A 128796-nucleotide genomic window follows, 5' to 3' on the forward strand; every position below is an offset into this window, starting at 1 on the left:
CAGCAAGCATGACAAGTAAACAAGCATGACCAGCAAACAAGCATGACCAGCTAACAAGCATGACCAGTAAACAAGCAAACAAGCCTGACAAGCAAACAAGCATGACCAGTAAACAGCATGACAAGTAAACAAGCATGACAAGCCAGCAAGCATGACAAGTCCACAAGCATGAAAAGCCAGCAAGCATGACAAGTAAACAAGCATGACCAGCAAACAAGCATGACAAGTAAACACGCATGACAAGCACGAAGCATGACAAGTAAACAAGCATGACAAGCAAGACCAGTAAACAAGCATGACCAGTAAACAGCATGACAAGTAAACAAGCATGACCAGTAAACAGCATGACAAGTAAACAAGCATGACAAGCAAGACAAGTAAACAGCATGACCAGTAAACAAGCATGACCAGTAAACAAGCATGACAAGCAAACAAGCATGACAAGTTCACAACATGAATAGTAAACAAGCATGACAAGCCAACATGAATGACCAGTAAACAAGCTTAACCAGTAAACAAGCATGACAAGTCAACAAGCATGAGCAGTAAACAAGCATGACAAGCCAACAAGCATGACAAGTAAACAGCATGACAAGTCAACAAGCATGACCAGTAAACAGCATGACAAGTAAACAAGCATGGCCAGTAAACAAGCATGACAAGTAAACAAACATGACAAGTCCACAACATGAATAGTAAACAGCATGACCAGTAAACAAGCATGACCAGTAAACAAGCATGACAAGTAAACAAGCATGACGAGTCCACAACATGAATAGTAAACAAGCATGACAAGTAAACAGCATGACAAGTAAACAAGCATGACAAGTCCACAACATGAATAGTAAACAAGCATGACAAGCCAACATGAATGACCAGTAAACAAGCTTAACCAGTAAACAAGCATGACAAGTCAACAAGCATGACCAGTAAACAAGCATGACAAGCCAACAAGCATGACAAGTAAACAGCATGACAAGTCAACAAGCATGACCAGTAAACTAGCATGACAAGCCAAGAAGCCTGACCAGTTAACAAGCATGGCAAGCAAACAAGCCTGACCAGTAAACAAGCATGACAAGTCCACAACATGAAAAGTAAACAATGGGTTGCCAGCAAGCATGACCAGTAAACAAGCCAACAAGCATGATAAGTAAACAAGCATGGCAAGTAAATAAGCAGGACAAGTAAACAAGCACGATAAGAAAACAAGCATGGCAAGTAATTAATTAAAAGAAATCAATTACTACATAATATGCCAAATATTTTCAAGAAAGTTTCTATTAAGTTAATTCACATCAGTAAGCAATAATGAAATGAGTATTTGTCCTTTGAAAGTTGATTCTTATGACAAATGATCAAAAACAAAAACACATTCTATTTTATAAATTTTAATTATTACATATATTTCATTTTCACATCAGTGATCATCTTCTCACAATATCATTCAAATGTATTTGCCTGTTTCTTAATGGTAAGAAAATGCTTTTTTTTATCAACCTTTGTTTCATACAATGTACAGTAAAGCACCAATCACTCTTGGTCCCAAGGGGCTGAGTAAAACGCATGGGTTATCCATGGTTTTGATGAAAAAGCTCGAGTTATACAGTGTTTTGAGAGATCCAAACATAGAAAATATAAGCAAAATGTTCAGGGATCACTTTAATTGCTGGAGTCAGCCTTGATGCTCAAACTATTAACCCTTACACTGCAAAATTTCTATAATGAACTTGTCCATCTTTCAATTTGGACAGTACCATTAACTGTTAAAAGGGGTGCTTCCCAAAAAGATACTGACTGAGTGACGAACAGTGCAGATCATGATCAGACTGCACGGATGTGCAGGCTGATCATGATCTACACTGGTCGCAAAGGCAGAAGCAAACTTGTCCAGCATGATAAAGGTTACAACTTGAGTGAGTGGTAACTGTACTTTGAATCCTAAAAACTAATTTCAAAAGGAACTTGCTTCTATGTTAACATCTGAATGTTTCTAAACAAATGGAAACATCTAAGGATTATCAGGACGTTTCCTGAATTTTTTTTAGCAAAGGTAGTGCACCAGTAATGACACTCGGCAAGTTCCATCTGATTATGTACTCTCGTTATTCAATTCTTCATTCTTTAGAACTAAATGTGACTTAACACATACATGGCCTTCCAGAGGCCTTTCCAAAGGAAAATGCCAAAATTGCATATGAAGAATATGTTAACCTGCCGATTTGTCAATACAGGTACACCACTTTAAAATAGAAGTGCATGTTTTACAATACAAGTTGTAATTCAATTCGTTTTAATTTTTATAAATAATTATATTGCCAAGACCTCACTCCATCACTTCCTTTTACATTTTTTATACAATTACAAATGTACTAACAAAAGCGTTTTCTAAATTTGGAAAAAAACTGACACAAACCTGGAGGTATGCCCCTTTATTAATAATAACAGATCTTCATTTCATTTTGTTCTGTTCAAGTGGAAAGTTTTTTCCCCTAATGTTTTACAAGAATATCATTTTTGCAGTAGATATCACTTTCTATAGACCTCCATGTGACCAGTTACTGACCAATAAGATAAGCAGAATTTAGTAGTCATAAAATAACACCAGTAATTAACAGACTAAAAACAAGAATAACAAAAGGTGGGAAATATACAACAAATGATTCATAACTTCTTTTACAATTATCAAAAAAAATTTAAACATTAATGCAGGTCAATCATAATAATGTCTTTAACTATTTTTAGATATGAAGTATAAATGAGCCGCGTCATGAGAAAACCAACATAGTGGGTTTGCGACCAGCATGGATCCAGACCAGCCTGCACATCCGCACAGTCTGGTCAGGATCCATGCTGTTCGCTATCAGTTTCTCCAATTCCAATAGGCTTTAAAAGCAAACAGCATGGATCCTGACCAGACTGCGTGGCTCAAATATAAATTCTCCATGGCCAGTTTGACCTGCGCAATATCATAATCTGATGCACATGTCTTCAATATCAAACTAAATTTGTGCAATACCAAGTGGTATTATGCGCAAAAAGTGGTCATTCCGACCAATCAGAACTCATTTATTTATAGCTCATTATTATTCATAGATTCAGACTCTTCATTTTGTCACAATTCAAACACTTGTCTCAACACCAAAAACAATATAAAACAAGAAGTTTCAGTTTTAATAAATACATATATTGTCTGTCGTTAAAATGTATATTTCTCCGTAGTAAGTTTATTTTCACTATTGCACTAGCCCTAAGCACTATTGTTATGTCCGCACTTGAAATTTTCCAGCTTTGGTTATATATTTTACACCTTTAAATGGCTTGTATTTCTGGAAATAGAAAAGAAAAGAATATTTAATGCATGCTAAAAGAATAGCAATAATTTTCTTGTATTAAATGCAGACAACTTGAATAAAATTTGAGAAAACTATTTTGGTATCTATGGCAACCTATTTGCATACAATATATAAACAAGTTTAAAACTATCTAGCACTAATGAATAGAGCAACAGCATTTTCCTTGATAAAACATTTGAGCCGTGCCATGAGAAAACCAACATAGTGGCTTTGTGACCAGCATGGATCCAGACCAGCCTGCGCATCCGCGCAGTCTGATCAGGATCCATGCTGTTCACTAAAGGTTTCTCTAATTGCAGTAGGCTATAAAAGCGAACAGCATGGATCCTGACCAGACTGCGTGGATGCGCCGGCTGGTCTGGATCCATGCTGGTCGCAAAGCCACTAAGTCGGTTTTCCCATGGCGTGGCTCATTTCACTTTTTGACAAAGGAAGCTATCTTCACAGAATTTCACTTAGTAACATAGGAAACGATCTTCACAGAATTAAATTCTTTACTCCAATAATCACAGGATAAACAATCTTATTCCATTCAGGCCATACCAAATTGGATCTATGTTTACTGGCATCGGCCTTCAGCTGTCTGATAAAAAAAATTAATTCTGAAAATATTAAACACTTCCTTTTTTCCTGTCTGGTAGGTTGGTTTTGAAAACAAGAGGACCATGATGGTCCTGAATCGCTCACCTCTTCCCACATGACCCAGTTTTGAGTATGAAGTCGTTTTTTCTATTATTTGACATAGTGACCTAGTTTTTGAGCTCATGTGACCCAGTTTTGAACTTGACCTAGATATTATCAAGATAAAAATTCTGACCAATTTTCATGAAGATCCATTGAACAAGAGGGCCAAGATGGCCCAAGGTCGCTCACCTGAGAAACACACGATAACAGCTAGTGTAAACATGTTTGACCTAATGATTTCATGGAAAAAAATATTCTGACCAATTATCATTAAAATAGGAGCAAAAAAAACTTGAGTATAAATAAGTATTTTCTTTGATTTGACCTAGTGACCTAGTTTTTGACCCCAGACTACCCATATTCGAACTTGACCTAGATTTCATCAAGCCAACCATTCTGACCAAATTTTATGAAATCCAGTGTAAAATGCAGTCCCTATTGCATAGACAAGGTTTTTCCTTGATTTGACTTAGTGACCTAGTTTTTAAACCCAGATGACTCATATTTGAACTTGACCTAGATTTCATCAATGCAATCATTCTGATAAAATTTCATGAAGATCAGTTGAAAAATACAGCCGCTATCGCATACACAAGGTTTTTCTTTGATTTAACCTAGTGACCTACTTTTTGACCCAGATGACCCATAATTAAACTTGACCTAGATTACATCAAGGCAATCATTCTGACCAAATTTCATGAAGATTAATTGAAAAATACAGCCTCTATCGCATACAGAAGGGTTTTCTTTGATTTGACCTAGTGACCTACTTTTTGAGTCCGATGACCCATAATCAAACTCAACATAGATTTAATCAAGGCCATCATTCTGAGGAAATTTCATGAATATCAATTGAAAAATACAGCCTCTATCACATACATAAGGTTTTTCTTTAATTTTACCTAGTGACCTAGTTTGTGACCTCAGATGACCCATATTCAAACTCGACCTAGATTTCATCAAGGCAATCATTCTGACTTAATTTCAGGAAGATCAATCAAAAACTAGAAAATGCTTTTGTAAAAAAGCGCATGTCTCCCCCAATGTAAAGTCCTATAGGCAAGAAGTCAATAGGGATCAGAGCGAAAGTCAAAGAGACACTGATGGTTGGCTGCAATAGGGATCATCTACTTGGCATGTCCAGTCATCCCGCTAAATTTCAACACTCTTGGCCTAGTGGTTCTCAAGTCACTGTTCAGGCTCCTGTGACCTTGACCTTTGATCAAGTGACCTCAAAATAAATAGGGGTCATCTACTCTGCATGTCCAATCATCCTATTAAGTTTCAACATTGTAGGTCAATTGGTTCTCAAGTTATTTCCAAAAAATGATTTTACATGAACAGGCCACTGTGACCTTGACCTTTAATAGACTGACCACAAAGTCAATAGGGGTCATCTACTCTGCATGTTCAATCATCCTATGAAGTTTCAATTTTCTGGGTCAAGTGGTTCTCAAGTTATTGATCGGAACTGGTTATCAATGTTCAGGCCCCTGTGACCTTGACCTTTAATGATGTGACCCCAAAAACAATAGGGGTCATTTACTCTGCATGAACAATCATCCTATGAAGTTTCAACATTCTGGGTCGAAAGGTTCTCAAGTTATTGATTGGAAATGGTTTTCCATGTTCAGGCCCCTGTGGCCTTGACCTTTAACAGAGTGACCCTAAAATCGTTAGGGTTCATCTACTCTGCATGACCAATCATCCTATGAAGTTTCATCATTTTGGGTCAAGTGGTTCTCAAGTTACTGACCGGAAATGGTTTTCAATGTTCAGGCCCCTGTGACCTTGACCTTTCACAGAGTGACCCCAAAATCGTTAAGGATCATCTACTTTGCATGACCAATCATCCTATTAAATTTCAACATTCTGGGTCAAGTGGTTCTCAAGTTACTGACCGGAAATGGTTTTCAATGTTCAGGCCCCTGTGACCTTGACCTTTAATGGAGTGACCCCAAAATCGATAGGGGTTATCTACTTTGCATGTACAATCATCCTATGAAGTTTCAACATTCTGGGTCAAGTGGTTCTCTAGTTATTGATCGGAAATGATTTTCCATGTTCAGGCCCCTGTGACCTTGACCTTTGACCCCAAAATCAATAGGGGTCATCTACTCTTCATGACCAATCATCCTATGAAGTTTCAACATTCTGGGTCAAGTGGTTCTCTAGTTATTGATCAGAAATGGTTTTCAATGTTCAGGCCCCTGTGACCTTGACCTTTGACAGAGTGACCCCAAAATCAATATGGGTCATCTACTTTTCATGACCAATCATCCTATGAAGTTTCAACATTCTGGGTCAAGTGGTTCTCTAGTTATTGATCGGAAATGGTTTTCAATGTTCAAGCCCCTGTGACCTTGACCTTTAATGGAGTGACCCCAAAATCAATAGGGGTCATCTACTTTGCATGTACAATCATCCTATGAAGTTTCAACATTCTGGGTCAAGTGGTTCTCTAGTTATTGATCGGAAATGATTTTCCATGTTCAGGCCCCTGTGACCTTGACCTTTGACCCCAAAATCAATAGGGGTCATCTACTCTTCATGACCAATCATCCTATGAAGTTTCAACATTCTGGGTCAAGTGGTTCTCTAGTTATTGATCGGAAATGGTTTTCAATGTTCAGGCCCCTGTGACCTTGACCTTTGACAGAGTGACCCCAAAATCAATAGGGGTCATCTACTCTTCATGACAATCATCCTATGAAGTTTCAACATTCTGGGTCAAGTGGTTCTCTAGTTATTGATCGGAAATGGTTTTCCATGTTCAGGCCCCTGTGACCTTGACCTTTGACCCCAAAATCAATATGGGTCATCTACTCTTCATGACCAATCATCCTATGAAGTTTCAACATTCTGGGTCAAGTGGTTCTCTAGTTATTGATCAGAAATGGTTTTCAATGTTCAGGCCCCTGTGACCTTGACCTCTGACAGAGTGACCCCAAAATCAATAGGGGTCATCTACTCTTCATGACCAATCATCCTATGAAGTTTCAACATTCTGGGTCAAGTGGTTCTCTAGTTATTGATCGGAAATGGTTTTCAATGTTCAGGCCCCTGTGACCTTGACCTTTGATGGAGTGACCCCAAAATCGATAGAGGTCATCTACTCTTCATGACCAATCATCCTATGAAGTTTCAATATTCTGGGTCAAGTGGTTCTCTTTTTATTGATCGGAAATGGTTTTCAATGTTCAGGCCCCTGTGACCTTGACCTTTGACGGAGTGACCCCAAAATCAATAGGGGTCGTCTACTCCAGCACACCTACAACCCTATGAAGTTTGAAGGTTCTAGGTCAAATGGTTCTCCAGTTATTGCTCGGAAATGAAGTGTGACGTACGGATGGACGGACGGAAGGACGGACGGACAGGGCAAAAACAATATGTCTCCTGGGGGAGACATAAATATAGCCTCTATCGCATACACAATGTTTTTCTTAGATTTGACCTAGTGACCTACTTTTTGACCCCAGATGACCCATATTCAAACTTGATCTATAGTTCATCAATGCAATCATTTTGACCAAATGTCATGAAGATCAATTGAAAAATACAGCCTCTATCGCATACACAAGGTTTTTCTTTGATTTGACCTAGTGACCTAGTTTTTGACCCGAGATGACCCATTTTCGAACTCGGCTTAGATTTCATCAAGGTTATCATTCTGACAAATATTCATGAAGATTAATTGAAAAATACCACCTCTATCGCATACACAAGGTTTTTCTTTGATTTGACCTAGTGACCTAGTTTTTGACCCCAGATGACCCATTTTCGAACTCGGCCTAGATTTCATCTAGATTTCATCAAGGCAATCATTCTGACCAATATTCATGAAGATTAATTGAAAAATACAGCCTCTATCGCATACACAAGGTTTTTCTTTGATTTGACCTAGTGACCTAGTTTTTGACCCGAGATGACTCATTTTCGAACTCGGCCTAGATTTCATCAAGGTAATCATTCTTACCAAATTTCATGAAGATCAGTTGAAAAATACAGCCTCTATCGCATACACAAGCTAAATGTTGACAGACAGACGACAGACGACGGACGCGGGACATCGAGCAATCAGAAAAGCTAAAAATATGGTCTCTAGGGAGGTCACAAGGTTTTTCTATTATTTGACCTATTGACATAGTTTTCGAAGGTACGTGACCCTGTTTTGAACTTTACCTAGATATCATCAAGGTGAACATTCTCACTAATTTTCACGAAGATCTCATGAAAAATATGGCCTCTAGAAAGGTCACAAGGTTTTTCTATTTTTATACCTACTGGCCTAGTTTTTGACCGCACATGACCCAGTTTCGAAACTGACCTAGATATCATCAAGGTGAACATTCAGATCAATTTTCATGAAGATCCATTGAGAAATATGGCCTCTAGAGAGGTCAAAAGATTTTAATAATTTTAGACCTACTGACCTAGTTTTTGACCCCAGTTGACCGAGTTTCAAACTTGACCTAGATATCATCAAGATGAACATTCAGACCAACTTTCATACAGATCCCATGAAAAGTGTGGCCTCTAGAGAGGTCACAAGGTTTTTTTTATTATTTGACCTACTGACCTAGTTTTTTATGGCACATGACCCAGTTTCAAATTTTATCTAGATATCATCAAGGTGAACATTCTGACCTATTTTTATGGAGATCCATTCACAAGTATGGCCTCTAGAGAGGTCACAAGGTTTTTCTATTTTTAGACCTACTGACCTAGTTTTTGACCGCACATGACACTGTTTCGAACTTGACCTAGATATCATCAAGATGAACATTCAGACCAACTTTCATACAGATCCCATAAAAAATATGGCCTTTAGAGAGGTCACAAGGTTTTTCTATTATTTGACCTACTGACCTAGTTTTTGATGGCACGTGACCCACTTTCAAACTTGACCTAGATATCATCAAGATGAACATTCAGACCAACTTTCATACATATCCCATGAAAAATATGGCCTCTAGAGAGGTCATAAGGTTTTTCTATTTTTAGACCTACTGACCTAGTTTTTGACCACATGCGACCCAGTTTCGAACTTGACCTAGATATCATCAAGATGAACATTCAGACCAACTTTCATACAGATCCCATGAATAATATGGCCTTTAGAGAGGTCACAAAGTTTTTCTATTATTTGACCTACTGACCTAGTTTTTGAAGGCACGTGACCCAATTTCGAACTTGACCTAGATATCATCAAGATGAATGTTCTGACCAATTTTCATGAAGATCTTTTGAAATATATGGCCTCTAGAGAGGTCACAAGGTTTTTCTATTTTTAGACCTACTGACCTAGATTTTGAAGGCACGTGACCCAGTTTCGATCTTGACCTAGATATCATCAAGGTGAACATTCTGACCAATTTTCATGAAGATCTTGTGAAATATATGGCCTCTAGAGAGGTCACAAGGTTTTTCTATTTTTAGACCTACTGACCTAGTTTTTGATGGCACGTGACCCAGTTTCGAACTTGACCTTGATATCATCAAGATGAACATTCTGACCAACTTTCATAAAGATCCCATGAAAAATGTGACCTCTAGAGTGGTCACAAGCAAAAGTTTACGGACGCACGCACGGACGACGGACACCGCGCGATCACAAAAGCTCACCTTGTCACTTCGTGACAGGTGAGCTAAAAAATGGGAATGATAAACATAGATCCAATCTGGTATAGCCTTAGTACTGTACAAGTGGTTTGAATGTTTTGTTTTGTTGGGTTTAAAGCAGATTTTCAACAGATTTACATTATTTAGAGCAGTTAGTTAATAAATTAAATGTTCCTGGATCTCTTACTAGTATCCTATCTTTTATACGGTTTTACGGCGCACCAACACAGTATAGGTTATATGGCGCCAAACAGGACTACAAATTTTGGTTCCACATCTCATTTACATCGAAATAAAAAAACATGAGGTATGGAATCAAAATTTGCATACCTGCTGGAATCACAGAGTTACTGCAAAACCAAGTGTTGAGACCCTATTAGTCGCCTCTTACGATCATGCAAGGGTAAGGCAGTGGTTCCAATTCTTTTTATACACAGGCAAGTAACTCACAACTTCCCTACAGGAATAAGAGATCACAAATAGGATTTAAAGCTATGAGTCTAGTACTCTACCTACTGAGTATGTTTTGTTTGTTTGTTAGGTGTTTAGTGCCGTTTTTCAACAGTATTTCAGTTACGTAATGGTAGGCAGTTAACCTAACCAGTGTTCCTGGATTCTGTACAGGTTACGAGGTGCTAACCCTGTTCTACCAAAATATCAGCCAACTTCTCCACATGAATCACAAGTGGAGGACAAAGGACTTCAGATGCAATGCTTTTTATCAAATTGTCATGGAGATTATACACTTTGCCCTGGGAGTGAACTCAAGACTCTGCAATTTATGAGTCTCAGCTCTCCTTACGATCTGACTGTTGAGCCAGTAAACGATTACAGCAGAATCCTACTAATAAGTGGTCCTAATAAAGGTAGATCTCAATTTAGGGGTAGTCGTATCACAGAGTTCTACAGTACAAAACATACTTACCTCTCCATACATATCCAGTCTATTGACCTTTATCCCTGAGATTGCCAGAGTACTAATGGTAAACTGTAGCTGCAATCAAACAAGATATTTATGATAAATTTCATATAGTCCTCTGTCATGTTCATAGCAATTGTCATAAGATATTCTAGGCTATTTCTATTGAATGTCATACCGTCCTCTTGAGTTGTTTAAAATGGATATCATACTGTCCTCCAAGATATCTACAGTGAATGTCATACCATCCTCTGAGATGTATATAATGTCATACTGACCTCTGAGATATTTATGTCAAATGTCATATCATCATTGGAGAGATTCATAGTGAATACCATACCATCCTCTGTGATATTCATAGCTAATGTGATACCGTCCTCTGCTTTATTTATATTGAATGTCATAATGTCCTCTGAGATATTTATAGCGAATACCATACTGCCCTCTGAGATATGTATATTGAAAGTCATACTTGCCTCCGAGATATTTAATCTGAATGTCATACCGTCTTCTGCCATATTTACAGAGTATGTCACGCCTTTCTCAGAGATATTTATAGTAAAATGTTGAGCCGTCCTCTTGAGATTTCTACAGTGAATGTCATACTGTCCTCTAAAATATCTATAGTGAATATCGAGTCATCTTCTGAAATATCTATAATGAATGTCAAACCGTCTTCTGTGATATTTACAGTAAATGTCGAGCCATCCTCTCAGATATTTATAGTTTATGTCATACCGTCTCTGAAATATGTATTATAGCGAATGTAATACTCTCCAATGAGATATTTAATGTGAATGTCATACTGTCCTCTGCCATATTTACAGTGTATGTCTCACCGTCCTCTTGAGATATTTATAGTGAATGTTAGCCGTCCTCTGAGATATTTATAATGAATGTCATAATGTTCTCTGAGATATTTATAGTGAATGTTAGCCGTCCTCTGAGATATTTATAATGAATGTCATAATGTTCACTGAGATATTTATAGTGAATGTTAGCCGTCCTCTGAGATATTTATAATGAATGTCATAATGTTCTCTGAGATATTTATAGTGAATGTTAGCCGTCCTCTGAGATATTTATAATGAATGTCATAATGTTCTCTGAGATATTTATAGTGAATGTCATAATGTTCTCAGAGATACTTATAGTGAATGTCAAGATGTACTCTCAGATATTTGTAGTGAATATCATACCATTCTCTGAGATATTCATAGTGAATGTCAAACACTCATCTGAGATATCTATAATGAATGTCATACTGTCTTTGAAATATTTACAGTGAATGTCATATGGTCCTCTGAGATATTTACAGCAAATGTCACCCATACTTATTCAAACTTATAAACAAAATTCCTTATTTCCCCCACCCTCCCTTCCATAGCAAAAATAAGATCCTGATTAAAATACTGCAAAGATCAAAATGTAACTGTCTTATAATTTATAACATGACTCCATATATAAACTGCCAGTCCACACTTTGTACTGTATGACTTGTCTATCTATGCAACACCATATTTTGCTGGGTTTTAAATCAAAACTTGTAAAAATAAATTAAATTATCTAAAGATGTCATGTAATAAAACACTTACTGAATGGCTTGAGGTCAATAGTTTTGACCATTGACTGGCAAGCCATTCAACAAGTGTATATTAAATAATACAGGAATTACTTACAGATAATGTTGGGTTGCTTTCTGGGACTGGACAGCCTGTCTGTAAGTTAATCTGAAAAGACAAGAGATATTATCTACATCTACATCTACATCTTTCACCCAACCGTCGATTTCCGACTATCACTGGGCGGCGCTGTCAGAGAAACAGTTGTTAAAGAAATGATATGTTACAATGTTAAAATAATAAAAGCTAAAAAAGACAGTATGCTACAGTTAAAATGGGGCAGAGGCAATAGAATTACATACTGACCACCGCCAGCCTCTCTCTAAGGATACCGAGACTGGGGCTAGATTTAACATAAGTTGGTAGGGAGTTCCAGAGACGGATGGTCCTTGGGAAGTAGGAGTTAGAAAAGTACTGAGTGTGAGACATGGGGATTAAGTAATTTAGGTTTCTAGTTGGAATAAGATGAGATTGATCGACTTCAACTGTCTGGGTCCTTATTTTATAAAACATTACTAATGAGTTGTGTAACCTTCTATATTGAAGTGTATTCCATTCTAAAGTTTTCAGCATTTGTGTAACACTACTGGTGTAACTGTAGTCGTACATGATGTACCTAGCAGCTGACCTTTGGACGTTTTCGACTTTGCTAGTGAGGGTTTTTTCCCAAGGATGCCAGACGCTTGAACAGTACTCAAGTTGAGGGCGGACATAGGTGTTATAGGCAGCAATTTTGACCTTTTTATTGTCAGTTTTCACATTCCGTTGTATGAAGCGAAGAGTGTATATAATCATTATTTTTCATATAGAGATTAATTCTTCCTGGCCTGAATGGGCTTGTCAGTCAAACGAATTAAACACCAACAAATAGTCAAATACAAATTCCAATTAACTGTGAAATCATTAATTTTCACTGAGAACTAATTTTCATGGCATTCGTGGTTGTGTCAATCCAGGAAACTAAATCCAAACGAACACAAAAAAATCTATATACTCATCTTTTTTCAGCAACAAATTTAAGCCCCTAAGTAATAGCTGTTTTGGCCAAAACCACAAAAATTTATGCCAATGAAATTAACCTTTTACCCTGCTAAATTTCTAAAATGGACTGGTCCATCATTCAATTTGGGCAATACCATTTAATATTCAATGGGGTGTTCACTGAAAATTTATCAACTGAATAGCAAACAGTGCATACCATGATCAGCCTGCAGTGGAGGCTGATCTTGATCTGCACTGGTTGCAAAGGCAGAATCACTTGCCATCAGCAGGCCAAAGGTTAAATGATTTTCAGTAATTTACTGAAAGTCAATGAAGAAATGACTGAGCTTAGTACACAAAATCTAAAATAATCATATTTTCTGCAAACTGCTGTAGAAATAAATGTTTTAACTAATTATAGTAACATACATAAATGGAAAAAGTAACTCAATGTTAACTGCAAATATAACTTACTGTTCCTTTGATATTTGGCGTCTTAGTTGGATCTAGTCGACCTACATCCCAGCTCATCAACTTTGTTGTGGGATCAAATGTATATTTACCTTGATTTGGGGTCAAGGTCACATTCAATACAGACTTTGGGAAGGGACACTCCAATACCAAACTCTCAACCTGTTGTTAAAAGTAAAGAAAACTGTTATAAAGGGTAAACTAGAACAATTTATCAAGCAACTCTCAAGTTGTCCAAAGTCTTGCAAATAAAGTCTTAAAAGATGATTAACCAGAATCTGTTATTTTAAATTTTGCTTGTTAGAAGCTAAATGCCATATTTGTTTTCAACAGTATTTCAGTTCAGTCAGAAAGTTCTGTTAATCTATGTATGCCAATGATTCATGTTCTTCTGGATTTCAACAACATTATTTACTTGTTCTCAACAAAAAATAAGGAACAGCTTCCCAATATAAATCAGTGATTTGTGACAAATTATTACATGCCCTATACCATGCTAAATTTGGGAAAAAGATTTTAGTTTTGCTGGCAAATAAAGCATAGTTTTGAGTTCAGATGCATAGTAATCTAATCATGAAGACCGAAGGCCTGAGTGATTAATTAAGACGCATCTGAACGAAAAACCGTGTTTTATTTGCAAACAAAGCACGCAAAACTAAAATCTGTTTCTATTCTAACATGTTCAAATTACACCAGTAAGGGATACCAATCTGTAATCCTTTTTAGGCGTAAATGGTCGCATTACTTCCCTTCACACTAAAAGTAGCGTGCTTTAATCGACAAGACAATACACGGCAAAATCCTTCTTTGTTTATATAAAAGAAAATCTTAAAAGTGTTAGAATAAAAAATCTTACATTTTGCAAATTTCAAAAATCTGATTTACATATCATATAGACAGACAACTGTTAAAAAGTCACAGAAAAAGTTTGGTTACATCAGAATTATATAATTACTTACAGTTTTGCCCATGGTTGATTTAGCACCTATAGAAACATCAAATCTTCCTGAACTACCCTCTCTGTAGAATATATTATGTTTCACATACACTGGAATTGCTACCATACTGTAAAGTAGAAAAAACACACAACAGTAAGGTAGTGCTTTCAAGACTGCAGTTACCATTCTGCCAAATTTACAAATTACTCTTACAATAGTAAGGCAGTGCATTTAAGACTGCAAATACCATTCTGCCAACCTTGAAGAATCTTAAAATACATAATAATGTAGTAAGGTTGCGCTTTTTATGATTTATAGGGTAAATGTTAATGCTAGAGATTTTTCTGATTTTTTAAAAAAGTATCAAATAAATAAATAAAAAAAATATTACTATTGAAAACCTGCCTCAGCAGCCACCTATATTAAGTTGCCACTTGTATTAAGCATGCAGCCACTTGCCTTAAGCAGCTGGCCAGATTACTTCCCAAACAAAATTTTGTTCTAGTATCTGCTTGTCTTAAAGCAGCCACCTGATTAAAGCAACCAGACAGAGTTGCTCCCTTGACTATCTGCCTAATACAGGTTTATCAGTTACAAAAATCCTTGCAGTCAGTCCAAAAGCACAAAAGATATAGTTCTTTTAAACATCTTTTCAAACTGATTTCTGTACCAAGGCTGGGACAAAAAAACAGAATTTGTTCACCAGTCTCAAAATGGAACATTGCTACTCACTGGTCAATTTCAAAATTTCTCTCTGCAACAACCAATCAACTGCTAGAGTTCTTAGACTGGTCACCAAATTCATTTTTCGTAAACTTGGACCCTTGTTGCATAATGTAAAATATGCATAAATTAACCCATGCAATAATTTATTAAAACAGTATAGAGCCTAGAAATATGTTTGTAGTATAGTATATCAGTTTATAAAGCATGCATTTCATAATGCTTTTAATGAAGCCTTGTATTCTTAGAGATGAAATATTGAATTTTTTTTCTAGATAAAAACAAGAGCTGTCTCCATAGGGTGACACATGCCACCGATGGCACTTTGAATGAATAGTTATGGCCGATGTTAGAGTTTAGGACCTTTGACCTACGGACCTGGGTCTTGCGCGCGACACGTCGTCTTACTGTGCCACACATTCATGCGTAGTTATTTTAAAATCCATGCATGAATGACAAAGATATGGACCGGATATGCCCATCATTGCACTATCATGAAATATGACCTTTAACGTCTAAGTGTGACCTTGACTTTTGAGCTACGGACCTGGGTCTTGCGCGTGACACGTCATCTACTGTGGTACACATTCATGCCCAATAATTTTAAAATCCATGCATGAATGACAAAAATATGGACCGGACACGCCCATCAATGCACTATCATGAAAAATGACCTTTAACGTCTAAGTGTGACCTTGACCTGTGAGCTACAGACCTTGGTCCTGCGCGCGACATGTCGTCTTACTGTGCCACACATTTATGCGTAGTTACTTGAAAATCCATCCATGGATGACAAAGATATGGACCGGACACGCCCATCAATGCACTATCATGAAAAATGACCTTTAACGTCTAAGTGTGACCTTGACCTTTGAGCTACGGACCTGGGTCTTGCGCGCGACATGTCGTCTTACTGTGGTACACATTCACGCCAAGTTATTTGAAAATCCATCCATGGATGACAAAGATATGGACCGGACACGAAAAATGCGGACAGACCGACAGACGGACAGACGGTTCAAAAACTATATGCCTCCCTTCAGGGGCATAAAAAGAGATATAGTTTGCATCTTTGGAAGAAGATCTAGAGTTTTATTCACTTTGATATGGTTTATTTCAGCTGTTATGAAAGCATGAGAAAAGTAAAGACATAAAAACGAAAGTCCAGTATACCTTATGATTAATTCATCAATGGTTTAAATCTTAATTTAGACTCAATTTCTGAAAAATGCAGATTTTACTGTTAATCTTTTTTTGAGAATAAAGTTTTTCAATTGAACTCTGCATTAATGAAGATTCTTAAAATGTTCTTAAAAGATTCTCAAAGCTTTGTGAAATTCAAAACTGCATTTAAAAGTATTTTTTGTTAAAAGTTTGAACTCTGCTGTTATAAACTATGCTTTCTGCTAGCATTCTATTCAGTACTCACCATCATCTGTATGGTGGAACGTTTTGAAGAAAACACTTAATTTGTATATACATTTACGGACAATAGTGAGTATTAAAGTGTAATACATTCAAAGTTCAGGATCTCAAATTTCAGACAGCCTGACAATGGCTTTTAACAAAAACATGACAGACAACTGTCTTGTGTTTTTCAACAGTATTTCAGCTATGTAATGTCAGGCACTTAATCTAACCAGTATTCTTGGATTTCTGTACAAGTATTATCTGGTTGCCAACTTCTCCACACGAATCGGTTGTAAATGACAAAATGACTTCGGACAAAATTTCTGTTATCAAACCGTCAAGCAGAACATTATGTTCCACATGTGGATCCAACTCACAACCCTAAGATTTGCACATTCCCTATTAAGCTTTGCAGGTGAGCGATGTCACAGATGAAGAACAATAGTGTTTATAAAATCATCAGAGTTTAAGGACAGTAAGTTGAAGACATATGTTTTGTAAAATCATTAATATTCATTAGGTACCAATTTTCATGAAACTGATCATTGCGTGCAATCCACAAAATCTAATCAACAAGAACAAGCTAAATTTCTCATTTATTTCCTATTTTAAAGTTGAAATCCACTTAAATACATATCCCCTCAAGCTGTTAAAAGAACAAAACAAGAGGACCATGATGGTCCTGAATCGCTCACCTGTTCCCACATGACCCAGTTTTGAGTATGACGTCGTTTTTTCTATTATTTGACATAGTGACCTATTTTTTGAGCTCATGTGACCCAGTTTTGAACTTGACCTAGATATCATCAAGATAAAAATTCTGACCAATTTTCATGAAGATCCATTGAAAAATATGGCCTCTATAGAGGTCACAAGGTTTTTCTATTATTTGACCTATTGACCTAGTTTTTGAAGGTACGTGACCCTGTTTTGAACTTGACCTAGATATCATCAAGGTGAACATTCTCACTAATTTTCATAAAGATCTCATGAAAAATATGGCCTCTAGAGAGGTCACAAGGTTTTCCTATTTTTATACCTACTGGCCTAGTTTTTGACCGCATGTGACCCAGTTTCGAAACTGACCTAGATATCATCAAGGTGAACATTCAGGCCAATTTTCATGAAGATCCATTGAAAAATATGGCCTCTAGAGAGGTCAAAAGATTTTTCTAATTTTAGACCTACTGGCCTAGTTTTTGAACGCAGTTGACCCAGTTTCAAATATGACCTAGATATCATCAAGATGAACATTCAGACCAACTTTCATACAGATCCCATGAAAAGTATGGCCTCTAGAGAGGTCACAAGGTTTTTTTCATTATTTGACCTACTGACCTACTTTTTGAAGGCACGTGACCCATTTTCGAACTTGACCTAGATATCATCAAGGTGAACATTCTGACCAATTTTTATGAAGATCCATTTACAAGTATGGCCTCTAGAGAGGTCACAAGGTTTTTCTATTTTTAGACCTACTGACCTAGTTTTTGACCACACCTGACCCAGTTTCGAACTTGACCTAGATATCATCAAGATGAAAATTCAGACCAACTTTCATACAGATCCCATGAAAAATATGGCCTTTAGAGAGGTCACAAGGTTTTTCTATTATTTGACCTACTGACCTAGTTTTTGATGGCACGTGACCCAGTTTCGAACTTGACCTAGATATCATCAAGGTGAACATTCTGACCAATTTTCATGAAGATCTTGTGAAATATATGGCCTCTAGAGAGGTCACAAGGTTTTTCTATTTTTAGACCTACTGACCTAGTTTTTGACCGCACGTGACCCAGTTTCGAACTTGACCTAGATATCATCAAGGTGAACATTCTGACTAATTTTCATAAAGACCCCATAAAAAATGTGACCTCTAGAGTGGTCATAAGCAAAAGTTTATGGACGGACGGACGACGAACGCTGCACGATCACAAAAGCTCACCTTGTCACTTTGTGACAGGTGAGCTAAAAACATGAAGAATTTTGTGAACAAGGAATTTTAATGATTTTACAGTATACCGTACTTATCACTATAGTTTATCATTTTTCCTTCTACTGTTCTGGTACTTAAATAAGATATTAGGATACAGTTTAACATGATACTGCCTTAAAGCTTCATCACAGATACAGTGAAAATTTAAATCATCTCATACACTGCAAGTCTGTCACATACTGCATTTCTCTTTGTTTACTCACTGACACAATATTCATCATACAGACTTTCTAGCTTTTGTAGTATAGAAAAGTCCTAAAGTCAGGTCCAGGTATTACAACAGACACAAGCAGGCACATGGACAGAATAATTAACCTTTAGCCTGCTGGCGGCAAGTGATTTTGCCTTTGCGACCAGTGCAGACCAAGATCAGCCTGCACATTCGTGCAGTCTGATCATGGTCTGCACTGTTCGCTATTCAGTCAGTAAATTTTCAGTGAACACCCCTGCGAATAATAAATGGTATTGCCAAAATTGAATGATGGACCAGTCAATTTTAGAAATTTAGCAGGCTAAGGGTTAAGATTCTGCCAGCCAGCTGGAGCGTTTTTGTCAGATGATAACCAAAGCAGGGCTCAAACCAACAGAGGTAAGGGGCAAGTGATTTAAAGTCAACAGACCTTGACAACTTGTCACTGATGTCTTACCAGGAGATTCAGTTGTGACCCAAGCAGAATTGTAATCTGCTGTCTCAAAAATGAGCAGCAGACACCAATCAACTTGAATTTGCCTGCCATTGTTGTTGGCCATTTATCAAGTGCTCAGACATAAACTGGTAGCTTCATTTTAAATGCCAAAATATATATATTTGACATGTATTAAATATGTCTGCCATTCTCTGTTTATTTACAATTAAACAAGTAACATCTACAATGACATGCAAAATTTCATACTTGTTGTTAGACTTCATTTGTGTGACATCATTTGTGTATCATTCATTCAGTGTAAATTTGTATGTAATAAACAAACTATTGAATATGTATTAAGAATTATGCATTCCCTCTGTCATGGAGGAATATAGCTCCCCTAAAGTTGCCTAATAAATATCTCATCAGCAGGCCTCATTTAGCGTGCTAAATTTCTAAAAAAAAAAAAGCCTAGGCCATCATTCAATTCGGGCAGCACCACTTATCATTCAAAGCGGTGTTCACTGAAAATGAAAAATTACTGATTGAATAGCAAACAGTGCAGACCGTGATCAGCCTGCACATACTGATCTGCACAGGTCGCAAAGGCAGAATCACTTAGCAGGCTTAAGGTTAGAAATACAAATTGAGCAACTTATATTTATCTCCTTCTAATTTTATCAATTAAATGAGAAGATCCTTCGAAAGCACAGAATGCAACCAGGCAAACTAACAGCTTTCTTCATTTGACCGAGAGATAATCAAAAGAGCAGCACCCCACACTAACTTCATCTTAATCAGACTATTAAAGGACTTAAGATCCTGAAGGACAAGAAAATATTACACAAACAAGGCCAATTTTTACTGAAGTCACACTGCTATTATTATGTTGCTTGCATACTAAACTTTATCATTTAAGGGAGTGGACGCATAATAGCAATCGGCAATTTTGTATTCTCATTTGTAATTTCAGGATTCTTCCACCAGCAATGATTTTCATAACAAACATAGAATGCCAAAATCACAGGGAAAACGGAAATTACCCATTGTCATTATGGGTCCACTACCTTAAACAAATGAGCCGCGCCATGAGAAAACCAACATAGTGGCTTTGCAACCAGCATGGATCCAGACCAGCCTGCGCATCCGGGTAGTCTGGTCATGATCCATGCTGTTCGCTTTTAAAGCCTATTGGAATTGGAGAAACTGTTAGTGAACAGCATGGATTCTGACCAGACTGGTCTGGATCCATGCTGGTCGCAAAGCCACTATGTTGGCTTTCTCATAGCACGGCTCAAATATATCCCAAGATTATATAATATCATGAAAAGTACCCACTTGTTTGAGCCTATATGGTATGACAGAAGTCTGAAGTTTCCATCTGGAGGTACAAATGACAAAATTTTCTCATTCTGAAATAACCAAGATACATGTACATCTTAGTTAGTCATAGAAATAGCAAGTTCTTCATTCAAGTTGTATTTAAGCTCAATACAGTTTATATTTTGGGTTAAGAGATATTTTTCAATAGTATTTCAGTCAGTAAGCCATACTAGCATTCCTGAATTCTGTACCAGTACTAACACGCTCTCTGCAAGTAACTGCCAACTTCTCCACATGAATCAGAGGTGGGCAACAAAATGACATCAGACACAATGTTCTTTTATCAAATCATCACTGAAAACAAACGTCAAGCCTGGGGATCAAACTTATGCCCCTGTGATCTATAGATCAGCTCTCTCACTATTGAGCTAAGCAGATGGGTTCTAAAGGAAGTCCTTAGATAAAAATACAATCAGGTTATTTTTTGTCTTTTTAACTAGGGGACAACTCCCTATTATAGGTAAAATGAATAACAAATTAAAGCAACAGATCTGTCAATGAGGTGTTTACATTAGACAATGGAACACCTGGGACTTTTGTCACAAAGACCTAAAATCTAACTGTTTTCAAAAGTATTTCCTACTTCACTTATGAACTGGAACAGTGGTCAAGAATTTCAAAACAGTATTCAAGAATTTCATTTATGAACTGGAACAGGAGTCAAAATACCACTAATTCACATTACCTCCCATCTTTTAAATCTGATGCAAGGATGAAAGCTGATATCATCTAGAAGACGAGGGTTAATAAAAGTCAAGGTCAAATCTGGCATCCCTGACAGCTTCACTAAACAGTCAATCTGAAATGCAAAATAAAAATTACTTACTGCAGTGTTCATATCAAATGCTTGTAAAAATACATCAGAATAATTGAGCCGCGCCATGAGAAAACCAACATAGTGGCTTTGCGACCAGCACGGATCCAGACCAGCCTGCGCATCCGCACAGTCTGGTCAGGATCCATGCTGTTCGCTAACAGTTTCTCTAATTGCAATAGACTTTGAAAGCGAACAGCATGCATCCTGACCAGACAGCGCGGATGGGCAGGCTGGTCTGGATCCATGCTGGTCGCAAAGCCATTATGTTGGTTTTCTCATGGCGCCGCTCAATTGTTACTGACACAGCAGATACCATGAATAATTTCATTTGAATTATATTTTGTCACTGTTGTGTTTAACTTCCCACCAAAACAGTTTGGATCATATGGCGACCTTCCAGCTTTTGATGGTTGAGAAAGACACCAGCTGCCCCTCTGAACATTGTTCAAATACATGGGCAGGCACCTGGGTTGAATCACTGACATTCTGTAAGTCAGTTGGATGACTTCTTCACATGAATAATTCCCTAGCCAGGTTTTGAGACTACATCCGTTAGGGGCAAGTGATTCAAAGTCAGTGACCTTGTCAAAAACAGTTATTTTGTGGATTTCACATTCTTATAGAAAAAATAAATGGAAATTTTGCTTGTTCACTGGGAGTTAAATTCATGGAATGACCCACTGCAAAATCAATAAAAAAATTCTCTACAAATTTTAATGATTCCTAAAGCTGTCCAGTCTCTTAGTTGTGTTTTACAAGATGATATCTGGAAATGAAAACGGAATCAAAGGCTATTCTAATCATATATACTGCATTTTTGCCCACCTGTAAAACAATCCTTCTGACAGGTTCCTTTACTAACTTCAAAATCGGCAGAATTTTATAGACTCTTTTTTAAATACTTTACTGGTACTGATGATAAATTCGAACAGATGATAAAGTCGACCACCTTTAAATTATTCAATTGCAATTGGTTTTTTATATAATTGAATATGCCGTCTAATAGCAACCACTAACAACACCAACTGGTGTAAACAAAAACAAAACTGGTAAATAATCTGTATAAATAAATGACATACATTTGTCTGTTTTAAAAATATTTATCCAAAAATACTGGGGAAGGGGATGTTTTTTTTGCACATGCTCACTGTCAATACATGAAGGCCTGACAATGGGTCACTTTTCATTACTTGATCGGGAATGACTGTTGCAACATTTTTGGAAAAGTTTCAATATAATACTATGGAGATTTTTTTTTAAATGACAAAGTGGTCGAATTTATTATCAGTCAACGTTCGTACAGTTCCCCTTTTACATACCCCTTTCAGGGCCTCACTTCTTGTGAGTTTGCTTATTAAATATAAATTTAAATCACGTCAATTATTCAGTAAGAGCTAAGCTTTATTTTGATACCAACCATTGATAACAATTTGCAGAAATAAAAAAGTTACAGGTAAAAAACCTCATTTTCTGTCCGAGTTTATCATCAGTACCAGTAGATCAATAATACTGACTCAATTATTAAATGAGGTAACACATTAGATCTGGCCCCAATATCATGAACAAACTTAAGTAATTGCTTAGCTAAGTCTGATACTTCAAATGCATGTTTTTGCCCTTCATGCGTCTTCAATGTTGAATTTTTCATCTATATCAGTACTGTATATGACTATTTCATAGATCAAAACACAACAATTATGAATTTTACAGAAAACGAAGTATAGAAATAAGAAATATACTCAAGCAAATACTTAAGTTCATTATATTGTGCTTAAATAGAAACATCATATTTGCATGACTGAAATTAGTATCGCAGACAAATACTACTAACCATAGTATAATTTAGCTATAAATACATTGTTACAGAAAAGATCAACATTAAATAACAATAACTTAAGTAAAAGCACAATTTTAAAACAACAGACTTAACTAAGTAATTACTTCAGTTTTTTTTTGTGAAACTGAGGCCTAATTTTTAAGGAGAAAAACCTCATCTTATGGGCAAGTAAATATAGTTATTAAACTACTGTAACAGATTCTGTTACTAAAATACATACATATCCCTGTATTTCTGCTATAACAGTTGTTCCCGACTTGTCTATTATAGCATCTATCTCTTCTATGACATCGAAGTATGCCTCATTATTTGTATACTTTACTCCAGTACGTCTCCATGGAACATTTGACAGCTGACCTGTTGGTAAAGTGGCTCCAACACTGTAATGGAATAACTTATAGTTTTCACAAATACTGCCTTTGTTTTACATGCACTGTATAATACTTTATTAAGGTAGCGAACTTGTGATGACAATCGGCAAATTACATATTCTCCATGAGCTATATCGGCACTCCTTGTTTTTTTACAAAAAGCCAGTGTACAAGTTGAGCACTACATCTGAATACTGCTGAACTGCCTAAAGAGGGTATGTAATCACATGTAAACTGCTGATGACCTTAACTCTAACCCTGCTGAATTTTTATAATGAACATGTTCATCTTTCAGTCTGAACAGTACCATTAACTGTTAAAAGGAGTGCTTACTGCACAGTTGTGCAGGCTGATCATGATCCACACTGGTTGCAAAGGCAGAATCAATCATATCCAGCATGATAAGGGTTAAGGTAATGAACCAATCTTGTCAATCTGCAAAGTATGTATTCTCCGTATACAATTTTGGTATTTTCCAGTTTTTACAGAAAGTTACATGCCAAATTGCCGAACAGGAATATCAAGTATCACTGCAGGTCCACTACCTTAAATAGGATTAGTATTCCACATCACTCTGACTTTTATTAAAGATATACTATGTCCAACTTTGCTTATATATTTTATCATGTGATATTGATTTCAGACTAGAAAATCTTCAAGTGAAATACATTTAACTTGTTACAATAAATTAACTAACTGTGTATGTTCAGCTGTAATCACAAATGTTTTCTTAAAAAAAACTTTCAGGCTTTTCAGTGGCATTACATATTCCGTGTACTTACACATATGTAGCATTGTAAACCAAACACCACAGTACTGTTTACACATGCAAACTTGTTTGTTCTATGTTTAAATTTAGGCAGTGGAAATCAAGTAGGACTATTTATTTAAGATATATGTATTTAACTGCATCAAAGTGACAAGATGAAAAAATACCAAAAAACATTCTAAAAAATTATTTGTGCTAAAAAAAAATGATCCTGGAAAAATTGGAAAAATGGAGACAACTGAACGCCCCGCAAGACTTATGTGGGCATAGGTGCTATTGACCTAGTACCTCTGCAAACGACACTTCTTACCTCTAGCAGAAAAAAGCATGCAATCCACAAGGAATAAAAATGAAAGAAAACTCAAGATGCTTTGTAAAAGCGCATGTCCCCCCAAGCATGTCATATAGCAAGAATTCAATAGGGGACAGACCAATCAAAGAGACACTGATGGTTGACAATAGGATCATCACTTGGCATGTCCATCATCCACTATGTTTCAAACATTGGCAAATGATTCCTCAAGTAATTGATCGGAAAGGTTTCCATGTCTAAACCCCCTGATTTTTGACCTTTAACAGAGTGACTCCCAAAATCAATAGGGCTCTACATCTGCATTACCAATCATCTATCAAATTTTAACATCTGGTCAAGTGGTTCTCAAGTTTTGATCGAAATGGATTTCCATGTTCAGGCCCTGTCCTTGACCTTTGATGAGTGACCCCAAAAACATAGGGTCAATCACTCAGCATACTAATCATCCATTAAGTATCAACATTCTGGGTCAAATGGTTCTCAGTTATTGATTGGAAAGCGTTTCATGTTCAGCCCCCAAACATAGGGGTCATCTACTCCATAACCCTGCCTACCCATGAAATTTAAAGTTTTCTAGACAAATGGTTCTCAAGTATTGCCAAATGGATTTTCATGTTCTGTCCGCTGCGACCTTGACCTATTAATAGACTAAGAGTGACCCCAAAATCAATAGGGTCATCAATCTGCAGTCCAATCATCCTAAGAAGTTTCAAACATTCTGGTCAAGTGGTTCTCAAGTTACTGACTGAAATGTTTTCCATGTTCAGCCCTGAGACCTTGACCTTTAAACAAGTGACCCCAAAATCATAAAGTTCATTCACTGCATGACCAATCACCCTAGAGTTTAACATTCTGGGTCAAGTGGTTCAAAGTTATTGATTCGGAATGTGTTCCATGTTCAGGCCCCTGTACACTTGACCTTTGATGGAGTGACCCAAAAACAATAGGGTCGTCCACTTCCATAACCCGCCACCCACAAGTTTGAAGTCAGTCAAAATGGTTCTCCGTTTTATTGGAAATTGAAGTGTGACAGACGATGGACGGACAACAGATGGACAGGGCAAAAACAATATGTCTCCCCCGTGAGGGAACTAACTATGTTAAAGACCCATCATAATGCCTGTGGAAAGGTACATTTTTATTTAATTTGCAACAAACAGACATATTTTTGAAAAAGTGAACCCAGAGAATTCCTAAGTGTAACAATATGATGAAAAAGGCTACTGCTGGAAAGAAACAATCTATACAACCCAAATATATGCATCAAGTATAGAAAAATTTTTAGAAATACGAGAATCAAAGAAATCATTTCAGGACTGTTAGATGCATGACTGTCTTATCCTGCATAGCATTAACATAGACAGAAACTTTTCAGGGCACTGGTATAACATGGACAGGATTAGGATTACAAACGATGTTCACTCAAGATTCACTATATAAACAGATGTCCCATGTAACGAAGGCCAGGGTAGTCTCTATGAAAAATTTGATACTTTTTCAAAATACAGTAGACATTGCATTAACGACACTCAAAGGGTCTACCAAGGCACTAACGAGAGGTCCTCAAAAACAATCTGCTAAATACCAGTTCATGTACATGTCCACATTTATAAACTGTTGCATATATAATGTTGGCCTGTATACTGTAAGATCTACATGTATCGAATACAAAAGTTAAACTAGGACTTAAAAGAGTAACCTGTAAGTTCTTTTTCCAGTAATAGTATCTGTGATTGTTCTCAGGAAATTTGAGGTTTTATCAATTCCTTGAGAATATTTGATTCCACAGCGAGTGGAAAACCATTGTCTAACATCTCATCTAGGAGCTTAAATACAAAGTAATCACATTTTGACATTATTTCAACTCTTTTGCAACCTTTCATAATACATATGTCAAACTTCATAAAAGTATCTTCAGTGTCTTTCAAAAATGTATTATTCTTCTGTGTAAGCATTTGGTTACTGTGAAATCATTAATATTTGTGGCGGACTAATTTTCGTGGATTTCGTGGTTGAGTCAATCCACGAAATTTAATCCCAACTAACAAGTCAAATTCCCATTCATTTTAAGTTCAAAATTTGAAATCCATGAATTCATATCCCCACGAAATTGCCGTTTTGGCCAAAACCACAAAATTTCGTGCCCACGAAATTAAATGATCTTACAGTAACTCATGCATCATCAAATGATAATTTTTTACGATTCTGAATAATACCACAGTCATTTATTCTCTTTTTTTGTTTCAAGCCAGCAGTTAATATTTGTACCATGTGACCATCCAATATACTTCCGCACTGGATACAATATATTCCCTATTGTACAAAGCAGCAACTTTGGTTAGGACGATGTGTTTATTAAATACTAACAACCAGTGACCAATGAGAGAATCTGCTTTGAAACTCAACATCAATAAATGCTTGACAAGATGTTTTTTGTATACCTTTAAAAACCATCTGATTGTTTTGAAAAATTCACATAAAATAGAAATATCATTCAACTTTGTTCTGTACAATATGGGATATATTTGGACTCTTACCAATCCAAAACACATACTGGACTCACCTACTGGCTTGTCCAATATATCTTTTTGAAAAGGTCTCTTCCAAATATATTGTCGTATTGTACGGAATAGTGTTAAGTAACCTTATAAAAGCATGTACCTCATACACAATGACATAGTACTCCTTGAGAATGCTCTCACTACATCCCTGAAAGTAGTCCTCAAAGGTGTCCACCACACGATGTAGGAACTCTATCACAAACAGTGGAGGCACTGCAAAATATGGAAAATAGTACATAAAATAAAATCACATCTGAAGAGCTACCAGAAGTAATTACCTGAACTAGTTATGACTCTAAAAAATTTTTTCTTAAAATAGTCTGACAAAAACTGTGCCTAAAATACAGGTATCAAAACTAACCAAAATTAAAACTGTTTTTGACTATGCAGTATGTTGCTAACATACAGAAGTACAGAATGATACTAAGACTTGTCCTCTAGTACAAGGCCATCACATTTCCATCGAGGTAGACTAAGAAATCTACAACCTTAGTGTGAATTGAAAAACATGTAAGTTTTCTCAGAGTTCAAAGGTGTAGGAAGTCCCTCCGCTAGCCAGTATAAACCAAGACATTATAGTAGGCATGGGTAGGCATTTTAATAGAACCAAAAACCATTTCTCAAGCCAGCTATATGGTTTACTCATATGAAGGAATTCTATATCCCAACTGAGGTATGAAACCCACAGTGGATTGGGGAAAGTAATTTATAACCAGAAACCCCAATAACGTGGTGATGGAGGCCCCTAAAGACACTTACCCTCTGTTGTAACAACAGCAACATAGTAGAGCTGGTTTCTGTAAATGTTGATCAGGTAATGATGAGGTGTTGGTATAATAGGTGGAACATCATCTACTGAACCTGCCTGTAACAGAAATGGTTAGCATACGTAACATAAGCTACTGAACCTGCCTGTAACAGAAATGGTTAGCATACGTAACGTAAGCTACTGAACCTGCCTGTAACAGAAATGGTTAGCATACGTAACATAAGCTACTGAACCTGCCTGTAACAGAAATGGTTAGCATACGTAACATCATCTACTGAACCTGCCTGTAACAGAAATGGTTAGCATACGTAACATAAGCTACTGAACCTGCCTGTAACAGAAATGGTTAGCATACGTAACATAAGCTACTGAACCTGCCTGTAACAGAAATGGTTAGCATACGTAACATAAGCTACTGAACCTGCCTGTAACAGAAATGGTTAGCATACGTAACATCATCTACTGAACCTGCCTGTTACAGAAATGGTTAGCATACGTAACATAAGCTACTGAACCTGCCTGTAACAGAAATGGTTAGCATACGTAACATAAGCTACTGAACCTGCCTGTAACAGAAATGGTTAGCATACGTAACATAAGCTACTGAACCTGCCTGTAACAGAAATGGTTTGCATATGTAAAATCATTGTTACAAAATAGTATTCTTTTGCTCTACTGCTTTTTGTTTTCCAAAACAAGCCGGCATATCCTTGTTTTACCATATTTCTCATACTGGTATTTAGTTTATACTAATTTATTTTAGCTTCATTGTGATGAAAGCTAATAGCTTATTCGAACCACTCTCGAGTCTGCTTCCTTGAAAACCCAGTACTGGTGTCATATGAGAAGTCATGGCCGTGACCCCGACCTCAGTGGGGCTTGAACCAACAACTCCTGGATTGAGTGGCCAACACCTGAACCACTAGACCACTGCTCCACTCATACCGGTATTTATCAACAAAACGAATATGGAAAGTGCTAGGCATTTTCATGATAATTATATGTCTGCTGAACCTGTAAGTAATGTTGTTGGGTGGAGAGTTCAAGATACAGAAGACACTCCAATTCCTTCATGCAAGGTGTAAAACACCCATATAGTAAACTCCTATCCAAGTGTTAGTAATTTCTATTTTGAGGAGTGGGAAGCTCAAAGTTAATACACCTGGTTTTGTAGTCTAGACAGTGTTACATCTAGACTACTAGTGACTATGTCTGCTCTTCTTCTACACTTTACAACATCTAACTATTAAGTAAGACCTCTTGTAGTTCTGACAATCAGTAAAGAAAACAGCCTTGACAATGATACTGTGATAAAATATCTATGGAAACCAAGAAAGGACATGTTGCTATACCTTCGTTTGTGCTTCAAAGAAATAATCACATATAGACTTGTGTATTACACTCTTCCAATGCTTTTCCATAAACACATCACTGAAAAAAGAAAGAAACAAACAAATTAAATCACTATTCATTTCATGCTTCTTACAAAAATTATATCATATCTGGTTGCACTACAAAAGATTAACAGTTTAATTCCATCCACTTTAATCATTATTTTCCCCTTACATTGAATTGAATTAAATTTCAATGTAAAAATGAAGTTGCTGACTATCAAATACATGTAAATTTATATGAGCCGTGCCATGAGAAAACCAACATAATGCGTTTGCAACCAGCATGGATCCAGACCAGCCTGTGCATCTGCGCAGTCTGGTCAGGATCCATGCTGTCAGCTTTCAAAGCCTATTGCAATTAGAGAAATTGTTAGTGAACAGCATGGATCCTGACCAGTCTGTGCGGATGCGCAGGCTGGTCTGGATCCGTGCTGGTCGCAAACGCACTATGATGGTTTTCTCATGGTGTGGCTCATATTTAAAAAGTGAAGTGTATAAAAAAATAAGACCATGAATATACTTCATAAATAATTTCCAGTATTGGGAAAAAAAAATATTCAGAAAAAATAGCTGGCAATGGACAAAGCGTACAATTAAATCAGAATTCCTGGTACATCATCAGTTTTCTCTTCAATGATATGGGAATGTGGCTGGGCTTTTACTGTTGGGAAAATTTTGTCATACAACATTTAAATTGGGCATTGGTATAAAAAAAATATTTTTTTTATGAAAATTTTACATTTAAGAAAAAATTGGTCATAAATGCATTAAGCTAGCATATTGCCTTCTGTTTCAAATGTTTAAGATTTCACTGGTACAGTCTTGGCTGTAAAAGTAAAGAAAACATTATTTTTTTTCTACTTTAGGAATTTTAGCTACAAAAGAAATATCATATTTATCATTAGTGCCCAATTTCGATTGCAAATTGGCCTGAAAGGAAAGAGCAATACATTATCATACTTCTTTCATTTTTACAACTTACACTGCTTTCAAATATAATTCAGTTTACTTCTGAAGAAACACAAACTTTTATATACACTTATCAATTCAAACCTATAATTTCTGAATTTTGATCATCTTTCATTACCTTTTTTAAAGAGGGAACTACTCTGAAACGTTTCATAGAATTTTGAAGCAGAAATTGCAGATCAGAGTTCTGCAAACAGAAGCAAGCCAGATTTCTGTGAGCATTTTTGCTATGGGGGAATTGAGGCACAGCCTGTTAGAAGGGGAAAATCATCACATATTAGAAGGTGTAATTAAAATAGTAAATTTATGAATATATTAAGATCTGGAATCAAATTACTCAAAAGCACATTGTCATGCATTTTAAACAGCATGATTTACATACATGCCAAGAGTTCAGTTGAAAAATGTCAGAATTAAAAAATAATTTTCTGGAGGAGAATTTTTGTCAAAAAATGTGGAAAAACATCGAAGAGAAGAATCCAAAACACAGATTGTCAGTTTCTCCATTTCATGCACAGGTTTCCAAATTTCATGCATAGTTTCTCTAATTCAAGAACACCTCAAATTTCAGAAGGTTTTTAAAGCTTTTTCCAATATAAGTCTATGTAAAATTTGGGACCCCAGGGTGGGGCCTCTTTTCACCCCAGGGGCATAATTTGACAAACTTGGTAGAGGACCACTGGATGATGCTACATACCAAATATCAAAGCCCTAGGCCCTGTGGTTTTCGACAAAAAGATTTTCAAAGTTTTCCCTATATAAATATTTGTAAACCATATGACCCCCAGGGAGGGGCCATATTTGACCCTAGGGGAATAATTTGAACAATCTTGGTAGAGAGCTCTAGATGATGCTACATGCTAAATATAAAAGCCCTATGACCTGTGGTTTTGGACAAGAAGATTTTTTAAAAAATTTCCTTTCGGCTGCCATGGCAACCAGAGTTCTGTATGGAATTCAATTCTTTGAACAATTTTTAAAGAAGACCATCCAAGCAACATCCCTGAGAAGTTTCATCAAAATTGGCCTAGATAATATAAAGGGCTATGTTGAAAACTTTTATTTCAATTGTAGCTTATTATTATACATATCAGTCAGAAAAATATCAGACGAACCAAACATGGCCTACTTAAAATAGATATCTGAAATAACCAACCCCTACCCCATTGTATATCTTACATCAGATTAAGGCAAATTTCAGCCAAAAATAAGGGTGTTTTTTAAAAATATTTTTTTCAACAGGTAGAATCTGTTTTGTTAAAAGGAACATTATTAGCTATATCATTATGATTCAACATTTATATTTGGCCTAAATTTTGACAGAAAAAAAATATTCAAAGACACATTTTTCAAAAAGGCAGTAAAGCTTTTACATCCATTACAGTACAGATACATGTACAGTTAAAGTAAATAAAGAAGGTTAAGCACACTGGTACATTTATGTAGATATTTCTTTGATTGCAGTTTGAAACTTTTAAGAGTAAGACAGTTTAGTTGAAGACATTAAGGTATATATGTATCATACTATTGTATATTTGCTTCATCTTCTTCTTTCTTCCTGCGTAAAATCAAATGTTCATTTGGGTAAAATAAAACTGAAACACTGACCAATGCAGAAGTACCGGTAATCTTACTTATACTATAATAGGGTATACTGTAGTAGATAAATTTGCTATATATGTTTTATATAAAATCATCTGAGAGCTGTAACACACAGCCAGGGCCATTTAAAAAAAGAATTACTAGCCTTATGTTCTTAAATGACCTATAAACCACAAAAAACACCAAGAAAAGTAGGGTTCATGTATCTTATAAGACAGACTTTTTATTTGACTGGTCAACACTATGGAATATCTTCAAAACTGACAGCTAAAATGTGGGTATGAACACGTGTAATAAGGTTTGTTTACATTTCTATAAATGCAAAAAATCTTCTTGAAAATGCTACCAAAATGTCAGATATAGGTCCACAATGAAATAAAAACATGAACTGGCTTACATAAAACATGAAAATGACACTCCAACTGGGAAAAAATTGAGGATTTTTTCTTTCTGCCATTATCTGACTAGCCTGGAAGTGCTGCTTGATTACCTATAATTTAGTACTATTGTACCATAACAAGACACTTATGTCACTGAAGCGGAGCACCTGGTACAGAGAATATCAACAACTGAATTGAACAAATTAAATTAAATACAAATTATTATGCACCAATAGTCTAGCACAGTACACATTGTTTCCTAACTAACAGCTTTAAAAAATGTTCTTGCCTGTAGCCTTAACTTGGAAGAAACCAAATATGACCATGTGTTCCCAGTCCGTGACTCTAGTTACCTCCTTTGGCAGTCCCTCCACAGAGTCACATTCAGAAGCAACGGCTATTCAAAATCAATGTTAATGAGGTACTTCAGTCTTTCAGACATGACTGCTAGCATAATGACGATTTAACGTCATAATGAAAAATATTTAGTAGAATTGAATAGTAAATTCATGCTTTATGTTTTTTGTATAGTAGGGAAGCCATATGTCATGCCATGAGCACTTCGCAGCACCTGAAGAATGTCACCCACTGACCTATATTATCAATTTCGTTTTCAACAATGGTGACATCACAGCTTTATTACACACCGTTAGTTCATTTCTTTCTCTGTCAAGTATCGGTACTGGATAGCACAATCATAATGGGGTGCACAATGACTCAGGCTGATTCTAAGTGTATTAATGAAATATTATTTGTATTTTTACAAGGATCTAAAATTAAACTAGAAAATGCTTTTGTAAAAAAGCGCATGTCTCCCCCAATGCAAAGTCCTATAGGCAAGAAGTCAATAGGGGTCAGGAGCAAAAGTCAAAGAGACACTGATGGTTGGCTGCAATAGGGATCATCTGCTTGGCATGTCCAATCATCCCGCTAAATTTCAACACTCTTGGCCTAGTGGTTCTCAAGTCACTGTTCAGGCTTCTGTGACCTTGACCTTTGATCAAGTGACCTCAAAATAAATAGGGGTCATCTACTCTGCAAGTCCAATCATCCTATTAAGTTTCAACATTGTAGGTCAAGTGGTTCTCAAGTTATTTCCAAAAAATGATTTTACATGAACAGGCCACTGTGGCCTTGACCTTTAATAGACTGACCCCAAAATCAATAGGGGTCATCTACTCTGCATGTTCAATCATCCTATGAAGTTTCAACATTCTGGGTCAAGTGGTTCTCAAGTTATTGATTGGAACTGGTTATCAATGTTCAGGCCCCTGTGACCTTGACCTTTAACAGAGTGACCCCAAAAACAATAGGGGTCATCTACTCTGCATGTTCAATCATCCTATGAAGTTTCAACATTCTGGGTCGAGAGGTTCTCAAGTTATTGATCGGAACTGGTTATCAATGTTCAGGCCCCTGTGACCTTGACCTTTAACAGACTGACCCCAAAAGCATTAGGGGTCATTTACTCTGCATGAACAATCATCATATGAAGTTTAAACATTCTGGGTCGAGAGGTTCTCAAGTTATTGATCGGAAATGGTTTTCCATGTTCAGGCCCCTGTGGCCTTGACCTTTAACAGAGTGACCCTAAAATCATTAGGGGTCATCTACTCTGTATGACCAATCATCCTATGAAATTTCATCATTCTGGGTCAAGTGGTTCTCAAGTTACTGACTGGAAATGGTTTTCAATGTTCAGGCCCCTGTGACCTTGACCTTTCACAGAGTGACCCCAAAATCGTTAGGGGTCATCTACTCTGCATGACCAATCATCCTATTAAGTTTCAACATTCTGGGTCAAGTGGTTCTCAAGTTACTGACCGGAAATGGTTTTCAATGTTCAGGCCCCTGTGACCTTGACCTTTAATGGAGTGACCCCAAAATCGATAGGGGTCATCTACTCTGCATGTACAATCATCCTATGAAGTTTCAACATTCTGGGTCAAGTGGTTCTCTAGTTATTGATCGGAAATGGTTTTCCATGTTCAGGCCCCTGTGACCTTGACCTTTGACAGAGTGACTCCAAAATCAATTGGGGTCATCTACTCTTCATGACCAATCATCCTATGAAGTTTCAACATTCTGGGTCATGTGGTTCTCAAGTTACTGACCGGAAATGGTTTTCAATGTTCGGGCCCCTGTGACCTTGACCTTTAATGGAGTGACCCCAAAATAGATAGGGGTCATCTACTTTGCATGTACAATCATCCTATGAAGTTTCAACATTCTGGGTCAAGTGGTTCTCTAGTTATTGATCGGAAATGGTTTTCAATGTTCGGGCCCCTGTGACCTTGACCTTTGACGGAGTGACCCCAAAAACAATAGGGGTCGTCTACTCCAGCAGCCCTACAACCCTATGAAGTTTGAAGGTTCTAGGTCAAACGGTTCTCCAGTTATTGCTCGGAAATGAAGTGTGACGTACGGACGGACGGACGGACAGGGCAAAAACAATATGTCTCCTGGGGTAGACATAATTACATTTGAAAACGAAATATGTTTGGGGAGAGATCTACCAGTATATATATCTAATCTTGTGAGCTTGTTCTTTCATGAACACCGTGGATTAAGTTTGGTGGACAAATTGAGCATGATTTAAATTACACTGTGATAAATGCCGTATGCTCATTCATATACTCTATAGCTTTTTTCTACAGATTTTATGTGGAATTAGCTATGTAATACTCAAAATCTGAAGATAGATTATTAGATAAGCACTTATCTATACATAAGAATTAAATATAAATATATTACCTACAGCAAATGAAACAGTTTTTCATGTTTCTTATATTTTTCAACTTACAATTTATGTTTGACTGGGAATCACTATGATTAAGCCAGTTTCCGAATGTGGCCGAGTTGGACATAATATCAGACAAATGAAATGAAAGTGATAATTACGTTACACGTTAGACTAGACTCACTATATGTAACACACCCTCTGTTTATGCTCAACATTTGTTTAAGGTCTCATTCATACTCGTTTTACCAACTTCCACAAAACTGCATTTGCTAATCCCATTCCATCTTGGAAGACCACGGCTTCCATCCATTCATCCAAAAATTATTATATCCGAAATGACGTAGGTACACAATCTGTCGCAGTAACATATTTTCTACACCGTTTATAAGAAAACAATACTTACCCGGTATTATTTATGATAAATAGACTGTGAATCATGGTTTAATTCTAGATGTTTTGACTAAGATCATAAATAAAACGGTATTTTTCTGGAAAATCGACTTTTGACACAACACGGAAGTTAAAGATAATACATTTCCGAATAGAGTAAATATCGTTATAGATTAACAACAGGCTAATTAGGTGAGTTGCTATTTTAACTTGATTGTACTCAATATTCTCAATATGTTGTCTAAAAAAGGGCTGCTTTTAAACCATCTGTCGTGATAACGTTAACGTTGCCGCCAATTTATGTATACGTCGGACGTCAGATATTGACGTCATGTTGTTGAGTTGTTTATGCAGAATTGAATAAAGGATCGAACTGTTAAGACGCGTAGTACTCTATCTTACAGAAATTCCATTATCGTATGCACATTTTTCTGGTGCCGTGACCAAACAACAAAGATGAATTTACAGAAACATATAGCACAGAGAAATGCTCAGAAGAATGTTATAGACTATTATTTAGCGAGAATAGAAGACGCCAAAAGCGCCGAGAACATTTCACTGATCGATTTCAACGGAATATTTGAAAAACTCGCGTTAAAAGTGAAACAAATGGAAGAAATGAACGAGAAGATTGCAAATCTTACGGACAGCGAAGAAATTAACGAAGAAATTATACAAACCGAAAAGTATATGTTGGACTTAGACCTTAAAATGAGACACCTTAGTGACTTTAGAGATAAACAGATTCGTACAGATGTACAACAACCGCAGTTTTTCCCCACTGATGGTCAGTCAACTCTTCATGTGGAGTCGCAGCAGACATTTTCCTCTGAATTTTCGCAGTCCACAACTGACAGATCGTCACAGAGCACTTCCGGTTTTCAACAAGCACAGTTGAATGTAAATGCACATCCTTTCGTCAGTCAGAATGTAAGTAACAATTCATTTCAATTTCATAGACTGCCAAAGTTGTCTCTACCAAAATTTAACGGTGATATTCTTAAATGGCAAGGTTTCTGGGATTCCTTTGAATCAACCATTCACCTGAATACCAATCTCACAGACGTACAGAAGTTTACATATTTACAGTCTCAGCTAGAGGGCGTTGCAGCACGTACTATAGACGGTTTTGCCTTAACAAATTCCAATTATTTGAGAGCCATTAGTTTACTTAGAGAGAGGTTCGGACAACAGCATAAGATTGTACATACCACCATGCAGGCCTTGATACAACTACCGGCGCCATTGAACACGCTTAGCAGTTTACAAGCGTTCCATGACAAAATGGAAACGTACATTCGAGGGTTAGAATCAATGGGGCAGAATCAAGAAAGTTACGGAAGCCTGTTAGTGCCAATAATTTTAGACAAAATGCCACAAGAGGTCAGAAAAAATCTTGCACGAGAACACGGCGACAATGACTGGAAGTTAGAAGAACTTAGGAGTGCCCTGAGGAAAGAAGTCCGGATACTTGAAGTCGGAATTCAAAGCTATACACCGGAAATAAACGATTTCATACCGACATCGTCTTTTTACACTGGAGCGTTATCAAAGCAAAGAAGAAAGCAAAATAAAGACAAAACAGAGATAGATTTCAATACAAACAGAAAAAATAAATCAAATGATATCATTTGTGCATTCTGTGAAGAATCACATAAATCTATTGACTGTACAAGGTTTCCTGATACGCGCTGTTAAGAATGCAGAAAGTGAAAGAAAAACAATTGTGCTTTAATTGTTTAAGAAAACACCGGGTCATAAACTGCACGTCACAAAGAAGATGTCTGGTCTGTAAAAAGAAACATCATACTAGCATATGTAACAACAAGAGTAAAGAACACAACAGTGGCGGGAATGTTCCGGATGTACAGCCATCAAAACCGGAAACGGCAGTTCTACATTCATCTACCCAAGAAACTTCCCATGGTGTTTTACTGAAAACAGCCATTAGCAAGGTGACTTCCGGTAACATAACAAGGGATACTCATATCCTGTTTGACGAAGGAGCACAGAAGTCATTTATCACCGAGACGCTAGCACAAGAATTGCAACTATCCACATCCGGTACAGAAACCTTACACTTAGCAACGTTTGGTAACCAAGAACAACAACTAAAACATGTTGATTCCGCAACGGTGTACCTCATTACAAACCAGAAAAAGAGAATACCGATCAATGTATTAATAGTGCCTACTATATCAGTACCTATTAGTACCAGTCTACACAACACAGCGTCCCATTTACCTTACCTGAGAGGACTGAACCTGGCACATCCGGTTAGCGGCGATGAGGTATTTACAATTTCTCTGCTGATAGGAGCTGACCATTACTGGGACGTCATTGAAGATCATATTATACGCGGATGTGGACCAACTGCAGTGAAGTCCAAGATCGGATATCTTTTGTCGGGACCTGTGAATGCATACTGCAACAATACTACTAGTAAGATGAACCACATATTTAACGTTATGACCACACGTGCACGAGATGAAAACGCTATAGAACGTTTCTGGTCGCTCGAGAGCATAGGTATCACTCCGTGCAAAGACGAGCATGAGAAGACGGATTACTTGGTGCAGTATCAGCAGACGTCAATTGAATTTACAGACGATAAGTACACTGCAGCCCTTCCATGGAAATTAGACCACGACCCACTTCCAACAAATTACAACATCACAAAGAAAAGAACTGAGAGCACGATTCGCAGACTTAGCCAGGAACCTGATATGCTAAAGAAATATGGTGAAATTATATCAGAGCAAGAGAGACGGGGATTTATAGAAAAGATTAACGATGTTGCACAAACTTCAAATGCAGTCCACTATATTCCCCACCACCCTGTGCGAAAGGAATCATCTACCACTCCTATTCGTATCGTGTATGACTGTAGTTGTAAACAGTCATCTAGTCAACCTAGCCTGAACGACTGCCTGGAGTCTACAGCACCTGTGCTGAATGAATTAACGTCTATATTGATGCGATTTCGATTGAAAAAGTACGCTGTAACCACTGACATAGAAAAAGCTTTCCTACATGTGGGACTACAAGAAAAAGACAGGGATGTTACCCGGTTTTTGTGGCTCACTGATCCTAGTGATCCTAAATCTCAACTTTGCACATACCGATTCAAAGCAGTGTTGTTCGGCGCGACGTGCTCACCGTTCATTCTTAACGCCACTATTCTCAAACACCTGGAATTGAACAAAACAAACAAAGCAGCCGAGATTATAAAGAGAGATTTATATGTTGACAATATACTCTCTAGTTTTGAAGAAAAAAGAGATCTACTCACCTATTTCCGTGATGCACGTGATCTGATGAAATGTGCCAGTATGAACTTAAGATCGTGGTCTTCTAACAACTCCGAACTAAAAGCTATCGCCACACGAGAAGGAGTCATAGATAGAGATGAAGTAACCAAGGTACTAGGTATGTGCTGGAAACCGGAAACAGATTCCATGGCATACAGACATCACAAGATACCAAAGTTAGACTCTGTAACCAAGAGGGACATTCTAAGATATTCATCACGAATTTATGATCCACTAGGTCTGTTAAGCCCGGTAACAGTAAGGGCAAAATTACTTCTTCAGCAATTATGGAAAGATAAGTTTGATTGGGATGTACCGTTACCACTAGAGGTGCAAGATAAATGGAACAAGCTGGCTGAAGATCTGAACACAGTTACAGATACAGAGTTTTCCAGACAGTACATACGGCAGTCAAAGCATAAACAGACCATAAATAATTCAAGAACAAAAAGTACTCTCCATGTATTTGTCGATTCCAGTCTCAAATCATATGGAGCAGCAGTATACATAGTGAACGCAGATGGATCCAGATTGGTGATCGCGAAAAATCGGGTAGCTCCCGTGAAACCCATGACATTACCACAGCTCGAACTTATGGCCGCAGTAGTCGGCGCCAGATTAGTTCAACACGTACAAGAATCCTTGAACATTTCCGACGTCATCTGCTGGTCCGATAGCCAGATTGTGCTTCATTGGTTATCAACATCTAAACCACTGAAACGGTTCGTGCAGAACAGAGTGATAGAAATACAAACACTTACTAAAAATTACCCATGGCACTATTGTCCAACATATGATAATCCTTCAGACCTTCTAACTCGTGGTATTCCTGCTGACCAGCTCTTACAGAACGACCTATGGAACAGTGGGCCGTCATGGATACAAAACCAGTCCAACTGGCCTGTTTGGAAACCAACAGAGAATGAAATGCAGACGACAACAAAAACGCAGACGACAGTTTCGGATATCTCGTTGCCCTCCGATGCCACAAAGATGAGCGTAGTATGCAGTATAAAGTGTAGCACAAATGAAGGCATCTATCAAGTAATCAACATAGAGAAATACAGCAAATACTTCAAACTGTTACGTGTAACTGCCTACTTATTACGATTCATAAGCAATTGCCGAAATACACAGACAAAACTTACCGATGAATTAACGACAGCAGAAATCGAAAGAGCAGAGATAAGGTGGCTAAAATGTTGCCAAGAAAGTACTTACCCAGATGAGATGTCCAGTTTGAAGTCCAATACCACCAAAAGATTACCACTTGTCAAACAATTGCGTTTATTCGTAGATAAAAGCGGTATTATTCGTTGTGAAGGACGTATACATAACGCGCCATTATCCGACGTCACCAAATTCCCCTATTTGTTACCGAAGAGACATCCACTTACACGCCTGATTGTACTAGACACACATGAGAACCAGTTACATGCAGGAACGAACGCTACTGCTACCCAGTTAAGGCAGAAGTACTGGATCCCAGCTACCAGGCAGTGCGTAAAATCTATCCTCAGGAAATGTACAATATGCAGACGAGTACAAGGAAAGCCGTATAGAGCGCCAGATCCACCACCATTACCAAAAGTAAGAGTAGAAGAGTCTCCACCTTTCACTGTGACTGGAGTTGATTACACAGGTGCGTTATACGTAAGAGACCATTCCGGAAGCGTAATAAAAGTATATATATGTTTATTCACATGTGCCAATTCTCGAGCCTTACATTTAGAGGTTGTACCAGACCTGTCCAAAGAGTCATTCCTACTAGCTTTTAGGCGTTTCGTAAGCCGGAGATCAGTTCCGAGGGTCATGATGTCAGACAATGCTACAACGTTTACAAGTGCTTCAGAAAGCTTGAAACATATTTTCCAGTCAACTCAAGTCAGAGAAACATTAAGCAGAAAAGGCACAGAATGGAAATTCATTCCCAAACGAGCACCATGGTATGGAGGATGGTGGGAGCGACTAATAGGTCTCACAAAAATAGCGCTGAAGAAAGTTGTAGGATGCTCCCTTGTTACCATGGAAACACTTCAAACGGTAGTTACGGAGATCGAAGCCATGCTGAACGACAGACCGTTAACTCAGATGTCATCAAGTGTCGATGACATGGACCCACTAACACCGTCACACCTTCTCTACGGCCGGAGACTGACGTCACTTCCGTATAACACAACTACCTTAGACTTTGAAAATTCATCCAAATTTGACGAACATTCTGCGGTTACAAAACAGGCAAAATTACAATCAAAGCTCCTTGACCATTTCTGGAAACGGTGGAGAATGGAGTACTTAACAGCATTACGTGAATCTCACCGTAAATCAGGAACGAATGAACAGATGATAGCCGTGGGTGACGTAGTACAAATCCACGATGAATGTCCACGGAACCAATGGAAACTAGGCGTTGTTGAGCAGTTAATTACCGGAAGAGACGATCGTACCCGAGCTGCTACAATTAGAACTGCGAACGGAACTACAACCAGACCAATAGTGAAATTATACCCACTAGAATGTGTGAACTATAGAAACACTTAAACATTACGAGTGTAATGTGAAGAGATGTCAGATTCATTAATCATAGTTAGTTATTATTGCGAAGTGGTTCATTTTCATAAATTCGCGAATATACTGTGACAGTTAAAAAGACACGCTAATTTGAAGTTTATTTTAATTCAAGCATGTTTAGAGTTGTACTATTCCTTAATACGAAACCGTGACTGGTGCATTCTGCAGGATATTAAATGTGATTTTTTTTGTAAATTTTTAGATATTTCCTTTATCTGAGCATTCATTTTACGAAAAGACACTAGAGATATCATTATGTCATGGTGTTTTGCAAAATATATCATTTAGCGGCCCCCAGGATGTCGTGATAACGTTAACGTTGCCGCCAATTTATGTATACGTCGGACGTCAGATATTGACGTCATGTTGTTGAGTTGTTTATGCAGAATTGAATAAAGGATCGAACTGTTAAGACGCGTAGTACTCTATCTTACAGAAATTCCATTATCGTATGCACACCATCTAACTTAAGGATACATTGTTTTAATAGATTTAATTACCCTTATTACAGAATATATACCAAATGATATGTGTCGAAGCCATTGAAAAATTTAAGATATATATTCTGTTTCATCAGTTTCATCATCTCGATTAACCAAACCTTAAAAGTTTTCTAGAGTGGTCGTTTGGTAAAATGTCTCCGAGTTGCGTTCATTCAAGGCACGCATTTTACCTGCGCGCGTGTGTTTAAAACGCACTTCGACATATTGTCACAGAAGTGACATAAATCAAAGAAGTATAAAATATTATTTTTATAGCTCTTTGCATAAATGTTTTATGCATTTGGGTGCATATCTATTAGTTACTACATTTACCTTGATTTACCTTGATCCTGTTGGCCGTTCAGTGAGCTTTAACTCGTGGTAGCCCAGTTGAAATAAGTTGCTTGTAAGCGCACATAATAGTTAACACGTGCGCTCGTAATACGTAATCGGCGGCGAACGCGCGCAAAAATTAATTAATACGTGCGCAACATATAACCAAAGAGCTATAAAATGTATTTTATACTTCTTTGATATAACAAATAATACGTGTACACGCAATAACTGGTACTTAGATCCTTTATGAAAGAATTATACAGTAATGTTTCTTCACTCGGATTATCCAAATTGGAAAATTACCATCGCATGTCCACGTATTTAATTAGCTATTACGTGTGCACGAACTTAATATAACATGGGCACGTGTAGTTATTACGTGCGTAATGTTACTGAATACTACACGCGCGCGTACTTTTTACATCTATATCACCTCTTTGCCACTATACGAAGTTTAACGCTTTTTATTTGTCAATTTGAAGTAAATCAAATCATATGCTGGCAAAATAAAAATACATACTAGAATATTCTAATAACATAGTTCCGTCAATAATTTCATTAAAATTTAACTGAATTAACAAACACGTGATGTTCTTAAACATTTATCCAGTAAAATAAGAATAATAAATATAATTTCAAATACTTTGCTACTATGTAACTTCACATGTGTGAACAAATATGAAAAGTGTCCTAATACAGTTTCTAGGTTCGAGGAAGTAAAGATAATAGGTAAGGGTAGATTTCTCGAAAGCACAGAGCACTACAAACACAGCCTCAGAGCCACGCATTTGCAAAGTAGGCCCACAACAAAAAGAAACGGTAACGGAAAAATATTACAGGCAGGTTGCTTTAAAAATCCAACAAGTACATTTAAATTTTATGCAAAATATAGAAAGAGGGGAAAGGAAGGGGTAAGGGGTAGAAAGTGTGGGGGTGGGCGGGGGGTGGGGGGGGGGGGGGGCTGACTGAAGGGAAAAAGTGGAACAAGGGTGAATATTCAAAAGGGAATGCTACATAATCACAGTTACCATACAACTTAAACCACAACAGCTTATTTTATGAATAACACTGTTCAGCCATTTCTAAAACCGTGAATATTTTCAAAGTTAGACAACAACTGAAAAAAGATGCGGCAATCAAAAGCTGCAAAGAAATTGATGGGCGCAGCCTCTTTGGCGATTATGACGTGAAAACAAAACACAATGTAGACATTTAAATGTCTCATTATAATTTCTTGTGTTTTAGATGTTGAGCATGATAACTGATTTATAGTTCTAGTTGAAAAATAGAGAAAATATTATTTAGAATAAACTGTTTTAAGTATCCCTTGTCGGGAGCATTTTGTTTTCTAATAGCCGTATGAAATCAATACATGAAAGTGCTTGCTTACATACCGTCGACAATTATATATATTTTAACTAACAAGGGCAATTTTGTCTAGGGGGAGCGGGATGGGGATCTGTGTAGAAGAGCAGGGGTGGGGGATTTTATCCATATTCCGCAAGACAGGTACAGCCTTTGACTATGCATGTCTTGCAATATTTGAATTTTCATGTGTATCTACTTTAGGCTGATGTTTTGCTTTTGTTTTATGGAAGACCAGTGCGCCATGCGAACGGTCAAATACTAGATATCAAATATTTAATGCTAAATGACTAATACTTAATGTTAAATGTTACATACCAACATATTTTATGCCATACACTTAATGTTCAGTGCCAAATGCTTAATGTTGAGTAGCTAATGCTGACTGCCAAATGATAAATGCTAATCGTCAAATTCTTTTACATTATGAGTAAATGATCTATATCTCATAAACGAAGGCCAATGGCTATTAACATTAAAGGTGTCTGTTTGACAGTCAATACTTGACATTAAGCATCAGGTAAATAGCATTCTATTTGGCATTTGGCATTTGGCAATCTGCATGGCGCAACGGCCTTGTTTATCCTTAATTTATCTTTGACGGTATTATAAATTCTAAACATTTGACAACACGTATACATACGTAATGTTACAGAATCGTTACGTCCAAATGTCTGAGACAGAATAAGATAAGGCGGCGTGGTGTTCACACATTCGTGCAGAGAACAGTTCTAAATAGAAACATTTAAAAGTTGACATTCTTAATCATATAAAGCTTACTCAAAACAGTTTATTTTTACCTCTCATGAACAGACTCAACCAAATCGTCTTGGTTGCATTCTTTGTCCTCAATGGACCTTTTTTTTTTACAGATTTTATTAACTATCACAACAACAATCTTTAAGTGCCGTATGGCGGCAGTAAAAAGTCTCCCCATACTTGGATTCAGTGTTGTCACGTATATTTATATATATATTTTTTTATATATTTTCTGGTCCTTTGGGATCATATGGAGTCCATTCAACACGTGTAATAGAGTTCCGCTTTTAAGCCGGTGCTATGGGGCGTAATAGGTGTTGCACATTTCATTACCTCTCATGAACAGATTCAATATCAAACCGAGTCTGCCATTATTCTTCTTGATTGCATTCTTTGCCGCCAAAGGATCTTTTTACAGATTTTATTAAAATAAACCATATACATCAATCATATACATACCAAGTTTACAATCAAATTAGTGCAAAGTATGTGAAAACTATGGAAGACCGGTGCGCTAAGCGAACTGCAAAATGCTTACTAGTCAAATGCTAATTGCTAGTTAATCGACAAATAATAGATGCTTATTGGGAAAAAATTTAAAGGGTCATAATGTCTTTGTTCATAATGCAGCTGCTGCATTTTTATAAAAGTTTCTGCAGGTAAACTTTTAAACCTACAATGCATTTCTCAGCACGTATATAAGTGTACCTGTAAAGAAAAAATTACAGCTGTAGGTACAAAAATATATCTGCAGGGTCCATTAATGATTCCAAGCATATTTTTGAACCTTCAAATGCAAAGTTGTCACAACATGACGTATCTCTTTACGTTAGTCAAGTTGATAGTATGAAATAACCATCCGGTCCCTTGACGACTGAAGCACTATCTGATTAAAACAGTATCCGAGCAACAGAAATCAGTTGAAGTAGCGATCAATACCGTATTATACTGTGCGCTAAACGTGATACTAATGTACTACAGGCTTACAATAGTATTTGCTGACCGGTACAATAACCATGTATTCGTAAACAAGTTGCGGCATAGCTTGACCTCTGTCCGCAGTCATGATATAATATTTAACCTAGCAGTTAAGCGTTAATAAATTAAAGGATATTAAGAACACATTTATGTGCTAGTGTCTGCTGCAAATAAATCACACACTAACGTTTAACGAAGTTTTTTTTCGTACAGTACGTGAGGTGAACTTCTACATTTTTCACTCTGTATGCATAATGAAACAGGTAAATTGCGATTAACCTGTGACTGACTGTGCATACTTGTGAGGCGATTAAAGGCTGTGTCTTTTTTGTATCAAAAGGATATGTTAATGTCAAGTGTGGACTTTTTATTGCATATTGATCAATAAACATTGAGACATATGGAACTGATGCTAAGAAACAATAGTACAATATTTGTAATAGCGTCACGTGATCAAATTCTATTGAAAACGAAATATAGGAATTTTCTCTGCAATTTCAATTTAATATCAAAATGGAAAATAAAGCATTAGAGACGGATAATCAAACAATTTCAGCATTGTCGTCTGCTGCAGACAAAGAACGCCCCGTGCCTAATTCTAATACAGCAGACGATGATATCGATTTACCAGTTTCGGTAGCAGACAAGAAAGATAACTCGAGCGAAAATGAAACGGTTACATATATCAACCGATCGTTTGATGAGACGAGCGACTCTGAAGATGTCCAGAAAAACCGCAACAAAAATCAGGTACAAGAAGACGTGGATTTTATCAAAAGTGATCTCACCGAGTTACAAGACGTAGAATTACAAGAAGAAGAATATAACGGTGCTTTACCAGACCCGATTGATCTAGTTCTACAGGAAATAGGCGAACAGGTAAAAATGGTAGCTTCTATTAAGACTTGATTTTGGGTAGTGTAGACTGGGTGGTATTCGTGATGGTTTATTTTCACGAGTGCACTCTCGAATTCTAAAGAGTAGTGAACATTAATCTGAATCATGTCCTAATTTCGCGAGTTTTAATACCTCCACCATAAAATCGCTATAATGCATGAAAGTATCCAATCTACAGTCTGATCTCTTAAATCTATAAAATAGGTCAGGAGAGCATTTAGTATAAAACTTTTTAAAAGCCACCGACTAATGCCTTTACATCGCACAGTGTTAGCCTAACTAAAGTACATATTATATATGTTATTTATATCACTATTCATAAATTAAAAAAATTATAACCAGAAATATTGTTGTTAATAACAGTCTGACGATGGTGCCGGTGAGAGACGCGATTCAAAGAAACTCCAGTTCTCCGACGATGCCAGAAGAAAAGATAAGAACGAAAAGGCAGACGAAGAATCGTGCAGTAATCCTATTTTTAGATATAAAGTTTGGGACACCATTTTTCTGTTCTGGAACACAGCAACAATGGTAAGGATGATGTTTCTCTCATTTAAAAGCACAGCTTAATCTAATTATAGATTAATCACAGGTTTTGATGTGCAAAAAGTACAATCAATATGCTGGCATGAACGTGATCGCGTGCCTTTGAATGTCTCATTAACTGTCTTTTGTAAAATTTGCAAGTATTATCAGAATTGTAAATATGGTGTCATTTCCACAATAAAGTACCAACGATACAAATAAATATATATACTGTTCCCCATTTCACAAGAGACAATAATAAAGAAATACAAGTTATTGCAGTCTACGGGTTAATTTAAATAGACCTGCAGCTTTCTCTTACTGATTTCTATTAGATATTCGGTTACTATGATGTGTCCAAATTTACCTCTTTGAACAGGTCTAATCTCTTTGGAATGATGTATTACAATAATCAATTATGATTTGTCAGGGTTGGGTGTATGGACAAATGGGCCCGGCTCTGCCAGATCTCCAGCTAATAGCAGGGGTACCGCTCCAACAGGCCACGTGGCTTTTTACAGGATTCGCCATTGGCTATCTCGGAGGCTGTTTGTTAGCGGGATTTAGTAAGTACATTCTAATCAGATCTATAACAAGCGATTTCTTGGAGCAAAGAACTCAATCAAGTAGTTTAATCAAAATGAGAACCACAACAACGCGTCTAAGCACAGGCTTAAGCGAACCTTTGTTGTGAAATAACATTGAGTCGATGCCATGTTTCACAGACAGAGTTCCAGTATGGGGTAACTTTAAGTCTCCACATAACACGTCTGTTGTGAAGGTTTTTACACAGCATGTGTTTCAAATATATGTATGTTAGCGAAAAAAGCTTTTCAAGATTATTTTTCATTTGTCATGGACATGGTGAAAGTTAGTACACCACAAAGTACGGAAAATACCAAAATTACACGAAAAAACACACGAATTAACTATTGACATGAAATGACACGTATGAAATGAAAAAAATCATTGATCATTTTCTGTTTTTCAGTTCAAGACCGATTCAATCCTCGATTGATGTTATTTTTGTACACATTTGGTACGGCAATCACCATCGGTTTGTTACCATGGATACCAATATTTATTGTCATGGTGGTAATAAGAGTCGTCAACGGAATCTGTATCGGAGGCCAAGACACGGGTTGGTTTAACTCTAGAAATAAACGCAACAAATATTTACATTCATACATGTGTTATACCTTTGCCCACTGACCTTACGAACACGTGTACTGATAATAGGTTAAATTATACAGATCTCAGGTTTTACTGGTAGGGCATTCTGTGACCTTTGTAGATGTTACAGTGCTCCATGACGACCAGAAAGCTGCTTATTGTTCTCATGTTTATGCTATACAGCCTCTCTAGAGCGAACACCACTTGGAAGGCCGATTGTGTAGAGGGTTATAGCTAATTAGGGGGTATATTTGGAACTACTAAGAATGTTATCCATTGGGAAACGAAATGTCTGCTATAGAGAGGTTTTTATTTTTCGGAAGTGCCTTCAGCAGTAGCTATACCGTAGAGTATATAAATTGTCGTTGTTCAAGGGTATTATTTCTTTACAGGTATATAAAGTTTACAACATGACTTGTTTTAGCAATGAAAACCAACATATTTTCCGTATTTAGGTATCCACTCGATGTTGTTTGCACTCTGGGCACGCGATGGAGGACCCTTTATCCAGATGACGCACGTGCTGACAGCTCTTGGTGGAATCATTTCGCCCCTGATAACACAACCTTTCGTTAGAGAGCCTATAGGTAATATTCTTTTAAGGTTTTTCTTCCCGCATTATTTCTTTTTATATCTTGACCACCATGCAGTGGCTAACTACGTTCAACCGTAGGGTTTCAGAACGAATTTCTGGTACATGTATTGGTTGAGTTACGACACAGTTCGAACTCAAATTTGTGTCATAGCAGCAACAGAAGCTACTTTCACTTTGTATTATGTGTAAAAATATAGCTAGGACGCTGATCATATTGCCCTTGCTTCGTAATACATACGTTTCAGCTCTTTGTTAGTGTCCAGAATACAGGTTTCTTCTTACATAAAATTCCGAATTGGGTAGGCCTAACCTGACCGACAGATGCTTGAGATATAACTTCATAGAAATATGAATAAATTATACTTTTATATGCTTTAAATGCTTTTTATAAAAGCCAGAACAGAGAATTCTAGTTTTAAATACCTCTTTTTCATCAATTCTATCACCCAACCCTACCTCAGAGAGGCAGTGTTTCAAGACAGAAAGTGCTAAATATTGTGTGTTTTTTCAAAAACTCTCTCGCTTATTTATTTCAGACGTGCAATCACCAAGAAGTTTATCGTACGAGACGACAAATACAACTCTGTCGACAGTTTCTGATAACACAACTGTTACCTCTGTAAATTCTACCGTGCCTAGCCTGAGCACCGGTGGCGTCACATACTCGGATGTTATCGAAGAAGACACGAACGTACAGTATGCGTTTCTGATAACAGGAATTCTGGTTTTCTCTGCAGCAGTTCCCTTCCTCGTCGCCGTTCTCCAAAAACGTGCTGTTAAAAAGACCACTCGTCAATACAGCAATGAAAGTATTGATAAAAACAAGCTCCCGAAAATGGTAAAACAAATAACTTTAGTTATATTGTTCGTAAATTCATTCGTTGCGACCGCTTATATAGATCTGTTTCCCAGCTTCTTAACCACGTTTGTTATGGGTCAGATGAATTGGACTCAGAAAGACGCATCCTCTCTAACCTCTCTCTATTTCGGGTTATATGCTTTGGGTAATTTCATTGGCGTCTTCATTTTAGCATATATTACGCCAACAAAACTGATTGTTACGTCATACATTACGTCCGGAATATCGATACTTGGGGTTTTACTGAGCGTTTTGTTTGAGCAGACGGAATTGGTTTGGGTTACTGTGGCACTTAGCGGTATCACGATGTCTGGAATATTGCCAACACTCTTCACGTGGACACAGGAACATGTGACACCAATTACAGCGAGAATAGCTTCCGGTCTCCTCATTTCCGGTTCCGCAGGAGTAATGGTAAATCCATTGTTGCTTGGATACATGATGGAAGTGTTTTCACCAATGTGGTTCATATATCTGTCTTTGGGAGAGACCGTTGTTTGTGCGCTTCTATTTGCAACAGCCTTTACCCTGTCTAGGTTATATTCTGCCCAAAGGATCAAAAAGCACGAAACATCGGCTCTCAAAGACACAAAGCCCGAAGATACGGAGGAAATACAGGAAAAAACTAAAATATATCCGCGAGGAACTCTGTATGGCGTCTAGTAAGGCGAACTCGTAGATCATACTCGACATAAAGCATTCTTAAAGCAAATTATTGTATCTAGGTACCTATAGCCTTTTGTTTGGTATTATTACCATATCTATACTGTATTTATCACGCGATAAATATAAAAAAGACGTACTGAATCGTACATGGACGGAGCAAGAAAAGCCTATTGACCTTCAGCAGTGATGTCATATCAGTGTGACGTCATAACAGTGAAACCGAACACCAGAAACAATGGAAAAAATATCCAGCCTCTGTGGTAACAATCGGAATTTTCCGTACCCAATTACGGAATTTCACGGTCGATTTGTTTGAGTAACGTTAATAGCCGAAGAACACCGAAGTAGGATACTGAGATTATTTGTTCCAAACAACAAATTTTCAGTTGTGGTAGCTCTGTACGAATTTTATATACCTTACTTACTTAATACCATGCTATATACATAAACGGCAAGGGAATTCTTTAATTAAAGTATTTATGTATGTAATCATTTTGTCATTCCGTTTTGATGTAATCATGTATTGTTTGGTTTGTTGATTTGTTTCGTTTGGAACAACAGGTGTGTCTATATATCTGTCTGTCTTTCTAAGTGTAAAGGTGTATGAATTTAAATAGCCACTTAGGCCTAAAGGTCTCTGAAATAAATACAATATATTTGTACTTGCTCTATGTCCCGTTTTAGTGAATAATGACCTCTCTCTATATATACACACACGCAATAATCTAATAAAATCCATAGGCATAGGAGCAGTGTGTGTGTGTGTGTGTGTGTGTGTGTGTGTGAGGGGGTGCAGTTGGGGCTGTCCCAACCCCCAACCCCCACCCCTCAATTTTGAGACTGGAGTGGTAGTGTGGGGCAGCATATGGTTTGCCCCCGGCCCAAATTTATCACCAAAAACTGTTTTTTTCTAAAATAACACTGTATTTGAGTATACAGTACATTTGGCCTAAGGATTTGGTGTGATATCTGTTGTATAAGGGGGTAGAACATTTTTTATTTTTTTATTTATTTTTTTGGTTTCCAAAATATATTTCGAGTGAAATAAAGATAGGTTTAGCTGGCCGGCCCCCCGTTGTCCCCCTTCTCCATGTATATTGAGATCGCTTCTACGCCAATGACACCCGGTAAATTTCCCTATTGTTTGATAGGAAGACAAAAACTGTGTGTTATTTAATTATGCAACACATTTACTACCATGCTCCTCACTGTGGTTACCTTCCCTTGCGTTCATTATAATTATATTAATGTACCATCAAGGGAAGTAATCGATGCGGGGAGTTTGATTTACTGTTCGTACGTCATTGTTATGACGTCATATGGGAATACATAGATACGCCTACTTTTAATCATCAACATTGAAGGAGGCGGAGCAACTGGGCGAATACAAAACTGTAATTAAAATAAGAAATGATCTTGTAATAAATATGGTCTCCTCGATCATGAGTGAAGATATAGAGAATCCATCATTGGTCTTCGGTTAAGATCAGAAAATCCCAACCCGACCCTCGTTTAAGACTTGAGCGGTGCGCCCGAGGGTTGGGATTTCCGATCTTCACCGAACACCAATGATGGATTCTATTTTTCACTTACCACAACAGAAACGATAAAAACAAGCATAAAAATATGAAACTACTTAAAACGCGGGAAATTGGCGTCCGTAAGCAGAAGTGACGTCGTGATATTTCAGTGACGCACAATAACAAAGTTCCGCTTTAGTTTTATCGTTTGTAACGTAACGGTACGTCCTTATCATAAAGTAATGAATTTTGAATCGAGAAATACACTATAAGGAACGGAGAGAAAAGATAAAGGTACCTGATTTTTAATTATTTTACATAAATAATATGTATATTCAGCGCATGAAGGAGTCCGTCACAGGAGTGTGGGATAACCCATGTGAGATAAGATTTTCCAGCACTTCTAAAAATAGAGATTTTTCTGTCCGATAAGTGAGAAAAGACTAGCTAACTGGAGAAGACGCAGTTTAGTTTACTTTAAAACGGAGATTTTTGTTGCTTTAACTTTTCAATAAAATGAAATGGGGCGTTTTAACTATAAGTCGGTTATATATCATTTATTGAGATTCCAGACTCCGTTTCGGCAAACTTAATTGCATTAAAATGTCAATTAATGATCTTTAACCGACTTACAGTTAACAAGGCCCCATTTCATTTTATTGAACAGTTAAAGCAATAAAAATCTCTGTTTGAAACTAATTAAACCGCGCCTTCTTCAGTCTCTTAGAGTATAGGTTATAGATCATTTACTGACATTCTAATGAAATTTAGTTTACCGAAACGGAGTCATGGCAACCGAAAGGAAAATCTGAAACGATCTTCTAGTCCAAAACCGAGAGGCGTAGAGCCTCAATATTTGGCATGTGACATCATCTAATGCTCCTTTATGAAGACTGATCAAATTACCCCCCTGGGATGAAAGGAGACCGGGGACACAAGTTTTACATAGACTTATACAGGAAAAAACTTCAAAGAATTGAATTCCATACAGAACGCTGGTTGTCATGGCAACCGAAAGGAAAAACTTTAAAATTCTTCTTGTCCAAACCCACAGGAGTAGTATTGGGGTCTCTTTGGGGCCAGGTATGCGCATGCGTGAGAATGGCCATTTTGAAATCTAGTTTTAGAATGACATCACCTTTCTATTTTAAGAATGACTTTACAATGTTATAGATAGAAACGACAGTAATAAACCTATTTTTCATACCAAAAATGACTTTACGTTCTATGAATAGAAATGACTCCCTAAAGTAGATAGAGCCGACTTATATACCTATCTAGGGCGTGTTCGCGCACATTAAAGGTCAGCCCTACACGGGGAGATAACACGAAAATAAAATATTACAAGAAAATCAAATAGAATATTAATTATATTTAACCATATAAATTCATCTCAGACCTAAATGAACAAATACATTTCTTTTAAATCAAAACAGATTATATCAAAAAGTAAAGAAAGTAACTAATCTAAAACAAAATATTCATCACATTAAAACTAAACTATTAGGCATTGTTTAAGATAAATACATGTTTAAAGAAGCAAGTTTACTGAAGATTACTTTTTTGTCCATGATGTGTACCCCTCGGCGTCCACTAAGTAAATGACTATGTATTCGTTTTAACAAGAGGTCATTCAAATGAACTCATAGTCTAATTTTAGAATGAACTTACGACGTCGGTGCAACTATTTTTAGGTATGTATGCTCATAGCGGTGGTCATTAATCAAACGAGTCTTTGATGATCAATCAGTTAAATGCCACGCGTTCTCTTCTGCATCTTACCGTCAAATGACAACGGTAATCAAAGTCTGAATACTGATCAGAGAATAAAATATTTTTGACAGGCCTAAACCCGTACACCGCGCTATAGTGTACAAATACGATGATTTTAGCGCAGGATTCGATTATGGGCGCAATAATATAATTATAGAAATAATTACAGTTTCTTTAATAAACCCGATACGATATACAATAGAAATAATTAACTAAATTATTCATACAACTTACCAGTCCGGACCATTTCGTCTAATGAATCACACTGTAGATGGTTGAATAGAAATATCGTTTCACTACCAACAGCCAATCGGAATGCAGTATTTTGACAAGCGGTAACACTTTTCCAATAAACCTGACAGGTTAAGACCCGTATCTCTTTACTCCGCGCTACATATATATTGGTTTTAAAGAGCGCCGTTAACGCTTTATGCATAAGTATAGAAATGATTATAGCAAAATGTTATTAATTTCCTTACTTTACCTGATGCTAAAATGAAACAGAAATATTTAATTTAATCGTTCATACAGCATAAACCGTGATATACGCTCTACCAGACCCTTTAACCGGATGATATTTACCTGTAGAACTTCAGTATAGTATATAACACTTCGCTAACTACAACCAATCAGGAAGCAGAATTTTGACAAGCGATAGCACGTACATGTAGTTTAACATTTGTCCGCATTATTGAGCGCGTTTTATAATTTCAGTGTATAGCTTTTACCTCTTTCTTCTTTATAAATACTAACGGAATTAAAAAGCTTGATTATTGAGTTTATTTATTTCCTCTAACGGTTTACAATATTTTTTAATGTAATAATAGAAAGGAATGTTTACTTTTCTTTAATACATATATGAATAACATAACTATTGGCACGGCAGTCAATTAAGCACGATGGTTGTCTTACCTTACCTATCTGTTAAAAAAAAAGTAAAGTACAATATTTCTCTATTATACTTGGAACGACTTTAGCAGTGTTTGGTATCAAATGAAAGGTTTTGACGAGGACTATTGCGTTGTATACAGAATTTGAATGCGTGGTCACTCCTGCGTAAAATTGTAGGCGTTATGGAAGAAGGCGTTACTGCATATACCGACAACACCTCTTCCTCCTCTCCTTCTCTGATAACTTAGGCATGTTGGGTATCTAACCGAATGTCTCGATAAGTACTGTAAGGCAATAAACTTAAACCGGAAGTCAAATCACTCATGCGAGAAATACGCCAAAGTAACTTACACTTTGATATCCAAAATGGCAGTGAATGAATTTACAGGGCGAAGTATAATAAATAGAGCCAAAGCAACGTTCTGATTAGTAAGTATAGCTTAGCAATGCTCTGATTGAGACTTTATTTTTTGTCGATATCTGTCGAAGATGTATGGAAATATGCGTATTGTAAAATGTATTAGCGGTATATTGGTTATTACGGATATATTTGTTATGAAATTCATGCCACATTTTCTCCGTGAAATACATTTTCGCTACAGATTTTTGATGTATGTAAAAAATGAATCACTCTTTCAATGACCGTTTAACGTAGAAGGTGTAATGTAAAATATCTTCTTTCTGAAAAGCGAATACAAAATTTAATGATTACTTTATTACAGTGTCGATGGCATTTAGAATTTCAGAATTTTCCATAGTGTCCGTTTACGTTTTTGTCAATGCTGTTTATAAAAATGTTAAAGTTGTTTTAAAAAATGTTACGGGCGTTTAGATATTTGTCGAATGTGATTCGATTTTTGCACTTTAATATGTAATTTTCCATAGGGTCCGTTTACGTTTTTGTCAATGCTGTTTCAAAAAGTGTAACAGCTGTTTTAAAAAATGTTACGGGCGTTCAGATATTTGTCAAAGGTGATTCGATTTTTGCACTTTAATATGTAGTTTTCCATAGGGTCCGTTTACGTTTTTGTCAATGCTGTTTAAAAAAATGTAACAGCTGTTTTAAAAAATGTTACGGGCGTTTAGATTTTTGTCGAATGTGATTCGATTTTTGCACTTTAATATGTAATTTTCCATAGGGTCCGTTTAAAAAATATAGGAAAAAAAATTAAAAAATCTTCTTGTCTGAAACCACAAGACCTAGACCTTTGATATTCGGTATGTGGCATTGTCTTGTGGTCCTCTGCCAAGAAAAAATATTACACTGAGGTGAAAAACGACTCCGCCCCGGGGGTCCCAAGTTTTACATAGACTTATATAGGAAAACTCTTCTTGCCTGAAACTGCAAGGCATAGACTTTTGATATTTAGTATATTACATTGCCTAGGGATCATCTACCAAAATTGATCAAATTATGCTCCTGAGATTAAAAGAGGCCATGCCCTGGGGGTCCCAAGTTTTACATACATTTATATAGGAAAATAAATCTTCTTGTCTGAAAGTTCAAGACCTAGGCCTTTGGTATTTGGTATGTAGCATTGCCTAGTGGTTCTCTAACAAGATTGTTCAAATTATGGCTCTTGGGTGAAAAGAGGTCCCGCCCCGGGGGTCACTTTTTATATGAGTTATATAGGAAAAATACTTAAAATGATCTGATCATATTTCCTGGATTGTTTAATTATAACTACCTGATGACCCAAAGTAGGGGTCACATGAATGTGACCTGGACCTACTGACCAACTTTCTTATTTTTTAAGATACAGGCTTGAAATTTGGATGACATATACAGTTTTGCCCACCGATCTTAAAACTGACTTTCAGTGATCAGGAATGTGACCTACTGACCTACTTTCTTAATATTTTAGCATCGGTTTGACATTTGAAACATGTAGCTCATATTACTCTGGCAAGCTACTTGTTTTTGTAACTTACTACATATATTTTTGACGCCTTTCGAAATTCATAATTAAGGCCAACAATCAACGATGATCAGAAAATATCTTTGTCATAATTATATAACAGAACATTTACCAACAGAACCACATAGAAACTAATTAACAGGCTTGTTGAACAGTTAAATCAGTAACACTGAGGGGTGTCCTCGCTTGAGACATCAGCTAACAAGTACGGACTACTTGCAGGGCCGTCGCCGGCTTCGAAAAAGTGGTACGGCCAAAGACGTCCCGCGAGTGCCGAAGGCAATAGAGGGGGTCGAGCACAAGGTGGGGGGTGGGATATCACAAATACAGCCCGGGTCGCTTAGTAGATTTAACGGGTTTACGGACTGAAGTAACCACGTTGTCCTGTGTTCCATTAATTTATTTGACATAGTACCAGTCTGGTACACATAAAGAAAACGTAAAAACATAAAACAGTCAAATCAGGTACGTGAAAAATACAAATTGTAATACAATAGCAAACGTGGAAATACGCAAATTTCACAAATCAATACATGAACAATTACAAATAAAATAGCTTAGCAAATACGTCTATAAGTAGTACACTTAAATGAAAATGAAATAAATCGTCCAATGGTAAGGACAGTAAGTTTACAAAGGAAAATAGCGAGGAGGAACGTGTGTAGTTAGTATAAACTAAACTAACACAGATCGCACAATGAAGACCAGGACTTCCACTTCGGGCACTATTCCAGACACGGCCGGGCACATAGGACGTAAGCAGAAAGGTTTCCTCACGATGCTCGAACGCAGAGGTGAGTGCCAGTTAATTAGATGTCCAAGGAGGTCCATTCCGCAGTAAAGGAAACTTTTTCTATGTTTCAGTCTTAGCTTTATCATGTTTTCTCCATAAGATATGTTGGAATCTAGAGCGGTATTTAACTATGCTATCTAGACTTCATGAAACTTCTAAAGCTTCTAATATATTTCAAGGTTCTTCGATTACAATGAAATTTTGCATTGTGAAACCCTGATATGTCTGCGGACTGTTTCTATCTATTTAAGTTCACATGCGTAAAAAGTGCACGGATAAACGGTTATAATGTGAATATAAAGCTGCCGCTACATGCATCCCAACTTTAGTCGACCGCGAAACACTGTTGAAGCAAGTAACTAATATATAAATTTTAAACTGTTGAGTTCATTAATAGAAACACGCCATTCTAAAATATTCTATGTAGAAAGCTAGATGTATACTATTTTTTCTTCTGATAATTCTTCATTTCCAGAGTATATTGATTTGTTTATATAAAAGGTAGTGGATCCGTAATTACATTCGGCAAATAACGTATTCTTCGTATGAGATTTCGGCATTTTCCGGTTATTACGGAAAGCCTTGTGCGCGTGGAAGCGCGTTATCGCGCGGGAATTATCTTGTGTTATTACGAACATTAGGGATAAAATGAATCATGTTGACGGAAGAAAGGTTGTCTCCTCTCCGCAGTTCCGGAAACAAACAGCTTCTTAGTTACTTAATTTCCTACATGTCACACTATCTTAATATCATTGTAGGTTAAAACGAAAGTTTCAAACATCAATAGCGAGCTGCAAACAATGATTTTGCAGAATTTATTTGACAAAGTTTATGAATATACTGTTACATAACAAAAAAGCAGCCAGTCTGAAATTTAAATACACTTTATTAGACGCCATACAGAGTTCCACGCGGATATATTTCTGTTTTACCCTGTATTTCCTCCAAGTCTTCGAGCTTTCTGTCTTTGTTAAGAGCCATTTTTGAAGTTTCTTGCTTTTTGATCCTTTGGGCAGAATATAACCTAGACAGGGTAAAGGCTGTTGCAAATAGCAGTGAACAAACAACGGTCTCTCCCAGAGAGAGATATATAAACCACATTGGCGAGTACACATCCATCATGTACCCAAGCAATAGTGGATTAGCCATTACTCCGACGGAACCGGAAATGAGGAGACCCGAAGCTATTCTAGCTGTAATTGGTGTCACATGTTCCTGTGTCCACGTGAAGAGTGTTGGCAATATTCCAGACATCGTGATACCGCTTAGTGCCACAGTTACCCAAACCAATTCTGTCTGCTCAAACAAAACACTCAGTAAAACACCGAGTAGTGTAATTCCCGACGAAATATATGACGTAACAATCAGTTTTGCGGGTGTAATATAGGCTAAAATAAAGACGCCAATGAAGTTACCCACAGCATACATACCGAAAAACAGAGATGTAACTGAAGATGCCGCTTTTTGAGTCCAGTTTAACTGACTCATTAAGAACGTTGTCAAGAAACTTGGAAACAAATCTATATAAGCGGTTGCAACGAATGAATTTACGAACATAATACACAGAATTATTTGTTTTATCAATTTCGGTAGCTTATTTTTATCAACACTTTCGTTGCTATACTGACGCGTGGCCTTTTTCAAAACACGCTTTTGGAAAAAAGCAACGAGGAAAGGAACCGCTGCTGTAAACACTAGAACTCCTGTTATCAGAAATGCATACTGAACATTAGTGTCTTCTTCATTAACATTCGGGTATGTGACGCCGCTAGAGTTCTGACTAATTAAAATGGTTCTAGGTGTAATGATTGTGTTGTCGGAAAGTGTTGACAGAGTTGTATTTGGCGTTTTATAGGAGAAATTCCTTGCAGGTTGTTGGACACCTGAAAAAATACATACAAATAATCAAACTAACTTAAAACAAAACTAGCACTTGCAAAGAAAAGCAGAAGGTAAACAGCGATCACTTGAGAAAAAATGTTAAACCAGTAAGAAATCAAGGTTCTAAGAGCAGATTCAAAGAGGCGGTGCGGGGTCAAGCCAAGCCGCAGGAGTCTCCAACCCCAGTACAATCTGACAAACATTTTTTGAAGGCCCAAAATTGAGACATCTATAAATGCTAGCTACTTAAAAGCTAGCAACTTGGCCAAACTTTTTTTTGAAAATGTACAAGTTTAAAAGATGACAAATGCAAATAATGTCTCCAGATTTCCCTAGAAAATACGCCCCATCTTAGCCAAAATCCTAAATATTGATGTTTTTTTCTCGTTAAAGATTAATAAAAGCAAGAAGTGTTTCAGGACAGTACGTTTCTGATTTCTGTTATATTTGAAGCCAGCATATTATTAAAGAACCAAAAGAGCGTTTCACAGAGATATCGTAGACATGTCAGATACCTGAAGGATATTTCAACTTTACTTCCATTATTTTGAACAGTTAACAACTAGCTATAATATATGCATATTTCGTAACATAGCCTACTTGTGAAGGCAACCCTGGATGAAAAACATTACCTGTTGGCTCTCTGACGAAAGGCTGTGTTATAAGGGGTGAAATGATTCCACCTAGAGCAGTAAGCACGTGCGTCATCTGGATAAATGGACCTCCGTCATGTGACCAGAGTGCAAATAACATGGAGTGAAGACCTAAATATAGAAAATATGTACATGTTGATCTCCGGCAAAGTTCTTAATGTAAGATATTCAATAAATATCATACAATTACTCACCAGCAAACAATCCAGTGTTTTATAACATGACATTAGAACAAACATTTGACAGATTTCTTTTAGTTTTGGAGAACTACTTACTAGCTATTGATGGGCAACGTATATAATGAGTCGTGCAATAACAAGCATTCACGTTTCTACTGTACAAGCATCTGTATAAAGTAAAATATATTTTCGTAACTTAATATTATCAATAATCAAAGGCTACCGTGGACTCAACATAGTCGTATGTCCTCTGTTTGAAAGCTGTTTATGTAATGTTGAATTGCACGACACATGGTTCAGAGGCAAATTTTGCGGATAAAGCTATGTACATATGTAATCGTAAACTGTGTATAAAATTTGAGCAAACCCGTGTCTTGGCCTCCGATACAGATTCCGTTGATGACTCTCATTATCACCATGACAATAAATATTGGTATCCATGGCAACAGACCTATAGTGATCGCCGTACCAAGTGTGTACAAAAACAACAACAGTCGTGGATTGAATCTGTCCTGAACTAAAAACAAGCAAATCCTCATTGTCTGAAGTATTACGTACTAAACAATGCAATGGACAGGCGTTATATAAGCGATCACACCAGTTCAAGTATTTACATCCAGAAATTATAAGAAACGAAAATACTGACATAGAGAGAGTGACATGTGTTCATTCAATGCGGTTCCTTTGGATCTATTCATAGATGTGATTTGTTAGTCTGGTCACAAGTACTTCTCTGGTTCCAGGTTCTACCAGCAGCAAAAGTGCGTTGTGTTGCGATAGGGGCAGGTAATCGAGGCTAAGATTGTGTTATCATTCCTGGTTCTTTTGAACTATGGAATCTATTTAATGATATTTTACAACAGCATCCTGCTTAAACCGACATTTTGATTCTGCTATTATTTTGCTTTACTGTATTCTATGCTTTATAGTACATGTATATATATTTCTTTACAATTTACTTACTGGATCCTGCTAACAAACAACCACCGAGATAGCCAATGGCGAACCCAGTAAAAAGCCATGTGGCTTCCTGGAGCGGTACCCGTGCTATTAGCTGGAGATCTGGCAGAGCCGGGCCCATTTGTCCATAAACCCAACCCTGATAACATATAGTAAAACAGCAATTAGAATCTACCACTATCAAATAATCATTTCCATAACTATTAGATGTTACAAATAACTATACACGTATTACTTCAGTTATTCGGGGTTAAAGGTTATAAACAAGAATTGGAAACCAGTCTCAGATTGCAGTTTTGCCGTTGGTTAGTTTTAAAATTAAGCAGAGTCACTCAACCAATCAGCTTCATGTCTGACACCTGCCTCCGAACTCTTTCTTATAACCTTGGGCCCAGGGTCATTATTTCTTATCGTAGTCGGGGGAAAATTTAAAGCTCCAGTGAGTGTTTCATTTGAAGATGTTGTCTATTATTTCTCTATTTTTAGTTATAGTGGCCCCTAAACGGGACCACAAGGATGTTTCAGACCAAGTTGGTGAAGATCCATCCAGCGGTTCTTGAGAAGATGTCGTTTAAAGCTTTTTTCTGAGTTTAGCTCTGGTGGCCCCTAAAAGGTGTCAGGCGGTACCGACAGAAGTATGCTACAGAACAAATTCAGTAAAGTTCCGTCAGCACACGTTTTTTCATTTTTTCTATTATTAGCTCTGGCAGCTCCTAAAAGGACCAGTCTGAACCATTTAAATAGAACTTAGACAGGTCAACGCCAGGATTCTACAGACCAAATTTGGTGTAGTTTTGACCAGTTGTGTCGTGGGGGCGGGGCAGGTTGGGGAAGATGTTAACGTAAAATATCGACGCATGTCGACGGGTAACTGACGCAGTACCGCCCATCTATACTAAAAGCTCGCCCTGAACAATGTTCAAGTGAGCTAAAAAATTGCGATAATGAATTTAATTTGGTAACATTGTTAAACATGATAATAATAACGTACTTGGAATTTAATCTAAAATTTGTTATTAGAAAGAAAATGTATTCTTCACCATTGTCGTTGTGTTCCAGAACAGGAAGATAGTGTCCCAAACTTTGTATCTAAAAATAGGATTTCTGCACGACTCTTCGTTTGCCCTTTCATCATCATCTTTTCTTCTAGCATCGTCGGAAAACTGTAGCTTCTTTGAATTGTGTCTTTCTACAACATCATCGTCAGAAACCTGTCGTCATAATTTTGTAAGATTAAAACAAGTGGCATGAAAAAAAGACAACAACAACAACTACGAAAAAAGAAAAACAAGAAAAAAAAGAAAAACAAACACTTTTTAAAAGTAGATAACCAAGCTGAAATATTAGAAATAATTCATTTCGACGAAATCCAACATATTTCGTATGTTTTTGTACTACTCGCTCCTCAAAATATGTACAGGTCTCTCTATGGTAAGGTTTTAACCAGTACATATTTGCTGAGTTGACACGTTTGTGTGCCATTTAGCAACTTTTCAGCTTTTCATGGTGCAGGAAAACCCACGGTGACTCCTCGTGCATTATTCCATGCACCTGGGTAGAACCACTGACCTTCAATAAGCCAGATACATGGCATCCTCACAATAAAGAATTCTACAAATCTGACAAAACAACCTTGTCTGATTGAATGCTTCAGGCCCCGTGTTCACAAAACTACTTGAGATTGATTTTCAGTCTCAATCTGAGTTTGAGTCTCAGACTGGTACCCAAAACTCAGTTTTATAACATTGGAGCAGGCTGGAGAGTAGACTTTATAGTGGTTCAGATAACCTTAAGTTAGTCTTCACAGTTGGGCTAGAATAAATTTGAATAGAAATTCCTACACTAATATTACCTGTTCACCTATTTCCTGTAGAACTAGATCTATCGGGTCTGGTAAAGCACAGTTATATTCCACTTCTTGTAATTCTACGTCTTGTAACTCGGTGAGGTCACTTTTAATAAAATCCACGTCTTCTTGTACCTGATTTTTGTTGCGGTTTCTTTGAACATCATCTGGGTCGCTCGTCTCATCAAACGGTGGGTTGATATTTGTATTCATTTCATTTCAATTCGAGTTATCTTTCTTGTCTGCAACCGATGGTGTAAACCTGGTGTATGAAGTTCTTTGTTTGCAGCGAAGTATTACTTAAACTTTATTTTCCATTCTGATTTTGATGAAAGTTAAGGAGAATTCTATGTTTCTGTCAGTGTTAGTATGAAAAGCCTGTAAGTTGTTTTTTTTCATCAGTAACATATGTTTCATAGTAAATCAATTCAACCATATTTGATATTTCACAATTAGGTTTTAACATATCCTTCATAGAGAAGCACACAGAGTAAAAATTTCACCATGCATTATTAATTAAGAAATGCACTGTTGTCACCACATTAGGCCATGTACAGTGCATGAAGTGTTGTTTTTGCAGCAACACGATTTATCTGAATATTGTTAAAGTAGATCTACACACTATATCACAACTGCCGTTTCCATTGATTTCGTAACTTCTTTTACTTGAATGATTGACCAGCAATACTTCCGTATGCACTCTGCACTGTGTATAGTAGTACATTCTTGTATAGTAATATTGATTGAATATTTCTTGCTTGGATACAATTGGGCATGAAACAGCTAGACAGCGTTCGGCCGTTTCACTTAAAATTTTCAATGATGGTAATTTACATCGGCATTAAGCATGTTCCTAGGCCAAATCAAAACTATATGCCAAATCAAAACCTGTCACAGTTTTGATTTTGAAATACTACATTAAGACTACAAATTATTTTACACTTTATGATCTATTGAATTGAAGGCTACATTTATAAGTTATTGTGCTGTTTTAGTGACAGGAATTTACATGCTCTAGTCGTTTTTTTTTTTCTATTGCATAATTTATATTCTCTCCGTATTTTAATTTTCAAACCAATTAAGGCAGTGAAGGAATTTCAAATCGGCTTGAAAATAAGAAAGTTTTAAGCACTCCAGGTTTATTTCTTTTTTCAAATAAATGGACTGACCACATGATAACTCATTTCGATCACATTTTGCTCAGGTGAACTAACCATAGGTAGAAACGGTCAGGTATATCTGCGCTTCATTACAACAGGAAGAGCAAATTTTAAGAAACTTGATGTTTACCATGCATATAATTTTATGTAGAAACCTGCCCCAGCGCTATCTTCCTGCTTTTATATTCCAGTTGGGGTTCAGAAACTTGATGTATATTGGCAGCTGTAAAAGTTTCATGAAGAGTAGATAACATAGTGAAATAGATCTACCGCCTAGATCGCAGAAGACATGAGTATGGGTAAGATGGAAATACAGAATTTATTATTGTCTCATTTAATCACTGAGTGGACCTCCTTCAGCTTCTTGGCACTCTTCTTTCTGCATTCGAGCATCGTGAGGAAGCCTTTATTAGCATACTACTATACAAACATATCATCATCATCATCATCTTTGATAATGGCAAACAGTCCTGTTGGACTATAATGGCCATGCGTGGGGGTTAGTAAAGTGAAAGATTATCAAGCCTCCCAAGCTACTCAATCCACCCAGGAGGACATTGACAATGTGATAAAAAAAAGTGCAAAAACCTACTCAAGCCCTTAAAGCCTATATATTGCATAATCTACTATGTACATGGTGAAGAAACAAGAGAGTTAGTACTGTTAAAAGATAAAAGCATATATGTACTGTCTAGGGGATGTGTGGTAGCACAGTCAGTCCCGACTTAAACACAGCGTTTGAGTCAGCACTGACTAAGTGCACCGGCAGTGAGTTCCATTCAACTATTGTCCTAGGGAAAAATGAGTACTTTATGTAGTCAACTGATGAGTGTGGTATATGATATGCTAGTTGATGGTGATGTCTGGATGTTCTTAATAGTGGATCCATATATTGTAAAGGTATTATGTCAACAAGCCCATAATGTATTTTATGGAAGAGGCTAAGACGGATGTTCTGTCTTCTGCGCTCTAAGGACTCCCATTGTAATTGCTGTAGTAATTGTGTTACAGTACCCGGCGACTTTGAATAGTTGTTGGTAACAAACCTAGCGGCCCTCTTTTGTACATTTTCTAATTTCTGCTTGTCATTTAATTGATAAGGGTCCCAGACAGAAGCACAGTATTCCAAGGAAGGTCTGACTATTGATTTGTAGGCTGCTGCTTTAGTTTCAGGTTTGGCAGAATGTAGATTTCGTTTTAAGAACCCAAGATTTTGACTGGCCTTGTTTGTTATTTTGCTAATGTGTGGAGACCAAGAGAGATTAGATGAAAGTTCCACACCGAGATAGGTAGCTTGTTTGACCTCAGACAAGGGTTGGCTGTGTAGAAAATAGTCAGTCATGACTGGTTTAGATCTAGGTGGGGTAATGTGCATGATGTGGCATTTGTCTACGTTGAAGGCCATCCTCCACTTCCTCTCCCACCCTGCCAGTCTGTCCAGATCTGCTTGAAGGGTCTGTGAGTCCACAGCTGAGCGTATTACTCTATAGATGATACAGTCATCAGCAAACAGTCTCACATCCGAACGAACACTGGTAGGGAGGTCGTTTATGTAGAGAAGAAATAGAAGAGGCCCTAAAACGGAACCCTGGGGGACACCAGAATCAACTGTGGCTACAGACGACATAGCACCATCAACAACTACTATCTGCGTTCTATTACTGAGAAAGGCTTTTATCCAGTGATGAGCATTGCCTCTGATACCATAAAATTTAAGCTTGTGGAGGAGTCTTCTATGGTCTACTATATCAAAAGCTTTACTAAAATCCATTATAGCGACATCAACCTGGCCTTCCTTTACAGACTTGACAAGATCATGAACAAAGCCCACAAGCTGGGTCTCACATGATCTACGTGCTCGAAAGCCATGCTGATTGTCAACTTGTCTGAGCTTATTTCATTTCTAGGCAGTCTTGACACAATCTTGCAAATACTAAGTGCTGAGCAAGAGAACTACCAGTATCATTTCTTCCCATCTTTGGGTAAATCGTGACGTACTTGATCAAAGAAGTATAAAATACATTTTTTAATAATTTATTTTTATAGCTCTTTGACCTGATCTTTCACACTCAAATCGGAGGTCACAGACACTTGCAGGCCTCCTCCGCCACCAGCCAATGTCTTTTTGCCTTTGAAAACAAACTGAGCATAGGTCTCTGTCATGAAACATGTTTTTGTTAGTTTCACTTCCGATCATAGCCTTACTCATTTGGCTTATCGGGATAACTTATTTTATGAACTGATATTTTATAGTTGTCATCCCTCTGTGACGTAGACAGCGACAGTCAAAAGTTATCACCCTGTCCAGAAACGTCCTATTATTTGGACTATTCCGATCACTGCAATAAAATGTACCCCCGAAGTGTCTGTGATTGGGCCATGTAAGCTCAAAATCGTATGCCGTATAGCCGAATATTTATTATTTGTCAAAAAAAAAAAAAAAAAAAAAAATGAAAATACGCCATAAGAACATCCGTAAAATTTTCTTTGAAAAAAAAACAACACGGTATAATTTTTTACCCCCAGTTGGGCATTAAGTATTAAAAATACGATCGTGCTTTTCTTATGCACCGGATGAAAAGAAATCCAAGATGGCAGCGCCCATGCGAACTGTCTCCTTGAAAATATTTCAACGTCTGTCACCGTTAAATTTGTATTTAAGATCTTGTCATCATACCCTGAAGTCACAGAACAATTACATGAAGCTTTTCTCCTTGTGTAAGCTAAACAAATATGTGATTAGGTGCTACACTACACCCAACGAGAAGGAACATTGTAACATAGGAACTATAGGTCACGTTGATCATGGTAAAACAACACTGACTGCAGCGCTGACCAAGGTAATTGACAGAACTATCATTTATCACATCCTGTGAAATGTGTCTCAGACTTGTCATTTGATCTTATGTACATTTGTACATCATACTGTCGGACTTGACAATTCTATGACGATGCGCAAAGATATACTGCCAATTTCAGAATAGCGCGCCAAATCAGTGTTTGCATCATATACATTTAGTCACTGACTGATATCGATTTTCTTATCGCGAGTGGCTAATTTTGTAACCGTCATTTACATAAACTCTGCCCAAGACGTGAGTCAAGTTAAACTGAAATGTCTGTCATAAATGTAATATGAACTTAGGTGTTACCTAGAAGGCAGAGCTCCCTTGAAAAATCACCAGTGCCCCTTGAAAATTAAAGGAGTGCTGCTGGAATTATCTGGAATTATGGATCCGTTTTAGGAAGTTTATGTTTATTAAGATCTAATATGAATTTAGGTGCTACCTAGAAGGCAGAGCTACCTTGAAAAATTACCAGTGCCCCTTGAAAATTTAAGGAGTGCTGCTGGAATTATCTGGAATTATGGATCCGTTTTAAGAAGTTTACAGTATGTTCTTTAAGATCTATTAAAATTTTAAGAATTGAAGATAATTCATGATTTCTGAATGAATGTCTTAGAAAGCATTAAAATTAAATCTTGACATGCGAAAATTCTACAAATATGCTTTATACGAACTAAAGAAAGTTACGGTTCTTTTTAGAAGGAAGAATGTGTCCAACTTTTAGGCAAAAATACTGCTTTGATAGACATCTGGTATGGGGGAGTGAAAATCATTTACATATACAAAGCTTGTTTAAAACCCAAAAGACTAGCCATCTTTAAAAGTTAGTGATGAGAATTTTACCCAGAGAAAATCGCTGTTTGTCGAAATTCTCGAAAACTCCTGTTTTATTTACTGAACTGCTAAGTTAACAGTCTATGACATTTTTATGGTTAATCTTTTAGCACTACTGGTATAGAATAGGAATAGTAGTAGGAGCCTTTTTGATGTTTATTGATAATTCATAGCCAACAGTTTTTTATCCCCCGCCGATGAAATCGGGAGGGGGGTATTGAAATGGCGTTGTCCGTCCGTCAGTCTGTCAGTCTGTCAGTCTGTCCGCAGCCATTTCTCAGTAACTACTTGGTAGAATTTCATGAAACATGAACCAACATACTGCGATGATGCCCGTCAAGTTTTTTTTTTGATTGGTCAATTTCCCTCAGAGTTATTGCCCTTGATTTAATAAAAAATGTCTGTCTGCAGCCATTTCTCAGTAACTAACAGGTAGAATTTCATCAAATTTGAAATAGACATGAACCAAGATACTGTGCTGATGCCCTTCAAGTATTTTTTTTGATAGCTCAATTTCCCTCAGAGTTATTGCCCTTGATTTAATGAAAAATGTCCGTCTGCAGCCATTTCTCAGTAACTAGCAGGTAGAATTTCATCAAACTTGAAATAGACATGAACCAAGATACTGTGACGATGCCCTTCAAGTTTTTTTTCGATTGGTCAATTTTCCATATAGTTATTGCCCTTTAATTGTTTAAAAATCCACAGATCTGTACATAACAAACCAACCAATTGGAAGAATTTCATTAAACTTCTTCCATTCTTTTCCATGAACATTTATTATAAACATGTGATGTTGTGTACCTACACCTGGTCACCACCTTACCTTGGTCACCCCCCCCCCCCCCCCCCCCCCCCCCCCCCCCCCCATTTTTTTTTTTTTTTTTTTTTTTTCATTTTTCGTTTTCTTTTTTCATTTTTCGTTTTTTATCAATATTTATAATCAACATGTAAACTGTTGTATCCTCACCCCACCCCCCACCCAAACAAACCATTCATTTTCTTTTAATTTGATTTTGACTAATGAAATTATTTGCTTCTTGGTAACATTCTTAACTTTTTGCTGGATATATTTTTTTGCCGTTCCTCAACTCTGACCCTTTCGGCGGGGGATTCCAATTCATCAAATTTGCTTGTTTTCCTATTAATAAACTCTGGTCAGTGATTTTAAGCTTCTGGATGAAATATATGTGAACGGGGAGAAGAGCATTATGTGCTTTTCACAGTTTAATGGCTGTATCTGTATCTGTATTGATACTCGAAATTATCTCACTGTATATTTTGTTCCCAAAACATTTTTAAAAAATAAGTTTTATCTACACACAGTACATTGGAACCTGACATCACTAACAAAACACTTGTCAAATTTCACATTAATGACTTTATTTTTTTTACAATGCTTTCAAAACTCATAAAAAAAAAACAAAAACCAAAAAAAACAAACAACACTGAAATAAAAAAGAAATTAAAAAAAATTTGCTTCCGGTGAGGATCTAACTCCCGACCTTTGGTTTTCAACGCGAACTCGGTAACCACTGCACCACTCTGGAAGTACGACGTCATCATCACAAATATAAGTATACATAATAAATTTCAGTTATGGCAGTGTGATGAAAATCATTTCCCATTGTAAATATTGTATTTTATCCTTTTTTCCTCGTAGAAAATGTATTTAGCACTAAATTCTTATTATCAGACACTCATTTACATTTTTATTCAACGTTCAAAGCAGTAAGCGAAACGCTTTTGTCAACAGTAAACAGCAAGCGTCTACTGAAGTTTTACTGATTACTATGAGCATTCTGTACTGGAAGAAACCCGAACAACACCAATTCCAAAAAAGTAGTTTTTTTAGCTCACCTGTCACAAAGTGACAAGGTGAGCTTTTGTGATCGTGCAGTGTCCGTCGTCCGTGCGTGCGTCCGTGCGTGCGTCCGTCCGTGCGTAAACTTTTCCTTGTGACATCTCTAGAGGTCACATTTTTCATGGGATCTTTATGAAAATGGGTCAGAATGTTCATCTTGGTAAATTCTAGGTCAAGTTCGAAACTGGGTCACGTGCCGTCAAAAACTAGGTCAGTAGGTCTAAAAATAGAAAAACCTTGTGACCTCTCTAGAGGCCATAATTTTCAATGGATCTTCATGAAAATTGGTCAGAATGTTCATCTTGATGATATCTAGGTCAAGTTCGAAACTGGGTCATGTGCGGTCAGTAGATCTAAAAATAGGTTTTTGTGACCTCTCTAAAGGCCATATTTTTCATGGGATCTGTATGAAAGTTGGTCTGAATGTTCACCTTGATGATATCTAGGTCAAGTTTGAAACTGGGTCACGTGCGGTCAAAAACTAGGTCAGTAGGTCTAAAAATAGAAAAACCTTGTGACCTTTCTAGAGGCCATATATTTCACAAGATCTTCATGAAAATTGGTCAGAACGTTCACCTTGATGATATCTAGGTCAAGTTAGAAACTGGGTCACGTGCCGTCAAAAACTAGGTCAGTAGGTCAAATAATAGAAAAACCTTGTGACCTCTCTAAAGGCCATATTTTTCATGGGATCTGTATGAAAGTTGGTCTGAATGTTCATCTTGATGATATCTAGGTCAAGTTCGAAACTGGGTCAGGTGCGGTCAAAAACTAGGTCAGTAGGTCTAAAAATAGAAAAACCTTGTGACCTCTCTAGAGGCCATATATTTCATGAAGTCTTCATGAAAATTGGTCAGAATGTTCACCTTGATGATATCTAAGTCAGGTTCGAAAGTGGGTCACGTGCCGTCAAAAACTAGGTCAGTAGGTCAAATAATAGAAAAACATTGTGACCTCTCTAGAGGCCATATTTTCCATGGGATCTGTATGAAAGTTTGTCTGAATGTTCATCTTGATGATATCTAGGTCAAGTTCGAAAGTGGGTCACGTGCCATCAAAAACTAGGTCAGTAGGTCAAATAATAGAAAAACCTTGTGACCTCTCTAAAGGCCATATTTTTCAATGGATCTTCATGAAAGTTGCTCTGAATGTTCATCTTGATGATATCTAGGTCAAGTTCGAAACAGGGTCATGCGCGGTCAAAAACTAGGTCAGTAGATCTAAAAATACAAAAACCTTGTGACCTCTCTAGAGGCCATACTTGTGAATGGATCTCCATAAAAATTGGTCAGAATGTTCATCTTGATGATATCTAGGTCAAGTTCGAAAGTGGGTCACGTGCCATCAAAAAGTAGGTCAGTAGGTCAAATAATGAAAAAACGTTGTGACCTCTCTAAGGCCATATTTTTCATGGGATCTGTATGAAAGTTGGTCTGAATGTTTATCTTGATGATATCTAGATAAAATTTGAAACTGGGTCAACTGCGATCAAAAACTAGGTCAGTAGGTCTTGAAATAGAAAAACCTTGTGACCTCTCTAGAGGCCATACCCTTGAATGGATCTTCATGAAATTTGGTCAGAATGTTCACCTTGATGATATCTAGGTCAAGTTTGAAACTGGGGCATGTGCCTTAAAAAACTAGGTCAATAGGTCAAATAATAGAAAAACATTGTGACCTCTCTAGAGACCATATTTTTCAATGGATCTTCATGAAAATTGGTCAGAATTTTTATCTTGATAATATCTAGGTCAAGTTCAAAACTGGGTCACATGAGCTCAAAAACTAGGTCACTATGTCAAATAATAGAAAAAACGACGTCATACTCAAAACTGGATCATGTGGGAAGTGGTGAGCGATTCAGGACCATCATGGTCTTCTTGTTTTTTTAAGTACCACGAATTTTCAACTCGATAGTATAATTCTGTACACAGTTTTATTCATTTTAACCGTAATGCGACGTTAGCGGCGCCGGTAGCTCTGCTATTAAAATTTTAAGAATTGATGATAATTCATGATTTCTGAATGAATGTCTTAGAATGCATTAAGATTAAATCTTGACATGTGAAAACTCTACAAATATGCTATATACGAACTAAAGAAAGATACGGTTCTTTTTAGAAGGAAGAATGTGTCCAATTTTAAAGCAAAAATATTGCTATGATAGACGTCTGGTATGGGAAAATGAAAATCATTTACAAGTACAAAGCTTGTTCAAAATCCAAAAGACTAGCCATCTTTAAAAGTTAGCGATGAGAATTTTACCCAGAGAAAATTACTGTTTGCCAAAATTCTCGAAAACTCCTGTTTTATTTACTGAACTGCTAAGTGAACAGTCTATGACATTTTATGGTTAATCTTTTAGCACTACTGGTATAGAATTTAAAAATTATGTATTTAGTTTAAACATAAATGCCCTGTTTAAATACATTACTCAAGTTATAAAGGTAATAGTTCAAAGCATTCCTGTGTTTGGTAATCCAGCAACATGCGATTCTGAAGACATGCTGGAATTAACTGGATTTTTTTTTCGTACATTGAACATGTATTTAGGTCCTACTTATCAACGATTCAACATCCGGTCATGTAGCCGCTGTACATGAAGTTAAAAACCTTAAGTGATGGGTTCCTTCATTTGGCTTTAAAGGTGGATAATCAGATTTTGGCCATGTAACGGATTTGTTCGAAACTTTAGCATCTGATCATTTACACTCATTTATCCTGTCACTTGCAGTATTTTCGACCTGATATCAGGGTGCCGTATATCTTTCTTGATATACCGTCAGTTGACACGTGACCAGTGATATACGGTCAGTTGATCATGTGACCTTATGATCGATATTATTGTCATAAGAAATTTTGCATTGAAACCATCACCATTGTGTTGGAAAATGTCCGAACTAAGAAAATGAGTGGTCAAATAATGAGCTTTCATTCAAAAACGAAGAAGTTATTGCGATTTTGTCGGTGATTACGTCATTATATAAGTGATGTCATTACGAATTTGACGTTATTAAAACGGTTGTCGCACACTTATTTTTGTAAAATAAATTGCCAAATATCGGAAAATGAAGTAATGACAAGATAAATAGAATAATAGGTTAGTGCCTAAGATGGAGAAAGTTTATCTGGCTCGGCTCCGGACGTTATCAGGTTCACCTTCGGCTCACCCGATAACCTCCTCCACCTCACCAGATAAACTTTCTCATCTACGGCACTAACCTATTATTCTCTATTTATGTTCACTTAACACTTAATACAAATTAGATTTTCACTGGAGGTATTTTTAAAATTTCATTTTCCTATCCTGGTTGCCCAACCAAGATAGAGTTATTTTATCATAAGTATAAATTTGATAAACATACTTTGCCTAAGGAAATGTATAAATATTAGACATATTGTAATATATTTGTAAAATATTTGCATTAAAAATTATGTATTTAGATGGATTTCATTACATAATGTAGAAACGCAAGTTTGAAAAATTATTATTACCTCCCTTTGCCTATCTTGGTTGCGCAAACAAGATAGATTGGAAATAAATGAATTCAGAAGCTACACACAGCTTTTAAACTTGCATTTTGGTTCAGATTGTTCAATAGTTGATATGTCTATCAAATGCAAATGTAAAACAAGACATTGTATCGAAATAAAAAGAAATACCCAGCTTTTTATATACTTTCATATTAAAGGGGAGTAATTACAAAATTTTATAAAAATAATAAAATATACATTTCAGATAGGAATCTAACTCTATGTAATTGGTCTTTTTGTTCCTTAAATAATTCTCTACCAGAATATACAAAAAGTAAAAAATGTCATCAGATGTTGTTTAAATGTGATTGACCACCTTTAATAGCAAATTGAAACTTGATTCGGGATTCATGAAAAAGTACGTCTCCTTGCCAAGAAACTTGCTCACAACGGAAATTTATTTTCTTGGGTTTAACACCAGATTTCAACAGTTCTTCTTTGATGTCGGGTGGTTAGTTTACTTAATTAAGCATCGCTCCTGGGAAGAACCAGTACTAGACTCTCGTCTCCGTAGGAAACTGCCAACTTAATCACATAAAGAAATATGGGTGGTAGGAAGGCTTGAACCTGTGCCCCCACCCCAATCAGTGAGAGGTTACAGTGATTTCAAGACAACGACTAACCATCAACTACGGGAGCAGTCAAACAATGGATGGGTACTACAATTTGGATTCTAGAAATCACACTGCAGAAGTCGACATAGAACTCTCAAGTTGATTAAGGGCAATGGAATCGACTGACAGCTTAGTTTTATCTCTACTTTTATCTGTTTGACATAAGTATTGACATCGCATACCACATGTCTGCTGCATTCAGTAATGATTTGACGGATTTCTTTGAAATAATGTATATTTTTTCATACTGAAAACTTTTCCAATTAAATTCTAATCAATGTCGATCCTTTGCTTTGGTATTTTACAGATTATGTCGTAAATACAAAATAGATTCTATAGAACTAAAGTGTCTCAAAAGATTTTTTTGATTTAAAACTGTGATCATAGTAAAAATGTTCACAGCGTTTGTAAAAGGTGATCTTGCTTATACTTTGCCTGTCACAAATACTAGTTTTTAACGATCGTACCATCTGACCATAATATGCATTTAATCAGAATAACATGTGCTTTACGATCGTACCATCTGACTATAATATGCATTTAATCAGAATCACATGTGCTTTTGTTAGTTTAAAATCATAACTATAATTTTCCTATCGTAAGCTTGTCTGACTTCGATAATTCTCGGCGTCGAACTTGGAAAGATCGAAATAAACAGCATCAAAGCAACCTAAATTAACCCACATGAAACCTGGAAGACTGGATGTGGTAATCAGACTCAGATGGAGGTGTAATTATAGTGACCACATCACTTGGTATTTTTTACCGACAACCGGATTACATCGCATCTTAGGAAAGGAAATGCGTATTAGTTTTTTTTTTTAAATGGCTGCTTGTTTATCGCGAACTTTTCCCCTGTAAGAGTCTGTCCCTTAACCCTTAGCCTGCTAATTTCTATGATGAACTTGTCCATCTTTCAATTTGGACAGTACCATTAACTGTTAAAAGGGGCGCTTACAAAAAGATACAGACTGAATGGCGAACAGTGCAGACCATGATCATACTGCATGGATGTGCAGGCTGATATTGGTCTGCACTGGTCGCAAAGGCAGAAGCACTTGCCACAATCGGGCTAAAGGTTGAAAGAGAAGAAAGGCATTATACATACATGTACTAGGTATTACCAGACGTTCACAATTCTAGCTACAAAACTTTCAGTTGTATTTTGACAAGATACTGCATGTAGTTTTGAATAAATATTGCCGAGTTTGTTTTCTCAGAATTGAAAGCAAAATGAGTAAATGAACCTTATAGTTCAATGTGGAAGACAACATCGATAATAAGCGGTATTTTCGGCATTTGAAAAAAAAATCCATGACCGACATCCGCGGATACTATAAATACAAATTATACAATCAATGTCGATCTTCGGACAGTTCAGACCTATAATGTAAATAGTTTTAAGTGTATATGCTGCGTATGTGTACATGCACATGTATGTATATACCGGTATTGTAATGATTATGCAGGATTATCCTGAAATAAACTCCCGCAATATTTCACTTTTGTAACTAACACTTTACCAGGTTGCTTTCCACTGCGACCGATAGAAATATACGTTTGGGCGGAGCAAACTACAGGCGTCATCAAATTACCCTCTCACCGATCACTAGAGTGACAGCTACGTCATTTACTACCTGCGTTTGATGTAAACACCCATTCGGTGAGCTTTTCTGAAATTGGCAGTAAAAGAATGCATATAGAGAAGCTGAAAGATAAAGTAAGAAGCAGGTCGGTCTAAGAATGTATGATGCTAAGTAAAAAGATAGAAACAAGTGTGGAAAAATGTTGCCCAGCTACATTCACACCATCAGGATATGACCAGTTCTACTTCCTCCAGGGTGCGATAGGAATGATAGGAAGCGAATGGGTATTTCTGTGTTTAACATTTAAATTTGCAACAATCTGTGCTAACATTTTTTTGATGGCTGGTCACGTCTAAACTTAGTCTTCATATTTATAAGATTTATTCAATATTCACATAAAACTTGAATTTGAGAGGTTCACAGATACAAATTTAAGCACGTACTAGCGTCCACCAATAGTTTACAATATCTTTCAAAAAGTAAATAATGAGGAACATAAGTCATGAGGAATAATATTGGCTTGTTGGCACAAATAGATTAGACAAAATAATGTCAAATTATGTTGTGACAAACAATATTTAGGGTGTTTATGTTGTCCACACATTCAGTGGCCATTACGAGCACAAATAATTTCCTTTACTTGTGGCACGCGCGGTCAATTGATTATGAAACAAATTCTTACGTGCCAATTAATTTCTTGTAAGAAATAACAAGAGAAGTGGGTGTGTATGCATTTGCATATCGTAATCTTGGTTTTTATTGATTTATTTGTGCTTTATTATTCCTGCTGAATTTCAAATATAATTCATTGAAGGGTTTGATACACTTGCTAATCCTTTATGATTATCAACAGTCTATCAGGGATCATCTTACAAGGCGATTTGAGCAATATCGTTGCTTTAAAGTCGGCCACTTCGCCTAATTATCACCTCCGGGCGAAATCCAAATCGCCGAGTTTTTCAGTGAGTTATTATCTGTTTACTTAAAGTTGCAAAACTTGATGCATATTCTAGATTAAATTATCGATAAATCCATGGTCAACCCCGCCTACTCGCCTGTCAAACTTCAGCCAATTGTAGCGTTAATATCTAACAGTGTCAATCAATAATATTGTAAGCCGCCGCCATTTTGAAAATTTTCAATCGGCGTGTAAAAAGCCAATAAACTTAACGAGAGCATGATTTTATGCAACAATTGTATGTTATTCTTTCATTTTATTAAAGATTACTTTAAAAATTATTTCAATTACCATAATTACGGTCAATTTCTGTAAATGAACGGCTGGGGTACTGTAGATAAAAAATGATTTCGCGAACGTCAGAACTGCCGTACAAAATATTGTAAAAAGATCGCCATTAACTACGAGTTTGGTATTATTTTCGAAAAAAAAAATAAAATTTAATGAATAAATTAAATGTATAAATCTGAACAAGTTGGTGCAAAAATCGGGCATTATAAAAGTACGAGAATCGAAACATTAATGAAAATTTTCACACCGTTTTGATCGTGCACCTGTTAAATTTACAAATTTCGGACATGTAAATTTCGGATAAAAATTTAAAGGTGACTTTTTCATAGTTAAGTTTATACTTTATTTAGAAATTCATGAAAATGATAATGCAAGAATCAATTTCCTTAAATAATTACTGTTTATAAGTTACAGCTAGACCCACAGAAAGTGGATATATATAGGCAAGAAACTGAATGCTATGCCGATTCTTCTCCTTAAATTTCTCAACTTCTCCCTAAATTCTCCTCCCTAAAATTTTGACCTAGGCTGATCCCTGGTCTATATTACTATAAATTAATCGGCACGGAACAGAATAGTTATTTGATGTTCCTCAGTTGTTTACGTTTTGAAAGAAAATGCAAATGAACAGGTGAATGCTAGTATCTGTGAACCATTTGTATTCAAGTTTTAGATGAATATTGATAAAATCTTAATTTGGTATTTCAGCAAAATTAAAAATGTAAAATTAAGCAATATCTGGAAAAGGGAGGTCCATACCCCTAGACAGCCCATAATAGGCTTATCTATAATTCTAGAATCAGATTCTAGAGGTATGGATCTGTACACCTAGACACTAGAATCCGTATCAGTTGTACATTTTACATTCAGTAAACACTAACCACTGCAACACTCAATTAGAATGCTTTAGGATTACATGGTACAGAAAGAGCTTTACTCAGTCAGAACACTTTAGGATGACATTGTACAGAAAGGGCTTTACTCAATTAGAATGCTTTAGGATGACATTGTACAGAGAGCTTTACTCACTTAGATTGCTTTAGGATGACATTGTACAGAAAGGGCTTTACTCAATTAGAATGCTTTAGGCTGACATTGTACAGAGAGCTTTACTCACAGTGATTGCTTTAGGATGACATTGTACAGAAAGGGCTTTACTCAGTTAGATTGCTTAAGGATGACATTGTACAGAAAGGGCTTTACTCAGTTAGAATGCTTTAGGATGACATTGTACAGAAAGGGCTTTACTCAGTTAGTATGCTTTAGGATGACATTGTACAGAGAGCTTTACTCACTTAGATTGCTTTAGGATGACATTGTACAGAAAGGGCTTTATTCAGTTAGAATGCTTTAGGATGACATTGTACAGACAGCTTTACTCACTTAGATTGCTTTAGGATGACATTTAACAGAAAGGGCTTTACTCAATTAGAATGCTTTAGGATGACATTGTACAGAAAGGGCTTTACTTAGTTAGAATGCTTTAGGATGACATTGTACAGAAAGGGCTTTACTCAGTTAGAATGCTTTAGGATGACATTGTACAGAAAGGGCTTTACTCAGTTAGAATGCTTAGGATGACATTGTACAGAAAAGGCTTTACTCAGTTAGAATGCTTTAGGATGACATTGTACAGAGAGCTTTACTCACTTAGAATGCTTTAGGATGACATTGTACAGAAAGGGCTTTACTCAGTTAGAATGCTTTAGGATGACATTGTACAGAAAGGGCTTTACTCAGTTAGAATGCTTAGGATGACATTGTACAGAAAGGGCTTACTCAGTTAGAATGCTTTAGGATGACATTGTACAGAGAACTTTACTCACTTAGAATGCTTTAGGATGACATTGTACAGAAAGGGCTTTACTCAGTTAGAATGCTTTAGGATGACATTGTACAGAGAACTTTACTCACTTAGAATGCTTAGGATGACATTGTACAGAAAGGGCTTTACTCAGTTAGAATGCTTTAGGATGACATTGTACAGAGAACTTTACTCACTTAGAATGCTTTAGGATGACATTGTACAGAAAGGGCTTTACTCACTTAGAATGCTTTAGGATGACATTGTACAGAAAGAGCTTTACTCACTTAGAATGCTTAGGATGACATTGTACAGAAAGGGCTTTACTCAGTTAGAATGCTTTAGGATGACATTGCACAGAAAGGGCTTTACTCAGTTAGAATGCTTTAGGATGACATTGCACAGAAAGGGCTTTACTCAGTTAGAATGCTTTAGGATGACATTGTACAGAAAGAGCTTTACTCAGTTAGAATGCTTAGGATGACATTGTACAGAAAGGGCTTTACTCACTTAGAATGCTTAGGATGACATTGTACAGAAAGGGCTTTACTCAGTTAGAATGCTTTAGGATGACATTGTACAGAAAGGGCTTTACTCACTTAGAATGCTTAGGATGACATTGTACAGAAAGGGCTTTACTCAATTAGAATGCTTTAGAATGACATTGTACAGAAAGAGCTTTACTCACTTAGAATGCTTTAGGATGACATTGTACAGAAAGGGCTTTACTCAGTTAGAATGCTTTAGGATGACATTGTACAGAGAACTTTACTCACTTAGAATGCTTAGGATGACATTGTACAGAAAGGGCTTTACTCAGTTAGAATGCTTTAGGATGACATTGTACAGAGAACTTTACTCACTTAGAATGCTTAGGATGACATTGTACAGAAAGGGCTTTACTCAGTTAGAATGCTTTAGGATGACATTGTACAGAAAGGGCTTTACTCAGTTAGAATGCTTTAGGATGACATTGTACAGGAAGGGCTTTACTCAGTTAGAATGCTTTAGGATGACATTGTACAGAAAGGGCTTTACTCAGTTAGAATGCTTTAGGATGACATTGTACAGAAAGGGCTTTACTCAGTTAGAATGCTTTAGGATGACATTGTACAGAAAGGGCTTTACTCAGTTAGAATGCTTTAGGATGACATTGTACAGAAAGGGCTTTACTCAGTTAGAATGCTTAGGATGACATTGTACAGAAATACTGGTAGCTAAAATTGAAGGTTGCATTTTAAATAGGTCTTTAAACTGTTAAAGGGTAAATTCCAATGATGTACCGGTATTTTACATTGAAAGACATAGAAATTAATGTCTTGTTTTAAAAATTACTGTTATGTTTGTTCTAATGATCTTTATTAAGTGGTAAATGAGTTTCTTATTTGTTTTAAATGAAACAAATAATTGAAGACATGGTTGGTTTAGCTGATGCATTTCCTAGAATAAAAATAAGGCTTGGAAATCAGTCTATAAAATGGGTTAAACATGAAGGCCAAATGAATTAGGCTAGTGTCCCCTGCTTGCATATTGGGTGATCCAGCCAACCAGACTTGTAGTTACACAGGAGCTTCAAATCACTAGTGTTCATCTCCAATATGCAGAGGCAATCAAAACTGCAATAATGCCTTCAAATAATTTGGTTTTTCCAGATTTCCTTCACAAAAAGATGACAAATATTTTAGTAACTGTAAAATGCTGTTAGTTTACTGCTGTTTCATATACATACAGCCATTATCTATTATAAGCAAAAGTTTGAAAATTTTCTTTGAAATTGTGCAAGTTTGAAACCTGTCATGGGTATCCAATACCATTGTCCTTGCTTCAATAATCTTAACAACACTTTAGACCTTTTTAATATAGATGAACTTTTGTTGGTAGTACAGTAGCGGAAGTTAGTTTTGGGCAGTATACTTTAAGACTGAAGTATCTTTTAGCTATTTATGTAACATAAAATTTCCTAAAATATAGTATTACAAATGCCCAATTACAGAGAACCACAGAGAAACAATGAGAACAAATCTGATTCTAAGAACTGGTATTCGAGACTTTAATCTGAAGATGTTACTAACTTCAGGAGAAAATGACAAGTGGAAAGACATAAGACCAGTTATATTAGACGAGCTTAGCCAGTATATTGATAAATCAAAAAGATTTGTTAAGTCAGTTCTGACCGATGACACAACCGGACTCCACATTAATGCTTAAAAAATATAAAAGTTACAAGATTAATACAAAACACTACCTGAGAGACTTTTACATTGTGACTTTTTACCGAGGTTGGAGACGACAACGATGTGTTATTGCGGCCGGAAGGCTTCGAATCAAGATCAAGATCACTCCCTTTAAAACTGAAATTTGACACGCACAAGAGTTGTATGAACTGATATATTTCAGGTCCTTGCTGAAAGTAACCCTGATAACAAATTCTTTGACTATGCGTCTATAGACAGAGCGGCAGAGGAGAGGAGGAGGGGAATCACTATCTATGCCACACATGTTTCATATGAAACAGCTAAGAGACATTATGCACATACAGATTGTCCTGGTCATATAGATTTCATCAAGAATATGATTACAGGTTTGTTGGATTAACCCTTAGCCTACTAAATTTCTATAATGAAGTTGTCCATCTTTCAGTTTGGACAGTACCATTAACTGATAAAAGGGGTGCATACTGAAATGATACTGAATGAATGGCGAACAGTGCAGATTATGATCAGACTGCATGGATGTGCAGGCTATCTTTATCTGCACTGGTCACAAAGGCAGAATCTATTGTGTCCAGCATGATAAGAGTTAAGAAAAAGTGTATCTGTTTAGAAAAGATGCAAAGGAGTTAACTTGTCAAATGTGTAAACTGCCATTGCTTTCAGTCTGTTTGACTGAAGATTTTTTCCCTTCGGAAAATATGTTGGTTTGTTTTCTCTTAATATGTTTTCTGCATGATACATTTAGGGCTTGGTGGAAACAGTTATTATCTCTTTCTTGATTTCATTATTTTAGTTGCATAAGTTTTACACTTTTGAATATTATGTGTAGCAAACTTTCAGCATTCTTTGTTCCTATTTGGTAAAGTAGTTGGAGACCGCAGTAATTAAACTTGTAATTTATTTCTATTTCTGTGGAATCAAGTAGATGTAAATATAAAATCATGCTAGTTTTAAAGTCAGTTTATGGCTTGTATATCATTGATTACCCAATTCAGTAATAAAAGAGATAACTAAGTCAGTTTGCAAGTTATGGCATGTGACATTTAAATCATGATAATAATCATTTTAAAACATGATTTACAAAGCTAACTGCCAGGCTGTGATAGTATTGTGATAAGGATGTTACTATTTCAGGAACGTCACAAATGGATGGTGCGATTCTGGTGGTTGCAGCAACTGATGGTACAATGCCGCAGACTAGAGAGCATTTGCTACTTGCACGGCAGATAGGTCTTCAGAGAGTGGTAGTATTTCTGAATAAAGCTGACATTGTGGATGAGGAAATGCTGGAACTTGTTGAACTTGAAGTGCGAGAACTACTTGAGGAGTTTGGTTACGATTCTGAAGAAACTCCAGTCATATGTGGTTCTGCATTGGAGGCATTACAAGGCAAAGATACAAAATATGGTAAAGGAGCGATACTGAAATTAGCAGACACGATTGACACTTATATTCAAGTTCCGGAGAGGGATTTAGAGGCTCCATTTTTCTTGCCTGTTGAGTCGTCGGTATCGGTGCCTGGGCGTGGTACGGTTTTGATCGGAACGCTATTGCGAGGAGTACTTAGAAGAGGCGCTGAAGCCCATTTACTCGGACACGATAATTTTTTCAAGACTTCAGCATCAGATTTACAGGTTTTTAACAAATCTGTCCCAGAATGCAAAGCCGGTGAAAATGTTGGGGTGTTGATACGTGGAATAAAAAATGATGTCATCAAACGCGGGATGGCATTATGTGCACCAGATTCTCAAGTTCAATCGAACTTTGTTGAAGCCCAGATATATGTGTTAACAAAGGGTGAGGGTGGGCGAAGTAAACCATTAATGAATAATTACACTCAAAATTTGTTTTCATCTATATGGAACATTGACTCCATGGTCCGGTTTTTACCAGACACCGAAATGGTTATGCCAGGGGAGACTGCGAAGGTGAATATTTTATTCAGGAGGTCGATGGTTGTACGTGAAGGCCAAAAATTTACAGTACGTGAAAATGCACTTACAACAATATCAGGAATAGTGACACAAGTATTGCCGATTTCAGACATTGAAATTAAAGGATTCAACTATAGACCACCTGCTGCTATGAAAATTGAATCTGGTAGCCGGGTTGTTCAAGCCAGGAGAGGGAAAAAATGAACTGTTTTAAGAATGACTTTAAAGCAGCATGCCGCCAGATTTGGCTAAAATAATCTTTCTTTCAAATTGAAGTTTTGGTCATATTATGAACATTAAAATATGAATTTTTGTTTGTAAAATATTTTAAAAATTCCAAATCAAGAAAAAAAGATGACCGCGTCGGGAATTGAAGCCAGGACCGCCATGGCAATAAAGACATTTTCCGGTCATTGTAACCAATAGCGCTATAGCTGAAGTAGTGAATAATGACTTCAAAATATAGATACCTATAATGGAGACAGTTTAAATGGAGTAAAAGGGTGACAAATGCTTTTCAATTTTCATTGTTAAAAGTAGTAAAAACAGCAAATTCTCATGTGTTTCCGTAACATAAAGTTTGTCAGTAATTAAGTTTTGAAGCCTTCTTTAGAAATATAGCATTTATTTCAAAATATCTAAAAAAAATATGTTTTTTTTGTTGTTGAACGATCTGGAGGCATGCGGCTTTAATAAATTTAAGAAGTTAAATTTGAATTTTAGTAAATTTTTATTTAAGAAGCTAAATTTGAATTTTACAGAGGTTTATCATCTGTAGGTTAATAGATGGCAGGTTGTTTCTTTGAGTTATAAGGGCTGTTGTAAGGTGAGGCCTAAGGACTGTAATCACAGCCCGTATCCATTATCACATAAAGCCTGTGTTCTAAATATTTACCAAATTATTGCAAGCTTCTTTGTTTTACTGTTCTTTTTTATGACTGCTCTTTTTATCATCATGCTTCACGCAAGGGTTGGTCTTGGTAAGTAGCAAACATCTGCTAGTTTTGGGTCAGGTGTCCTTAAGGTCAAGGTCACTGGGGTTAGAATATTGCAACTTGTGGCAAGCTTCTCAACTTCTCTATATGAGCCGCGCCATGAGAAAACCAACATAGTGGCTTTGCGACCAGCATGGATCCAGACCATCTGCGCAGTCTGGTCAGGATCCATGCTGTTTGCTTTCAAAGCCTATTGCAATTAAAAAACCTGTTGGTGAACAGCATGGATCCTGACCAGACTGCGCGGATGCGCAGGCAGGTCTGGATCCATGCTGCTCGCAAAGCCACTATGTTGGTTTTCCCATGGCACGGCTCATATGTTCTTAAGTACAGCCCCTATAATAATGAAACCTAACAGAAGGATTGATCTTAGTAAGGGGCAGTCATCTTTTGGTTTAGGGCCAGGTCAAGGTCGCTGGGGTGAGATTTTTTAATAGTGTTGGTTTAAGTTCTTCTTAAAACCCCTACCCGCATGTTCTACCCCGCTGACTCTAACTTGTCTCCCTACTTGACACATGCACACATATCCCTTCTGCACTCCATTCCTAGTTTTTTTTTTGTCATACCTGACATTTATGTAAGTCATATTTCTCTTATGGTAACTCATTTTTGCTCAAATTCCCCCTCTCACTTACTTATAATAATAATACATGTAATGTCTTTGTAAACATTTTCGAATAGCAAAACCAGTGTTCTTTGGCAGTTCTTTTCAAAATTATGTTTTTAAACTGGATAAAAATTTGTATTTTGTTTCTTTTAGTGAAATTATTTATTCAAAAAGAAAATACTGCTATGGTTTATGTAAAAAATGTAAAAAAAGAACTCTATGCTGTTTGAGTCTATAAAGCATCATGATGTCTATTCAGGGACATGAATTTCTTGTGTCAATTGTTGATGCCATGGTCATAGTGGCTTTTAGGCTTATTATGATATGATCTTGTAATGATGTGTCAAACGATACAGAAACAGGAAACGTCCTACTTGTTACTATCTAAAGGTATGTATGTAAAAATAATCTACAAAGCACAGTCTTGCGAATTGTCACTTCTGAAAAAATCTCTTGAAAGTGTGTTAGATTACTTGAGTTGTGTGAACAGTAAAGGAAACAGTTTATGGTTTGTTTCTATGATGAAAGAATAATAATTGTAGCTGATCTAAAGATACCCGGTGGAAACTGGCACATAATAATCTTAAGTTTTTCAGAAAAGTAATTTTATTTTTGAAATATGATTAACTGTTTATAAAACTGTTTTGGAAAAATGTGTTATGTTTTCAATTATTACCTGTGGACAGATGAAATTCGTATCCACTCAATAACTAAAGTACTTTTTCAGAAATACACAAATTTTAAACAGAAAGGACACTGGAAAAGGCACTTCAGCCACAGTGAATTGCTAAGGTCACAGGAAAGGGCACTTCAGCCACAGTGAACTGCCAAGGTCACAGGAAAGGGCAGTTCAGCCACAGTGAATTGCCAAGGTCACAGGAAAGGGCAGTTCAGCCACAGTGAACTGCCAAGGTCACAGGAAAGGGCAGTTCAGCCACAGTGAACTTCCAAGGTCACAGGAAAGGGCAGTTCAGCCACAGTGAATTGCCAAGGTCACAGGGAAGGGCAGTTCAGCCACAGTGAATTGCCAAGGTCACAGGAAAGGACATTTCAGCCAAAGTGAACTGCCAAGGTCACAGAAAAGGGCAGTTCAGCCACAGTGAATTGCCAAGGTCACAGGAAAGGGCAGTTCAGCCACAGTGAACTGCCAAGGTCACAGGAAAGGACAGTTCAGCCACAGTGAACGGCCAAGGTCACAGGAAAGGGCAATTCAGCCACAGTGAACTGCCAAGGTCACAAGAAAGGACACCTCAGCCACAGTGAACTGTCAAGGTCACAGGAAAGGGAAGTTCAGCCACAGTGAATTGCCAAGGTCACAGGAAAGGGCAGTTCAGCCACAGTGAATTGCCAAGGTCACAGGAAAGGGCACTTCAGCCACAGTGAACTGCCAAGGTCACAGGAAAGGGCAGTTCAGCCACAGTGAATTGTGAAGGTCACAGGAAAGGACACCAGCCACAGTGAACTGCCAATGTCACAGGTAAGGGCAGTTCAGCCACAGTGAATTGCTAAAGTCACAGGAAAGGGCACTTCAGCCACAATGAACTGCCAAGGTCACAGGAAAGGGCAGTTCAGCAACAGTGAATTGCCAAGGTCACAGGAAAGGGCAGTTCAGCCACAGTGAATTGCCAAGGGCACAGAAAAAGGCACTTCAGCCACAATGAACTGCCAAGGTCACAGGAAAGGGCAGTTCAGCCACAGTGAACTGCCAAGGTCACAGGAAAGGGCACTTCATCCACAGTGAATTGCTAAGGTTTCAGGAAAGGGCACTTCAGCCACAATGAACTGCCAAGGTCACAGGAAAGGGCACTTCAGCCACAGGAAATTACCAAGGTCACAGGAATGGGCACTTCAGCCACAGGAAAATGCCAAGGTCACAGGAAAGGGCACTTCAGCCACAGTGAACTGCCGAGGTCACAGGAAAGGGCATTTCAGCCACAGGAAACTGCCAAGGTCACAGGAAAGGGCACTTCAGCCACAGTGAACTGCCAAGGTCACAGGAAAGGGCAATTCAGCCACAGTGAACTGTCAAGGTCACAGGAAAGGGCACTTCAGCCACAGTGAATTGACAAGGTAACAGGAAAGGGCACTTTAGTCACAGTGAATTGCCAAGGTCGCAGGAAAGGTCACTTTAGTCACAGTTGTCTATAGTGTGGGATATGTTTATGTGTCCTGCTGTCTGTGTGTCTGTGTGTCACAAAGATTGTCCGCACTTTAATTCGAACATTTCTCATCCGATCTTCACCAAACTAGAACAAAATATGTTGGCCAGTAAGTGCTCTGCCAGGTTCGATAATTAGCCAAATCAGCCTAGGCACTTTGGAATTATGGCCCTTGAATTACCAAAAAACTCAGATTTCATTTGCATTTTTGACCTCAGAAAGATCCCTATACTACTTTTAAAAGTAGTATAAGGGTCCCTTTAACGCATGCGCATATGCTCTTAGTAAACAGTATACGAAGACCGACTTACTATTTACATGATAAGGCAGTAACTGTTGTGGGAGACATGCGCTTTTCTCAAAAGCATCTCTAGTTTCTATAATGAACTTGTCCATCTTTCAGTTTGGACAGTACCATTAATTGAAAAAAGGGGTGCTTACCGAAAAGATACTGACTGAATAACAAACATTGCAGATCATGATCAGACTGCATGGATGTACAGGATGTACAGAATCAATCATGTCCAACATTGTAAGGGTTAGATTACCATTATTCTAAGGTAAAGTAGAGAAATCCACGAATATAAAACAGTGTAAGATGTCACAGTTTTGTCCCTTTATTTGAATGACATATCCATCATCAAAGTAAATGTCAGCCCAGGTTCACACTACTTATTCCCTTGCCTAGCTTCAAGGCAGACCGATTTCACAGACTGACGTTTACTGTATGTCTGCTATGTTGAGGGCTTTATAGTCTATATATCAAAGAGCCCTTCGCACACAATTAGTTGGGCTAACCCATTGCCCTGCTAAATGTAATGCGCAGAAATGTCTCATCCGTGCAGTCTGATCATGGTCTGCACTGTTCGCTATTCAGTCAGTAAGTTTGTCAGTGAGGAACACTTCGCATAATAAATGGTACTGCCAAAATTGAATGATAGACCAGTCCATTTTAGAAACTTAGCAAGGTAAGGGTTAATTTTTACCTTAATTAAAAGACATCGCCGTCTTTCCGCTTGAATTTGGTGACCAAAATCAGTGTACACTATTTTATTTATATACATAGCTGTCCCTTTTGACAACAGAGTCTCGAAGTTCCTGGACAAAGTGGACTCGTGAATCACAGCTGTTTCAGGATCTGAGCGTCACTTGTGTCAAGCACTATCCAAAAAAGTTTTATCTAGTCAATTTCGCACCGGCAAAACCCCGATATACGAATTCATATGCAGCCCAAAAACTATTGACATTTATACTGAGAAGAACAGATCGTATTTAATATTAGCATTTATTAAAAAATAGCCTACTCAGTCGATTCTGTATTTCAGCCTAACTTCGGAAATAACAACAATCAGATTACAATATGTACAAATGAGCTCTCATACTTTTGCTAAAACGAGCTGCCCATGTCAGAAATCTTAATAAGTCTTTCGTTTCGCGCATTTAAGAAATGATTTGCCAGTCATATTCAGTCGTTCATTTCTCATGAACTTCGAAAAAATCATTTTCTTATATCTACATAATATTTCCTTTCCACATGTAAACAAAGCTTGTTGGATTTTAACCCTCGAATCAGTTTTCTAGTTATTCTGCAAACCAGAAAGAACAGTGAACAACACGCGGGTGTCTTCACAACAGCGGCAAAAAGCATTAAATGGCGTTATTGTAACAGTGGCGCCTTCCATTTGCAGTCCATACAAAATGAACGTAATTTTTTTAATTGAAGGAATAGGGAGAATGTAAATATTGGCATGCGAAAGGAATTCCTCGGCGAGCATGTTAACTTTCTCTTTAGGTATATTTTTTCTCATTTATAAAAATGCTAATTTAGTCTGCGATCATTTGAGTTCGAATTTCCAAGCAGTCATGTTCGTTCTAAAGTCGTCTGCATGCTTAATTAAAACTTTACAGACTGGAACCTTTGCAAATACTATATTGTTGCCAGCAAATGTTTTCGACAGATCTTCATGCTTTAGACTATTTCTTAGTTATCAAGCAAGAGCCACAGAAAAAAAAATGTTTGTCTCGGGTGACTGTGTTACAGTCTGGTTCTCTCAATTGGGAAGTTAACAGCCGCATGAGCGTAGAAAAGTTAAAACTCCTTTGGGTACAAACTCATTGTTTTTTATAGATCCTGTAATCATAGAATACTGTCTCGTTTATTCCCCGAACCAGAAATAACTGGCAATGTTTCTGACATTCTTAATTTATACAATGTGAACACAATATTTGTAGGATAGAGTCATGTTACAGTAAAAGGTCGCCCATCGTCACATGACGTAAAGTGGAAAAATAAAATAAATTAATTCTACATGTTGTCATCAAGCAACTATCACCAAAAGAAAAATTCTTTATTTTGATTGTGAAAAGTTTTACACAACTATCAACAACTTTTTTAATACTATCTTACATATGCACAAAAATATTGGAATGCCCATTTATATAAATGTGAATTGTTAATGTTAATTCTAAGCGGTTCAGATACCACTCCATTCTGCAGATGATAACATGATATAAATGTATTCACCGTATAATTTGTGTAGAAAAACAATAGTTTATTTTCGGCCATACAAACTGGTTCGCGAGATATTGTTCGTGGGATGTAACTCACATAAAATAGCGACGTTAGGAAAAAGATCTTTCAAAAATCCGACACAAAGGCGAGCCAGAAAGCGACGAATACTGTGAAAACGAGTGTTTCCTAAGCAAACAAAAACAATTACAAAACAAAAATAAAAACATGTCTGCCAGAATTTTTTAAATGCTTTTTTCAAACACCTCGCCTAAATGTTTTCTTTTTTTCGCTGATCAAAAGCAATAAATAACTCCTACACTTGTTAACTGCATTGACATAAAGAAGCAATTAACCAGTTCTTATGCTGGTTAACTGCATTGACATAAGGAAGAAATTATTCATGTTTACTGCATTGACATACAGAAGCAGTTTACCAGTTCTTGTGCTGGTTAACTGCATTGACATAAGGAAGAAATTATTCATGTTTACTGCATTCACATAAAGAAGCAATTAACCAGTTCTTGTGCTGGTTAACTGCATTGACATAAGGAAGAAATTATTCATGTTTACTGCATTGACATACAGAAGCAGTTTACCAGTTCTTGTGCTGGTTAACTGCATTGACATAAGTAAGAAATTATTCATGTTTACTGCATTGACATAAAGAAGCAATTAACCAGTTCTTATGCTGGTTAACTGCATTGACATAAGGAAGAAAATATTCATGTTTACTGCATTGACATACAGAAGCAGTTTACCAGTTCTTGTGCTGGTTAACTGCATTGACATAAGGAAGAAATTATTCATGTTTACTGCATTGACATACAGAAGCAATTAACCAGTTCTTGTGCTGGTTAACTGCATTGACATAAGGAAGAAATTATTCATGTTTACTGCATTGACATACAGAAGCAGTTTACCAGTTTTTGTACTGGTTATCGGCATCGACATAAAAATCAATAAATCACTCTTGTTCTTTCTAACGACACTGACATAAGCAGTGAACCTCTCTTTGTACTGGTTAACAGCATTGACATAAAAAGCTGTTAACCACTTTTATACTTGTTAATTTCATTGACATAAAGAAACATTTAATCATTTTTGCAAGTGTTAACTACTGACATTGTGACGCAATTAATCTCTTTTTGTGCTAAGTAACTGCATTGACATAAGGAAGCAGTTAACCACTAAATGGTTAATTTTACTGAAATAAATAATCAATTACTCGTTTTTGGACTGGTTAACTACATTGACACTAAGGGAGCAGTTAACAACCTTTTGTATTGGCTACCGCATTGACATAAACAATCAGTTAGTCGCTTTTTTTGCTCTGGTTAACTCCATTGAAAATGAGGAAGAATTAACAAATTTTGTGCTGGTTAACTGCTATGTCATAAATATGCAGTTAACCACTTTTTGTACTGGCTAACTGCTTTGACATTAGGAAGCAGTTAATCACTTTTATGACTGATGTGACGTTGTATTTATTAAGGACATCTGGATAGTTTGGTCCAGAAAGAAATGAAGCACATTTCCCCGTTTCCATACATACTCTAACATTTATACATTCGCGTGCAATGATGAGTTTTTCAGGAGATACTACGGTAGTGACAGTTCTCGCTTGATGGGTGTCGGAAGATAAACCGTTCATAATTGATACATTTCAACTGAGTTTCTGAATAATTCATGTGGCTGCAAATAATGGACATCAATGTTTTCTATTGTTTGGCTCCCGCTTTGAACTTATCAATAAAACGTTCATAAAGAAGCTGGAATCTGGATGACCCAAAACAGAGCCGGCGATTTCGTTATTGTCACGCGGTAATAAAAAAATTAGAAAACGAATATCGTGAATCTAACCACTATCCAATGCCAGGAGTCAAAAGAATCGGTGTGTAGCAGCGTACTAACACTAAGTTTGAACTAATTTTTGATGAAAGCTAGATGAAAGCTAGACACTGCTGAGTCCGCCATCGAAAGATGACTACTGGTCCTGATCACAGTGGGGCTCGAACCCAAGACCTTGGGTGGCCAACACGATGACCACTAGACATTCGCTCCCCAACCACTACCTGAGTTTGATACAAGAATGAGGAGAACTTTTTTTTTCATTAAAGTGTCAAACATTTCTCACAAACCGTTTTTATTTATCGATACAATTTACATCTACTTTCTCCAGCTAGCTGTTACTTTCAGGGAAGGAAATTGGCAATTTAGATATCATCACATGAAGTAGATATTTCTTCAAATGAAGTAGAAAAATTAAATTATTGTAAATTGGTTACAAATCACTGGCGAATTTGATCGTGGTAGGTAATTGAAAATGTAATTACAGTTTCTAGATTTTTGTCTAACAAAGTAAACTAAATTATCCAAATTGTTTACAGAGAGTTTCACCTCTTGTTTACGAGCATACCAAATGCCTAAAAATCTTGAAACTGTAATAAACCCTTACTGCTTAACCCGAAATAATTAAATTGTCTCCGTTTCACTTGAAATCCCCAAACATTAAACAGACATAGTTATAGAAATAATTTAGTGGTATTCATATACCTCTACAAGCAAGAAAGGAGACTGCCTTGACAACTGACAGACACTAGTAATACGTACCCAAATAAATTTATTTTGAAATAATGGAGAAAATCAACATTCCTCTTGCGTTTTAAACAATATCTAACTCTTGTTTTCTCTCCCTTTATCATTTTTTGCAGTGTCGTGCGTACATTTTATACCAAACTTGGCAGATATGAACATACTGAAAATGTTCAACCCATCTTTTGGCGAGTAGCTTTAATAATATTCTAATGAGGCTTTTATTATGTATCATTTATTTTGTTGGGAATTTTCTTGCTTCGTTTCAGTCTTTGGTAGATTCTACTCCGACGTCTGTGAGCGCGTGTATCATTTCATGATTGATAAACATGAGAAGTCAAATTGAACGGAAATTTACTTTGATATTTCTGGATATTTCAAAGAAGCATTTTAATCGAAAGTTGTGGGTTATTTGGTGACGATATACGTAAAGGATTTCAAATAGGAGAAATAACGGTCAAATCACGGCGGGTAGTCAACACAGCAGCTTTGTGTCCAGCCGCAGAGTACATGTGCCTTTGAGCAGAGACCGTTCTACAGACAGCTGGTTTTGTTTCCTAATATTGAAGGCACTGACCTCCAGATATGGCTTAAAATAATCTTTCTTTCAAATTGATGTTTGGTCATATTATGAAAATCAGAATATGAGTTTTTGTTTCTAAAATATTTTAAAATTCCAAATCAAGAACAAAAGATGACCGCGTCGGGAATCGAACACCGGACCGCCGCGGCAATAAAGACATTTTTCCGTCGTCGTAACCAATAGCCATGTAGCGCTCAATTATGACCTCAAAATATAGATAAATAATTTTACAAATTTAACTTACTGCAGTTTATGGACAATTTCCACAGTTGTGACTACCGAGAGATTCCGGTGATGATAAAAAGACTTACGCACAAACATTGGATAACGTTTCTCTCAGAAGTTCTTTGTCTTACTTAATTACCCATAAAAACATTGATCTGTTATATAACAGTAACTGATTCAATTCTTTAAACTGTTATGTCAACACATTATAACATATTATTTTATGAGAAATTTTGTTATTAGCTTTATTGTAAGTACACCATACTTTCCGTATCTTTAAGAATTTCTCACATAGATCTAGCACATAATCAGCATTGTTAACACCACAGACTCACATTTATTTAATACCTTCTGTGTAAGGGAAAAAATTATAATCTCAGATGATAAACTATGACATTCAGTTTACATTACGATATTTTCTTTTATTTAGGCGACTTACTAGAAGCAATGTAAGATACGCCATACACTGTAAATGTAAGTGTTAAGGAACTGAACACGCTTTGGACGCCAATTTGCAACAGATATTGAACGCGTCTTTGCGTTCAAAATCCTAATACTAGTGTTCAAACTTTTAACACTAGCTGCTCAAAGAAAGAACGCCCGATGAACAGCCAGCTGTTCTGTTGTGGAACACCTTATGAACAGTTAGGTGTTCTTTTTTAACACCAGACATGTTCTATTTTTTAATGTTAAGTGTTCAGATTGGCAACACCTACCGTTCCGTAAGCGAACAGTCTGTGAAAACCCAGGTGTTCTTTTGTTTAACTCCGGACGTGTTCAATTCCAATGCAACAGATATTGAACGCCTAGAACATGTTCAAAGACTTGGACGTTAAGAATATGAGCATTAGTTGAACATACTGCATTCAGTTTTGAACACTGGATAAGAGACATGTTTTTGTAAGGGATATTTGTTATATATGATAACATTTACTGCTGGAAAAAAAACAACAATTTTATTTCAAAAACATTTTGAAGAAAAACTACCAACATCATATGCAACTATTTAATCTGACTATTTTACAAGCATGAGCTTTTTATGCACACGTATAGTGTTCTTTAGCTGCATTTTAAACATACCTGAAAAAACTGTCATAGAAACGTATGAAGATATTAATCTGCTGCAAAATATCTTATTATCAATAAATTCATTTGGTATATTAATTGTTACACAGTCTGTTTTTGTGTATATTGTAATTGTTTTTATGGAAGCGCATGGCTGAACTGCTTGAGTTGAAAATAAAATTTATCTTACTGTTTTTACTGCTTTGCTCCAAAATGATTTATTTAATCTGCCTATTGTAAAAAAACACCCTGTCGTCAAATGGGTGAAAAAAAAGCAAACACTTTAGATCAATATAGTACATGACAAACAAGCTACCATGCTTTTAACATAATTTCCTGTAAAAGTGTTCCCTATCATAAAACATTTAGAAACTGTGTAAAAAATTACCATAATGAAAAAATATTGACAGAATTTTGTACTCCTGCAAATAGACGATGGTCATAATCCAAGTTTCAAAGATAAAATGGTACTTAAGAAAAATTCAGGATATTTTTTTAACAAAAGGACACTGGCACATGACTATGACTTTTTCCCAAAGCAAATAAATCAGGTGAGGTTGGAATCACTAGTTACAAAATTATTTCATCAGTGGCATAAAACCAACATTTCGACTAGACATAACCTTGACAGACTTATACAATAATATAGAAAAATATACTACTATTGTATTCTTGCATACATCTCAGAACATAAGAAAGTACACATTTATTTATGAATTACTGTAATATACAATAATATATATATACAATTTCATTTTGAAAATGTTAAAAGCCTGCTCAGTTCCAGTTGCATTTAAAAGATATCAACCTGTCTGCTCACAACTAATTGTAACATTTTGAGAATGTCAATCAACTTGCTCAGTACCAGTAAGTTCATTTTGTAAAATATGTCCCTGCTCAGTAACAAAAATACTATTTTGAAAAGCCCAGTAGGGCCTACCAGTAATATTATTTGAAAAATGTCAATCTATCTGCTCAGAAGAGACCAGTGGTGCCATTCATTGATATTAGCATTACTGGAAACTATTCTCTATCTTGAGCTGCTGCATTTGATTTCAGCAAAATACAAACCAGAATGATATTTCAGAAGAAAGAAATATTTGCAAATGATTGCCAATTTTATTATTCTCCCAATACCTTAACCATGTAACTCATTTATTTAAATACGGTTCTATTCTTCTCACAGAAAAAAATAGATTTTCTTAACCTTCATTTGTATACTGTTCTCCAAATACAAATTGCTGCAAAAATCCTAAAGACATTGCTTAAGAATGGATATTCAATGTCGAAAACACAGAATGTTGCAAATAACTGAATTGCAAATAACAGTTGACTCTCCCTATTGCACCTTGTGGCAGTACAATTTCCTACTAAATAGGCTGTCTCTGCTTTGTCATTTCTGGTAAATATCACTAATTTTGGAGGAGTGTTTTTCTTTTACCTCCAACATGACCTCAAAGTCCTGTTCTTTAACAGCCTGGCATAAGAAAAATGGATTTCATTACATAAACGGCATTTAAAGGTTCTCAACACCGGAACATTAATACAACTATTTGCTGTTTTAAAATAGGCACAGAGATGGATATTTGAAGGTTGTAAAAACCTATTTAATGTGCAATGATGCTTTATGTTAAAATTAGGTATAAAACGCTTATGATTTAATACTATTTCCTGTGTGATATGTCTAGAAGTAACAATACAATTTCATGGCCAATAGCTTGTTGCTGATGTAAAATATCATACACCTTATTCATGAAAAGCAGTAATTCAACTCAAACATCCAAAGGCCAGGTACTCTGTTTTATTAGAGCAGGTTCAAGTCCCAGCTAAGGATTCAGAAAATCACACTAGCACTTAATGACAGTATTTTTCAATGATTCTAGCGTACTAGTTTGTTTAACAGAACAGAAATATCATCTAACTTTAACAAACAAACCTAAGTGATCACTTTAGGAGTCTGGAAATGACATTTGCCCTTCTTATTCCGATCAAACTTTGTTTCAGCTTCTGTTTACTTGCTCGTTATACGCTTTATTTAGAGCTATCAGACAGTTTCACTGTTTGAATAAGCAGCCAATTGCACCTACTCAAGATGTGACCTAAAATAAAAGTTCAAGTAATTCATGTTTCTTTAGTTCAGCATTTGCAATACAACGGAAAATACAACAACAACAACATCAACAACAACGTAAGTGCTGCCTATTTGAATTTACATGGCATATCTACTTAGTAAACACTATAGATATAGCGGGTGGAACTTAAATGTAAATTATGAACAAAGTATTCAAGCTAAGAAGGTATCCAAATAGCAGAAAAATTACTTCATAACAAATTATTCCGGATTATCCTTCCAGTTTCCTGTTTCCGCCAAAATTGAGACGCTTGTTGCTGACGTACTCATGGTACTGATGGACGCTTTCTTGAAAAAATCTATTTTTAGACATATAACACCGGCGTTCTCGGTTTAGAACATGCACTGAATGCCCCTGTTCGTATCAAATTTCCTGTCATTGTTTTTATATAGTTGTTTCATTTTACGCATTCACTGAAACTTCAATTAACAATATATCGGTAAAATAACTTACCCCTGGTTCAGTAAAACTGAAAACAGTAAAATATGTCTAGACTTTTCTTGGAAGACGAACTAGTATTGAATGCTGGCGTTCAAATCAAGCGTTCCAATCGTACACAGAACACTTGTACTGAACATCGGTGTTCAGAGTATAACACGTAGATCTAGTGTTCCAAAATTGAATACAGATGAACGCGTCCAGTGTTCTCTCCATTTACAGTGTACCTAGTCTAGCCAGCGTACCACAGTAGGCCTACGTTGCTTAGCGGCAGGGGCAGATAATCCAGGAGCCTTGTACTGGTCCCTAGAGTACTATACACTGCAATAGTATTTTTCAGGTCTATCACAAGTAGTCCAAATACAAGTAGTACTAATCTTTCTTCCTTTCCACGTGCCCTCCCTCATTTGCATAATGTTTCCTTTTACTCTACCGGTCCGCGTTTCGGTATCTGTTTACGCGTTTAGCATTGTATCGAAAATCGGCATGTTCCAATCGCATGCTAGTCTCGAAAAGAGACATTGAAAGAAGCGAAAAGGAGTAAACTCAGTGGATTGTATTTAATTAACCGTATTTTTCTTAAATAAAAGTTAACACCTCTTTTTGTTTTTGTTTTTCTATAGTAGCGATATAGTTCTTTCTGGGAAAATAAGTCTCTGAAAATCTGATATGCTAGAAAATTAGGCTATTTCTATCAAGCAACGCCAGAAAAGTGTTTCCTCAAATCTAGAATATCTGCCTCAGTAATAAATAAATTTATATATAAACAAACTCTTTACACAACAGAGGGGACACTGGACAATATCCTATTGCTGTCAGTTCCAAATATAATCAGCATCGAGTCTAGATTCTCAATATAAACAGCATATCTATTTAGTTAAAGACACCATTCCGCGTGATGCTATTTATAGCATCACGGAGGCTTCACAATAATGAAGCTATATATGGTTGAGAAGTGTTCGCAGTCTTCTGAAATCTAAAACATTAAAGAGCAATTTAATGAATACCTTCCCCCTTTCCCCCGCAACACACACACTGTCCAATTCCCTCTCCCTTAAAATAGATTTTAGATATGTAGTATATAGAAGGCATCCAAAGACAGAAAGATATTGGGACGTCTATAAATTATGCATTTTCGCAAGAAGTGTTTATGACAATTCTCAGCAGTCCTTACGTGCCAAACAAAATTGGTCAGTATAGGCACTTTGTCTAGACTATTTCTTTTGTTGAGAGGATGTTCATTTCCGCTTAAGCAAATGTTCTTGCAACATTGAATATCCTTGGGTCACAGGAATAATTACTGTTGGTATTTCCCGGATTCTTGTTCATCTTCAGCGCGATTATAAGTCTTATATACCTAAGGCTAGTGTAAAAATGTCTTCAGATATGTAACCTAACCAGTGTTCCTGGATTCTGTTCCAGTACTGACCTGTTCTCCGTAGGTAACTGCCAACTTCCCCACATGAATCAGAGATGGAGGACGAATGATTTCATGATGATAAATTAGTCACGGAGAACATAAACCCCGCCCGGGGATCGAACTCACGAACCCGCGATCCGTAGATCTGCTTAGACATGCGAAAGGCTTAACCAGTGGATGAGGTTTTAAGTAACTTGGTCCTCGGTCCAGGATGGACTAATAAACAAGAGGGTCATGATGGCCCTATATCGCTCACCTGTTAAACTTGGCCTTTGAATCATCAAGATAAACATTCTCGAAGCTGACCTAGATATCATCAAGGTGAACATTCTGACCAATTTTCATGAAGTTCCATTGAGAAATATGGCCTCTAGGGAGGTCAAAAGGTTTTTCTATTTTTAGACCTACTGACCTAGTTTTGGACCGCAGTTGACCCAGTTTCAAACTTGACCTAGATATCATCAAGATGAATATTCAGACCAATTTTCATACAGATCCCATGAAAAATATCGCCTCTAGAGAGGTCTCAAGGTTTTTCTATTATTTGACCTACTGACCTAGTTTTTGACCGCACATGACCCAGTTTCAAACTTGACCTAGATATCATCAAGATGAACATTCTGACCAATTTTCATGAAGATCCATTGAAAAATATGGCCTCTAGGGAGGTCACAAGGTTTTTCTATTTTTAGACCTACTGACCTAGTTTTGACCCAGTTTCGAACTTGACCTAGATATCATCAAGATGTATAATCAGACCAACTTTCATACAGATCCCATGATAAATGTCGCCTCTAGAGAGGTCAGAAGGTTTTTCTATTATTTGACCTACTGACCTAGTTTTGGACTGCATGTAACCCAGTTAAGAGTTTTATCTAGATATTATCAAGGAGAACATTCTGACCAATTTTCATGAAGATCCATTGACAAATATGGCCTCTAGAGAGGTCAAAAGGTTTTTCTATTTTTAGACCTACTGACTTAGTTTTTGACCGCAGTTGACCCAGTTTCAAACTTGACCTAGATATTATCAAGATGAACATTCAAACCGACTTTCATGTAGATCCCATGAAAAATATGGCCTCTAGAGAGGTCACAAGGGTTTTCTGTTTTTAGACCAACTGACCTAGTTTTATTTGCACATAACCCAGTTTCAAACTTAACCTAGATATCATGAAGGTGAACATTCCGACCAATTTTCATGAAGATCCATTGAAAAATATGGTCTCTAGAGACGTCACAAGGTTTCTCTATTTTTAGACCTACTGACCTAGTTTTGGACCGCACTTAACCCAGTTTCGAACTTGACCTAGATATCATCAAGATGAACATTCTGGCTAACTTTCATAAAGATCCCTTGAAAAATGTGACCTTTAGAGTGGTCACAAGCAAAAGTTTACGGACGGACGGACGGACGGACGCACGACGGACGACGGACGCCGCGCGATCACAAAAAGTTCACCTTGTCACTTTGTGACAGGTGAGCTAAAAACCTAAAATATACTTGAGAAAGGAAGATCTGAATAATATATTTTATTATTTCTGAAATCGTTCGTCCCCCGCCTCTGATTCAAGAAGTTGGTTGTTTCTTGCGAAGAAAATTAAGTACTTCTGCAGACACGGGTTATTAACAGCCCCCACACTGTTACATAACCGAAATACAGTTGTAAAACGGCGCTTTAACAAACAAACTATATTTGAGCCGTGCCATGAGAAAACCAACATAGTGGGTATGCGACCAGCATAGATCCAGACCAGCCTGCGCCTCCGCGCAGTCTGGTCAGGCTCCATGCTGTTCGCTTTTAAAGCCTATTGGAATTGGAGAAACTATTAGCGAACAGCATGGATCCTGACCAGACTGCGCGGATGCGCAGGCTGGTCTGGATCCATGCTGGTCGCAAACCCATTATGTTGGTTTTCTTATGGCACGGCTCATTTTATGATTAAGTTATCATCACTGAATGAAACCGAATCCGTCGCTTTTTTTTCTGGTTGTAAGAGTGAGACAAAAATCATCTACAGATTTTATATGTACATAATAAATGAATGTTCTGTATATAGATTTAACGCATGAAAAGTTATAATTTTGTTACCCTTTATCTTAATGTGTTATACACACACCATTTCTAATATTTCCAATGTAACTTAATAATGCAGTATTTGGAGAGAAAAAAACTGTAGCCGCCTTGCACATTTCTGTGCTGTCTGCAAATCCACATTTTTGTGCTGTCTGCAAATGCATTATGTAGTGTAGCTATTCGTCTAACTTAATTACACATAAAACATTACATTCTTAAATTTATTTTTTGTTTAAACTGTTATGTTCACACATTAATACTTCCATATGATAAAACTGATCATTTTTATGAGGAAGATAACACGTCACACTCTCCGTATCTTTGCAATTAACACACACATAGCACATGTAATCAGTACTATTTTAGACACAATACACTCACATTAATTCTTCTTGTTTATTCGACTTTATACTTAAAATGAAATCTTTGTAAATACAATAATCTATGATAATGAATTTTCATTATGGCTTGTTATTTTAAGGCGGTTTGCAACAAAATATAAAATATAACGCTTATTTGTTTTCGAAGATGACAATATGCTCTCCCAGAACTTGCACGTTTTCCACATTGATATGTGCGATTTAAGCAAGTTTGTGACCTGCTGTATTTCTAATAAATAGAAAAAATTGGAAGAGAAACCATATTAATATCATATATTCTTCTATATGATATGGTATAAAAGGTATGGATAATGAACAGTTAATGATTCCATCATTTGAAAGTGTGCATATGTATAGACTTCTGTACACACGTGTACGTATTTTTTCTGTTCTAAGCTTAGGACTGGAAACCATTTAACAAAGACAATTACGTACCTCTGTCTTGGTAATTGAATAAAATTACTTGTCGATTGTATCAGGAACAAATATGGCGGTCTCTGAGTTCTATTTTCCCCCAGTTTCAAAGTGTAATAGTGTATAAAAGCAAACAAGCAGATAAAACTACTTGTATTCATATAAAAGAAACTCAAGACGTTATTCAAATATATACAGTACAAAATATTGAACAAAAATATTATTTAGCCTTTCCTTTAGATATAATTAAACATTCTAACATGTCTCGAATTGATTTCCAGTTAAACAAAGAAGAAAATCAAACGCAATATATCCTGCGATCGATGGCTGTGACTAAATACAGAGTTGGTGCGCCCGTGATATATTACAGACTCCGGTATATACCGGATTAACTAAATTTGAACAAAAATACCTTAAATGTATATATTTTGTAACCATGGTTATTCTAACCCTAACCTTTAGTCAGTATATTATGCACATTATACACTAAATGCGTGCGGACATGCAAAAAAATGAGTATTTTTGCCGTGCGTTCCATTTGATAATAATTCCGCGCTTGCGCATAACGGCTGCACCAACTCTGCAATGAGAAACATTCTCCTGCGATACACAACGATTGACGCACGGACTGGTAAGAGAGCATTATGACGTCAATTTTGACGTCATGTAGCCGCCTGACGTCCGATACTTACTCCTCGCGTAAATAAATTCCAACATGATATTTATTGAAATATATCAACGTGCATGTCAGAATGAAAACAATCAAGGCCTCCTTGTGATTTATCGTCTAATTTACCACGGTTCATCGTTCAGATGCTTAAAGGCCTAGATTCACTACTATATAAGTGTCCCCCCCCCCAATCCAATATACAACTCCCATCTTATCTGCTGCTTATCAGCGATTATGTAACCGTAACTGATTAGAGGGCAATTAGCACAGCAGGGACCCCAACTAGACCATGAAGATGTGTGCAGTGGAGTTGAAAGAAATTAATTTTTCTTCAGTGAATGTGGAATGATAATAATAATTATTATTATTTTGATATTATATAGATTATAATAACTATTACTTTAATGTTATAATAATAATAATAATAATTATTATTATTATCATAATAATTATTATTGTTATTATTATTATCATATTACATATAGGATGATAAAAGATACAGTAATAATATTGAAAATAATAATGATAATAAAACACAAGTATAGTGAAAACTTCATGAGTTCTTTGTGCTGACAAAAAATTAATAAAATTATTGTGTTCCATCTATACTCAATTTTCATTTTCAGTTTGTGCCAAAAGTGACTTTTTTCATGCTTTGCTTTGTAACTTTGAAATGCACATACTGTTTTCAACTTTAGACAAATGTTATCTACAGTATTCTGCTAGCTTTAGATGAATGAAAGTCACATTTTTCTGAAATGTCACATTTCTCCAGACAGAATTTGAAAAAAATAAAAACTTGCATATTTCTCTAAGAAAGTTTCTCATTATTTTATTATTGTGAAAATAAGTTTCTGATTATTTTATTATTGTGCTTGATCAACAATATTTTTCTTTACATAGAAATGCCAAAAAAAAAAACCTAGTATAACTTTAAATGTTATTAATTATTCATTAATTTAAAATAAATTACTTTGTTTTCCCTTCTCACTAATTGATACACTTGAAAGGTAGACTGACTCTCCAATAAACAATGACCCTTGTTTATTGGAACCATACTGTGATGGTCATTAGCCCCCAACTGTGCTGGTGAAGACAGAAATCCCTTGGCCCACTGCCAAAATCTAGGCCTTTAAGTATTTAACCACTCGGGCTAACTCCCTCGTGGTTCAATTCCTACGCATCTGAACTCTGAACCGTGGTAAATTAGACGATAAACAACGCGAAGGCCTTGATTATTTGTTAAACAAAACATTGGTCAATGCACGTTAAACAGAATTGTTACGCGTTATTTTACTTTGCGTTTTGCTGTTTTAAACGATAGAATTATATTTGTGAGTTGTTTATGTATATTCAAGTGTGATATGCTACACAATGCAATATTATATATTTTTGATAACACACGCGCTATTTGAAATATATATCGAAACTCCCACAGGTATGCGTGCTTCTCCAAATATGAAATCTGGAATAATCTTGTCATTTTTGACTTCGACTAGTAGGCGACTACAGGATGTTTGCATACAGTATATCTCTGCATAAAGAAGGACAATCTTTGCTTAATGGATGTCCGGAGATTTTTTGCATACGTGTTTTAATTGGTGTTTCTGAACTATTCATAATTCAGTAAGTAATGGGTAACAATATTTTCTATTAACTGGCCTACAGTTTTACCACATCAATATTAATTGCCAAATTTACAAATATTATAGATTAGTCACTGGCGATACAAGTCTGGAAACTGCATGATTAACAATAAGGAAGTGTAATATCTGTAAACATATATTATTAATACAACCGCCGTCCATTGTTGTGGATAAAAAGAAACTGTGTAAAGCAACGGACCAAAATTAATTTCAGAGTTTGATCCAAGAATAAGGGTAGACAGAATATCGTTCTCGCTGAAGAAACAAATTGCCTGACAAATCGGTTTTATTTATTAGAGCGAATTTCATCTATTTTTTTCTGTTAGGGAAGAAAATTAGCAATTTAAATCTCATCACCTGAAGTAGATATTTTTTTAAATCTAATGAAAAAAGTAAATTGTTGTAATTTGCTTTAAACTGCTCGCGGACTCGATTGAGAAATTGGGAAAATTTGTAATTTAATAATACCGTTTTGATAGGAGTGAGTACAGTTGACGCAACCATGTGGAGAGCGTTAAATATCACATTTATCTGCATAACATTGTGCCCAACGAATACGTCCGCAAATAAGTAAAATCAAAACCTTAATCCGTGTCAATCAAATCATGTCAAAGTGACATAAAAGCGAACAAAGCAGACTAAAAAGACAAATCGGAATAATGGAGTGATATACATTCACATTTTGGATGTACAGAATTTATACTAAGAAGAGAGAGAGCATGTGGATCGACAAAAATAAATTAATGTAAGACTATACGAATATCTTTGACAAGGATTAAGTCGCCATATTATCTATAATTGAGCCGTGCCATGACAAAACCAACATAGTGGGTTTGCGACCAGCATGGATCCAGACCAGCCTGTGCATCCGCGCAGTCTGGTCAGGATCCATGCTCTTCGCTTTCAAAGCCTATTGCAATTAGAGAAACTGTTAGCGAACAGCATGGATCCTGACCAGACTGCGCGGTGGTCGCAAACCCACTATGTTGGTTTTCCCATGGAGCGGCTCGATTGTGTCGGCGCGACGTTTAATCAAACAAAACAAACACTGACATGAAGAAAGTTAGATGCCTACTGGTCAGCATGGTTTAATTCAGTTTTAATAGGCTACAGTGCCACCATAATTGATCATAATTGCAAAGTGTTTTTCTTCAGCAGTAAACGTTCGAAATAGAAACTTTTCATGTCTTTTCTATACCTTTCACTCATATAATCGATCCCTTATAAAAAGTACACCAAAGCTTTCGGCATTTGGATATAGAATGCCCTTTTTATCAAATGCTGCACGTAATGGGTCTCCTACATGGAATATATGCATCGTCAGTAAATAAAATCATTTCAATACAGAATATTTTCCCACTCTAGACTGAAAAGAGATTGGAAATATTTCTTTTACTCTTCCTGATTTGATCTGATGTGAATCTTGCTTCCTAATTATAAGGCAAAATTGAAGCAAATGTAGAACAATAATTTAGTCAAAGACGTACTTCTAATCGATCAGTGCGGTGTAATCTGAACTTGTCTTGCATTAAATACACGAACAAGTAGATGTGAAAGAGCGACTGTAGATATATAGCCATTCTTTGATTGGATTTTTCAAAATATACTTTTTGCCAGAAATATTAATGATATCATAGGTCCTTACTTTGTCAAACATGATTAGTTCGTATAGACAAATTGGCTTTGGTGTCTGTGTTTTATTGTAAAGCTATCTCAGTTCAGTAAATTCTGTCGAATTCATATCCACTGGAGCAAATGTTTTTTGTAGCACTGAAATCTCTGAGGACACAACACTGCAACTGTTGTTTGTAGTTCCTGGAATTACAGACCAATATAGTGCATATATTAAGTAACAATTTAATCGGCTACAACTAAGGTTGGTTGACAGAAAAAAAGCGTTTACATAATACTAAAAGACCCACCACGACCTAGTGACCTACATTTTTCGCACACAAAAACTTCATGAAAATCATTCTTATAATACCAGTAATATAAACCTTTCCAGGTTGACATTTTAGGCTCTACCTGAATAAATGTTTTTTTTTTTTTTTCACAACTTTATCTGCAAACTTATTCAGTCAATCTCTTTTCAGTATAGTTTTAAGAATATAGATGAATAACTGTCTTACACTGTAGAAACAAAATGTGATTGAAATTTAACTAAATACACTGATTTATGTACATATTGCTGCATTACTTCAATAAAATTTTGAGACATTTAACACATTATCTTGGCCTAATATATCTCACTGTCAATTTGAAATTAAATTCTTGCATATCTCATATTTTTCATGCAAAGCATGTATAATTACCGTCATGGAAACACAGAAGAATACAGTTATTTTGTGGCACTGACACCACACACTTTGGCTAAAAATGATCTTTCTTTAAAATTGAAGTTTCGTCATATCATGAACATAAGAATATGAGTTTTTGTTTCTAAACTGTCTTAAAAATGTCAAAATTAAGACAAAGATATGCATGCACCAGGAATCAAACCATGGTTGTTTAAAGTTTGTGAAGGTCAAGGTTTTTTACTCTTCTTTTTGTTTCCAAATAAGTTTGCATTGAACCAATGGTCTTTAATTTTTTAGTTATAAATCTATAAAACGACAAAGTTATCATTTTATGACACTTTTTAAAGTTCTTGCAACATTCAGTTTCCTTGGGTCACAGAATTAATTACTGTTGGCAGTCGCAAACGTCCGCAAATATCACATTGATGTAGTGTTGTGACATCCAAGGTGCTTTGAAATTGAATGTGACTGTTGTTATGCATGTAAACAGTAAATATTATAAAATCTATATGGAAAAGACATGTATATAACATGACACTAAGTCAGATGATATTTTGAGGTCTATATAGATTCGGACAATATCAATGATATGGTAATTGCTGGAAAGCAACTTTATTGAATTGTAATAAACACCAGGTAAATATACAATTTTCTTTATATGCTCTAACGGATGGCAATCCCATTACTGAAAGATGAATTTTCAGTGCCTTGTAACTCTCAAAAGATTTCATTGCATTTTTATACATAATTTATGTAAATACCATTATACAATTCAATACATTGATTACCAGGCCTCTAGACTCCTGGTTACCTTCCATCAAAGAGCCGCCGCGTGCTTTCGTTCAATTGAGGTAGTGTTTGTGTGTTTCGTCTAATTGTCAGTAAGCAGTATTCACCTTTAACTGCATTCTAACGTTGTCATTTCTGTATATGTGTAGGGAATAAAGCTGGTTTCATTTCATGTTGAAACATCAGAGTTCAAACCCACTGTGCTGAACCCTTTCTATTAGTTTATATATAATTCATTATGTTACAATTAATAAGCAACAATTTCCTCTGAAGCTTGCTGAATAGCTCTAACCAGTAGTAAATGAAACTTCAGTTGTCATTCGCCAAATGATAGTGCTTTTGAAAGTATGCCAAAGTGCTTCCTGAGTTGATCCATCGCGGTACAAATGTGAAATATGTATGCAAGATCATCAGGCCTTTCTCTTGTTTTGCCAAGTATGAATCAAGTTATTTCATTTTTAACATCTCTCAGAACGATTTCAGATATGTAGAGCGAAGCATTGTGATAAAAGAACATAAAAACAATACTCGTTTCTAAGATATTCCCGTAATAAAACCGAAAAAATTAACGAGATGAGCCGAAAAGGAAGGAAGGGAAAAAACGAAAAATTAAACAAGAAGAACCGAAAAGGAACGAAGGGTACTGTATTCTGTGTTGATAACGCCTTGAAATTTTGCCTTATTACTATTTCAGATCTTGTCTACATAGTTCTGAGGCGTATATTCATTCATTTTTTCCAGAAAAGGAGCAATCTGAATCTTTCTGCATAATTTCAACAACTACAATAAGGGACAGGCAATCGATGCATTTTCTACTTGTATAGATTGGTCCTTTGCGTGTCATTGAGCTTCTTTGTGTTCATTAATATAAGATGGTTGCGGCCTATGTGGATTACATGACTTTTTCGTAAACCAGCTTTCGATTGGTCACTTTTTGTAAGCCTGCTTTCGATTGGACACTTCTCGTAAAGGAAATGCTATTTTGTTTTCTTGGTTGCTGGCTTGCATTTGTAATGAAAGTAAAAAGCTGAGAGCCAGGTTTAGGAGATGTTCTGCCTTTTAGGTAGACCTAATAGTAAAATCCTATCGTAATACTGGCTCGTCGAGACGAGCTAGCAATAGGCATGTTTCTATCGCATGCTAGATAAAAATAGCGGCGTAAGAATTTTATGTCTCGAAAAGAGACATTAAAAAAAGCGAAAAGGAGTAAATTCAGCGGATTGTATTTAATGCACTGTAGTTTTCTTATATAAAAGTTAACACCAATTTTTCTTTTTGTTTTTCTATAGCAGCGATATAGTTCTTTCTGGGAAAAATCTGATATGCTAGAAAATTAGGCTATTTCTATCAAGCAATGCAAGAAAAGTCTTTCCTCAAATCTAGAATATCTGCGTCAGTAATAAATAAATTCATATACATGTATAAACAAACTATTTACACCACTGAGGGGACACTGGACAATATTATTGCTGTCAGTTCCAGATATAATCAGCATCGAGTCTAGATTCTCAATATAAACAGCTATCTATTTAGTTAAAGACACCATTCCGCGTGATGCTATTTATAGTCAGGAGACTTCACAATAATGAAGTTATATATGGTTAAGTATGTCTGTTATGACAGAGGTCTGCTCGAGAAGTGTTCGCAGTCTTCTGAAATCTAATACACTAAAGAGCAAATGTAATGAATACCTTCCCCTTTCCCCCCGCAACAAACACAATGTCCCATTCACTCGCTCCTAAAATAGATTTTAGATATGTAGTGTATAGAAGGCATCCAAAGACAGAAAGATAATGGGACGTCTATAAATTATGCATTTTCGCAAGAAGTGTTTATGACAATTCTCAGCAGTCCTTACTTGCCAAACAAAATTGGTCAGTATAGGCACTTTGTCTAGACTATTTCTTTTGTTGAGAGGATGTTCATTTCCGCTTAAGCAAATGTTCTTGCAACATTGAATATCCTTGGGTCACAGATTTAATTACTGTTGGTATTTCCCGGATTCTTGTTCATCTTCAGCGCGAGTAAAAGTCTTATATACCTAAGGCTAGTGTAAAAGTGTAAAAATGTCTTCAGATATGTAACCTAACCAGTGTTCCTGGATTCTGTTCCAGTACGGACCTGTTTTCCGTAGGTAACTGCCAACTTCCCCACATGAATCAGAGATGGAGGACGAATGATTTCATGATGATAAAATAGTCACGGAGAACATAAACCCCGCCCGGGGATCGAACTCACGAACCCGCGATCTGCTTAGACATGCGAAAAGCTTAACCAGTGGATGAGGTTTTAAGTAACTTGGTCCTCGGTCCAGGATGGACTAATAAACAAGAGAGTCATGATGGCCATATATCGCTCACCTGTTAAACTTGGCCTTTAAATCATTAAGATAAACATTCTCGAACCTGATCTAGATATCATCAAGGTGAACATTCTGACCAATTTTCATGAAGTTCCATTGAGAAATATGGCCTCTAGGGAGGTCAAAAGGTTTTTCTATTTTTAGACCTACTGACCTAGTTTTGGACCGCAGTTGACCCAGTTTCGAACTTGACCTAGATATCATCAAGATGAATATTCAGACCAACCTTCATACAGATCCCATGAAAAATATCGCCTCTAGAGAGGTAACAAGGTTTTTCTATTATTTGACCTACTGACCTAGTTTTTGAACACACGTGACCCAGTTTCATACTTGACCTAGATATCATCAAGGTGAACATTCTGACCAATTTTCATGAAGATCCATTGAAAAATATGGCCTCTAGTGAAGTCACAAGGTTTTTCTATTTTTAGACCTACTGACCTAGTTTTTGACCCAGTTTCGAACTTGACTTAGATATCATCAAGATGAATATTCAGACCAACTTTCATACAGATCCCATGAAAAATATCGCCTCTAGAGAGGTCACAAGGTTTTTCTATTATTTGACCTACTGACCTAGTTTCTGATGGCACGTGACCCAGTTTCGAACTTGATTTTAATATCATCAAACTGAACATTCTGACCAATTTACATGAAGATCCATTGAAAAGTATGGACTCCAGAGAGGTTACAATGTTTTTCTATTTTTAGACCTACTGACCTAGTTTTTGATCGCAGTTGACACAGTTTCGAACTTGATCTAGATATCATCAAGGTGAATAATCAGACCAACTCTCATACAGTTCCCGTGTTTAATATCGCCTCTAGAGAGGTCAGAAGGTTTTTCTATTATTTGACCTACTTACCTAGTTTTTGACTGCATGTAACCCAGTTAAAAACTTGACCTAGATATCATCATGGTGAACATTCTGACAAATTTTGATGAAGATCCATTGAAAAATATGGCCTCTAGAGAGGTCAAAATGTTTTTCTATTTTTAGACCTACTGACCTAGTTTTGGACCGCAGTTGACCCAGTTTCGAACTTGACCTAGATATCATTAAGCTGAACATTCAAACCGACTTTCATATAGAGCCCCTATAAAATATGGCCTCTAGAGAGGTCACAATGATTTTCTATTTTTAGATCTACTGACCTAGTTTTGATCGCACATAACCCGGTTTCAAACTTATCCTAGATATCATCAAGGTGAACATTCTGATCAATTTTCATGAAGATCCATTGAAAAATATGGCCTCTAGAGAGGTCACAAGGTTTCTCTATTTTTAGACCTACTGACCTAGTTTTGGACCGCACGTAACCCAGTTTCAAACTTGACCTAGATATCATCAAGATGAACATTCTGACCAATTTTCATAAAGATCCCTTGAAAAATGTGACCTCTAGAGTGGTCACAAGCAAAAGTTTACGGACGGACGGACAGACGGACGCACGGACGGACGACGGACGCCGCGCGATCACAAAAGCTCACCTTGTCACTTTGTGACAGGTGAGCTAAAAACTAATATATACTTGAGAAAGGAAGATTTGAATAATATATTCTATTATTTCTGAAATCGTTCGTCCCCGCCTCTGATTCAAGAAATTGGTTGTTTCTTGCGAAGAAAATGTAAGTACTTCTGCAGACACGGGTTATTAACAGCCCCCACACTGTTACATTACCGAAATACAGTTGTAAAACGGCGCTTTAACAAACAAACTATATTTTATGATTAAGTTATCATCACTGAATGAAACCGAATCCGTCGCTTTTTTCTGGTTGTAAAAGTGAGACAAAAATCATCTACAGTTTTTATATGTACATAATAAATGAATGTTTTGTATATAGATTTAACGCATGAAAAGTTATTATTTTGTTACCCTTTATCTTAATGTGTTATACACACACCATTTCTAATATTTCCAATGTAACTTAATAATGCAGTATTTGGAGAAAATAAAACTGTAGCCGCCTTGCACATTTCTGTGCTGTCTGCAAATACATTATGTAGTGTAGCTATTCGTCTAACTTAATTACACATAAAACATTACATTCTTAAGGTTTTTTGTTTAAACTGTTATGTTCACACATTAATATTTCCATGTGATAAAACTGATAATTTTTATGAGGAATATAACATGTCACACTCTCCGTATCTTTGCAATTAACACGCACATAGCACATGTAATCAGCACCATTTTAAACAAAAATTCACAATAAACTCACATTAATTCTTCTTCTTTATAAGACTTTATATATACTTAAAATGAAATCTATGTAAATGCAATACTCTATGATAACAAATTTACATTATGGCTAATTAATTTAAGGCGGTTTTCAACAAAATGTAAAATATAACGCTTATTTGTTTTCGGGACAAAAAAAGGATGACAATATGCTGTCCCAGAACTTGCACGTTTTTCCACATTTAATTTAAATGTGCGATGGAAGCAAGTTTGCGACTTGCTGCATTTCTAGAAAATGAATAGAAAAATAATTAGAAGAGAAACCATATTATTATTATATATTCTTCTACTTGATATGGTAGAAAAGGTGTTTTGAAACGTAAGAATACGTGCGGATAAATGAAAAAATAACGATTCCATCATTTGAAAGTGTGTATATGTATAGACTTGTGTACACACGTGTACGTATTTGTTCAGTTCTAAGCTTAGGACTGGAAACTATTCAACAAAGACAATTACCTCTGCCTTGGTAATTGAGAAAACTACTTGTCAGTTATATAAGGAACAATATGGCGGTCAATGAGTTTTATTTTTCCCCAGTTTTAAAGTCAAATAATGTATAAAAGCAAACAAGCAGGTAAAACTGCATATATTTATATAAAAGATTCAAACATATAAAGTACAAAAAATTGAATATAACAGTATAGCCTTTTGCTATTAAACAACAGAATATTGGTCAATGCACGTTAAACAGAATCGTCACACCTGATTTTACTCTGCATTTTGCTGTTTTAACGATAGAATTATATTTTATAGTTGTTTATATATGTGCAAGTGTAATTTGCCACGCATTGCAATATTTTATATTTTTGATAACATACGCGCTATTTGAAATATTTATATATCGAAACTCCAACAGGTATGCCTGCTCCTCCAAATATGAAATCTGGAATAATCTTGTCATTTTTGACTTCGACAGGATGTTTGCATACAGTATATCTCTGCATAAAGAAGGACAATCTTTGCTTAATGGATGTCCGGAGATTTTTTGCATACGTGTTTTAATTGGTGTTTCTGAATCATTCATGATTCAGTAAGTAATGGGTAACAATATTTTCTATTAAGGCATACAGACACTAAATAGAAAAATGGCGCGAAAAAAATGGTGGATACAACTAGTTCTCTTTTTTTTGCTCTGTAGAGCTATTTTCCTTATTTTCTTTGCAATTTTTTGCTTAAATTACATGACAGATGTATGCTTGCATTTTTCACAATAAAATAACGACATGACAAAATTTTTCATGGAAACTTAGATCATACAACACAGTTATTTGGGGTCTCATTTTTTAGCTGACTTTGCAGTTTGTGTGTTTGACTGAAATTATTTTTCTTGCATCAAACATGACCCCCACTTTTCTTTTGATTTTGATTTTTATTTAGCATTGACAAAACTCTTCAAGAAAATGTAGGTTACAGACATTTAAAATGGGTCCTGGTGTGTGCTGCGGCCATTAGAAATAGGTCAGTTTTATATAGAATAAAGAACAATAACTATTTAGTGTGTTATAACCTTAACTGGCCTACAGCTTTACCACTTCAATATTGATTCCTAAATTTACAAATATTATAGATCAGTCACTGGCGATACAAGTCTGGAAACTGCATGATTAACAATAAGGAAGTGTAATATCTGTAAACATATATTATCAATACAACCGCCGTCCATTGTTGTGGATAAAAAGAAACTGTGTAAGGCAACGGACCAAAATTAATTTCCGAGTTTGATCCAAGAATGAGGATAGACAGAATATCGTTATCGCTAAAGAAACAAAGTGCCTGTACAAATCAGTTTTATTTATTAGAGCGAATTTCATCTATTTTTTCAGTTAGGGAAGAAAATTAGCAATTTAAATCTCATCACCTGAAGTAGATATTTCTTTAAATCAAATGAAAAAGTAAATTGTTGTAATTTGCTTTAAACTACTCGTGAACTCGATTGTGAAATTGAGAAAATTTGTAATTTAATAATACCGTTTTTAATAGGAGTGAGTACAGTTGATGCAACCATGTGGAGAGCGTTAAATATCACATTTATCTGCATAATTACATTGTGCCCAACGAATACGTCCGCAAATAAGTAAAATCAAAACCTTAACCCGTGTCAATCAAATCATGTCAAAGTGACATAAAAGCGAACAAAGCAGGTTAAAAAGACAAATCGGAATAATGGAGTGATATACATTCACATTTTGGATGTACAGAATTTATACTAAGAAGGGAGAGAATATGTAGATCGACAAAAATAAATTAATGTAAGACTATACGAATATCTTTGACAAGGATTAAGTCGCCATATTATCTATAATTGAGCCGTGCCATGACAAAACCAACATAGTGGGTTTGCGACCAGCATGGATCCAGACCAGCCTGCGCATCCGCGCAGTCTGGTCAGAATCCATGCTGTTCGCTTTCAATGCCTATTGCAATTAGAGAAACTGTTAGCGAACAGCATGGATCCTGACCAGACTGCACGGAGCGGCTCAATTGTGGCGGCGCGGTGTTAAATCAAACAAAACATGGTTTAATTCAGTTTTAATAGGCTATAGTGCCTCCATATTTGATCATAATTACAAAAAGTGTTTTTCTTCAGCAGTAAACGTTCGAAATAGAAACTTTTCATGTCATTTTCTATACCTTTCACTCAAGTAATCAATGATAATAATGTTGGAAAGTATCGGTCAACTGAATAAGATGCCCGATGTATCGATCCCTTATAAAAAGTACGACCAGCATGGATCCAGACCAGCCTGTGCATCCGCGCAGTCTGGTCAGGATCCATGCTCTTCGCTTTCAAAGCCTATTGCAATTAGAGAAACTGTTAGCGAACAGCATGGATCCTGACCAGACTGCGCGGATGCGCAGGCTGGTCTGGATCCATGCTGGTCGCAAACCCACTATGTTGGTTTTCCCATGGAGCGGCTCGATTGTGTCGGCGCGACGTTTAATCAAACAAAACAAACACTGACATGAAGAAAGTTAGATGCCTACTGGTCAGCATGGTTTAATTCAGTTTTAATAGGCTACAGTGCCACCATAATTGATCATAATTGCAAAGTGTTTTTCTTCAGCAGTAAACGTTCGAAATAGAAACTTTTCATGTCTTTTCTATACCTTTCACTCATATAATCGATCCCTTATAAAAAGTACACCAAAGCTTTCGGCATTTGGATATAGAATGCCCTTTTTATCAAATGCTGCACGTAATGGGTCTCCTACATGGAATATATGCATCGTCAGTTAATAAAATCATTTCAATACAGACTATTTTCCCACTCTAGACTGAAAAGAGATTGGAAATATTTCTTTTACTCTTCCTGATTTGATCTGATGTGAATCTTGCTTCCTAATTATAAGGCAAAATTGAAGCAAATGTAGAACAATAATTTAGTCAAAGACGTATTTCTAATCGATCAGTGCGGTGTAATCTGGACTTGTCTTGCATTAAATACACGAACAAGTAGATGTGAAAGCGCGACTGTAGATATATAGCCATTCTTTGATTGGATTTTTCAAAATATACTTTTTGCCAGAAATATTAATGACATCATCGGTCCTTACTTTGTCAAACATGATTAGTTCGTATAGACAAATTGGCTTTGGTGTCTGTGTTTTATTGTGAAGCTATCTCAGTTCAGTAAATTCTGTCGAATTCATATCCACTGTAGCAAATGTTTTTGTAGCACTGAAATCTCTAAGGAAACAACACTGCAATTGTTGTTTGTAGTTCCTGGAATTACAGACCAATATAGTGCATATATTAAGTACCAATTTAATTTGCTACAACTAAGGTTGGTTGACAGAAAAAAGCGTTTACATAATACTTAAAGACCCATCACGACCTAGTGATCTACTTTTTTCGCACACAAAATCTTCATGAAAATCATTGTTATAATACCAGTAATATAAAACTTTTCAGGTGGACATTTTAGGCTCTACCTGAATAAATGTTTTTTTTCACAACTTTATCTGCAAACTTATTCAGTCAGTCTCTTTTCAGTATAGTTTTAAGAATATAGATAAATAACTGTCTTACACTGTAGAAACAAAATGTGATTGAAATTTAACTAAATACACTGATTGCTATATTAATTCAATAAAAACTTGAGACATTAAACACATTATCTTGGCCTAATATATCTCACTGTCAAATTGAAATTAAATTCTTGCATATCTCATATTTTTCATGCAAAGGATGTATAATTACCGTCATGGAAACACAGAAGAATACAGTTATTTTGTGGTGCCTCTTTAAAGGCACTGACACCCAACACTTTGGCTAAAATGATCTTTCTTTAAAATTGAAGTTGCGTCATATCATAAACATAAGAATATGAGTTTTTATTTCTAAGCTATCTTAAAAATGTCAAAATCAAGACAAAGATATGCATGCGCCAGGAATCAAATCATGGTTGTTTAAAGTTTGTGAAGGTCAAGGTTTTTTATTCTTCTTTTTGTTTTCAAATAAGTTTGCATTGAACCAATGGTCTTTAATTTTTTAGTTATAAATCTATAAAACGACAAAGTCATCATTTTATGACACTTTTTAAAGTTCTTGCAACATTCAGTTTCCTTGGGTCACAGAATTAATTACTGTTGGCAGTCGCAAACGTCCGCAAATATCACATTGATGTAGTGTTGTGACTTCCAAGGTGCTTTGAAATTGAATGTGACTGTTGTACCGCATGTAAACAGTAAATATTATAATTATTGATCGAGGCCGCTATCATATTGAATTGGACAAGTATATGCGCGCTGGGGAAAATATTTCATGATGGACCTGTGAATTCTTTACTTGTGGGTGAAACAGGTCTCATAAGCGTAAATACGACTAGCTTCTACTGATTATAAAACATACCGTAAGATTTGTTGTAAATTAACTGTTGTTGTACTTTTAGTAGTTCAACCGCCACCCTTGTTTAAGAGCAACATTTAAAAAACACGTTTTTTTTTTCATCCTCAAGTAATAAGTAAGTAGATTCGCCCAGTTTAATCAATCTAACTCTATACATAGAGCGCTTACTTCACCCGATTTACATTCGGAACATTTTCACGCGTTTCAGGCTTTATCGTATGTTTAACATGGGATTTTTGAACCGTCCAAAGATGTTGGAAATGTTTGTCTCATTGTTTATTTTTTTTTAATAAAAATGTTACTGCTTTCATTGTCTACCACTTTTTTCCACCCTTGCCTGAAAAAACAGTAATGCGTTTGTACACTGTTCAGACAATTGTGCTCTGGGGGTGGGAACCGGGGATCCGGACCCCTCTGGAAAATCTTTAAAAAAGGAAAGAAGACAATAAGGAAAGAAAATGTTTTTCGAAAAAGGAAACATTAGGACTGCATGTAAAGTATATGCGGCTGCTGCTACATACGACCCCGACATAATTCATATTATTTATCTAAAAGAAACTAAGAATTTTACCTTCAAGAAAGCTTGATTTTATCATTTTCCCAAATTTAACAGATTAGTCCATAAAACTGTCCCAGAATGCAAAAAATGAAGTGCTAAATTTCAAAATTTCCAGGGAGGGGGGGGGGGGGGAGGGCAGGGGATCAGACCCCCTCTGAGAAAATTGGCTGTGTCCGTGCATGGTCACTATACCTGTCCTGTACTGGACATTATGGTAAACGCTTCTTTCCTGCACAAATGACAATTTCGCAACTTCTGTCCGGTTTGTACAAATAAACAGATAAACCATTTGACTTGTAAAATCTATATGGAGAAGACGTGTTTATAACATGACACTAAGTCAGATGATATGTTGAGGTCTATATAGATTCGGACAATATTAATGATATGGTAATTGCTGGAAAGGAACTTTATTGAATTGTAATAAACACCAGGATTATATACAATTTTCTTTATACGCTCTAACGGATGGCAATCCCATTACTGAAAGACGAATTTTCAGTGCCTTGTAACTCTCAAAAGATTTCATTTCATTTTTATACATAATTTATGCAAATACCATAATACAATTCAATACATTGATTACCAGGCCTCTAGACTCCTGGTTACCTTCCATCAAAGAGCCACCGCGTGCTTTCGTTCAATTGAGGTAGTGTTTGTGTGTTTCGTCTAATTGTCAGTAAGCAGTATTTACTTTTAACTGCATACTAACGTTGTCATTTCTGTATATGTGTAGGGAATAAAGCTGGTTTCGTTTCATGTTGAAACATCAGAGTTCAAACCCCCTGTGCTGAACCCTTTCTATTAGTTTATATATAATTCATTATGTTACAATTAATAAGCAACAATTTCCTCTGAAGCTTGCTGAATAGCTCTAACCAGTAGTAATGAAACTTCAGTTGTCATTCGCCAAATGATAGTGCTTTTGAAAGTATGCCAAAGTGTTTCCTGAGTTGATCCATCGCGGTACAAATGTGAAATATGTATGCAAGATCATCAGGCCTTTCTCTTGTTTTGCCAAGTATGAATCAAGTTATTTCATTTTTAACATCTCTCGGAACGATTTCAGATATGTAGAATGAAGCATTGTGATAAAAGAACATAAAAACAATACTCGTTTAAATATTCCCGTAATAAAACAAAGTACACTCATTACATAAACATTATTCATGAAAAAAAATGAATCAAGACTTTAAATTGCGTCTAATGTAAAACTTATGTCAACAAATTATATCAGTCAATACTGACACAAAATTAACAGTATTTTGATATTTGGAATTTTCACATTTTCCAGGTTGCATTCTCAACGATATATGTGTTTATAGCACACTAGTGCCATTACTGCCTCTAAATGTACATTCACATGCGACAATACGGAGAAGACTTTCAGATTACTTTGGGTTGGGGTGAGTCATTACGGGGGTATGAGCATCATGGTGGGTGTTGTGGTCGGGTATGGATACAATAAAAAATAAGGGTAAAGAGCAAAGAATATGTTTCTATCTATTTGATTATTTGTGGAGAGGCGTAGGTAAACCCATTCACATGCTGACTGACATTCCAATTAAGTTTCATGACTACAGGTTAATTATATTTGGGATATGTGCATCAAAAACAGTTAGGCCTTTAATGTATATTTTTGACTAGGTCAAGGGCCATAACTCTGGTCTTGCAGAGTGAAATCACAAACAAAACATAAGATGAACAAACTCACATGTTATATAATATTCCCGCATGGTTTCATTAATCTAGGTCAAATACCTGCCTCAAATACAAACTGTAAAGGTGTTTAGGTATATGTTTTGAGTCAAGGACAATAACTCTGGTCTCGCAAACAGAATATTAGGTACTCAACTTCACATTCTATATGACAATTCTCTAGATCAAATACTTTTTAGATATATGTAACATAAACCTTGAGGCCCTTTATGCATATTTTGACTAAATCATTGGCCGTAGCTCTTGGCTGGCAGAGTGAAATCCAAAACAAAACCACATATGCACAACTTTACAAAAAGAATAAAAAGCAGTAAGTTTAACGCCTTTAGGTCAAAGACGTCTTCGAGACATATGACACACAAACTCATAGGTAAGAAACAATTGATTCAACGTCAGCGGCGAAGTCAGCAACCTTGCGACTTTACCGCTCGGCCACAGATGTATGATGTAGAGTTTGACAACCCGTAAAACATGTATAATTTTCTTACACTGAATTATGTTAAAGCGAGTATTATAAACTGTTAACTAAACGAAAGAAAAGCATGTGAGTGTAGGTTTTGACTTGAAAAGAAAAAGATATAGCAACATCTTAAAAGGATTCGTAATATATAAATTGTTTAGAATATTTAAAGGAGAATGAACTGCAAACTTACAAATTTGAAGATTGCTCAAGCCATTTCGTGTTTTCAATTACGTTTTTTTATTAATTGCAACAGAGGACGGACAGGATAGCACCACTGATTTCCAGATAATTGAAATAATTTTAAACTGATTGCTGTTTGATTGAGCACATTCACTGAAATCCGCGAGGTAATACAAGTAAACAAAAAATATGAATGCTATCTGACGCTATTTGAAACTACATGTCTACAAATGGTATTTCCTTACTGACAGAGAATAATACTTTCAAAATATGACGATTTTTGGAATTTGAACTTTGGCTAGCCTGTCTAACTGTTGCAGCAATAACTCAGTTCCACACTATTTTATCATCTTATGAAACGCTTGCATTCAAATGAAACAAACGTGAAAAACTAATAACCCAAGAAGTGACCATCAATAACCGCCGTTTTTAGATTGAAATGACCTATAATTACCGTATTCTGGAGCTTGCAAAAATATCATACGGACAGTTTTCACTGGAAGGCAGATTAATCCGCCGTAAGGTTTTTGCCCGTTTTTCTGGCTAATCGACAGACATTTTTATTGATATAAACTGTTCTCTGAACATTGTTCTACAATCCGTTGATATTTTCATACATATGTAAATACAATAAAGTAAAAGAATGCGTCATTTCGCATGAAAAATATGTTTTTACGTCTGTTGACACACCGATCATGGCTAATTTGAAAAGTGAAAACCCCGAATGTGACCGAAGCGCATGAAAATATGCCGATAAAATAGTTCGAAACGTATTATAAAGATTTCTCTAATTTAGCCTTAAAATAACATATTGCACTCATCAGTAATAAAACAGCATTTGATCTGAATCATTTTTTGTACATGTATATACCTTCGATTCTTCCTACCTCCCGACTCCTACGCAGTTCTTCGAGTGGCAAGGGAGATCACTGCGCAGGAATTTGCTTTAACAGAATCTGTTTGATTTCGTCTAAAAATTGACTAGATTTTTGAATTACTCCCCTTTCTTCTTAATTTTTTCCTATTTTAGTACAGTTTTGATAAAGACTGATTCATATTATTTATTTTCTATATTTAATTTTATCTTTTGATATTTTTTTCATGATTCATGATTGATGTAAAATTGAGTCAAAATATTTGTTTAAGTTTTACTATTTTTATGTAAATTTAGTTTTAGTATATATTGCTACATTATTGCTTCTCCTGGCGGTCTATACTCTACGTGGCATTTATATGCTTCATTGTGTCTGAAAGGACCATAATTAAACTTAAATAACTGAATTGCTTCTCCTTCCCTCCAGAGCGTGCACGTCGCGGAGAAGGCACAGGGCATCGACAGATGTGGAGCCAAGACAGCTGTCGGTGTCCTGACTAATCCGGACTCTGGGGGAGTGGCCCTGCAAAGGTTGGGACGACGAGGATGGGCCATGCAGACTTCCAACGACTCTACCCGGGGGAGCCAACCTACTCAACTTCGGTTGTTTATCAACAAAAAGGCTTCGGCCACCCGGCTCCATTCAACTCGGTGGTAATGATGGAACCCCTGCATGGCGATAGACGGCAAGGAACAACAGAACGCTGCGGCAGATCTTCGCGGGATACTTCTGGGTGGCACAGTCGTGTAGCTACTCAAACTTCACGCTCAACGTGAGGGGCGACTGGGGAGGGGCATCAACACCACGGAGATAGCCTGCACCAGCGGCCTCAATCGCCCTTTTAAGGGCGACCCTTGCCACACCTTCTCATATTGTCTATTGGCTACCATGGGGGAGCTGTCATTTAGGTCTCATTGGCCGCGACAGTGACCCACTTTTGCATCAAAATTACTTATCTTTGGCATACACTCTCCGGAAATTGCGTAGAGGTAAATTTTCACCACTTTGGCTTCAAAAAGCATCTTTAACGGCATGCCTGCTGACATGCCGGGGGTCTATACTCTACATAGCGAAAGCTATACTGTGCCTGAAAGGGCGGATGGACCCTTATTAAACTTAAATAGATAGATAATGTGCCAATATAAGTAACACGTTACATATGTAATGTTATGCATGCAATCGTGCTTCATCTGCACGGTTTTTATGTTACATGTTTCATTCAATATGTAATATTAAATAGACTTATTTCATTATTTACAAGATAAATATTGGCATTCCATGTAAATCGTAAATGAGTCTCGATTTTAGCGGGACTGGACGATGACATTTAACAACGTTACGCCGGATTTGTATTACAATTGTTGTTGAACACAAAGAACGCCATTATGTAGAAATTTATTCGAAATTTGTTATTTTGATAAAGACCATAAAGTCGAGTGAGTAAGTTTGGTTTTAAGGCGAATCGACACAAAATGGTCATATATCGCCGAGGCCGAAACGTTAATAGAACAGAGTCTTTAAAATTGATCGTTAAGCAAAATAGAATCAAAGAAGTACATAACAAGTGATTATTTATGTAGAATATCACATGGGGTCGTTTGCATGATGTGAGGTTTCTCGATGTTGGCCTACATATGTGTCCCCGATTAATGAAACTGTTTGATTTCATTTAAGCAAAACAGAAACAAAGCATCGCAAATGGGCGTTTGCGTCTTCTCTCGATGTAACCCTACAATGGAAATTCCATTCATGTGCCCCGCCAGCGCTTCGCTTAGTGACTTGCAGCTATATAAGTTCAATATGTATCTTCTAAAAAAAGAAAGAGAAAAGATCCGTATTCCTTAATTGTCAAAATATTCATAACACGAGTTTCATGTGTACAGTTCCTTCTTTTATCTGAAAACTGTGCGGAAGTAACAACAGCAGGATTTTGGGGTAGATAGGTCTAGTTTCCTGTTTGTTGGATCCACTGACTTCTACTGTTGTTTTAGCAGGCTCGGTCGTTTGTAGAAACTTTTTTAACAAGGTAGCGGAGTTTAAAGGCAACAACCCATGAATTAAAGAAGTGGGGTTGCAACACTTTTAATGTATTGGTGTCATGATTAAGCCGTGACATCATACATTGTATTTCTAGGGTCGCCTAAACTAGAAACTGATTTCGCATCAATGTGTAGAAGTATACAACCCGTGCTCGAAGAATTGTGAAAGTTGGTGTATTATGTGATATCGTGTTGAATTTTGAAAAAAAAAATAATTAGATTTTTCTATTCTACTCGATACTTTCAACCTAGCTACATGGAAATGCTTTTAAAATTATGTCTTCTAGCTTATAGTTAAGAATAAGATAAGGGACCCATGGTCCTTATTTGTCAAAACATTATTCTATATATCTGAAAATTGTGTTCTTGTTTAGTGGAAGTGGACACAATGGCTATTCTTAATTAGTAGCCTTATTTATTTAATACATAACGTTTTGTCTAGAAAACACTTACTCAAATATTATATATACAATAGACTGGTGAACATAGAAAGTAACATTGATTACGTAAAAAAATATATTATTTGTTATTGATGTAGCCCGCTGCCAACTGTAGATTTGTTCGTTATTTTTCGAAACGCTATAACATACAACTTAAAACCTTGCAAACATTGATAGTCTTGGGAGTTGAGCAAATTTATAATCTTGGAGATCTGATTACTTCGAGAATCATCTTGGAGTTGAACTTTTGATGTGTTGAATTCTTGGAGTTTTCTGGGTGTTGCGGCTGCAGTAAGTACATTCTGGTACTGTACGATGTGCATTGCCTGTAGTCGTCTGATTATACGATATTATTTTCATATCCTTCTAAAAGTATCCCAGTTATTCGGAAGGAGATTGCCCGACATGATCTCCAACACGGTATCTTTATGTATCAGAATATCTTAGAAATTAAAATACCATCCAACTGGCTTACGGAAGGTCATTTGTCCTACCAAGGTGACCTTCCATGCCCGCCAAAAATATCGTGAAAATTCACCACCTGGCCTTAATTGTGTCGGTTGCTTTAAATCCAACAAAAATGAGATGTCATCTGCAACGTCCGTGCGGTTATTTATAAACTCATATACGAACAAAGACAAGAAAACACTGCCGTTGACATTACCAGAATTATTATGACATTATCAGAATCAAGATGCAATCCTTATGTATGGGAAGAGAACCTGTAATAAGCATAGCAATTTACAGATAAGGACGTCTTTCCATAGAGAAAGATTACGGGGTGCATTTTAAGTAATGTAAATTTGTCAGAGTGCCTTCACTAAAATGGAAAATTATCAAAACAATACATCCAATATACACTGGAAGTTTAGAGATATTGTGCATCCCGTGCAACCAGTGAAATCGTCTAAAATGGAATGAAAGATGAACGATTACCGAAACGAAAGCTACAAAACCGCCATAAAGTTTTATTGGAACTTCTCCGAATGTACATCTGTGCCACAAATGTTTATGGCATATGTCGCTAGTCTTTGTTTAACAAACAGATTTAGTATTTTGTCGAATTTTTATCCGCTTGAGCAGATATTCGTGAAACATGATTTATATCTCTAAGGGCACATATTTCTTTTGGTTTTCTCAAAATCACAGGCAACTGTATTTCTCATTGTCAGCAACAGGCATTATTTGCTAGAACTAAGGTTTTATGTAAAACAGATTAAAATATCCTTTTAAAGGCGTAAGGACTATCTTGGGAGGTACAATATAAAACAATTAGTACGCAACCGTTTGGAAAAGAAGACATTTTGGTGATCAGTTTCTTTAAAATCACTGATAGTAGCTTCTACATTTACAACAACTTGTTTAACAAAACAGATAACTTCCAGACAAAAAAGATAATTGGATATGTTTTATTATTTATGGGTGTTACGGAGAAGACAATTTCGCTGTACGAAGTATGTAAAGGCCTAACCATAGTAAACGAACCAGCGTGGGAACCATCTTGTCTAGTCGAGTAATGGCGGACATTTTTTTGAACACTAATGGCCACAGAGATCTAAATAAAAGCTGGTTTCTGTTTAAGTTTCATTGTGGATGTATTTTTTGACATTTTAATAGAATAAAATGGGAGAGGAGGATGTATTTAGTGAAGTGAAACTCAATATTAGTATGAATATTACTTCCAGGTCACAGCAGTGTGATTTTGATGTAATTTTGCAGTAAGCAAACCTCTCTTAAAAAATAACTGACCCTTACTTTTCTCTTCATTTTATCATAACTCTTTAAAATGAGGTAGGACTTTGTTTCCTGAAATGGGTCTAGCTATATTTGATAGCTATTTAAAAAATGCCAGTTTTATATACTAGTAGAATATATAGGGAATAATATTTACTGGTATGTGACCTATAAAAAAATGTGGGCAAAAATTGAGATTTGTCCAGATGTTGATATAGATGGGCTAGTTCGGTCAGATTTTGGTAAAAATGAGCATTTTATTGAAATTTTGGTACAAAAATTGATAAAAAAAAATCACATTTGTCTCTGTTTTTGGTGTATTTGTTTAAATGCACATTTACACACTAAATGTTGCCCATTTACGCTTTCAAAGAAGCCATTTGGTATATTTCAGAGTGTTAGTGTGTAATTTGCTTGCAAATTATAATAAAGATATAAAAATTAGGACAAAAACAAGCTCAGACTAGAAAAACTTGTTAAAAATTATGTCACGACATCAATTTTGGAGGAAAATTGACGCAGATACACGCATTAATGAAAATGTCATAAAACCTTAAAATTGATTTAATCAAGTTGAAACTTGTTTTTTTTTCATACAGATATGTTATTGGTACTATACAAATGAAATTGATACTATCTCTCTTAGAAGATAAATGACCCCTTCTTTTCTCTTCATTTTATATATCAGTTTTATCATAACTCTTTAAAATGAGGTAAGAATTTGTTCTCTGAAATGGGTCTAGCCATGTCTGGTAGCTCTTTAAAAATGTCATTTTTATATAGAATATATAGGGAATAATATTTACTCGTGTGTGATCTAAATGGGATTAAACATGTTCTGAAAGCCTATATTCATTTTATCATATGTTTGACATCGTGGAAGTGAAACAAATCCATTAAATAATTTTGGTATTACACTAGTTGTAATAAAGGTTTGACGTATGAATGAACTTTGAATTGACTGGTTAGGAGATTCAACGTACGGGTCAATTCATTGATAAATTTACAAATACAAATGTGTGTTTGCGCGTTAGCCGCGTGGACAATACTGGGAGTAATTAAAGATTGAAGAAATTTTGGTGTTTCAGCACGAAAAACTTACATGTGATGAAAATGATATTAGATTTGTGTCTTTCCACACTGAATTTAAGAAGCGAGTTGTTTTATTCAACTCGATTAATAAATTCAATATGAAAAAGAGACTCACATAATATCCATTATTTATTTTACAGATTAGACGCAAAGTTAAATTTGGATAACTCATACCAGTTTTTACTTGTAGTTTGGCTCCTATTCTTTTCACGCATTTGAAAGGACGCACAACCAATAAATTAAACAGTTACATCGCGTGGTTTCGTACTATTAAGGTTATCTTGTTGTATTTCGTGAAATTGTCAAAAGCAAGTATACAGCTTTTATCGCAATCAAATGTTATCTTTTTTGTAATAAGTTTTTGAGGAGCCCAAGAGAAAAACTTTTTTCCATGTCGAAAAATTCTGAACAGACTTGTTCAAGCAAACTTCATTACATCCTTGGAGAAGTCCAATTGAACAAAGCATCCCTTATATGAATATGAACAAGGCATAATATCAAGAAAATAAAAGAAACTCGAGGAGACTTATGATAATAGAAAGCTTTTTTGTCAGGTTATGTTAAATTCACGAAACTACAATTAATCATAATGTGCAAAATTTCGACAGGTTTAATAGTTTGTACAATTAATTAACGTGAAACATCATCAAATGACGGTTCTTATTACTTAAAACAGAATTATTCAAGGCAATTCCATTACTTGGATTTCCCATGTACTAAGTTACATTTGTAATAACAAAAAGGGTGTCTGTACCACTTCAAGATTTTTTTCTAGATAGATTGCATTTATGTACTGAAACAGTCTTACCATTATGTATATATTGTATATATACAGTGGAAACACCTTAAACCGGACAAGTTTGGAACCGACTAAAAGTTCCTTTTTTTTCAGAGGATTCCGATATAAAAATTAAAAGAATTTGCCATTTCTGTAGTGGAGTCGAGTTTTCATGGCACAACCAAACGAAGCCATTACATTTTGATTTAAACTATATTTTGTCCTTAGATATATCTATATCACACAAACATACATGAACTTTACACTTATCATTTTAAGTTCTCTAAAACAATTATTTGTGAAGTGAAGTTATCACTCATTAAACATATTATGTCGTGAACTTGATCCAGCCTTTTTAATTTTGGGTTTAAAGTGACTCGTTCACATATTCTAGAAGACACCTTTTCTCTCTCAAAAATCCATAGTTTTTTTTTGTACTGTGAAAATGGCAAATGGTATAAACGTTTTGACATATGATTTTTGTAAGATAACCTGATACATTACCAAAAATATCAGTATTTGATACCTGTATTAATTAAATATAGATATAACATACTGTTTTATCGCAGTGGTAGTGTAGTGGTAGAGCGCCCGCTTCTAGTGTGGGAAGTCTAGTTCAAGCCCTGGCCTCGTAATATTTAAAGAACTGAAAAATGGTACTAGTAGCTTCCTTGCTTGGCACCCAGCATTGAGACTGGTCAACCGGGATGTCCGTATAATGTAACTGGTTGGAATATCATGGCACATAAAATATTCCATTGAGGCAACACAATTAAATAGGACATTGTGCTCGCTGCTACAAGTAGACACCGTCGTGTCTTAAGTTTAAGTTAAGTTAAAGTTTAAGCTTAAATTTCTCGAGTTGGCTCCAAGAACAAGGTGGAAAGACAGAATAGGAAATGTTCGCATGTGTATGCAGATGTATCGAACATGATTGTGGAAATCGGTTTTATACAATGGTACAATTTTCATCTTTATTTAGTTGGTAACCTAATTGGAAATATCATTATAATCGATAGCTACATTTCTTCAAATGAAGTGAGAAAATCTAATCATTGTAATTTGTTACAAATTTACTGGCGTGTTTTACTGAGATAGATAATTCAGAATTTAAATTGAAGATTCTTGATTACAGACAGAAAAAATAAATGTAATATTTTTTCTCTGTTTAGATATTGCCTTATTAAATTAGAAAAAACAAAACAAATTCTATATAAGAATGTATTTGACATGAGGAAATTGAAATGTCTTAAACACGAGAGAAAGAGCTCTATATAATTAACACATGTGATTCTGACGAATACAAAATTGGTTAGGTTTTGTTATCATTTAATGATGAAACTGAACTGGATAATCAGTCAATTTTTGTATCCAAAGCAAAACTGTTTCAGTTGTAAAGTTAAGTTGGAAAGCATGAACAGTATTGTACTGAAGAAATGAGCCCCACCATGAGAAAACCAACATAACGCATTTGCGACCAGCATGGACCCTGACCAGCCTGCGCATCCGCATGTTGTTCGCTTACGGTTTCTCGAATTGCAGTAGGCTTTGAAAGCGAACAGCATGGATCCGTGCTGGTCGTAAATGCACTATGTTGGTTTTCTCATGGTGCGGTTCAAATGTTGATTAAATCAGAAGCATAAACTATGTCGTTAACAAAAGTAATGTTTGAATTTCAGATGCGAACGGATCTTATCACAGAGAAGATCACTGTAATAGTTAGAGATGTATTGTTTTGATTCTTACACGATATCAAGGATTTCAGTATCTACATCCTGAACGGCATCACCCTGAAATTTCCAGTTTTGTATGGTCCTTTCCAGCTAACTTTTCAGAAGGAGGGAGTGATATTAGCCGGCACTAAGAAGAAGAACGTTTAGAACTTAAACTATTGAATTTCTTAAACTAAAAAATAGATTTTCTGACCATGTTGATAGTAATGATACTACTGACAGCTCAACAAATAATATAAGAATAGTTGCTGGTCATTTTAATGCTATTCTGTATTAAAAGCCCTATTTAAAGTTTCTTTTCCTTCGCAATTGTTCAGACTACACTGTGATGAAAATAGTCTCTATAAACTTGAAAAACTATTTACTTGAAATTTCAAACCAAGCCGTATTGAATTCGATAGATGGTTTTGTATACGATGCAGTTCAATGAATGTTTAGTTAAACAGTATATAAATATATATATTGTATGACAGATTTCCACTTAAGCTTGTGCTAGCCTTTGTGAGGTGCATTGGTATATTTTTTAGACTAATTTATTTTATCTTGATTGCGATGAAAGCTTGTAGATTATTTGAATCAGTCTTGAGTTTGCTTCCTTGAAAATCCAGTAATATTGCCATATGGGGTGTGATCATGACCCCAGTGGAGCTCGAACCCACGACGTCCGTATGTACAGCCGTAACTCTAACTACTAGGCATTCCCTCTCATTAGTCACTTTTTCATTTGCGTTTACCTCTCATGGAGAATTCAAATTAAACTCTGGTACACGTTTCCAGAGTATTTCCTTAAGGGGTTGTTTGTATTTGAAGTTTCTACAATCAGTAATATTCGTAACGTGATAAATAGATATGTATATTAAAGACACCTTTTGCACATAGTAAATGATCAGGCAATGTAGGCGCTGACTTTTCCAGGATGAACAGCGTCTTGTGCGACAAAACTCATAATTAGTAATTTACTAAAGAACTATTTAAACAAACACTTTTTTGTGGGTAACGATTTTTTGAGTAACGTAAACGTGTCAAAGAGGCTTTACATATGAAAAGTTATCTATGAAAGTACCCACGGTGTACAGTACCCGTTTAATTTTCCTATTAAACAAAGAAGGCAGTAAACAGTGAATTATTATATAACAAATCACTGTTCTGGCGTCACAATTATTACGGCATAGCGGCGTGCTGGAAAAGAAACCGATTGAAAACGGGAAATTTTTTACTGAATGTCGTCAAGGATGTACCTAAAAATCCTTGGTAACGTGTTAGAATCGAAATAATATATCTCATTTAGTGATTTGCTCTTGAATAAATCATCATTGTATAATTCCTTCGCATCTGAACTCCAAACAATGATTTATTCAAGACAAATTACTGGATGAGATATATTATTTCTTAATTTGAATGATGTGTTAATGCTTGTATTGTGGACGGTTACGGCATGCGTACAAAATCGCTAAAAGACAAAAGGTTTTTATGTATATTTGTGCTAGAGATGTTTATCTCGCCGGAACTTATTCAACAATTATATTCAATACAGATAAAGTTTCTTAAGTTTGAGTATTTCGCCGTTTGCCGACTTTTTCTCCTTGTGTAACATTTTTATCCCCTCAAGACACATAATCATCGAAACTATGAGGTTCACGTTCGCGTTCACCGTTTTGTCGCTGGCAACCGACAAGGCATTCATTTGTCTTCACAGCGCTGCCCGTGTCTACCCGGCGTTAAATGAGAGCCAGTCTGGCGGAATTTGTTTATCTTCAAATACTTCATTTTCACGATACAAGTTCCGTAAAACATGGATTTTTTGGTAAATAACAGTAACGGTAGAAACACGTGACAAAAAAAGAATTCGCTTTACTCGTTTGAACAGCACTCTACAGAACATCTTAACACTTTTCTATTTTGATTTGATATCTTGAAGCTCACATGACCATCACACGCTGGGGCGTTCATGCATTTAAACGACCGGCGAGATTTTCCAGCCGCTCGTGTGACCGAGCTGGGGCGAAACGAACTGGTACAATTGTCTTGAATGTTTCCCGACATCGTAGATTACTGTCTTTTTTAGTTTTGGAACCACCCATCTTTAAACTGAGGCTTTTTTTGGTTAGGAATAAAGCTGTTTTCATTGCAGTTTTAGGTAGACCTTGCACATCTTTTGTTCATGTATATATCATTTCATTCTTCATTAACATCTAGGGATACCCAAATAAAATACCCAAGAAAACCCCTGGATGTGATTATGAGAAAAAAATAGTTATTGTGAACCTTCTTTTGTTTTGCATATTTCATTCTGCTACAATTAATATCCAATTCTCGAGGGGTTGCTTAATAGCTTTCAACCTTTCACCATTAGTTAATGAAAATCCATTAAATATCTAGTTTTTCTGAGCTTTCGTTTTGAAGAATTATTTTAAGTGTGGCTTGTGTGCATCCATTACGCTACAAACACAGAATTATACAAAGCATTTGTGTTTTATTCTTTTTAACTGCCAATGCAGATCT

The 128796-nt window shown here is 36.2% G+C and overlaps 6 protein-coding genes and 1 long non-coding RNA gene across 8 annotated transcripts; 4 read left to right on the forward strand and 3 right to left on the reverse strand.

Annotated features, from left to right (window-relative positions):
• Positions 1 to 1375: 1375 nt before the first annotated feature.
• LOC123523115 (AP-3 complex subunit mu-2-like) lies at positions 1376 to 35794 on the reverse strand. Its single transcript, XM_053549313.1, is given in 14 exon segments — positions 1376 to 3329; positions 10588 to 10656; positions 12261 to 12311; positions 13659 to 13817; positions 14615 to 14720; positions 20687 to 20760; positions 21417 to 21530; positions 23606 to 23765; positions 26538 to 26589; positions 26592 to 26664; positions 27500 to 27612; positions 28159 to 28264; positions 29521 to 29599; positions 35660 to 35794. Coding segments are annotated over 14 exon segments (1257 nt in total). The 5' UTR covers positions 35695 to 35794; the 3' UTR covers positions 1376 to 3263.
• Positions 35795 to 36102: 308 nt separating this feature from the next.
• LOC128559141 (uncharacterized) lies at positions 36103 to 37344 on the forward strand. The gene has a single exon (XM_053550319.1). It carries the CDS (start codon positions 36103 to 36105, stop codon positions 37342 to 37344), a length of 1242 nt encoding a protein of 413 aa, XP_053406294.1.
• Positions 37345 to 37346: 2 nt separating this feature from the next.
• LOC123552872 (uncharacterized) lies at positions 37347 to 41498 on the forward strand. Its single transcript, XM_045342618.2, has one exon. It carries the CDS (start codon positions 37347 to 37349, stop codon positions 41496 to 41498), a length of 4152 nt encoding a protein of 1383 aa, XP_045198553.2.
• A 3992-nt stretch (positions 41499 to 45490) lies between these two features.
• LOC123565883 (sodium-dependent glucose transporter 1-like) lies at positions 45491 to 50652 on the forward strand. Its single transcript, XM_045359653.2, has 6 exons — positions 45491 to 46327; positions 46709 to 46876; positions 47301 to 47436; positions 47862 to 48011; positions 48499 to 48630; positions 49175 to 50652. Exons 1-6 carry the CDS (start codon positions 45962 to 45964, stop codon positions 50158 to 50160), a joined length of 1938 nt encoding a protein of 645 aa, XP_045215588.2. The 5' UTR covers positions 45491 to 45961; the 3' UTR covers positions 50161 to 50652.
• Positions 50653 to 56735: 6083 nt separating this feature from the next.
• On the reverse strand, positions 56736 to 62276 carry LOC123565525 (sodium-dependent glucose transporter 1-like). Its single transcript, XM_053550358.1, has 5 exons — positions 61773 to 62276; positions 60736 to 60871; positions 60140 to 60289; positions 59573 to 59704; positions 56736 to 58942 (listed from the first exon to the last, which is right to left on the reverse strand). The coding sequence occupies exons 1-5, from the start codon at positions 61773 to 61775 to the stop codon at positions 57948 to 57950; spliced, it is 1416 nt and encodes a 471-aa protein (XP_053406333.1). The 5' UTR covers positions 61776 to 62276; the 3' UTR covers positions 56736 to 57947.
• A 4018-nt stretch (positions 62277 to 66294) lies between these two features.
• Positions 66295 to 84471, forward strand: LOC123523114 (elongation factor Tu, mitochondrial-like). Of its 2 annotated transcripts, none has more exons than XM_045300751.2 (3): positions 66295 to 66578; positions 80467 to 80650; positions 81417 to 84471. In XM_045300751.2, exons 1-3 carry the CDS (start codon positions 66330 to 66332, stop codon positions 82418 to 82420), a joined length of 1437 nt encoding a protein of 478 aa, XP_045156686.2. In that variant the 5' UTR covers positions 66295 to 66329; the 3' UTR covers positions 82421 to 84471. The 2 variants fall into 2 exon arrangements, with proteins under 2 accessions (XP_045156686.2, XP_045156687.2); XM_045300752.2 differs by lacking the exon at positions 66295 to 66578 and adding an exon at positions 75123 to 75300.
• An 8365-nt stretch (positions 84472 to 92836) lies between these two features.
• On the reverse strand, positions 92837 to 95345 carry LOC123565881 (uncharacterized). Its single transcript, XR_006689266.2, has 3 exons — positions 95276 to 95345; positions 94891 to 95053; positions 92837 to 94431 (listed from the first exon to the last, which is right to left on the reverse strand). It is a non-coding gene; the product is annotated as an uncharacterized LOC123565881 (long non-coding RNA).
• Positions 95346 to 128796: the final 33451 nt, after the last annotated feature.

The sequence above is a fragment of the Mercenaria mercenaria genome, chromosome 8 (assembly GCF_021730395.1).
Source record: "Mercenaria mercenaria strain notata chromosome 8, MADL_Memer_1, whole genome shotgun sequence".
NCBI lineage: Eukaryota > Metazoa > Mollusca > Bivalvia > Venerida > Veneridae > Mercenaria > Mercenaria mercenaria.

Bases quoted from the DNA above. Each gene is read 5' to 3' on its own strand.
- LOC128559141 (XM_053550319.1), top strand. From the start codon at position 36,103: ATGAATTTACAGAAACATATAGCACAGAGAAATGCTCAGAAGAATGTT.
- LOC123552872 (XM_045342618.2), top strand. From the start codon at position 37,347: ATGCAGAAAGTGAAAGAAAAACAATTGTGCTTTAATTGTTTAAGAAAA.
- LOC123565883 (XM_045359653.2), top strand. From the start codon at position 45,962: ATGGAAAATAAAGCATTAGAGACGGATAATCAAACAATTTCAGCATTG. The intron at 46,328-46,708 runs GTAAAAATGGTA...TGTTAATAACAG, and splicing joins TACAGGAAATAGGCGAACAG to TCTGACGATGGTGCCGGTGA. The intron at 46,877-47,300 runs GTAAGGATGATG...ATGATTTGTCAG, and splicing joins TCTGGAACACAGCAACAATG to GGTTGGGTGTATGGACAAAT.
- LOC123565525 (XM_053550358.1), bottom strand. The intron at 59,705-60,139 runs GTTTGCTCAAAT...TTCTATATTTAG, and splicing joins TATCGGAGGCCAAGACACGG to GTCTTCACTCCATGTTATTT. The intron at 58,943-59,572 runs GTAATGTTTTTC...GTATTTTTTCAG, and splicing joins TTTCGTCAGAGAGCCAACAG to GTGTCCAACAACCTGCAAGG.
- LOC123523114 (XM_045300751.2), top strand. From the start codon at position 66,330: ATGGCAGCGCCCATGCGAACTGTCTCCTTGAAAATATTTCAACGTCTG. The intron at 66,579-80,466 runs GTAATTGACAGA...GATATATTTCAG, and splicing joins TGACTGCAGCGCTGACCAAG to GTCCTTGCTGAAAGTAACCC. The intron at 80,651-81,416 runs GTTTGTTGGATT...TTACTATTTCAG, and splicing joins CATCAAGAATATGATTACAG to GAACGTCACAAATGGATGGT.